Genomic DNA, 144,179 nt, shown 5'->3' on the forward strand with positions numbered 1-144,179 from the left:
CCTTTTTATATCAGTCAAGTCTGCATTTTCCATGTATTCTTAATTTCATTATTTCTGACAAAGGCAGACTCCAAAAGGCAACAGAAACAATTGTGTCTGGAGGCAAGAATGAGGATTGAGCCACAGTTTCTCAAGCCTTCCCCACTAAATTCTTGAGGCTGTTTATTCCCTCTATTGCCTGAGCAAGTTTTGCTCTTTGGTGTTGGAGAAGGGTGAATATCTTTTTAGAATTTCTTGTCTTAAGAATCTATGACTTTTTCCCTCGAAGTCCAGGGACATGCGTATCCTGTGATGCCTGTTATTTCTGAACAATCAATGAACAATCAGTGGGGTGCATATTCAGAATAATATTTTAGGCTATTTAGTTTTGTTTTTCTAAAATTATTCTTGAGGCAGTTGAGGTATAAATGAGAATGCATCACAATGGGAGTCAGAAGATCTCAGTTTAAATCCTAATTTTATTTATTATGAGCCTTGTGATGCTGGACAGTTCTCTTATCTCAGAATCTCCTTTTCCCTCATATAAAAAATATCAAATTACTATCTCTACCTTCTTCTTCTTTTTTTTTTTTTGCTAAGGTAGATGTGAAATTTCAAGGTAAAAATCATGTAAATTTACTTAGATAATTACTGTATATGTCTTTGGTCATTTAAGAGGTTTGAATTAAGTTAATGTTAAACATGAATTCCAAGTATGACGATCTGGTTAAAATCAAGAGGTGTTTATTTGGACCTGATAGGACTGTAGCCCAGGAAGCACAGATCCAAGAAGATCTTAAATTACATTCTTCTAGGCTACAAAATGGGGAATTTAATAAAGACAAGAAACCACAAGAGTAGGTGAAGTTTTTGTCAAGAACTAGACTTGTGCTGCGGTTCATGGGGTTGCAAAGAGTCGGACATGACTGAGAGACTGAACTGAACTGAACTGAGACTTGTAGATGGCAAGAGGTAAGGATGCTTGTAAGCAAAATTGGTTGGACTTAGAAATGGTTACAGAGTTGTGAAGCAGTGGATGCAGGGATGGGGGATCGGAGGGAGGAGAGTCTGGAGAGGACTTTGAAAATACAAAATTGTAGCAAGTACATGCTAACATATATTGTTTTGAAAATGGTTGGTGGAGTCCTTGAGTTTGACACAGAAAAGAATTCAAGTTCTCAGTAATACAGGAACACCTATGTCTAAAAACAACATCCACAATGACCGCCGAACTTCATTTTGGATGCCAGAACCATAGTTACTCTATTCTGATTTTTAAACTATCTTAAATATGTCATAATTAATTATTTTTTTATAACTGTAATGGTAGTGCAGTGCATTAAAAATTTTAAACACATACATTTTCAAGGACAAATTATCCTATATTGCATTACAAGATAATTTTTTTTTTAATAAAAAAAGGCACAGAATACACCGATTTCCCTCAAAGTCATACATTTGAAACTGGTCATTGACTAGAATCCAGAGTTTTGAGCTGTTTGGGGCATCAAATTATTTATTTTAGTGGTTCTAATTCTTGGTTGCACAATGTAAATACGTTTTTTTTTTTTTTTGATTAGCAAACCTGATCCCAACCCAGTGCAATTAAATGACAGTCTCTACAGTTGTCATTGGACAGAAGGAAAACAAGACTAAAGGACACTTTAATTTTATCTTTATCAATGGCCAAAATCCATTCAGAATAGAGTACAAAATGGATGTGATTGAACGGTATCTTTATTCCTCAGAGAGGCCCAAGTTGAATTAGCAGGGCCTGTTACAAAACCTCTCGATTTCAGGCTCATAGCCGTCTGAGTAAGAAGAGACGGCGTCAATGGATCTGGCTGTGGCCCTGGTGCTCTGTCTCTGCTGTCTGCTTCTCCTCTCACTCTGGAAACAGCGCTCTGGGAAAGGGAAGCTCTCGCCGGGCCCCACTCCTCTCCCAATTCTTGGAAACATCCTACAATTAGATGTTAAGGACATCAGCAAATCTGTAAGCAGTGTAAGTAGGTTTTATGTTCCTCCAGTGTCTTGTAAAAGGTAAGTAAAATAAGCCCAATTTAAAAAATAATATATATTCTTACGAGCACACTGTTAAAGCAGGTCAGTTTGAAGCAAATTACTCCCTGTAAATTTGATATTTTTCTTGCCTTTTCTGGCCTGTTATTATCATAAATAGAGGAACAAAGTAATGTGTTTTGTGAGAAGAGAAGAGTTTAGGTCTTTGTATAGTAGAATCAAAATAATTAAGTTTAAAAGCTGGGAGTGTTGCCTCCTTTCTTTATTTCACAGCCATTTGCTATGATTTGGGACTGAAAGTAAAGGGTAAGTGAAGTGTTCTGTGATTAGTGATTTCTTTCCAGAAATAATTTACTATATTGTTGATCAGTCGCTCAGTTGTGTCCGACTCTTTGTGACCCCATGGACTGTAGCACGCCAGGCTTCCCTGTCCTTCACCACCTCCCAGAGCTTGCTCAAACTCAAGTCCACTGAGTCAGTGATGCCATTCAGCCATCTCATCTTCTGTCGTCCTCTTCTCCTGCCTTCAATCTTTCCCAGCATCAGAGTCTTTTCTAGTGAGTTGGCTCTTCACATCAGGTAGCAAAACAAAGTACTGGAGCTTCAGCTTCAGCATGTGATTAGCGATTTCTTTCCTGAAATCATTTACTATATAAGCTGTGTGTTTTGTTCAGATGACCAGGAAAACATAACTTTTCTGAAGAAGGGCAGTGTGCCTGGTGTTAAGGAATTAACTTAGGATTAGGATGATCACGGGGGAATCAAAGAAAGAAGTCATCAGTTAGGTTCCCACTGGTGGCAGCAGCATTCATTTGGATTCTGCAGGAAATTGCCATCTGTATCCTGTGAATGCTGCCGCATAGAAGGTGTTGTTCTTCCATGAGATGCTGCATGTCCTGGCACTGCCTCTATGATGCTTCCTCTCTTTCTGTGTTAGTGACACCAGAGGATCTCAAACTAGGCTGGGCATTAGGGTTAGGTGAAATTTTTTTTTTTTAATTATAAATTTCTACTATTCATCATAGGGCTACAGAATCAGAATTCTAATGACTGCTCCATGGGTGATTCTGAAGCAGTGAGCTGGCTGTTGGTCCAAAAGATGGGCCTTGAGGATTGCTACATTGCTCTCAAGGATCAGAGGGTGACTATGATCTTCAAATTTGAATCCTCTACATAGTAGCCCTGGGATGCTGGACATGGAACAGAATTCTGCAACCTCAGTTTCCTTATTTATAGTGGGGCAAATAAGTCCACTGAAAGTGCTGATCTGAGGATTAATTATAATCTGTGTACCAGCTACTTGGACCATTACCCAACATTTCAGGTCATTCATAAGTAGAACCTATAACAATTACCACCATATTTAAGCATTAAATTCTAAATTTAATACATAATTAGGCTGTCTCTGGCAGAATAAAAACATAAAGCATGATAATAATACATTCTGCATCAGGCACAACACATTATCTCATATTGACTTCTTTTGCTATTACATGCATCTCCATTCCCAGCTCTCAAAAGTCTACGGCCCTGTGTTCACTCTGTATTTTGGCATGAAGCCCACCGTGGTCTTGCATGGATATGAAGTAGTGAAGGAAGCTCTGATTGACCTGGGAGAAGAGTTTTCTAGAAGAGGCAGTTACCCAGTGATTCAGAGAGCTACTAAGGGATATGGTAGGTGTGTATGTGTGGGTGTTCAGCATTGGCAAAGGGTAGGAATGGTGAGAATGGAAAAGAGGAATTTGAAAACGCCCCCCCCCCCCGCCGTGCCCCCCCCCCCCCCCCCCGCCCCCCAGCAGATCGTGTTCCCTCTCTAAGGCTGCCATGTGTCAGCTCACTCCTCCTCCCCTGGAGCTTCCCTCCTAGTTTCTGTTTCCCTTCCTGGTAGGAATCATTTTCAGCAATGGGAAGATATGGAAGGAGACCCGGCGCTTCTCCCTCATGACCCTGAGGAATTTCGGGATGGGGAAGAGGAGCATTGAGGACCGTGTTCAAGAGGAAGCACGCTGCCTGGTGGAGGAGTTGAGAAAAACCAACGGTGGGTGATTCTATTTTCTCTTAAGTCTGACCTTAACAGGCTGCTCTCTCTCCAGTGACATCCTTGGAAATATTTCAAGGACGGCCGCATCTTTCATATGGGTATTGGCTGTCAGCCCTCAGATGGGGGGAGGGGGTTATAAAGCATAGGCAGCCAAGGAGCTTTTGTGTATCTGTGCTTATTGTGTGTGTACTCCCATGACTGCACGCAGTGTGGGCATAAAGATCATTTAATCAAATTATCTCCTGAACATTGTTTGTTTTCAAACCAGAAATCACAAAACATAGTTTTGAGTCATTTCCTAAAAATATTAAAGAACGGAGAAGGGTAGAGATAATGTGGTTGTCTATTCTGGAATATTTTACCAGGGAATACTTGTTAATTGGACAGGGTAGGAATAACCATTATGGGGCATGAAACAAGCAACATGTGTGTTGACTTAAGTGGGCTATATTTATATATTCAGTCTTACAGACACTTTTGAGAGTTACTTTCAGGGCTCAGGCCTACAATTCTGGCCAATAGTAATACCATCTATGGTTTTAATCATCTTGGTATATCTTAGTGCAATTCTCATCAATTATGCTTTCTCGGTAAAGACCGCACTCTTTAAAAAGTACCAGTATTCATTATTTCTTGTTATTCAATACTAATTGTACCGATTTATATATTTTGAATAAATGTATGCTACATCTTAATTCTGTTAAAACACACATATACCAAGTCAGTCCAGTTGAGTTCAGTCTCTTAGTCATGCCTGACTCTTGTGACCCAATGAATTGCAACACACCAGGCCTCCCTGTCCATCACCAACTCCTGGACTTTACCCAAACCCATGTCCGAGTCAGTGATGCCATCCAACCATCTCATCCTCTGTCATCCCCTTCTCCTCTTGCCCTCAATCTTTCCCAGCATCAGGGTCTTTTCAAATGAGTCAGCTCTTTGCATCAGTTTTCCAAAGTACTGGAGTTTCAGCTTCTATATCAGTCCTTCCAATGAACACCCAGGACTGATCTCCTTCAGGATGGACTGGTTGGATCTCCTTGCAGTCCAAGGGACTCTCAAGAGTCTTCTCCCCATTCCCATCCCCCCTCCCAGAAAAAAGAAAAGAAAAGAAAATATTAAAAAAAAAAAAAAAAAAAAGAGAGTCTTCTCCAGCACTACAGTTGAAAAGCATCAATTCTTCTTTGCTCAGCTTTCTTTATAGTCCAGCTCTTACATGACTACTGGAAAAACCATAGCCTTAACTAGATGGACCTTTGTTGACAAAGTAATGTCTCTGTTTTTTAATATGCTGTCTAGGTTGGTCATAACTTTCCTTCCAAGGAGTAAGCGTCTTTTAATTTCATGGCTGTAATCACCATCTGTAGTGATTTTGGAGCCCCAAAAAATAAAGTCAGCCACTGTTTCCACTGTTTCCCCATCTATTTTCTATGAAGTGATGGGACCAGATGCCATGATCTTAGTTTTCTGAATGTTGAGCTTTAAGCCAACTTTTTCACTCTCCTCTTACACTTTCATCAAGAGGGTCTTTAGTTCTTCATTTTCTGCCATTAGAGTGGTGTCATATGTATATCTGAGGTTATTGATATTTCTCCCAGCAATCTTGGTTCTGGCTTGTGCTTCCTCCAGCCCAGGGTTTCTCATGATATACTCTGCATATAAGTTAAATAAACAGGGTGACAATATACAGCCTTGAGGTACTCCTTTTCCTATTTGGAACCAAGTCATGAAATATTTATTTAACTAAATTTTGACCTAAGCAACACCTGCTTATCTTATCTTCTCCAAGTAGAATTTGGTTCTGTTTTCAGTTTGCAAATTTTGCCCCATCATTTTTGGATTTTAGTAACAAATGTACAGTCTGCAATATATTTCTCTGCCACCTCATTTTGTCTAAATTTCTGTGTCTGTGGTCTCTCTTCCACAGGCTGCCGGATTGTAGTTCTTCAGCTTGTCTGCCCCTTGGTGCTTGAGATTGGTCTTGGAGCTGTACAGGTTTCCTGGTGGGTGGGACTGAAAGCTGCTCATTGGTGGGTACAGCTGGGTCATGTCCCTCTTGTGGGCAGAGCTGTGTCACAGGGTATGTTTAGAGGAAGCAATTGGCTCAGAATAACTTGAGGCAGACTAAAGTTAATGGGTAACAGTCACCTTTTTGATAGAAATATCAATAACCTCAGATATGCAGATGACACCACCCTTATGGCAAAAAGTGAAGAGAGACTAAAGAGACTCTTGTTGAAAGTGAAAGAGAAGCATGAAAAAGCTGGTTTTAAACTCAACATTCACGTAAACTAAGGTCATGGCATTTTCCCCCCACCCCTATCACTTCATGGCAAATAGTTCGGGAAACAGTGGAAACAGTGACAGATTTTATTTTCTTGGACTCCAAAATCACTGCAGATTGTGACTGCGGCCATGAAATTAAAAGATGCTTGCTCCTTGGAAGAAAAGTTATGACCAATCTAGACAGCATATTAAAAAGCAGAGACATCACTTTGCCAACAAAGGTCCAGATAGTCACAGCTATGGTTTTTCCAGTAGTGATGTACAAATGTGAGAGTTGGACCACAAAGAAAGCTGAGTGATGAAGAATTGATGCTTTTGAACTGTGGTGTTGGAGAAGACTCTTGAAAGTCCCTTGGACAGCAAGGAGATTAATCCAGTCAATGCTAAAGGAAATCAGTCCTGAGTATTCATTGGAAGCACTCATGCTAAAGCTCTAATACTTTAGTCATCTGATGTGAAGAACTGACTCTTTGGAAAGACCCTGATGCTGGGAAAGATTGATGACAGGAGGAGAAGGGGACAACAGGGGATGAGATGGTTGGATGGCATCACTGACCTGATGGACATGACTTTGTGCAAACTCCTGGAGTTGGTGATGGACAGGGAAGCCTGGTGTGCTGCAGCCCATGGGGTCACAGAGGGTCAGGACAGGACTGAGCAACTGACCTGAACTGAACTGATCGATATTTCTCCTTGTATCTTGATTCCAGCTTGTGCTTCATCCAGCCTGGTATTTCACATGATGTACTTTGCATATAAGTTAAATAAGCAGGGTGACAATGTACAGCCTTGACATACTCCTTTTCCATTTTGAAACCAGTCCGTTGTTCTATGTCTGGTTCTAACTGTTTCTTCTTGACCTGCATGCAGGTTTCTTGGGAGGCAGGTAAGGTGGTCTGGTATTCCCATCTCTTTAAGAATTTTCCACAGTTTGTTGTGGTCCACACAGTCAAAGGCTTTAGTGTAGCCAATGAGGCAAAATTAGATGATTTTCTGGAAGTCCGTTGCTTTTTCTATAATACAACAGATGTTGGCAATTTGATCTCTCATTCCTCTGCCTTTTCTAAATCCAGTAGGTACATCTAGAAGTTCTCAGTTCACATACTATAAGCAATATCATATGATAGTTATCTTTTCTGGCTTACTTCACTCAATATAATAATTTCATATTGCTGAAAATGGCATTATGTCCTTATTTTAATGACTAAGTAATATTTATTGGGGGTTTTCTGGTGACATTAGTGGTAAAGAATCTGCCAGCCAATGCAGGAGATGTGGGTTCAATCCTTGGATTGGAAAGATCTCCTCAAGAAGCAAATGGAAACCCACCCCAGTATTCCTGCCTGGGAAATCCCATGGACAGAGGGGCCTGACAGACTTAGTCCTGGGGTCACAAAGAATCAGACATGACTTAGAGACTAGACAACACAGCAATATTCATTACGTGTGTGTGTGTGTGTGTTTGTGTGTGTGTGTTTCACATCTTTGGCATCCAGGCATCTGCCGATGGACATTTAGGTTGTTTCCATGTCTTGTGCCAAGTCACTTCAGTAGTGTCCGACCCTTTGTGACCTCACGGACCATAGCCGACCCGACTCCTCTTTCTATGGGATTCTCCAGGCACGAATATCAGAGTGGGTTGCCATTGCCTTCTCTAGTTTCCATGTCTTGGCTATTATAAATAGTGCTGACATGAAATTGGGATGCATGTATCATTTTTAATTAGAGTTTTTATCTTTTCTGAATATACGCCCAAGAGTGGGATTGCTGTAGCATATGGTAGTTCTATTTTTAGTTTTTTAAGGAACCGCCATACAGTTTTCTATAGTGGTTCCATCAATTTACATTCCCACCAACAGTATAGGAGTGTTTCCTTTTCTCCAAATCCTCTCCAGTATTTATTCCAAATATATTAATTTTAATGGCCAAGGTAAATGAGGGACATTAATTCTTAAAAAGGAAGAAATTTTAAACATGGAAACAAAATTAAGGGAATTCCACTCATCAAGTTATACTTTTTGTTTCACTTATCTGGGGGTTTATGTTTGAAATTAAAATTTTACATTTTATATTACTTTAGACAAAATCCAATTTCTAATAATTGGTTAATTGTTCATTTGTTTCTTAGTTTTTCTCCTCATATAGCATGGATACTTTGTGTTTTATTACACTTATTTTTTCAAATGCATGAATTCAACTACAGTCTCTCTCTCTCTCACTTTAGCTTTTCTTCCCTGATTCTGCACATGAGTTTTTCAACTATTCATTTTGAGTTCCCTAACAATTTTCTTTCTTTCTGTCAGTGTTTAATTTGCAGACAGATGATATTCAACATTGATAACTTTCATTATTAAATCATACAAAATAGGCTCTTTAAATGTTCTTGTCATTTTCCCTTCAAGTTAACAGGCACCTTGAGTGAAAAGGGTACAAGTAAAGGTGTGAGGAGTGAATTGAATATTTGTAAAAGCCTGTTATTTAACTAGCTGTGCTGAAGTATCCTACTCAGGTTAAGGTAAAGTGATGTGTTGATTTTATGCATGCTGAATATTTATTTTTAAAGGAATTTGTTGGTGAGATATCACTTCAGAGTTTCTAAAATTACCTTTCACCTGTTATCTCAAATATCAAGTATCTCTTGTGTGTGTTTTAATGGTGTGTTTAAATTGTTTGTTATTCTCTAGGGTTACCCTGTGATCCCACTTTCATACTGAGCTGTGCTCCCTGCAATGTGATCTGCTCCATTATTTTCCGGAATCGTTTTGCTTACAAAGATCAGATTTTTCTAGATCTAATGGAAAGACTGAATGAAAACATCAGGCTTCTGGGCTCTCCATGGCTGCAGGTGAGGCCAAAGTCCTTTCTTCTCAAGGATTCATTTTGGCTCTTTTCTCCATGAGATCCAGATCTCTCTGGGCACCAAGCTGTGAGGTGAATGTGTGAACAGCACAGTCCTGCCCAGAGCTTAGCATCATGGCGTACTCATCTAGGGATGACTGCAGAGCCCTTAATGATAAACAGGAAAATACGTGCCCAGAATACAGAACTGCAGTTCAGTCCCATTTACCCTGTTCAGTGGTTTTTCCACCAAGATCCAAAGACCAATTTCTGTAAACTACTTTGGTAACTTCCCCAAAGCATGACCACAGCAGTGGTCCTACTGGAAAGGCTTCCACTGCCCACAAGTCTTGTCCCCAATCTCTACTCATGGATTCTTCAGCATGTTAGCTGACAGAAATATCTATTTGGGAAGAAAGAGAATATTTCCTTCAAGGGGCTCCCAGGGGACACTGAATATGATAGGAGAGTTTGATGCTTCAGTTGGTATCTTAACTAACAAAATAATTGCTTTGAGGATGACAAAATGATGATGTTTTAGTGTAGGAACCGCAAACCAACATCACTGGTGTACCCTGTGCTGAGCTAAATGTTCTGTCCTCTGCCTGAAAGACAATGGTGTGACCTTACAGAGGTCACTTAATTGCTGTGGTTCCCAGTTACTTTATCCATAAAATGTTGAGTTGTGTTTCATGGTGTCTTTAGGACCCTTTTAGTCCTAAAATACCGATTTTATGATTGAGGCCACTAAACAGAAATAGAAATATCAGGGATCAGCTTGTTTTCTATATCAGATTACCTAAACTCCCATAATCTGATGTCATCTATAAAAGGTGAATCACTGTGTTTCATGCTATCTCTTATTACATAATTGTGAGGAGAATTGATGCAGAAAATGAAAGAATTGATACAAAGATGCCTTTATACTGTGAACATGATGTATGAGTATAGGAGATGAATACCATCGTTGATCCCTGGTTATAATTTTCTCCCTGAAATACATCTATCAGCATAGAAAACTATGTATTTGTGAAGTTAAAAAGTCCCATCTATATAGTGACTGAATTATTTTAATATTTATAATTCATTTTCTAACCAGGGCTTGGCATATAATGTTTAAATCTTCGTTAAGTGTTTTCTTTTAATGAACAATTATTTTTTCTAGCTCTGCAGGTCTTTCCCTGCTCTCATTGATTATATCCCAGGGAAACATAAAAAATTCTTTGAAAATTATGCTTGTATGAAAAGTTATGTTTTGGAGAAAACAAGGGAACACCAAGCATCCCTGGACATTAACAACCCTCGGGACTTTATTGATTGTTTCCTGACCAAGATGGAACAGGTAAAATGTTAATGACAGCTCAATTATTTGATTGCTTGTTTTCTGACCAAGATGGAACAAGTAAAAGTTAATGACACCTCGATTATTTGATTGCTTGTGAATTTTTAGGGCTGTTGAATTTACCAGTGATGTTTCAGTGGTTTGGCCAGCAATGTTGACAAACATTTTAAGTACATGATGTATGTCCAAATGTATGGTATGCATTATGGAAGATATAATGTTTAATTGTTAAATTAGTTGAATATGTTGATTCTACTCTTTACCTACTAGTAATCTTCCTACAGAGAAGTACAGAATGACACCTCAGATGAAATGGAAACAATTAGAAACAAGTTAGAAAATGCAAAATATCATGGAATAATATGAAGTTGAACATGATCATTGCACACACTGTATTGGGGAATGGAAAAGAATGGCTTAATCTAGCTGGGCTTCCTGCATACCAAGTGTTTGGAAATAAATCTTAATATATTTGCAGTGAAGGACAGGGGAAGGAATTTTAGGTGGTGAATACTGTATATATTATATATAGTATACATAGGCCTGTGATGAGGAAGAGTAGGTGGATGGAAGAGAGAGCACTTTGAGTGTGAAGTAAAAATGAATTGGTATGAATGAAATGAAATGGAATGGAATGGAATGGAATAGAATGGAATGAAATGAATGGAATGAAATGATATGGAGCTGGAATTATATGTCTGTGGGCATGAATTCTATACCATGTGTTGAAAAGACACCCCTTTTCCCTCTTGACCCCCTGTCAAAAATCAGTGCACTCAAAATTTAACCCTTTATTTGTGTAAGTAAGTGTTAGCCACTCAGTCATGCCCGACTCTTTCCGACCCCATGGACTGCAGCCCACCAGGCTCCTCTGTCCATGAGATTTCCAGGCAAGGATACTGGAGTGGATTGCCATTTCCTTCTCCAGGGTATCATCCACTAGGGATTGAACCCGGGTCTCCTGCACTGCAGGCAGATTCTTTACTGACTGAACTACAAGTGAAGCCCTAGATTATTTGTGTAATCTGACATCTATTCCATTAATCTAAATGTCAGTCCTTATACTAGTAGCATTTCATCTGGTCATCTTAATTATTAGTTTTGTGTTTAGCTTTGAAGTTGAGAACTGTGAATCCTCTAATTTTGTTGTTAATTTTTAAAAGTGTTTTGGCTATTCTGAATGCTTTGAATTTTCAGGTTAATTATAGGATAAACTAGTCAATTTATGCAAAGAAATTAATGATTTTTATAAGGATTGCAGGAAATCTGTTGATCAATTTATGGAGTGACATCATTTTAAAATATAGGTAAAATTCATATAACATGCAATTCACTGTTTTAAAGTATATGATTTAGTTGTATGTACTTGCATTCACAATGTTGTGTGATCACTAGTTCTCTTATTTCAAAACTTTCCTATCGCTCTCCAGAAACATACCATATCCATTAAATGATCACTCTCCATTCCCTCCACCCCATCCTGTGTTAACCTGTTTTCTGCTTTATGTCTGTGGATTTGCTTGTTATGAATATAGTATGGGACTACTCAGGTGGTGCTAGGGGTAAAGAACCTTCCTGACAGTGCAGGAGACATAAGAGATGTGAGCTCAATCTCTGGCTTGGAAACATCCCTTGGAGACGGGCATGGCAACCCACTCCAGTATTCTTGCCTGGAGAATCCCATGGATAATGGAGCTTAGCAGGCTACAGTCCATGGAGTCACAAAGAGTCTGACACTACTGAAGCGACTTAGTATGCGTGCATGAATATAGCATATAAAAGAACTTATAGCATTGCCCCTTTTGTTTTTGGCTTCATCTAGAATAATGTTTTGGATTCTTGTCTAAGTTATAGTGTATATCAGTATTTGTTACCCTCTTGTATGGCTGCATGATATTCCATTTTAATATACGTACCATGACTTTTTATACATTCATGTATTTGTGGACATTGGTGGTGTTTCCCTTTGGGTCTTAATGAACATTGTTGCCGCAAATATTTGTGTACAAATTTCTTCATGGACATATTTTCATTTATATTGAGTATATTCCTAGGAGTAAAATCTATGAGGCCTATGGTAATTTTAAGTCTGACATTTTGAGAAATAGCCAGACTTTCCCATGGTGACTGAAGCATTTATATTCCTACCAGCAATGTAAAGCATTCCTATTTTCCCACATAATTACCATGATTTATTTTCTAGTTTCTTGTAGTTATTAAAGCTGGTCTGGTTAACGTGAAGTGATCTCTCTTTGTGGCTTTAGTTTGCATTTCCTTAATGAACAATGATCTAGAATATATTTCATGTGTCATTACCCATTTTTATTTCTTCTTTGGAGAAATATTGTTATTCAAGTCCTTTGCCCCTTTAAAAATTAGGTTCCTTGTCTTTGTTGTTGAGCTTTGATATTTTGGTATTATAAAAATAAAGTAAGAATTGATATTTTTGGTATTATATCCTTACACATGTGCATGTATGCATGGTCAGTCACTCAATTGTGTCAGACTCTTTCAACTCCATGGACTGGAGTTGGCAGTCCACTAGGCTTCTCTATCCATGGAATTTTCCAGGCAAGAATACTGGAGTGGGTTGCCATGCCATCCTCCAGGGGCTCTTCCCAACCCAGGGATTGAACCCGGGTCTCTCTCATTGCAGGTGGATTCTTTATCATCTGAGCCATGAGGGAAGTGCAAATGATCAGAGAAATACAAATAAAAACTACAATGAGGTGCCACTTCACACTAGTCAGAGTGGCTGTCATCAGAAAGTCTACAAATATGGCTCAGTGGTAAAGAATCTGCCTGCCAATGCAGAAGCCACAGGAGATGTAGGGTTTGATACCAGGTCAAGAAGATTCCCTTGAGGAGGAAGTGGCAACCCACTCCAGTATTCATGCTGGGATAATTCCATGGACAGAGGAGTCTGTCAGGCTGTAGTCCATGGGATCACAAAGAGTTGGACACGAATGAGTGACGAGGCATGCATGCAGTAAATGGTAGAGAGGATGTGGAGTAAAGGGAACCCTCCTACACTATTGGTGTGAATGTAAATTGGTGCTGCCATTATGGGGAACAGTATGAAGGTTTCTCTAAAAACTATTAATAAAGTTCTCATATGATCAGCGATCCCACTCCTATAGTGTTCTCCCCACTATAATTTGAAAAGTTATGCACCCCAGTGTTCATAATAGCACTATTTACAGTAGCCAAGACATGAAAGCAACCTAAGTATTCATCAACAGATGAATGGATAAAGAGGATGTGATATATATATTCAATGGAATATTTCTCAGCCATTAAAAATGAATTAAATAATGCCATTTGAGCAATATGGATGGGCCTAGAGATCATACTAAGTGAAGGAAGACAGAGAAAGACAAGTATCATATGATATCACTTATATGTGGAATATATATAAGTTAACATTTATAAAACAGAAACAGACTCAGGCATAGTAAACAAAGTTATGGTTAGGTAATAAAGGGAAGGGGGTGATGAAATGGGAGTATGGGATTAATAGATACTCAACTACTATATATAAAATAGATAATTACTGTAAAACACAAGGGACTATATTCAATATCTTGTAATAACCTATAATGGAAAAGAATTCAAAAAAGTGTATATCTTCTGCTGTATACCTAAAACTAGCACAGTTTTAAAAATCAACTATACTTCATTTAATTATTTTTTCCTTTTGCCCTTCCTCTGCTTTAAACATGAGTGGATATTTCTCCAGTTATACTGTCAGAATTTGCTCAAGCTCCTAGAATAAATTTCAAAAATTATGGTAGCTCCTGGATGACTCAGTCATCCTGTGGAGTCATCCCTCTCTCAGTGTTTTCCACACTGAGCTTTTAGCAATTTCTCAAATATGATTCAGTTTTCCTACCCTAGCACTGAATTTCATTGTGATTTCCATTCATGAGCTCTTCTTTGGTAAGTCTGACTCCCTATATCCCCCTTTCAACCTCTCTAATTTAGGGGGCAGTGGTTTTCCCTTTGTGTTCAATTCTCTTAGGAGTCTTAAAAGAATTGTTGACTTTAGTTCAACTTTTCACTTGTTATTAAGAATGGAGTTGAAACTTCCAGGGTCTTTACATGTAGAGCTATCAGATTTATTTTTCTATGTTTATGCATCTGTAAATTTTCATTCTGTTTTTTTATTTCCATCCTCATTTTATTGTGGTCAGAGAAGATAGTTTGTATCATTTTTATCTTTTTCAATTTGTCAAGAATTGTTTATGACCTCACATATAGTTTACTGTGGAAAAAATTATATATACACTGGAGAAGGTTGTGCATTCTTCTGTTCTTGAGTGGAGTATTCTTTTATGTCTGTTAGAATAATTAACTCTAGGGTTGTTCAAGTCTTATATATTTACTCATTGATCTTTTGCCTAGGTGTACTATACATTATTGAAAGCTGAGTTTTGAAATCTCCCACTGTTATGGTAGAATTCTCCATTTATCCTTTCAGTTCTATAAATGTTTGCTTCATATATTTTGGGGGCTCTGTTGCTTGATGAAAATGTGTTTATAATTACATGACTGGATGAATTCACCTTTCTTAGTCCAGTATAAAACACCCCATTCTTATTTGGTCCCTTTAAACTATTTTTGATAAAAATTTTTTCTAACATTATTATAGCCAGTCTTGCTTTATTTGGCTACTCATAATTTGCAAAATCTCCTTCCCTCTTTCTCATTCAATGTATTTGTGTTTTGGCATCTCAAATGTACAACATCTTGTACCACATACAAGGTTTTTTCTTGAAAATAGTTGACATATAACATATTAGTTATATAGTGTGACATAATGATTCAATATATGCATATATTAAAAATGATGACTACAATGTATATAATTAACATTTATTATCATACATAGTTACAGATTTTTTTCTTGTAAATCTTAGGATTTGCTCTCTTAACAATTCAAATAGGGAATATGTCATTAACTATAGTCATCATGCTGTATATTACATCACCAGGACTTATTTATTTTATAACCGGACTATTTGCACTTTTGATTCCCTTCATTCATTTTGATCTCTCCTCCCAATTGTCACAGCTACCAATGTATCCTCTCTATTTATAAGATCAAGTTTTTAAAATATTTCACACATAAATTTGATCATATGGTAATTTGTCTTTGTGTGTCTCATTTATTTCACTTAGCATAACTTCAAGGCCCATCCTTGTTGTCACAGACATCAGGATTTCCTTCTTTTATGGCTAAATTATATTCTATACTTGTATAGATATATTATGAATATGTAGTGGAATATTTAGATACACAGTTTAAAATCTTATTCCTTCAATGTCTGTCTTAAACCATGAGTTTCAATCGATTAATTATTCACATTGAAGAATTTATTTCTGCCCTATAATTTTTTGCTCTAATGTATTTTATAATTTCTGTTTCTTAGTTCCCTCAATATGGCCTTATTTTTGTTTGATCTTTTTCTAACATACCATTTTTTTTATTTCCATCCAAATTTTTTGTGTTTTAAAATTAATTTCTTAGTACTTATAAAAGGAATTACTGTTAACATTCTAAATTCATAACAATTCAGTATGAACTGATTCCTCAATAGCTTCAAATCATGTACATTAACTCTGCTCCCATCCAGCTTCATCCCCCCTTTATTTCGTTGGTGTCACAAAATCACATCTTTTTATTTTGTGCCTAGAATCATATAATGATTGTTTCATGATTTTTTTTCTTTTAAATAATATGGGAAATGAAATTAGGCTTTTATATTAGAATACAGTAGTTTTTGCTTTTCCATTTACCTACATAGCTATTTTTAACAAGGAACTTTGTTTGTCAATCTGGCTTTGAATTATCATCTTCTTGTCCTTTGATTTGGTTAACTGGAACCCCATAGCTTTTAATTTGGGGATGTCTTATGTCTCCTAATTTATGGAGGGATGGTTTTGCCAAATACAAAATTCTTGGTTGACGTATTTACACTTAAGATTTTAAATGTATCTTTCCATTGATATTTGGCCTCTACAGTGTCTGTGGAAAAAATGAGCGGTTATCCTAATGATGATCCTTTGTGCATGACAAGTTACTATTCTCTTGATGCTTTGAACATTCTCTCTTTTGCTTTGGCTTTTCACAGTCTGATTAAAATATGCCTTACAGTGAGTCTGCTTGGTTTCATTCCTCTTGGAGTTTGTTTAGCTTTTTTGATTTCTGGATTCATGTACTTCACAAAATGTTGGAAGTTTTCAGTCATTCTTATTCAAATACTTATTTTCTGTTCTTTCACTAACTCTTTTCTGGTATCTCATAAGGTGGATGTTAGTACAATTGATTGAGTGCCTTGGGTCCTTAGGTTCTATTCATTTTTCTTTATTCCTTTTTCTTTCTGATAATCACACTGGAAATTTTTATTCTGCTTCAGATTGGCTGTTTCTTGGATTTCCCATAGTCTACTGTTCAAACTTCCCGGTAAATTTTAAAATGTTCAGGTAGTGTGATTTTTAGCTCCAAAATTCTGTTTAATTTATTTCTATAGTACCTTTCTTGTTATTCTATACTTGTTCATACACTTTTTTGGATTTTCTTTAGTTCTTGATGATTTTCATTAGCTATTTAAGCATATTAAAGACATGTATCTTAAAGTTTTTGTTTAGTAAGTCCATATCTGGACTTCCTCAGGAATGATTTGTGTCAACTTATTTTTTTTGCTATTACTGGTCCATATACTTCCTCCTTTTTTGTATGCTTTGTAACTTTTTAATTAAACTATTCCTAGGAAAAGCACAATCAAGAACTGGAGTATACGGTTGAAAACTTGGCAAACACTGTATTGGATTTGTTTGTAGCTGGGACAGAGACGACGAGCACCACTCTGAGATATGGGCTCCTCCTCCTGCTGAAACACCCTGAGGTCACAGGTATGATAACATGGTGGGCAGGGTGACTGCAGAAGAGATGATAGAAAGATGCTTGAATGTACTCTACCTTGTTTCTCTTAGAGAATTACTTAAATCTCTGACTGAGCAGCTTAATTTTTTACCCCAGATTTAATGAAGTAACATGATGTCTTTACATAATATGTGACGATATTAAGCACCTGAATTTCATGGGAGGTCATATGTAGCAAGCACTGCCAGCATGAATTGGCCTTGAGCTGCATATTGGTTTTGATTATGGAAAGACCACTCTGATGTACCCACATGCTGAAAATGCAGTGTTCTAGAACCATGGTCCAAGGACTTCCTCAATAGTCTAGTGGTTACAACTCAATCTCCAATGCAGGGAGTATTGATTCAAACCCAGATCAGGAAACTAAGGTCCCACATGCTGTGGACAGAGCTGCCAAAAATCAAAAAAAGAAAGAAAGAAACCAGGGTTGGGAAACTGGAAGCTCTCCTTATTAAAGAGATTGGAAATCATAGAAATTTAGTGAGGCCACCTGATGCAATTTCAACAGTCTAAGAAGTCCTCTAAAGAGTTAGATTGACAATAAATTAGCTTAAGATAGGAGGCGGGAGGGGGGATCGGGAAGGGGAACACATGTAAATCCATGGCTGATTCATGTCAATGTATGGCAAAAACCACTACAATTTTGTAAAGTAATTAGCCTCCAACTAATAAAAATAAATGGGAAAAAAGTAAATAAAATAAAATATGTAAAAAAAAAAAAAAGATACGTATGTAAAGAAATTGTATTAATCCATAAGTTTGTTTCCAGAAAAATGCTTGTTGCCAAAATACACATTTTGAGGGGTCAAGAATTTTATCTTTCAAAAAGAACTTTTTGTTAGAAATTAACTTTTTAAAAAATTAATTTATTTATTTATTTTACTTTACAATATCTTATTGGTTTTGCCATACATTGACTTGAATCCGCCATAGGTGTACATGTGTTCCCCATCCTGAAGCCCCCTCCCACCTCCCTCCCCTTCCCATTCCTCTGGATCATCCCAGTATACCAGCCCCTAGCACCTTGTATCATGCATTGAACCTGGACTGGTGATTCGTTTCACATATGATAATTTACATGTTTCAGTGCCAATCTCCCATATCATCCCACCCTCGCCCTCTCCCACAGAGTCCAAAAGACTGTTCAATACATCTGTGTCTCTTTTTCTGTCTCACAAACAGGGATATCATTACCATCTTTCTAAATTCCATATATATGCATTAGTATCCTGTATTGGTGTTTTTCTTTCTGACTTACTTCACTCTGTATAATAGGCTCCAGTTTCATCCATCTCATTAGAACTGATTCAAATGTATTCTTTTTAATGGCTGAGTAATATTCCATTGTGTATATATACCACAACTTTCTTATCCATTCATCTGCTGATGGACATCTAGGTTGCTTCCATGTCCTGGCTATTATAAACAATGCTGCAGTGAACACTGGGGTACACGTGTCTCTTTCAATTCTGGTTTCCTCAGTGTGTATGCCCAGAAGTGGGATTGCTGGGTCATATGGCAGTTCTGGTTCCAGTTTTTTAAGGAATCTGCACACTGTTCTCCATAGCGGCTGTACTAGTTTGCATTCCCACCAACAGTGTAAGAGGGTTCCCTTTTCTCCACACCCTCTCCAGCATTTATTGCTTGTAGACTTTTGGATAGCAGCCATTCTGACTGGCGTGAAATGATACCTCATTGTGGTTTTGATTTGCATTTCTCTGATAATGAGTGATGTTGAGCATCTTTTCATGTGTTTGTTAGCCATCTGTATTTCTTCTTTGGAGAAATGTTTATTTAGTTCTTTGGCCCACTGTTTGATTGGGTCTTTTTATTTTCTGGAATTGAGCTGCAGGAGTTACTTGTATATTTTTGAGATTAATCCCTTGTCAGTTGCTTTGTTTACTATTATTTTCTCCCATTCTGAAGGCTGTCTTTTCACCTTGTTTATAGTTTTCTTTGTTGTGCAGAAGCTTTTAGTTTTAATTAGGTCCCATTTGTTTATTTTTGCTTTTATTTCCAATATTCTTGGAGGTTGGTGATAGAGGATCCTGCTGTGGTTTAAGTCGAAGAGTGTTTTGCCTATGTTTTCCTCTAGGAGCTTAATAGTTTCTGGCCTTCTGGGAGATAGATTAAGGGGGTGCATGTGTGTGTGTGTGATGTGTGTGTGATTTTGTATGAGGAAGGATGGAGATGTAAATTCTCAACTCTCATACCAAGATGTCAGATATTGTTTAAGAATCTGTGAGTGAGAAATGAAAATAGAGAGTCATTATTTAGAAATAGGACATGAATTTCAGAAGAAACTGCTAGAATGCTGAAAGTGGTGGCATTTGACAGCTGGAGAATGACCTGAGTACCATTGCAAATTGCACACGCATAATACACAAATACACAAAACACACATACTATAATTTAACTTTTAAACCCATATTATTCTTATATAAAATTAATATTTGATTCTTGTTTTTTTCTTCAAGGACTATAATTTCTTGACTTTAAATTGTTTATATTTGAAACATTTCATCATTTCTCTTTGTTTTATCGTGTATGCTAATATAGAGATATGTATAGATGTATCTTAAGCCAGGCTTGTAAGAGACTTTAATGTGTCTGTATAATGGTCATTATCTCTCTCTGTTTAGTTCAACTTCTGGTCTTATAGTTTATGTGTATAATGATACAGGGACACCATCATAGTGCCTCATGTATCCCTGAATTGGTGTGGAATGTGGTGTGAATTTTCCTCTTTCTCCATCAATCTTCCTTACCTTCCTTATCAGCTAAGGTCCTGAAAGAGATTGACCATGTCATTGGCAGACACCGGAGCCCCTGCATGCAGAACAAGAGCCACATGCCCTACACAGATGCTGTGATTCACGAGATCCAGAGATACATTGACCTGGTCCCCACCAACCTGCCCCATGCTGTGACCCGTGACATTAAATTCAGAAACTACCTTATCCCCAAGGTAAGATTGTTTTCTCTTTTACTGACCTCATTGGTCTTGAAGTTCTCATTTACACAGTATGGGGGCAACCCTCAATGAACACAAGGTGAGAGAAGTAAAAATAGTAATGTGTGTGGTGGCTTGATGGGTTGTGTGTTGTTTCCAGTTTAGTCTGTAAAGCTTTATAACAAATTTTGACAGGTAGCAGTGCAAGACTTCCAAATTTGTTCTGCTTCTTTTATGTTGTTGGGCTAACCATAGCTGTCCACATTTCCAGATGAACATTAGTATCAATTTGTCAATTTACAGGACACTCTGCTGGGATTTTTTATCAGAGTGGCATGCTAGATAAGTTTGGAAAGACTTAATATCATGACACATTGAATTTTTCATTTCTTGGATATGATATAGTCTTTCTATTTTAAAGGGCTTTCTTTAATTTTTTCAGGCAGTGATTTGCATATTTTTTGTCTTTCCAAGGTGTTTATTATTGTTACAAGCATTTAAAAAAGCATTTTCCATTTTTACATGAAATATCAAAATATAATTGATTTTATCATTTTGATGACCTTATGTGTAACAGCCTTGCTAAATTTAAAGTCATTTTGAAAACATCTCTAGTTAATAGCAATTTCTATATACATTATCCTGCTATCTGGGCTAATATCTTTGTGTCATCCTTGTTTCATTTCTGATATGAAGGAGAGTAGAAGTTAACATCTCACTATTAGGAATGATGCTTTATGTATATTTTGTTAGAATTTTTTTTTATCAGATTAGAGAAGTTTCCCTATGGCTCAGTGATAAAAGAATCCACCTGCCAATATAGGAGATGCAGGAGATACCATTTCAAGCCCTGAGTCAGGAAGATCTCCTGGAGGAGGAAATGGCAACCCATTCCAGTATTCTTGCCTGGAAAATCTCATGGACAGAGGAGCCTGGTGGCTACAGTCCATGGGGTCAAAAAGAGTCGGACATGACTGAGCAGGAGCATGGACAACATATATTTGATAGACCATAACAGGATATTTTACTTAATACAGAATTCAAGTTAAATCATTTATAAAACAGGATGACTTCACTATATGGCAATATGTGAAAATTTCTTCCATTAATAAATGCTTATCTATCCATATCCAACTATCCATTAAAAGCTCCCTACTTCAGCATGCATACCTCAATAACAGTGATTATTGTATGCAGAAGAATAATAGCATGTGTACACAGGAGTTATCACTGAAACAATAATAATATTTAATGTACAGGCTATACTTAAAATTTCCTAATTTTCTTAGTATAACCTTTATAGTTTCTTTTTCCTCATAAACCAGGTGAAGGTTTATACTGTCACTTACCCCATTATTATTGGTTATGCAGTGTTGTTCACATGATAAAGTGGTACCTGCCAGATTTCTCCAGGGAACAGGTCCTTTTTTTACAGTTAATACATAAAAATCTATTGCATGGTACATTAGAGCTTTGAGAGAATAACACTTCTTAACCATTCGCCCAACAGTTTTAGCTTTGCTAGTAAAACTTGTTTAAATTAATGATACTAAGCTGAAACTAAGTTTCTAGTTTTATCATACTTCCTGTGTTTCAAATCTAGGGTTAATCTATAATGAAAGCTACCACATATTTTTTTTTAATAATTTTATTTCTTTATTTTTGGCTGTGGTTATGTCTTTGTTGCTACCTGTGGGCTTTTTTATAGCTGTGGTGAGTGGGGGTTAATCCTTGTTGCAGTGCACTGGCTTCTCACTTTGCCGTGACTTCTCCTGTTGTGTAACACATGCTTTAGGGCACATGCTTTTTTTTTTTTTTTTCACTTTTAATTTTTTTTTATTAGTTGGAGGCTAATTACTTCACAACATTTCAGTGGGTTTTGTCATACATTGATATGAATCAGCCATAGATTTACACTTATTCCCCATCCCGATCCCCCCTCCCATCTCCCTCTCCACCCGATTCCTCTGGGTCTTCCCAGTGTACCAGGCCCGAGCACTTGTCTCATGCATCCCACCTGGGCTGGTGATCTGTTTCACCATAGATAGTATACATGCTGTTCTTTTGAAACATCCCACCCTCACCTTCTCCCACAGAGTTCAAAAGTCTGTTCTATATTTCTGTGTCTCTTTTTCTGTTTTGCATATAGGGTTATCTTTACCATCTTTCTAAATTCCATATATATGTGTTAGTATGCTGTAATGTTCTTTATCTTTCTGGCTTACTTCACTCTGTATAAGGGGCTCCAGTTTCATCCATCTCATTAGGACTGGTTCAAATGAATTCTTTTTGAGGGCTGAGTAAAATTCCATGGTGTATATGTACCACAGCTTCCTTATCCATTCATCTGCTGATGGGCATCTAGGTTGCTTCCATGTCCTGGCTATTATAAACAGAGGGCACATGCTTTAGGGCACTAGTTGCAGTGCGTGGGCTCAACAGTTGTGGTTCCCAGGTTCCAGAGCAAAGACTCAGTATTTGTAGTGCTTGGGCTTAGCTGCTCCACAGCATGTGGGATCTTCCCAGGGCAGGGATTGAACCCGTGTCCCTGCATTGACAGGTGGATTCTTTACCACTGAGCTACTAGGGAAGCCCTACCGTATATTATTAAATAAAGACAAACAGTCTTCATGGCAACGGTAAACACTAATATTTGTTACCATGCATGCAAGCCAAGTTGCTTCAGTTGTGTCCGACTCTGTGACCCTGTGGACTAGCTCACTAGGCTCCTCTGTCCATGGGATAACTCCAGGCAAGAATACTGGGGTGGATTGCCATGCCCTCCTCCAGGGCATCTTCCAGACCCAAGGATTGAAACCTGTGTCTCTTAAGTCTCCTGCGTTGGCAGGTGAGTTCTGTACCACTGAGTCACCTGGGAAGCCCCATTTGTTGCCATACTTATTATCATAGAAGATCATAATCCATTTACAAAAACACTATGAACAGATAACTCCAGACTTTTCAAGTCCAATAGAGACTTCCCATATTCAACCATAATCCATATATAAGATGAGTGAAAATTGAAATGATAAAGTACAGCAGCTGGAGGGTCAGACACCACTGTCCAAATGTGATAAGCAGAATGGTTCATAAGGTCTGGCACCCTAGAAATACCTAGTATTTCAGAGGCTGTTCACTTAGCAGCATCATTGCCACTATTCTTAAACTTATTCTTCTTTATTGCTTGTTCTTTCTGCCTCAAAATGTCACTCTCCTTCTTTGGACTGAGGATTCTTCATTATTGATCATAAGATTGTACTAAATGATTTGCAGCAGTTCTTGAAGCTCTGTGACTTTTTCATAGTTCAATTTATCTTCATCTCTTCTTTCCAGGGCACAGATATATTAACATCACTGACTTCTGTGCTACATGATGACAAAGAATTTCCCAACCCAGAGGTGTTCGACCCTGGCCACTTTCTGGATGAGAGTGGCAACTTTAGGAAGAGTGACTATTTCATGGCTTTCTCAACAGGTAATAATTTTTTCCCCCCATTCAGTACTTTAGAGGACAGGATACCTTCTAAGGATCAGTTGGGAGTTACATAGTACCTACCCTGGGCCTGGTAGAAATGCTCTTTGTTCATGATGAGGGGCCGCAGCCCAATACCTATGCACTTTCCCTCCCCATGAAACATCCTCATTATTGGGCTAGATTACTGGAGCTTTGGAGAGGTGACCCAGTTCTTTCCCTTTAGAAATAAAACTTGAGCTGGGAACTGAAAATATCAGAGAACTACAACTTAGCCAAAGAGAACCTTGTGTTATAAAACTTGAATCTTCAAGGTGTGTTAGAGTTTGGTGAAGAATAGGTATACTTAGAGCAGACAACAGAGGCTGTGAAGAATGAAAAGAAACATGTGGGACTACTAGACTAAGATCAGAAAATACAGCCAATATATGTGAGTTTCTAGAAAAAGATGGGTAGAAATTTGAAAATATGAAATTGCAGTTATAATGCATGTATAATTTAATCAAGTGCTTGGAATAGTCAGTAAATATTTCTTGATGAATGATATTTTATCAAGGAATGATATTTGTTATGATAAGATGTTAGGTGGATAGCATATGTGTTCATCCTTTTCCCATCTGTCCATCCAGCCATTCCATCTATCCATTCAAACTTTCGTCAAATGGCTAGTACATAGTCTCTTTCTGACAGCCAGAAAGACAGAGTTCAAGGAGTATGTACCCTCTGTTTGTTGTTTCCAGGGAAACGGATTTGTGTGGGTGAAGGCCTGGCCCGCATGGAGCTGTTTTTATTCCTGACCACAATTTTACAAAAATTTACCTTGAAATCTGTGGTTGACCCAAAGGACCTCGACACCACCCCAGTTGTCAATGGGTTACTTTCTGTGCCACCTTTTTACCAGCTCTGTTTCATTCCTATGTGAGGAATGGTAGATTCTCTGGTTTCTTCAGTGATCTTGTCTTCAACTCCCTCTCATCTGTGGCATCGTTCACCTGCTTCCCGTCATCTTTTCTCGGAGTGCCTGCTCTGACCTCTCCTCACACAATTTATTGTATAATTTCACTGCAGAAATGTATCTGCTGTTCTTCATACTCTGTAACATCCATATTGGCCACAAGATATGCAAATAATTATATAATGTTGAGTAGTTCTATGTGCATAGTACTATGCGCTCCATATAATATAGAACAAGATGATTACTGTGTGGACAATATAGAGCTATTTCTGCTATGCATATTCACAATAAAACACATAATTTGATAAGCCAGTTCTCAAGCTTTCCTTCTTTTGTGCATATTGCATATAAGGGAGGAAAGAAAGAAGGCAAAGATGTCAAGTGGTCCTCATATGCACAGAGGACAGAGGGAATGAGAGTAGAAAAGCTCTCTGGGCTGCATGTTAAAATGAGTTACCTGAGGTTTGGATTTGAAGGTGGAGGAATTGTTTTCAGGAGCAGTTTCATCCCTGTAGGAAATATTGAGATCAGTGATTGTTGTCGTTTAATCACTCAGCCATGTCCAACTCCTCTGCGATCTCATAGCCTGTCGCCCACCAGGCTCCTCTGTCCATGTGATTTCTCAGGCCAAAATTCTGGAGTGTGTTGCCCTGCCCTCCTCCAGGGGATCTTCCCAACCCAGAGATTGAACCTACACCTTTTAGGACCTCTCATTAGCAGGCAGGTTTTTTACCATTAGCGCCACCTGGGAAGCCCATTCAATGTGTACTAAGAACTCCAAAACTCAACATTCAGAAATATAACAAGCCATTTTAAAAATGGGCAAATGACTTCCCAGGTGGTCCACTGGTTAAGACTCTGAGTTTCCACCTCAGGGGGTAGGAGTCTGATCCCTGGTTGGGTAAGTTTCATTGGACAGCACAGTGCAGTCAGAAGAAAAAAGAGCTAGTGATCTGAATGGATACCTCACCAAAGTAGATATATGCATGGCAAATAAGCATGTGGAAATGCTCAACATGATATATCACTAGGGACTTGCAAAAAATAACAGTAATGGGATACCATTACACCCAGATAACAATTAGTAAAATCCAAATCACTGACAAAACCAAATTTTGGTGATGACGTGGAAGCAACAAGGACTATTACTATTGTGTACAATTTTGCACAGTACAGCCACTTTGGAAGTCAGTTGATGGTTTTTACAAAACTAAATATACGATTATGAAATGATCCAGCAATCACATTCCTTGGTATTAACCCAATGAGTTGAAAACTTCTGTCCACATAAAAAACCTCACATGAATTTTTATAGTTACTTTATTCATAATTACCAAAACCTGGAAGCTATGAAGAATCCTTCAGTAAGTGAATGCATAAACTGCAGCACATCCATACAATTGAACATTATTTTGTTCTTAGAAATGAGCTGACAAACCATGAAAACTCATGGAAAAACCTTATGAGAATTACTTAGTGAGAGAAACCATCTGAAGACTACATACTAAGATTTCAACCATACAACATTCTGAAAAAGGCAAAATTATGGAGGCAGTGAAAAAAATCAGTGGTTGCCAGGAGTTTGGTAGGAGGGAAGAATGAAGAAGTGAATCACAGATTTTTAGGGTAATGGAAGTATTCTGTTTGCTACTGCAATGATCTATTCAAGTTATTATTGTTTTGTCAAAAAATATAGAACACAACGCAGAAGACAAAACTTTTAGAAACCATGGACTTTGGTTGATTATGCTGTGTCAGTTCATTGAGTGAAACACATATACCAAATTGGTGAAGGCTGCTGATAGGAGAGGTTTTTGGGTATGGTATTGGACATGTGGGAATTGTATACATTTCACCTAGTTTGGGTGAGAACCTAAAACTTTTCTAAAAATAGCTTCTAGTATTTAAAAGAAAAAATCCAACTCTATTTCACAACTCTTGTCAAGGCAAGGTGCATTCATCTATGGTGGTGCAGACTTTAATGCTGATGCCCTCCTGATCGTTTGGACATCAATTGGAATTTCAGTTGATGTGCAATATCACTAAATTGAGAACAAAAAATGCTGAATTCTCAGATAGGTTCTGGTATTGATGAATTGATGACAGTTTAATCTCATGGTTGCAGTCACCATCTGCAGTGACTGTTCACTTGAAAAAATTAAGATCAGGTGAGTTGACCTCAGAGCTCCAATTATTTGTCATTCTTTCATACCATAAGAATTGCCATTCATAAACCCTGGCAAGAAGATGGAGGTACAGAGCAAGACACTCCTTTCTCAAAGAATAAAATAGCTGCTAAAGGAGAATGACTGAGCTTATTTTATTCAAAATAAACTGATTTAGCTCTATCAGAGTTAGAGCCATTTAAGTTAAGCAACAAATCAGTGCTTAGGTTTGTCCTGTTTAAAGTGGTCATGGAGACCTAGGTTTACTCAGCTCAAAGATTACAAAACCAAAGTTTTCTGACCTCAATTAAATAAACAGGTTCTATAATTATTAACTGTATTAATATTTACTTTGAAAGCCACTGATTAGAGTGCATTATGAACTCTAATGGTACACTAAATATCTGTGTACCTAGTTGCACTGAATGTTTTGCTGGAAGGAAAAGTCCAAGACCAAGTATGTGGGTTCCAATGTGAACCCTTATACCTGTGGTCTGTATGTCTTTGCCTTAAGTACTGACTTCGGAGAAACTGTTTCTTCACACTTAAGGTGAGAGCAGTTTACATTAGGCAAAGTTATTTGAGAAAATCTGAAGAGATATGATGGTATGGAAATTATGCAAATTGTCAATCTCCCAAAAATATCAGGGGTAAAACATTTTGTAACAGGGGCCTTGACAAAACTTAATTTTTCCTTAAGAGCTTAGAAACAATTGGACTAAAATTTGGGCTTCCCCCATAGCTCAGCTTCCTGGAGAAGGAGATAGCAACCCACTCCAGTATTCTTGCCTGGAGAATCCCATGGACAGAGGAGCCTGGCAGACTACAATCCACGGGATTGCAAGAGTCCGACACGATTTAGCGACTAGACCACCACCACTGTAGCTCAGTTGGTAAATCATTTGCCTGCAATGCAGGAGACCTGGGTTGGATTCCTGGGTCAGGTAGATCCCCTGGAGAGGGAAATGGCAAGCCACTTCAGTATTCTTGCCTGAAGAATCCCATGGGCAGAGGAGCCTGGCAGACTACAGTCCACGGGATCACAAGAGTCCGACACAATTTAGCGACTAAACCACCATGTTGACATTTGTACAGATTTTCATTTGTGCAGACTTTTTCACTAGTGATCTAGTAATTATGTCTTTCCAGGGATACTTAGATCTTCATGACCAGTACATGTCCTCTGTGTTTAGCTGTGTGTACTGTGGTGCTTCTGGCTGTGGGTGCATTTAATGAAGTCCCAGCCTTCTCTCCTGTACTGAATCTTCAACTGTTGCTCTTTGTATAATTTCACTTCCCTGGTGTGCATCCTTCAGTCCATCATTTCTGACAATGACAGACTAAAAAGCGACAGAAGAAGCTATGTCTCAAAGTGACTGAAAGGTGGGGAAAGACATGGTATCTCAAACTTTACCAATAAATTATTTATCAGTTACACTGATATTTTCAGATTGTATCTCTATCAGTTGAAGTGAAGTCGCTCAGTCGTGTCTGACTCTTTGCGACCTCATGGACTGTAGCCCACCAGGCTCTTCCATCCATGGAATTTTCTAGGCAAGTGTACTGGAGTGGGTTGCCATTTCCTTCTCCAGGGGATCTTCCTGACCCAGGGATCGAACCGGGTCTCCCGCATTGCAGGCAGACGCTTTACCGTCTGAGCTACCAGGGAAGCCCGTCTTTGTCACTTAAACTGATGAAATTTTAACTCTTCAGTGATGGAAAGGGAAACCATGCGTTTTTCTTTTTCTTTTATTGTAATATAGTTGATTTACAATATTATATTAGTTTCAGATATACAACATAGTAATTCAATATTTTATGTACTATACTTTCTTTAAAGTTATTACAAAATAACGACTTCATTTCCCATGTTGTATAATATATCCATGTTGCTTATTTATTCTATACATAAAAGTTTGTTTCTTAATCCCATCCCTGTTACGCCCCTCTCTATTTGTTTCTCTCCACTGGTGCTACTAGTTTGTTCTCTACATCTGTGAGTCTGTTTTGCTACATACATTCATCTTATTTTTCAGATTTCACATGTGTGTTGACATAAAATACTTGCCTTTCTCTTTCAGACTTTACTCACTAAGCATAATGCTCTCTAAGTTCACTAATGTTGTTGCAAATGGAAAATTTTCATTCTTTTTTATGGTTGAGTGATATTTCAAAGCATATGTGTATACCATTTTTCTTTATCCATTTATCTGTTGATGTTCAGTTAGGCTGTTTCCGTGGCTTGGCTACTGTAAATGATGCTGCTATGACCATTGGGATGCATGTATCTTTTCAAAACAATGCATTTGTGATCTTTAGATATATAACCAACCTTGGAATTGCTGGATCATATGGTAGTCCTATTTTAATATTTTGAAAAACTTGCATATTGTTTTCATTAGTGGTTGTACCAGTTTACAACCCCACCAACAGTGTATTAGGGCTTCCCTTTCTCACATCCTTTCCAGTGTTTGTTACTTGTGGTCTGTTTGATGATAGCCATTCTGGTAGGTGTAAAGTAGTATCTCTGTGATTTTTATTTACATTTCTCTTATAACTGCCAGTATTGAGCATCTTTCTTGTCCCAGTTAGTCTCCTATATATCTTCTTTGGAGAAATATCTATTCAGGTCTTCTGCCCATTTTTAAATGTTTGCTTGGATTTTCTTGATATTGAGTTGTATGAGCTGTTTATATATTTTGCACTTTAATGCCTACTTGAACAAGTAATTTGCACATATTTTCATTTATTTGAGAGGTTGTCTTTTCATTTTGTTGATGATTTCCTTTTCTGTGTGATAGCTTTTAAGCGTAGTTAGGGCCTATTTGTTTATTTATCCTGTTGTTTCCTTTCTTTAGAAGATAGATCCAAAAAAATACTTCTATGATTTATGTCAGAGTGTTCTGACTATGTTTTCTTTTAGGAATTTAATGGTTGCACTCTTACATTTATATCTTTAATCCATTTTGAGTTTACTTCAGTATATTGTCTCAGAAAAAAAGAATGGAAGGTAACATAACAATTTCATTTTTGTTGTTCTTAGTTGGTCTAACAGAATAGTCTATTTGAAAATATAGCAATAATGTATTTTGTGAATATATCTTATGGATAAGTGAGATAAATGACAACAGTGATATTAGTCAGGGGAGAAACACCTTAGATACACTTTTATAAGGTACTTACACTTCATATGAAACAGTATTGAATTTTTTAAAAAATAGACTTGGATTAGCTGTAAACATATATTGAAAACTCTAGGTAAATAATCAGAAAAGGGAACCCCCTTGTACTGTTTGTGGGGATGTAAATTGATACACCACTTTGGAGAACAGTATGGAGATTCCTTAAAAAGCTAGGAATAAAACTACCATGTGTGCATGTGCTAAGTCACTGCAGTCATGTCCAACTCTTTGAAACACTATGGACTGTACCCTTCCAGACTCCTCTGTTCATGGGAATTCTCCAGGCAAGAACACTTGAGTGGGTTGCCATGCCCTCTTCCAGGGATTTTCCCAACCCAGGGATTGAACCTACATCTTTTAAGTCTTCTCCATTGGCAGAGAGGTTCTTTACCACTAGTGCCACCTGAGAAACCCCTAAAACTACCATATGGCCCAGCAATCGCAGTACTGGGCATATACCCTGAGAAAACTATAATTGAAAAAGACACATGTATCTCAGTGTTCACAGCTGCACTATTTACAATACCTAGGACATGGAAGCAACCTAGATGTCCATCGACAGAAGAATGGGTAAAGATGTGGTACATATATACAATGGATTATTACTCAGCCATAAAAAAAAAAAAGAATGGATTTGAGTCACTTCTATGAGGTGGATGAATCTATAGCCTGTTATACAGAGTGAAGTAAGTCAGAAAGAGATAAACAAATATATATTAACACCTAAATATGGAATCTAGAAAAATGGTATTGATGAACCTATTTGCAGGGATGGAATGGAGATGCAGATATCGAGAACAGACTTCTGGACACAGTAGGGGAAAGAGAGAGTGGGAAGAATGGAGAAAGTAGCAAAGACATACATACATTACCATGTGTGAAATAGATGGCCAGTTAGAAGTTGCTGTACAGCACAGGGAGCCCAGCCTGGTGCTCTTTGACGATCTAGAGGGTGGGATGGGGGAGGGGGGGAGGTTCAAGAGGGAGCCTATAATTACAGCTGATTTGCATTTCTGTATGACAGAAACCATCACAACATTGTAAAGCTATTTTCCTCCAATTAAAAAACAAAAAATTTAAAAATGGGCAAAAAATCTGAACAAACACCTCATGAAAGAAGATACACAGATAACAATAAAGCATCTGAAAAATGCTTAACATTGTATATCATTTGGAACTTGCAAACAAAATTAACAAATAGACACCACTACCCAAGTATAAAATGGCTAAAATCCAAATAATGGAGAAAGCGAAGTATTGTCAAGGATACAAAGCATATCTGAAAAGTTTCCCCCATTTTGTAGCTCAGGAAAGCACAATTCAAGACACAATTCTGTATCTCCCTGGCTACAGTACTAACAAACCTCCAGTAAACATCTTTTTATTTCAATCAGGCCTTGGTTTTCTAAAATTTTGGTTAGCACTGTGCATACTTTATTTCATTATTTCTTACAAAGACAAACTCCAAAACAGAACAGAAGCAGTTGCTTCTGGAGGCAACTAGGAGGCTTGAGCCATAAGTTCTCAAGCCTTCCCCACTAAAATCTTGAGATTGGCTCTTCCCTCAGTTCCCTAAGCAAATCTCACCTCTGCAGTGCTGGAGAGGGGAGAATCCCTATCTTGTATTTTCTCTCTTGAGAATCAGTGACGCTTTAATCCTTGGAGTCAAAGGACATCTATTTAATATGAAGCCTATTATTTTATGAATAGCCAGTCAGATGTACATTCAGAGTAACATGATGGGAGATGTTTGAAGAAATTTTCATTTATTAAGATGCAAGGAAGTCATTCAGCTTACACATGATTTATCCTGAACTTTATGATAACTAGAACAGCCTGTCTTATGGCCTCAACTTATCATACATTGTGCGTGCGTGCTCAGTTGCTCAGTCATGTCCAACTCTTGGTGATCCTGTGGAGATAGCCTGCCAGGCTCTTCTTTCCATGGGATTTCCAGGCAAGAATGCTGGAGTGGGTTGCCATTTCCTCCTCCAGGTATCATATGTGTACATCTACTTTAAGCATTAAAAGATAAATTATCCAGAAGTAAGAATGTCCACTTCGAAAATAGGGATAAAATACCTCCCTTGCTATGGTACTCATAATAGTAGTCCATTGAAGATAAGGTTTCCTTCTCAGATGTAAAGGTCACACTACCTCATTGTGTACATGCTAATCTGTCTCTTTTGAAACTTTGTCGTGTTTGATCTATGACCTCTGCTCTGAGGAGACATAAAACTGATGAAAACCATGCTTCTCTGGAGAAGTTTCTCAAGGCTATTAAGAGACTGTCTCCTGGGCTACAGTTCTCAGTTTGGCTCAGATAAAACTCTTTTCTATTCCTTATTATAGACTGCTTATTGATTATTTGTGTTGGCAGCATTTTAGTTTGGTTTTGCTAAATTTTTTCTTCTGTAATAAGTAAGTGCAATAAATGGATATCAGAAGATCTCAGTTTCGATCTTAGTTTTAATTATCATCTGTAGGACCCTGTGAAGTTCTCCTGCTTTCTCAAAAGCTCCCTTTCCCCATTTGAAAAATACAAAATGATAGTCTCTGTTTTTGAGTGGTTTTTTTTTTTTTTTTTGGTTGGGGAGGGAAAAGAAATATTTCATGGTAAAAGACATATAAATTTAATTAGCTAATTACTTAATTTGTGTTTGGTCATTCAAGGTGCTTCAATTATGTTAGTGTTCAACCAAGAATTACAAGAACAGAGACCTGATTGAAATAAAGAGGTTTTAACTGAGTTTTATTACAACTGCAGCCCAGGAGACAAAGCTCCAAGAAGCACTTGAATTGTATTCTGCTTGACTGCAAAACAAGGGAAGCTTATAAAGATAAAAACACAAGGTTACATAAATTGTTTGTCAAGAATTACCATCAAAGTAAAAAAAAAAAAAAAATAGTTACACTTGCTGGGAATTCCCTCTCAGTCCAATAATTAGGTCTCCATGCTTCCACTACAGGGGCATGTAGTAGGGTTCCATCCCTGATTGAGGATTTAAGATTCTGCATGCTATGTGACACAGCCAAAACAATACAAAAGAATTAATATTGGAATTGACAAGGAGGTGCTTTTGTTAAGAAAAAATGTGGTTGAGATTTGAAATGATCTCTTTCTTACTTGTGAGTTTGGGAGGGGCGGACATTGGTATCTTTGAAACTTCAAGATTTCAGCTAGCTGCTGCTAGCGTATATTCTTTAAAAAATGACCAGTTGTATCCTTGAATTTGATACAGTTCAGAACATTCCAATTCTCAGTGATACAGAAACATGTCCATATTCAACAATGACTACTCAAGGTACCCACCTGAACCATAGTTACTCCATCTTGATATTTGAATGATCTTAAACATCTCAATCAAAAAAAGAGATGGGAATACCAGACCACCTGACCTGCCTCCTGACAAATCTGTGTGCAGGTCAAGAAGCAACAGTTAGAACTGAACATGGAAAAACAGACTGGTTTCAAATCAGGAAAGGAGTATGTCAAGGCTGTATATTGTCACCCTGCTCATTTAACTTGTATGTAGAGTACATCATGCGAAATGCCTGGCTGGATGAAGCACAAGCTGGAAACAAGATTTCTGGGAAAAATATCAATAACCTCAGATACACAGATGATACCACCCTAATGGCAGAAAGTGAAGAGCTAAAGAGCCTCTTGATGAAAGAGGAAAAGGAGAGTGAAAAAATTTGCTTAAAACTCAACATCCAGAAAACTAAGATCATGGCATCCAGTCCCATCACCTCATGTCAAATAGATGGGGAAACAATGAAAAGAGTGAGAGACTTTATTTTTTGGGCTCCAAAATCACTGCAGATGGTGACTGTGGCCATGAAATTAATAAATGCTCGCTCCTTGGAAGGAAAGCTGTGACCAACCTAGACAACATATTAAAAAGCAGAGACATTACTTTGCCAACAAAGTTCCATCTAGGCAAAGCTATGGCTTTTCCAGTAGTCATGTATGGATGTGAGAGTTGGACTATATAGGAAGCTGAGAACCAAAGACTTGATGCTTTTGAACTGTGGTGTTGGAGAAGGCTCTTGAGTCTTTTGGACAGCAAGGAGATCCAACCAGTCCATCCTAAAAAAAAAAGTCAGTCCTAAATATTCATTGGAAGGACTGATGCTGAAGCTGAAACTCTAATACTTTGGCCACCTGATGCAAAGAGGTGATTCATTTGAAAAGATCCTGATGCTGGGAAAGATTGAAGGTGGGAGGAGAAGGGGATGACAGAGGATGAGATGGTTGGATGGTATCACTGACATGATGTACATGAGTTTGAGTAGGCTCTGAGAGTTGGTGATGGACATAGAAGCCTGGGGTGCTGCAGTCCATGGGGTTGCAAAGAGTTGGACATGACTGAACTACTGAACTGACTGAACTGAAACATCATCATTAGCTATTTTATGTAGATGTAGCTGTAACACTGCAGCATGGTACATTAAAATATTTTAAAACCTTTCATCTTCAAGGATAACATATCCTAGTGTTAAATATATTGCAAGAAAAACTCTATATATATGAGTGGCAGATAAACCCATGCACCTAGGGTCTCCTAATCTATGATGAAGGAGGCAAAAATATACAATGGAGAAAAGACAGTATCTTCATAAGTGGTTCTGGGACAACTAGACAGTTACATGTAAAAGAATGAAATTAGAGAAGATGGCCGAGGGATAGGACAGGGAAACCTCTTTCTTCCCTATAAATTCATTGAAAGAACATTTGAACGCTAGCAAACTTCACAAAACAACTTCTGACCGCTAGCAGAAGACATCAGGCTCCCAGAAAAGCAGCCCATCATCTTCGAAAGGAGATGATTTTTGTTTTTAATATTGTATTTTTAAGAGTCTAACCTCTATTCTAGATTTTTAATCTTTGTTTTTCAGTATTTGATATCAATTTTGGACATTTAAGAATCCAACCTTCAGTACCCATTTTTACTCAGGAGTGTGTTGATTACTCTCTTCCACTTTTGACTTTCCATTTTCTACCTCAGAACACCTCTATTTCCTTCCTTCCCCTTCTCTTCCCAATTCAATTCTGTGAATCTTTGTGGGTGTCTGGGCTACAGAAAACACTTTGGGAACAGACAACTGCATAGATCTGTCTCTCTCCTCTTGAGTCCCCTTTTTTCTCCTCCTGCTCATCTCTATCTCCCTCCTCCCTCTCCTCTTCCTCATAGAACTCTGTGAAACACTCTGTGTGTCCCTCACGGTGGAGAATCTTTTCACCATTAACCTAGAAGTTTTATTATCAGTGCTGTATAGTTGGAGAAGTCTTGAGACTACTGGAAGAATAAAACTGAAATCCAGAGGCAGGAGACTTAAGCCCAAAACCTGAGAACACCAGAAAACTCCTGACTACATGGAACTTTAAGTAATAAGAGATCATCCAAAAGCCTCCATACCTACACTGAAATCAACCACCACCCAAGAGCCAATAAGTTCCAGAGCAAGACATACCACGCAAATTCTCCAGCAATGCAGGAACATAGCCCTGAGCGTCAAAATACAGGTTGCCCAAAGTCACGCCTAACACATAGACCCATCTCAAAACTAACTACTGGACACTCCATTGCACTCCAGAGAGTAGAAATCCAGTTCCACACACCAGAACACCGATGCAAGCTTCCCTAACCAGGAAACCTTGACAAGCCAATCGTCCAACCCCACCCACTGGGTGAAACCTCCACAATAAAAAGGAACCACAGACCACCAGAATACAGAAAGCCCACTCCAAACACAGCAATCTAAACAAGATGAAAAGGCAGAGAAATACCCAACAGGTAAAGGAACATGAAAAATGCCCACCAAATCAAACAAAAGAGGAGGAGATAGGGAATCTACCTGAAAAAGAATTTAGAATAATGATAATAAAAATGATCCAAAATCTTGAAAACAAAATGGAGTTACAGATAAATAGCCTGGAGACAAGGATTGAGAAAATGCAAGAAATGTTTAATAAAGACCTAGAAGAAATAAAAAGAGTCAATTAAAAATGAATAATGCAATAAATGAGATAAAAAAAACACTCTGGAGGGAACCAACAGTAGAATAGTGGAGACAGAAGATAGGATAAGTGAGGTAGAAGATAAAATGGTGGAAATAAATGAAGCAGAGAGGAAAAAAGAAAAAAGGATCAAAAGAAATGAGGACAACCTCAGGGACCTCTGGGACAATGTGAAATGTCCCAACATTCGAATCATAGGAGTCCCAGAAGGAGAAGACAAAAAGAAGTAGACCATGAGAAAATACTCGAGGAGATAATAGCTGAAAACTTCCCTAAAATGGGGAAGGAAATAGCCACCCAAGTCGAAGAAACCCAGAGAGTCCCAAACAGGATAAACCCAAGGTGAAACACCCCAAGACACATATTAGTCAAATAAACAAAGATCAAACACAAAGAACAAATATTAAAAGCAGCAAGGGAGAAACAACAAATAACACACAAAGGGATTCCCATAAGGATAACAGCTGATCTATCCATAGAAACCCTTCAGGCCAGAAGGGAATGGCAGGACATACATAAAGTAATGAAAGAGAATAACCTACAACCCAGATTACTGTACCCAGCAAGGATCTCATTCAGATATGAAGGAGAATTCAAAAGCTTTACAGACAAGCAAAAGCTGAGAGAATTCAGCACCACCAAACCAGCTCTTCGACAAATGCTAAAGGATCTTCTCTAGACAGGAAACACAGAAAGGTTGTATAAACGCAAACCCAAAACAACAAAGTAAATGGCAACGGGACCATACCTATCAATAGTTACCTTAAATGTAAATGGGTTGAATGCCCCAACCAAAAGATAAAGACTGGCTGAATCGATACAAAAACAAGACCCCTATATATGCTGTCTACAAGAGACCCATCTCAAAACAAGGGACACACACAGACTAAAAGTGAAGGGCTGGAAAAAAATATTTCACGCAAACGGAGACCAAAAGAAAGCAGGAGTCGCAATGCTCATATCAGATAAAATAGACTTTCAAATAAAGGCTGTGAAAAGAGACAAACAAGGACACTACATAATGATCAAAGGATCAATCCAAGAAGAAGATATAACAAGTATAAATATATATGCACCCAACATAGGAGCACCACAATATGTAAGGCAAATGCTAACGAGTATGAAAGAGTAAATTAATAGTAACACAATAATAGTGGGAGACTTTAATACCCCACTCACACCAATGGATAGATCAACTAAACAGAAAATTAACAAGGAAACACAAACTTTAAATGACACAATGGACCAGCTAGACCTAATTGATATCTATAGGATATTTCACCCCAAAACAATCAACTTCACCTTTTTCTCAAGTGCACAAAGAACCTTCTCCAGAATAGATCACATCCTTGGCCATAAATATAGCCTTGGTAAATTAAAAAAAATTGAAATCATTCCAGTCATCTTTTCTGACCACAGTGCAATAAGATTAGATCTCAATTACAGGAAAAAAATTATTAAAAGTTCAAACACATAGAGGCTAAATAAAACACTTCTGAATAACCAACAAATCATAGAAGAAATCAAAATATGCATAGAAATGAATGAAAATGAAAACACAACAAGCTAATACCTAAGGGACACTGTAAAATCAGTGCTAAGGGGAAGATTCATAGCATTACAGGCTTACCTCAAGAAACAAGAAAAAAGTCAAATAAATAACCTAACTCTACACCTAAAGCAACTAGAGAAGGAAGAACTGAAGAACCCCAGGGTTACTAGAAGGAAAGGAATCTTAAAAATTAGGGCAGAAATAAATGCAAAAGAAACTAAAGAGACTGTAGCAAAAATCAACAAAGCTAAAAGCTGGTTTTTTGAAAAAATAAACAAAATTGATAAACCGTTAGCAAGACTCATTAAGAAACAAAGGGAGAAGAACCAAATTAACAAAATTAGAAATGAAAATGGAAAGATCACAAGAGACAACCCTGAAATACAAAGGATCATAAGAAACTACTACCAGCAGCTCTATGCCAGTAAATTGGACAACTTGGAAGAAATGGACAAATTCTTAGGAAAGTATAACTTTCCAAAACTGAACCAGAAAGAAAGAGAAGATGTTAACAGACCCATCACAAGTGAGGAAATTGAAACTGTGATCAGAAATCTTCCAGCAAACAAAAGCCCAGGACCAGATGGCTTCACAGCTGAATTCTACCAAAAATTTAGAGAAGAGCTAACACCTATCTTACTCAAACTCTTCCAGAAAATTGCAGAAGAAGGTAAACTTCCAAACTCATTCTATGAGGCCACCATCACGCTAATTCCAAAACCAGACAAAGATGCAAAAAAAAAAAAAGAAAGAAAGAAAACTGCAGGCCAATATCACTGATGAACATAGATGCAAAAATCCTTAACAAAATTCTAGCAAACAGAATCCAACAACATATTAAAAAAATCATATATCATAACCAAATGGGCTTTATCACAGGAATGCAAGGATTCTTTAACATCTGCAAATCAATCAATGTAATACACCACATGAAAAAATTGAAAGATAAAAACCATATGATTATCTCAATAGTTGCAGAAAAAGCCTTTGACAAAATTCAACACTCATTTATGATTAAAACTCTCCAGAAAGCAGGAATAGAAAGAACATACCTCAACATAATAAAAGCTATATATGACAAACCCACAGCAATCATTACTCTCAATGGTGAAAAATTGAAAGCATTTCCCCTGAAATCAGGAACAAGACAAGGGTGCTCACTCTCACCACTATTATTCAACATCGTGTTGGAAGTTTTGGCCACAGCAATCAGAACAGAAAAAGAAATAAAAGGAATCCAGATAGGAAAAGAAGTGAAACACTTGCTGTTCGCAGATTACATGATCCTCTACATAGAAAACCCTAAAGACTCTACCAGAAAATTACTAGAGCTAACCAACGAATATAGTAAACTTGGAGGATATAAAATTAACACACATAAATCCCTTGCATTCTTATACATCAACAATGAGAAAACAGAAAGAGAATTTAAGGAAACAATACCATTCACCATGGCAACAAAAAGAATAAAATACTTAGGAGTATATCTACCTAAAGAAACAAAAGACCTATACATAGAAAACTATAAAACACTGATGAAAGAAATCAAAGAGGACACAAACAGATGGAGAAATATACCGTGTTCATGGATTGGAAGAATCAATATTGTCAAAATGGCTATACTACCCAAGGCAATCTATAGATTCAATGCAATCCCTATCAAGCTACCAACGGTATTTTTCACAGAACTAGAACAAATAATTTCTCAATTTGTATGGAAATGCAAAAAGCCTCGAATAGTCAAAGTAATCTTGAGAAAGAAGAATGGAACTGGAGGAATCAACCTGCCTGACTTCAGACTCTACTACAAAGCCACAGTCATCAAGACAGTATGGTACTGGCACAAAGACAGAAATATACATCAATGGAACAAAATAGAAAGCCCAGAGATAAATCCACGAACCTAGGGACACCTTATCTTTGGCCAAGGAGGCAAGAATATACAATGGAAAAAAAACAACCTCTTTAACAAGTGGTGCTGGAAAACTGGTCAACCACTTGTAAAAGAATGAAACTAGAACACTCTCTAACACCATACACAAAAATAAACTCAAAATGGATTAAAGATCTAAATGTAAGACCAGAAACTATAAAACTCCTAGAGGAGAACATAGGCAAAACACTCTGACATAAATCACAGCAAGATCCTCTATGACCCACCTCCCAGAATATTGGAAATAAAAGCAAAAATAAACAAATGGGACCTAATGAAACTTAAAAGCTTTTGCACAACAAAGGAAACTATAAGCAAGGTGAAAAGACAGCCCTCAGATTGGGAGAAAATAATAGCAAACAAAGCAACAGACAAAGGATTACTCTAAAAAATATACAAGCAACTCCTGCAGCTCAATTCCAGAGAAATAAATGACCCAATCAAAAAATGGGCCAAAGAACTAAACAGACATTTCTCCAAAGAAGACATACAGATGGCTAACAAACACATGAAAAGATGCTCAACATCACTCATTATTAGAGAAATGCAAATCAAAACCACAATGAGGTACCATTACACGCCAGTCAGGATGGCTGCTATCCAAAAGTCTACAAGCAATAAATGCTGGAGAGGGTGTGGAGAAAAGGGAACCCTCTTACACTGTTGGTGGGAATGCAAACTAGTACAGCCGCTATGGAAAACAGGGTGGAGATTTCTTAAAAAACTGGAAATAGAACTGCCATATGACCCAGCAATCCCACTTCTGGGCATACACACTGAGGAAACCAGATCTGAAAGAGACACGTGCACCCCAATGTTCATCTCAGTACTGTTTATAATAGCCAGGACATGGAAGCAACCTAGATGCCCATCAGCAGATGAATGGATAAGGAAGCTGTGGTACATATACACCATGGAATATTACTCAGCCATTAAAAATAATTCATTTGAATCAGTTCTAATGAGATGGATGAAACTTGAGCCCGTTATACAGAGTGAAGTAAGCCAGAAAGATAAAGACCAATACAGTATACTAATGCATATATATGGAATTTAGAAAGATGGTAATGATAACCCTATATGCAAAACAGAAAAAGAGACACAGATGTACAGAACAGAATTTTGGACCTGTGGGAAAAGGCGAGGGTGTGATATTTCGAGAGAACAGCAACGAAACATGTATATTATCTATGGTGAAACAGATCATCAGCCCAGGCTGGATGCATGAGACAAGTGCTTGAGCCTGGTGCACTAGGAAGACCCAGAGGAATTGGGTGGAGAGGGAGGTGGGAGGGGGGATCGGGATGGGGAATACATGTAAATCCATCGCTGATTCATGTCAATGTATGACAAAAACCACTACAATATTGTAAAGTAATTATCCTCCAACTAATAAAAATAAAAAATAAAAGAATGAAATTAGAAGATTTCCTAACCCCATACACAAAAATAAACTCAAAATGGATTAAAGACCTAAATGTAAGGCCTGAACTTACATTAAAACTTTCCTATAAAACTTTTAAAGGAAAACATAGGAAGAACACTTTTTGACATAAATTGCAGTAAATTTTCTTTGATTCAGTTTCTGGAGTACTGAAATTTTGTTTTGATTCACATTCTAGAGTACTGAAAATAAAAATAAAACAAAACAAAAAACAAATGGGACTTAATTAAACTTGCAAGCCTTTGCACAGAAAAGGAAACCATAAAGAAGATGAAAAGACAACTCTCAGAATGAGAGAAAATATTTGCAAATGAAACAACTGACAGAAGATTAATCTTCTATATATACAAGCAGCTAATGCAGGTGAGAATCAAAAAAAGCAAACAACCCAATAAAAATAGGTGGAAGACCTAAACATACATTTCTCCAAAGAAGACATACAGATGGCAAACACATGAAAAGATGCTCTTATTGCACATTATAAAAGAAATAGAAATCAAAATTACAATGAGGTATTACCTCACACCGGTAGAATGGCCATCTTGAAAAAAATCTACACACAACAGAATGTAAATTGATACAAACAATATGGAGAACAGAATGGAGGTTCCTTTAAAAAGCTAAGAATAGAAATACCATCAGTTCAGTTCAGTCACTCAGTCATGTCCAGCTTTTGCGACCCCATCGACTGCAGCATGGCAAGCCTCCCTGTCCATCACTAACTCCTGGAACTACCATATGACCTTGCAATCCTACTCCTAGGCATATATTGGAAAGAAATGTGGCCTGCAAGGATTCACACACCCCAATGTTCATTGCAACTCTGTTTACAATAGCCAAGGTATGGAAGCCACCTAAATGTGCTTCGACAGAGGAATGGATAAAAAAGATGTGGCATGTATATACAATAGAATTGCTGTTGGTATTTAGTTGCTCAGTCGTGTCTGACTCTTTGCAACCCCCTGGACTCCTCTTTCCATGGGGATTTTCAGGCAAGAATACTAGAGTGGGTTGCCATTTCCTACTCCAGGGGATCTTCCTGACTCAGAGATCAAAGCTGAGTCTCCTACATTTTTAAAAATTTATTTTTTTATTGAAGGATAATTGCTTTACAAAATTCTGTTGTTTTCTTTCAAACTTAGACATGAATCAGCCATAGGTATACATATATCCCCTCCCTTTTGAACCACCCTCCCATCTCCTGCTCCATCCCACACCTCCAGATTGATACAGAGCCCCTGTTTGAGTTTCCTAAGCCATACGGTAAATTCCTGTTGGCTATCTATTTTACATGTGGTAATGGATGTTTCCATGTTACTCTTTCCATACATCTTACCCTCTCCTCCCCTCTCCCCAAGTCCATAAGTCTATTCTCTATATCTGTTTCTCCATTGTTGCCCTTTAAATAAATTCTTCAGTACCATTTTTCTAGATTCTTATATAAGGGTTAGAATATGATATTTATGATTATCTTTCTGAGTCACTTCACTCTGTATAATAGGTTCTAGGTTCATCCACCTCATCAGAACTGACTCAAATGTGTTTCTTTTTATTGCTGAGCAATATTCCATTGTGTATATATACCACAACTTCTTTATCCATTCAACTGTCAATGGACATTGAGGTTGCTTCCATGTTCTAGCTATTGTAAATAGTGCTGCAATGAACAATGGGATAAATGTGTCTTTTTCAATTTTGGATTCCTCAGAGTATTTGCCTAGGAGTGGGATTGCTGGGTCATATGGTGGTTTTATTCCTAGTTTTTTAAGGAATCTCCTCCATACCGTCTTCCACAGTGGCTGTATCAGTTTACATTCCCACCAACAGTGCAAGAGCATTCCCTTTTCTCCACACCCTCTCCAGCATTTATTGTTTGTAGATATTTTGATGGCCCTTCTCACCAGTGTTAGGTGATATCTTGTAGTTTTGATTTGCATTTCCCTAATAATGAGCAATGTTGAGCATATTTTCATGTGTTTGTTAGCCATCTGTATGTCCTCTTTGGAGAAATGTCTGTTTAGGCCTTTCTCCCACTTTTTGATTAAGTTGTTTCTTTCTCTGGCATTGAGTTGTTTCTTTCTCTGGCATTGAGTTGTATGAGCTGCTTATGTATTTTGGAAATTAATCCTTTGTCAGTTGTTTCATTTGCTATTGTTTTCTCCCATTCTGAGGATTGTCTTTTCACCTTGCTTATAGTTTCTTTTTCTGTGCAAAAACTTTTAAGTTTAATCAGGCCCCACTTGTTTACTTTTGCTTTTATTTCCATTACTCTAGGAGGTGGGTCATAGAGGATCTCTTGCTTTGATTTATGTCATCGAGTGTTCTGCCTATGTTTTTCTCTAAGAGCTTTATAGTTTCTGGTCTAACATTTAAGTCTTTAATCCATTTTGAGCTTATCTTTGTGTGTGGTGTTAGGAATTATTCTAGTTTGATTCTTTTACATGTAACTGTCCAGTTTTCCCAGCACCATTTATTGAAGAGGCTGTCTTTGCTTGATTGCATATTCTTGCCTCCTTTGTCAAAAATAAGGTACCCATAGGTGGATGGGTTTATTTCTGGGCTTTCTATCTTGTTCCATTGGTCTATATTTCTGTTTTTGTGCCAGTACCATACTGTCTTGTTGACTGTAGCTTTATAGTATTATCTGAAGTCAGGAACGTTGATTGTTCCAGTTCCATTCTTCTTTCTCAGAACTGCTTTGACTATTCGGGGTCTTTTGTGTTTCCATATGAATTGTGAAATTTTTTGTTCTGGTTCTGTGAAAAATGTCATCAGGAATTTGATAGGGATCACATTGAATCTATAGATTGCATTTGGTACTATAGCCATTTTCACAATATTGATTCTTCCTACCCAGGATCATGGACTATCTCTCCATCTGTTTATGTCATCTTTGATTTCTTTCATTAGTGTCTTATAATTTCCTGGGTACAGTTTTGTCTCCTTAGGTAAGTTTATTCCTAGATATTTAATTCCTTTTTTTGCAATGGTGAATGAGATTGTTTCCTTAATTTCTCTTTCTGATTTTTCATTGTTAGTATATATAAATGCAAATGATTTCTGTGTATTGATTTTGTATCCTGCAACCTTGCTAAATTCACTGATTAGCTCTGGTAATTTTCTGATACCAAATTTAGAGTTTTCTATGTACAGTATCATGTCATCTACATACACTGAGAGCTTTACTTCTTTTCTGATCTGGATTCCTTTTATTTCTTTTTCTTCTCTGATTGCTGTAGCTAGCACTTCCAGAACTATGTTGATTAATAATGGTGAAAGTGGACACCCCTGTCTTGTACCTGATCTTAGGGGGAATGCTTTTAGTTTTTCACCATTGAGAATAATATTTGCTGTAGGCTTATCATATATGGCCTTTACTATGTTGAGGTACCTTCCTTCTATGCCCATTTTTTGAAGAGTTTTAATCATAAATGGGTGCTGAATTTTGTCAAAGACTTTTTATGCATCTATTTGGGTGATCATAATGTTTTGATCTTTCAATTTGCTAATATGATGTATCACATTGATTGATTTGCATATATTGAAAAATCCTTGCATCCCTGGAATAAACTCAACCTGATCATGGTGTATGAGCTTTTTGATGTGTTGCTGAATTCTGTTTGCTCAAATTTTATTGAGGATTTTTGAGTCTATATTCATCAGTGATACTGGCCTCTAGTTTTCGTTTTGTTGTTGTTGTCTTTGTCTGGTTTTGGTATCAAGAAGATGGTGGCCTCATAGAATAAGGTTGGAAGTGTTCCTTCCTCTTCAATTTTTTTGGAAGAGTTTTAGAAGGATAGGCATTAGCTCTTCTCTAAACGTTTGACAGAATTCTCCTGTGAAGCCATCTGGTCCTGGGGTTTTGTTTTTGGGGCAATTTTTGATCACAGTGTCAATTTCAGTGCTTATAATTGGGTTGTTCATGATTTCTATTTCTTCCTGGTTCAGTCTTGGAAGATCAAACTTTTCTAAGAATCTTTCCATTTCTTCCAGGTTATCCATTTTATTGCCATATAGTTGTTCATAACAGTCTCTTATATAATCCTTTGTATTTCTGCATTGTCTGTTGTAACCTCTCCTTTTTCATTTCTAATTTTGTTGATTTGATTCTTCTCTCTCTCTCTTTTTTTTCTTGATGAGTCTGGCTAAAAGCTTGTCAATTTTGCTTATCTTCTCAAAGAACCAGGTTTTAGTTTTATTCATCTTTACTATTGTTTCTTTCATTTCTTTTTCACTTATTTCTGCTTGGATCTTTATGACTTCTTTCCTTCTACTAATTTTGGAATTGTTTTGTTCTTCTTTTTCCAGTTGTTTTAGGTGTAAAGTTAGGTTGTCTATTCAGTGTTTTTCTTGTTTCTTGAAGTAGGATTGTATTGCTATAAAACTTCTTAGAACTGGTTTTACTGCATCCCATAGGTTTTGAGTTGTCATGTTTTCTTTGTCATTTTTTTCTAGAAATTTTTTGTTTTCCCTTTTGATTTCTTCAGTAACCTGTTGGTTATTTAGAAACGTGTTGTTTAATCTCCATGTGTTTGTGTTTCTTACAGTTTTCTTCTTGTAATTGATATCTAGTCTCATAGCGTTGTGCTCAGAGAAGATGCTTGATATGATTTCAATTTTCTTAAATTTACTGAGGTTAGATTTGTGACCCAAGATGTGGTCTACCCTGAAGAATGTTCCATGTGCACTTAAGAAGGTGTATTCTTCTCCATTTGGGTGGAATATCCTGAAGATATCAATGAGATCCATCTCATCTTATATGTCATTTAAGACTTGTGTTTCCTTATTAATTTTCTGTTTTGATGATCTGTCCATTGGTGTGAATGGGGCGTTAAATTCTCCTACTATTGTTGTGTTACTTTCAATTTCTCCTTTTATGTCTGTTAGTGTTTGTCTTATGTACTGAGGTGCTCCTACGTTGGGTGCATAGATATTTACAATTCTTACATCTTTCTCTTGGATCGATCCCTTGATCATTATGTACTGTCCTTTTTTATCTCTGGTAATCTTTTTTATTTGAAGGTCTATTTTGTCTGATATGAGGATTGCTACTCCAGCTTTCTTTTGCTTCCCATTTGCATGGAATATATTTTTCCATTCTCTCACTTTCAGTCTATATGTGTCTTGAGGTCTGAAGTGGGTTTCTTGTAGACAGTATATGAGAGAGTCAATTCCTAGGCAGATTGATAAGAAGCTCAGGGGTCCCCAAGGAGAGAGGGGTCTGGAATTCTCAAGGAGGAAGAAAGGACAAGCTTTTTTTGTCCTTCTACATTCCTTAGGATTATATAACAGGAATGTATCCTGCTTGAGGACAGTCTCTGGAAAAAACCTTCTCGCTAATCCTATTATCTTAAGGTGTAAATTATGGGAGTAGGTCTGGTGAGGTCTTTACAACCTCCAAACATTCTTTTGATTCACTGTAATAACTAATTAGAGAGTATATAACTCCATGGCTAACACTAGCAAGGGGGTACTCTTTCTGCCCCCTTCTGATGCCTATGTCAGAAGCTTTCTCTGTCTCCTTTATACTTTAATAAAACTTTATTACACAAAAGCTCTGAGCGATCCAGCCTCGTCTCTGGCCCCGGATTGAATTCTTCTCCTCCGGAGGCCAAGAATCCCGGTGTCTTTGGGTGGTTCAGCAACAACCTTTCAGTATATGTATGGGTCTTGTTTTTGTATCCATTCAGCCTGTGTCTTTTGATTGGACCATTTAATCCATTTATATTTAAAGTAATTATTGATATATATGTTCCTATTGCCATTTTCTTAATTGTTTGTGGTTGATATAGATCTTTTTTCTTCTCTTGTATTTCTTGACTATATAAGTCCCTTTAACATTTGTTGTAAAGCTGGCTTGGTGGTACTGAATTCTCTTAACTTTTTCTTGTCTGAAAAGCTTTTTATTTCTCCATCAATTTTGAATGAGATTTTTGCCAGGTACTGTAATCTTGGTTGTAGATTTCCCCCCTTCTATACTTTAAATATATCCTGCCATTCCCTTTGGCCTGCAGGGTTTCTACTGAAAGATCAGCTGTTAAGCATATGGGGTTTCCCTTGTGTGTTACTTATTGCTTCTCACTTGCTGCTTTTAATATTCTTCCTTTGTGTTTAGTCTTTGTTAGTTTGATTGGTATGTGTCTTGGTGTGTTTCTCCTTGGGTTTATCCTGTATAGGACTCTGTGCCTCTTGGACTAGATTTACGATTTCCCTTTTCTTGTTGGGGACATTTTCAACTATAATCTCTTCAAAAATTTTCTCATACACTTTCTTTCTTCTTCTTCTTCTTCTTTTGGGACCCCTATAATTTGAATGTTTATGTGTTTGATATTGTCCCAGAGGTCTCTGAGACTATCCTCTGTTCTTTTCATACTTTTTACTTTATTCTGCTCTTCAGATGTTATTTCCACCATTTTATCTTCCAGCTCACTGATTCATTCTTCTGCTTCCGATATTCTGCTATTGATTCGTTCTAGAGTATTTTTAATTTTAGTAATTTTGTTGTTCATCTCTGTTTGTTTATTCTTTAATTCTTCTATGTCTTTGTTAACTGATTCTTGCATTTTCTCCATTTTGTTTTCAAGATTTTTGATCATCTTTACTATAATTATTCTGAATTCTTTTCCAGGTAATTTTCGTATTTCCACTTCATTTATTTGGACTTCTGTGTTTCTAGTTTGTTCCTTCATTTGTGCAGTATTTCTCTGCCTTTTCATTTTTTTTTTTTTAAGTTATTGTGTTTGAGGTCTCCTTTTCCTAGCCTTCAAGGTTGGATTCTTTCTTCCTTTTGGTTTCTGCCCTCCTAAGTTGGGTACAGTGGTTTGTGTAAGTTTCGTATAGGGTGAGATTTGTGCTGAGTTTTTCTTTGTTTGTTTTTCCTGATGGGCAAGGCTGAATGAGTTGGTACTCCTGTCTGCCGATGATTGGGTTTGTATTTTTGTTTTGTTTACTGTTTAGATGAGGCATCCTGCACAGGGTGTTACTGGTGGTTGGGTGATGCTGGGTCTTGTATTCAAGTGGTTTCCTTTGTGTGAGTTCTCACTATTTGATACTCCCTAGGGTTAATTCTCTGGTAGTCTAGGGTCTTGGAGTCAGTGCTCCCACTCCAGAGGCTCAGGGCTTGATTGCTGGAGAATTGCTGATTCTAATGCAGCAAAAGAACAAAATGGTTCCCTTTACCTTCTTTGATTATTTGCCTAAGGGGTCCTGGAAATTCAACTGTTTGTCTTCTCTCTCTTCCTCCTCAGTTAGGCTGGCAGCTTTATGAAGGCAACTATCATGCCTATTTGCTTCAAGATTATACAGTGCCAGGTATTCAAAAGAGCCTCTCATTGCCCAGGCAAAGTGCTGGCATTGCATCGTGCTCCTAGTTGTCACAACTACTGCTCCAGTGCCCCAAGTACTGGACACAACACCACGTCTCTTCAATCCACTGATGAGGTATCCTCCTGCATTTTTGTAGGCAGATTCTTTTCTACGGAGCCACAAGGGAAGCCCTACAATGGAATGTTACTCAGCCATGAAAAATAATGAAATAATGACATTTGCAGTAATAAAGATGGACCTAGAGATTGTCACACAGAGTGAAATAAGTCAGACAGAGAAGGAGAAATAGTGTATGACATCCCTTATATGCAGAATCTAAAAAGAAATGGTACAAGTGAACTTATGTGCATAACTGAAACAGACTCACAGACCTAGAGAACAAACTTATGGTTGCCTGGGGAGAAGAATGGAGGAAAAGATAGTAAGGGATTTGGGGAATGGACATGTATGCACTGCTACATTTTAAATGAATAACCAAAAATGTTTTACTGTATAGCAGAGAGAAGCCTGCTCAATAATATGTGGCAGCCTGAATGGGAGGGGCATCTGGGGAAGAATGAATACATGTATATGTATGGCTGGGTCACTCTGATGTTCACCTGAAACTATCACGTTTTTAATCCACTATACTCCAATACAGAATAAAAAGTTTTTTATAAGAGTGAATATATATATGTGTGTAACTGATTCTCTTTGCTATATAATTGAAATGAACATGACATTGTAAATCAACTATACACTGATAAAATTTTTAAGCAATATAGAGATAAATAAATAAATATGGCAAGGAATATACAGATTGTCTTCAAAGCCATAAACTTGCTATTGATCATTGACCAGTTTGGACACTGAAATATTTATTTTAGTGCTTCTAAATTCTGGCTGCACAGTGGAAGCACTTTTTAAAAAAATGATCAAATCTGTATCCCAAACTAGTGCATTTAAATGATCATCTCCAGAGTCATCTTTGGACAGAGGGAAAACAAGACTAAAGGACAGTTTTTTTTTATTTTTATCATTGGGGCAAAGTCTACTCAGAATAGTTTGCAAAGTGGATGTGATTGATTGGTCTGTTTATTTTAGTAAGGCATTAGTTGAATGCATAGGGAATGTGTAGCTTATAAAAGCTTATAAAAGCTTTCGATTTCAGGCTCACAGTCGTCTGAGTAAGAAGAGAAGACATCAGTGGATCTGGCGGTGGTCCTAGTTTTCTGTCTTTCCTGTCTGCTTCTCTTCTTACTCTGGAAACAGAGCTCTGGGAAAGGGAAGCTCCTGCCCAGCCCCACACCTCTCCCAATTCTTGGAAACATCCTACAATTAGATGTTAAGAATATTGGCAAATCTTTATGCAATGTAAGTAGGCTTTATGCTTCTCCACTGTGGTGTAAAAGGTAAGTAATTTCAGCTCAATTTAAAAAATAAGTGCATATACTTATGAGCACACTGTTAAAACAAGTCAGTGTGAAGCAAATTACTGTTTGTAAATTTTGATATTTGATAAATAGAGGAACAAAATAATGTGTTTTGTGACTAGAGAAATATTTAACATATTTTCACATATGGTAGAATCATAATAATAAAGTGGCAAAAGCTGGGAGTGTTCCTTCCTTTGTTTTATAGGCATTTGCTATGACTTTTGATTAAAGGTAAGTGAAGCATTTTGTGATTAGAGGTTTCCTTGCAGTAGTCTCCTACTATACAAGCAGTGTGTTTTGTTCAGATGGCCATGAAAGTAGAAGTTTTCTGAAGAAGCATGTTGTGATTAATATTAAGGAAATAGCTCTACATGCAGGACCAAGATGAATGAATGAAAGAAAGAAGTCATCAGTCAGGGTCCTACTGGTGGCAGCAGCATTCATTTGGATTCTGCAGGAAGCTGCCATCTGTACCCTGTGAATACAGTCGGATGGAAGGAATTGTTCTTCCAGGAGATGCTGCATGTCCTGGTGCTGCCTCTATGATGCTTCCTCCCTTTCTGTGTTAATGACACCAGTGCATCTCAAACTAAGATGGGCATTAGAGTTATCTGAATTTATTTTTTTAGAATATGGAATTCTAGTATTCATCATAGGGCTAGCAAATATATTCTCCTGTGGGAAGTGGTTCTGAAGCAGTCAGCTGGGTGATGGTTTAAAGGTGGGCCCTGAGGATTGATATATTCATTGCTCAAGAATAAGAGGCTGACTAAGATTTCAAATACAAATCTTCTATGTAGTAGCCACAGAACATTAGAAAGGGAAATGGAATTCCCTGACCTTAGTTTCCTTATTTATAAGTAGGACAAATACACCAGCTGAAGGTGCTGATATTGAAAGAGCTAATTCCTAGGGAGGTTGATAAGAAGCCTGGGGCTCTGGAAGAGGAGATAAGGGTCTGGAATTCTCAAGGGGGAGGAAAGGACAAACATCTTTTTTTTTTTTTTCCCCTCTACATTCCTTCCTCTTAGTCACATAAAAAGTTTTTATTTTTTTCTTCTTTGAGCCTGGAACTGATGATTACACAACAAACAACTCAGTTTAAACTCTGTACTAGGGATTATATAACAACAATGTATCCTGCCTGAGGACAGTTTCTCCTTCTTGAAAATCTTCTGACTAATCCTGTTATCTTAGAATCTATATATGGGAGTGGGTATGGTAAGATCATTCTATTGTTAGTTCTAATCCTGTCTTCATAAAGTGTAAATTGTGGGAGTGGGTCTAGTAAGATCTTTAAACCTTGAGACATTCTTTTGATTTATTGTAATAACCAATTAAAAAATATATAACTAGACTAACAAGGGAGGCACTCTCTGTCCCCCTTCTGATGTCTATGTCAGAAGCTGTCTGTCCTTTTTCATACTTAAAACTCTGCTATAAGAAAGCTCTTGAGTGATCAAACTTGGTCACTTGTTCAGAAGCTAAATCTTCTTCTTTGGAGATCACAAATAAGCTGTTAAATGAGGATTAATTGTAATCTGTGTACCAGTAAATTGGGCCATTGCTTGGCATCACAGAACATCCGTAAGTGGTAATTATAACAGTTATCATTGCATTTATGTATTAAATTTAGAAATATTAAAGCTATATGTGGCAGAATAAAAGCATAATCAGTTCACTTCAGTCACTCAGTCTTGTCTGACTCTTTGAGACTCCCTGGACTACAGCACACCAGGCTTCCCTGTCCATCACCAACTCCCAGAGTTTACTCAAACTCAGGTCCATCGAGTCAATGATGCCATCCAACCAACTCATCCTCATCCCCCCTTCTCCTTCAGCCTTCAATCTTTCGCACCATCAGGGTCTTTTCCAATGAGTCAGTTCTTTACATTAGGTGGCCAAAGTATTGGAGTTTCAGCTTCAGCATCAGTCCTTCCAATGAATATTCAGGACTGATTTCCTTTAGGATGGACTGGTTGGATCTCCTTGCTGTCCAAGGGATTCTCAAGAGTCTTCTCCAACATTGCAGATCAAAAGTATCCATTCTTCAGTGCTCACCTTTCTTTACAGTCCAACTCCCACATCCATACATGACTACTGGAAAAACCATAGCTTTGATTAGACAGACCTTTATGGGTAAAGTAATGTCTGTGCTTCTTAATATGCTGTCTACATTGGTCATAACTCTTCTCCCAAGGAGTAAGCATCTTTTAATTTCATGAATGCAGTCACCATCTGCAGTGATTTTGGAGCCAAAGAAAATAAAGTCTGTCACTGTTTCCACTGTTTCCCCATCTACTATCCACAAAGTGATGGGACCACATGCCATGACCTTAGTTTTCTGAATATTGAACTTTAAGCCAACTTTTTCACTCTCCTCTTTCACTTACACCAAGAGGCTCTTTAGTTCTTCTTCACTTTCTCCCATAAGGCTGGTGTCATCTGCATATCTGAGGTTATTGATATTTTTCCTGGCAATCTTGATTCCAGCTTGTGCTTCGTCCAGTCCAGCATTTCTCATGATTTACACTGCATATAGGTTAAATAACCAGGGTGACAGTATACAGCCTTGATGTACCCCTTTCCTGATTTGGAATCAGTCTGTTGTTCCATGCCCAGTTCTAACTGTTGCTTCTTGACCTGCATACAGATTTGCCAGGAGGCAGGTCAGGTGGTCTGGTATTCCCATCTCTTTCAGAATTTTCCACAGTTTATTGTGATCCACACAGTCAAAGGCTTTGGCATAGTCAATAAAGCAGAAATAGATGTTTTTCTGGAACTCTCTTGCTTTCTCGATGATCCAACAGATGTTAGCAATTTGATCTCTGGCTCCTCTGCCTCTTCTAAATCCAGCTTGAACATCTGGAAATTCTTGGTTCATGTATTGTTGAAGCCTGGCTTGGAGAATTTTGAGAATTGCTTTGCTAGCATGTGAGATGAATGCACTTGTGTGGTAGTTTGAGCATTCTTTGGCATTACCTTCCTTTGGGATTGGAATGAAGGCTGACTTTTCCAGTCCTGTGGCCACTGCTGAGTTTTCCAAAATTGCTGATATATTAAGTGCAGTGCTTTCGCAACATCATCGTTTAAGATTTGAAATAGCTCAACTGCAATTCCATCACCTCCACTAGTTTTTTTCATAGTGATATTTCCTAAGGCCCCCTTGACTTCACATTCCATGATGTTTGCCTGTTGGTGAGTGATCACACCATAATGGTTATCTGAGTCATGAAGATCTTTTTTGTATAGTTCTTCTGTGTATTCTTGCCACCTCTTCTTAATATCTTCTGCTTCTTCTTGGTCCATACCATTTCTGTCCTTTATTGTGCCCATCTTTGCATTAAATGTTCCCTTTGTATCTCTAATTTTCTTGAAGAGATCTCTAGTCTTTCCCATTTTAGTGCTTTCCTCTATTTCTTTGCACTGATCACTGAGGAAGACTGTCTTATCTCTCCTTGCTATTCTTTGGAAATCTGCATTCATATGGTTATGTCTTTCCTTTTCTCCTTTGCCTTTCAAGTCTTTTCTTTTCTATTACAAATAGGAGGCTATTTGTATGGTCTCGTCAGACAACCATTTTGCCTTTTGCATTTCTCTTTCTTGGGGATGGTCTTGATCACTGCCTCTTGTACAATGTCACGAACCTCCATCCATAGTTCTTCAGGAACTCTATCAGATCTAATCCCTTGAATCTATTTCTCATTCCAATGTATAATCATTAGAGATTTGATTTAGGTCATATCTGAATGGTTTTCCATTCAGTGGTTTTCCCTACTTTTTTCAATTTAAGTCTGAATTTGGCAATGAAGTGTTCATAGTCTGAGCCACAATCAGCTCCCAGGTGTTTTTGCTGATTGTATAGAGCTCTCCATCTTTGGCTGCAAAGAAATAATCAATCTGATTTTGGTATTGACCATCTTGTGATGTCCATGTGTAGAGTCTTCTCTTGTGTTGTTGGTAAAGGGTGTTTGCTATGACCAGTGTGTTCGCTAGGCAAAGCTCTGTTAGCCTTTGACCTGCTTCTTTTTGTACTCCAAGGCCAAATTTTCTTGTTACTCCAGGTATCTCTTGATTTCCTACTTTTGCATTCCAGTCACCTATAATAAAAAGGATATCTTTTTTCGGTGTTACTTCTAGAAGGTCTTGTAGGTCTTCAAAGAACCATTCAGCTTAAGGTTTTTCAGCATTACTGGTTGAGGCATAGACTTGGTTTACTGTGATATTCGGTAGTTTGCCTTGGAAACGAACAGAGATCATTCTTTCATTTTTGTGATTGCATCCAAATACTGCATTTTGGACTCTTTTGTTGACTATGATGGCTACTCCATTTCTTCTAAGGGATTCTTCCCCATGGTAGTAGATATAATGGTCATCTGAGTTAAATTCACCCATTCCAATACATTTTAGTTTACTGATTCCTAAAATGTTAGTGTTCACTCTTGCCGTCTCCTGTTTGACACTTCCAATTTACCGTGATTCATGGACCTAACATTCCAGGTTCCTATGCAGTATTGGTCTTTACAGCATCAGACTTTACTTCCATCACCAGGCACATTCACAACTCGGTATTGTTTTTGTGTTGGCTCTGTCTCTTCATTCTTTCTGGGATTATTTCTTCACTGATCTCCAGTAGCATATTGGGCACCTACTGACCTGGGGAGTTCATGTTTCAGTGTCCTATCTTTTTGCCCTTTCATACTGTTCATGGGGTTCTCAAGGCAAGAATACTGAAGTGGTTTGCCATTCCCTTCTCCAGTGGACCATGTTTTGTCGGAACTCTCCGCCTGGTCACATCTGTCTTGGGTGGCCCTACATGGCATGGTTCAAAGTTTCATTGAGTTAGACAAAGCTGTGGTCCACAGGATCAGATTGATTAGTTTTCTGTGATTGTGCTTTTCATTCTGTCTACCCTCTGATGGAGAAAGGTAAAAGGCTTATGGAATCTTCCTGATGAGAGAGACTGACTGAGGGGGAAACTGGGTCTTGTTCTGATGGGCGGGACCATGCTCAGTAAATCTTTAATCCAATTTTCTGTTGATGGGTGGGGCTGTGTTCCCCCACCCGCAGTTGTTCAACCTGAGGCCAAACTATGGTGGAGGTAATGAAGATAATGGCCACTTCCTTCAAAATGTCCCGGGCACCCACTGCTGCACTCAGTGACCCCAACCCTGTAGCTGGCCACCGCCAACTCATGCCTCCACCCGACACTCCTGGACACTCACAGGCAAGTTGGGTCTGTCTCTTGTGGGGTCACTGCTCCTTTCTCCTTGGTCCTGGTGTGCACAAGGTTTTGTTTGTGCCCTCCAAGAGTCTGTTTCCCCAGTCCTATGTAAGTTCTGGTGGGTCTATTGTAGGGTTAATGGCGACCTCCTTCAAGAGGGCTTATGCCATACCCACGTCTACTGCATCCAGAGCCCCTGCTCCTGCAGTAGGCTACTGCTGACCCATACCTCTGCAGGTGACACTCAAACACAGTTCTGGCTCAGTCTCTGTGGCGTCTTTGGGTCCTGGTACACGCAAGGTTTGCCTGAGCCCTCTGAGCGTCTCTGGCAGGTATGGGGTTTGATTCCAAACATGATTTTGCCCCTCCTACCATCTTGCTGTGGCTTCTCCTTTGCCCTTGGATGTGGGGTATCTGTTTTTGGTGAGATCCAACATTCTCCTGTCAATGGTTGTTCATCAGTGAGTTGTAATTTTGGAGTTCTCACAGGAGAAGATGAGCGCACATCCTTCTACTCTGCCATCTAGGATGATAATACATTTTGTACCAGGCACAATATGTTATCAAATATTGACTTCTTTTGTTATTCATGCATCTCCATTTTCAGCTCTCAAAAGTCTATCACCGTTCATATTTCAGTATGAAGCCCATTGAGGTCTTGCATGGTTAGGAAGCAGTGAAAAAAGCCCTAATTGATCTGGGAGAGGAGTTTTCTGGAAGAGACATTTTGCCTTTGGCTAAAAGATCTAATGAAGGGCTTAGTAGATGTTCATGTGTGTGTGTTCAGCATTGGTTCACCCACGGCTGGCTGTGGAGAGGATGGAAGAGAGGAATTTGAAGAACCCCCAAACATACCTCGTTTCATCTCTAAGGCTGCCATGTGTGACACAGTCTCCCTCCTAGCTTCTGTTTCCTCTCCTGGTAGGAATCATTTTCAGCAATGGGAAGATATGGAAAGAGACTTGGCATTTCTCCCTCCTGACCCTGTGGAACTTGGGGATGGGGAAGAGGAGTCTTGGGGATCGAGTTCAAGAGGAAGCTGGTTGCTTTGTGGAGGAGTTGAGAAAAACCAATGGTGGGTGATGCTATACTCTAACTCTGACCTTAACAGACTACTCACTTCTCCAGTGATGCCCTTGGAAACATTATAGGAATGGTCATATCTTTGTCATGAATAGTTGTTGTCAACCCTCAGATGGAGGGAATAGGGTGTGAAGCAAAGAACCAAGGGGGCTTTTGTGTATCTATGCTTATTGTATGTATAGTCCCAAGATTGCACATACTGTGTTGTTATAAAAGGTCATTTATTCATAGTCTCTCCTGGGCTTTATTTTAATAAAATCAGAAATCACTAAAAAATAGTTTTGAGTCATTTCCTGAACAGTGGTTTTCTTATCTCACAAATATATGGTCTATTCCAGAGCATTTCACCTGGGAATACTTGTTAAGTGGACAGGGTGGGAATGACCTCCTCATATCCTTATGGAGCATGAAACAAATGTCATATGCATTCACTTAATTGAACTAAATTTATATGTTCAGCCTCACAGAGAAATTTACTTCCAGGACCCAGGCCTACAGTTCTGGCCTATAGTTCTGCCATCTATGATTTCAGTCCATTAGGAATATCTTCATGCAGTTCTCCTTAATCATGAGTTCTCTGTTAAGGCAGCACTATTTAAAAATACCAGCATTAATTATGTCTTGTTATGCAATACTCACTATATTTATATTTTAAAAATATATGCTATGTCATAATTCAGCAAAATACACAAAAACCAAGTTATTAATATTAAATGTTTTATTTAACTAGATTTCAACCTAATCAATACATTTTTATCCTGTCTTCTCCAAGTGAAATTTGACACTATTTTCAGTTTGATAAAATTTGCTTCATTTTTATTGGATTTTGATACAAATTTCTGGTAATTATTCACCTCCCACTACCGGGCATATAATATTCATCGCAATGACTCTGATAGGAGTTGCTAAATACACATGCTCCTTTTGTTCCATGCCCTACCATTTCTTTGCAACATTTAGAAATTTTTGTACTAAAACACAAACAAACACACAAACAAACAACACATGTTATCTAGCCTCTTAACATGCTGTTAAGTGTACATGATACTATTCTTAACTATAATCATGCTCTTGTACAGCAGGCCTTTAGACTGTCATCCCTGTATGGCTGATACTCTCTACTCATTGAACTCTCCATTTCCTCTCCCTAAAGCCCTGCTAATCAGCATTCTACTTTCTGTTTCTATGAATTTGGCTTACTTTGGCTACTTCATGTAAGTGGAATCATACAACATTGGTCCATTTGTGATCTACTTTTTTCACTTAGCAAAATGTGCTTATGGATCATCCATATTGCAGCATGTGACAAGATTTCTTTTATGTTTATGGCTGAATAATATTTCAGTGTTTGTATTTACACATTTTTAAATTCAGTAATTATTGCGAGATCTTTAGGTTTTTTCCACATCTTGGCTATTGTGAACAAGGAAATGCAAATATCTTTGAGATCCCAAATCAGTTATTTTGGATAAAAACTCAGAGGTGGGATTTCTGGGTAATACAGTAATTTTACTTTTAATTTTTTGAAGAACCTCCATAATCAAAATATGAATGCAAGGGCTGGTCCAACCACAGCATTGGTTATTGATAAGCTGAGGCCAGCACAGAACTTATTAGTGACGTTGAGCATCTTTTCAGATACCTATTAACCAGTCTTCCTTATTTTTTTTAATGAACATAAATTAAAGATACTATTTATTTCATTAATGAGGAAATCAGTTATAATCAGTTGTAACAAGGTGTTCCAAGCAGTTCAAAGAACGTAGATGGAAAACTTCAAATTTATTTAGTATAAAAGAATGTTGAAGTGAATGTGCAAATGAAGGCAAATTAACTAGGCAAGTCATTGAATCTGAAAGAACAGAGTTTATATGTCTATAGACAAGAATTACTTTGCATCACTATCTATTATTGTAAATTCAGAAAGTTGCACAATAGCTCCCATAAAATCACAAAAAGATGAACTATAGACAATGAATAGTTTTCTGCTGAACTATACATTGTTCCTACACTGTAGCTGTAACTATACCTACATATCCAGTTTTTAAAAAATCAACTTCCTGAGTGAGTGTGGTCTGCATTCAATATTTTCTCCCAATTATATTGAGATATAATTGATATTGTGTAACTTTATGGTATGCAATATATCTATTTTATATACTCATATATGCAGATTACCACCTCCATTTAGCCTTGTTTAATACCTCCACCATCTCTTAATTACCCTTTCTTTAGAAAACATAAAATCTAATTTCTTGGCAACTTTCAGTAATGATTATGTTAACTCTAATCATAATTCTGTGCATTAGATCCCCAAGCTTGATTCATTTTCTAACTGGGAGTTTGTTCTCTTTAACCAACATCTCATCATTTCCCTGACCTTCTAGCCCCTGGTAACCACCCTTCTACTTTCTATAAGTTAGTTTTTCTTTTGTTTTTTGTTGTTGTTGTTGTTGTTGTTGTTTTTAGATTCCACATATATATTATATCCTGTAGTATTTGTCTTGCCTCTTTGTCTTATTTCACTCAGCATAATGTTCTCAAGATCCATTCGTGTTGTGACAAATGCAAGGATTTCCTTCCTCTCATGGTTGAATAGTATTCCATTGCATCTATGGATGTATATACAGTTGACATTTGAACAACATGTATTTGAACTCGTGGGTCCACTTATATGTGACTATTTTTCAATAAGTACTTGCTATAGTACTACATGACTCATGCTTGGTTGGATCCTGGAACGTGTAACTGCAGATATGGTGGTCCAACTGTAAAGTTATACATGGACTTATTGACTGTATGGAGGGTCAGTGCCTCATCCCCATGTTGTTTAAGGGTCAACTCCCTTTGTGTGTATGTATGTATGTGTATGTGTATGTATGTGTATATATATATATATATACATATATATATATATATATATATATTTCTTTATCCATTAGACAGTTGATGGACACTTAGTTTCCATATGTTGGGTACTGTGAATATGTATCAGTTTACATTCACTCCAACAGTGCATAAGTGTTCCATTTTCTCCACATCATAGACAACCCTTGTCTCTTGACTTTCTGGTGGTAGCCATTCTATCAATGGCTTCCCTACTAGCTCAAATGGTAAAAAATCTGCCTGCAATGCAGGAGACCTGTGTTAGAAGCCTGGGTCAGGAAGAGGCCCGGGAGAAGGGAATAGAAACCCACTCCACTATTCTTGCCTGGAGAATTCCATGGACAGATGATCCTGGCAATCCACAGTCCATGGGGGTCGCAAAGAGCCAAACACTTCTGAGCAACTAACACTTTCATCCTATCAATAACATGCAATTTGTGATTTTGATCTGCATTTTCCTGACAACTGGTAATATTGAGAACTTTTATATGCACTTGTTGGCCATCTGAGTGTCTTTTTGGGAAAATGTCTATTCAGTTCCTCTGACCATTTTCAATCAGGTTGTTGTTCTTTTTACTGGGTTGTATGAGTTCTCTACATAGTTTGGCTATTAACCCTTTATAAGATGTATGGTTTGCAAATATTTTCTCACATTTTATAGGTTGCCTTAAATATTTAATTTGTTGTTGAGTAAGGCTTTTTTCTTTGATGTAGTCCTTTTTGTTATATATTTTATTACTTATTTAAATGTACTGGATGTGTATTCAAATGCTGCTGCTGCATTTTTATTTTATTTATTTATTTACTTTTTAATTAATTAATTTTTTTTAATTTACAATATTGTATTGGTTTTGCCATACATTGACTTGAATCTACCATGGGTGTACATGTGTTCCCCATCCTGAAGCCCCCTCCCACCTCCCTCCCCATCCCATCCCTCTGGATCACCACAGTGCACCAGCCCTGAGCACCCTGTGTTATGCATCAAACCTGGACTGGCAATCCATTTCACATATGATAGTTTACATGTTTCAATGCCATTCTCACAAATCATCCCTCTCTCATCCTCTCCCACAGAGTCCAAAAGACTGTTCAATACATCTGTGTCTCTTTTGATGTCTCGCATACAGGGTTATCATTACCATCTTTCTAAATTCCATATATATGCATTAGTATACTGTACTGGTGTTTTTCTTTCTGGCTTACTTCACTCTGTACAATGGGCTCCAGTTTCATCCACCTCATTAGAACTGATTCAAATGTATTCTTTTTAATGGCTGAGTAATACTCCATGGTCTATATGTACCACCGCTTTCTTATCCATTCGTCTGCTGATGGACATCTAGGTTGCTTCCATGTCCTGGCTATGATAAACAGTGCCACGATGAACATTGGGGTGCATATGTCTCTTTCAATTCTGGTTTCCTCGGTGTGTATGCCCAGGAGTGGGATTGCTGGGTCATATGGCATTCTGGTTCCAGTTTTTTTAAGGAATCTCCACACTGTTCTCCATAGTGGCTGTACTACTTTGCATTCCCACCAACAGTGTAAGAGGGTTCCCTTTTCTGCACACCCTCTCCAGCATTTATTGCTTGTAGACATTTTGGTAGCAGCCATTCTGACTGGTGTGACATGGTACCGCATTGTGGTTTTTATTTGCATTTCTCTGATAATGTGTGATGTTGAACATCTTTTCATGTATTTGTTAGCCATCTGTATGTCTTCTTTGGAGAAATGTCTGTTTAGTTCTTTGGCCCACTTTTTGATTGGGTCATTTATTTCTCTGGAATTGAGCTGCAGGAGTTGCTTATATATTTTTGAGATTAATCCCTTCTCCATTGCTTTGTTTGCTATTATTTTCTCCCATTCTGAAGGTTGTCTTTTCACCTTGCTTATAGTTTCCTTCATTGTGCAGAAGCTTTTGATTTTACTTAGGACCCATTTGTTTATTTTTTCTTTTATTTCCAATATTCTGGGAGGTGGGTCATAGAGGATCCTGCTGTGGTTTATGTCAGAGAGTGTTTTGCCTATGTTCTCCTCTAGGAGTTTAATAGGTTCTGGTCTTACATTTAGATCTTAAATCCATTTTGAGTTTATTTTTGTGTATGGTGTTTAAAAGTGTTCTAGTTTCATTCTTTTACAAGTGGATGTCCAGTTGTCCCAGCACCACTTGTTAAAGAGATTGTCTTTTCTCCATTGTATATTCTTGCCTCCTTTGTCAAAGATAAGGTGTCCATAGGTTCGTGGATTTATCTCTGGGCTTTCTATTTTGTTCCATTGATCTATATTTCTGTCTTTGTGCCAGTACCATACTGTCTTGATGACTGTGGCTTTGTAGTAGAGTCTGAAGTCAGGCAGGTTGATTCCTCCAGTTCCATTCTTCTTTCTCAAGATTGCTTTGACTATTCGAGGCTTTTTGCATTTCCATACAAATTATGAAATCATTTGTTCTAGTTCTGTGAAAAATACCGTTGGTAGCTTGATAGGGATTGCATTGAATCTATAGATTGCTTTGGGTAATAGACTCATTTTCACTCTATTGATTCTTCATATCCATGAACACAGTATATTTCTCCATCTATTTGTGTCGTCTTTGATTTCTTTCACCAGTGTTTTATAGTTTTCTATGTATAGGTCTTTTGTTTCTTTAGGTAGATATACTCCTAAGTATTTTATTCTTTTCACTGCAATGGTGAATGGTATTGTTTCTTTAATTTCTCTTTCTGTTTTCTCATTGTTAGTGTATAGGAATGCAAGGGATTTCTGTGTGCTGATTTTATATCCTGCAACTTTACTATATTCATTGATTAGCTCTAGTAATTTTCTGGTGGAGTCTTCAGGGTTTTCTATGCAGAGGATCACGTAATCTGCAAACAGTGAGAGATATACTTCTTCTTTTCCAATCTGGATGCCTTTTATTTCTTTTTCTGCTCTGATTGCTGTAGTCAAGACTTCCAAAACTATGTTGAATAGTAGTGGTGAGAGTGGGCACCCTTGTATTGTTCCTGGCTTTAGGGGAAATGCTTTCAATTTTTCACCATTGAGGATAATGTTTGCTGAGGGTTTGTCATATATAACTTTTACTATGTTCCTTCTATTCCTGTTTTTTGGAAGGCTTTTTTAAAATTATTATTATAAATGGATGTTGAATTTTTTCAAAGGCTTTCTCTGCATCTATTGAGATAATCATGTGGTTTGTATTTTTCAATTTGTTAAAGTAGTGTATCACATTGATTGTTTTGCAGATATTGAAGAATCCTTGCATCCCTGGGACAAAGCCCACTTGGTCATGATATATGATCTTTTTAATATGTTGTTGGATTCTGTTTGCTAGAATTCTGTTAAGGATTTTTGCATCTATGTTCATCAGTGATATTGGCCTGTAGTTTGCTTTTTTTTGTGGCATCTTTTTCTGGTTTTGGTATTAGGGTGATGGTGGCCTCATAGAATGAGTTTGGAAGTTTACCTTCCTCTGCAATTTTCTGGAAGAGTTTGAATTAGGATAGGTGTTCGCTCTTCTCTAAATTTTTGGTAGAATTCAGCTGTGAAGCCATCTGGCCCTGGGCTTTTGTTTGTTGGAATACTTCTGATTACAGTTTCAATTTCCGTGCTTCCGTGATGGGTCTGTTAAGATCTTCTATTTCTTCCTGGTTCAGTTTTGGAAGGTTGTAGTTTTCTAAGAATTTGTCCATTTCTTCCAAATTGTCCATTTTATTTGCATATACTTGCTGATAATAGTCTTATGATCCTTTGTATTTCTGTGTTGTCTGTTGTGATCTCTCCATTTTTATTTCTAATTTTGTTGATTTGGCTCTTCTCCCTTTGTTTCTTGATGAGTCTGGCTAATGGTTTGTCAATTTTATTTATCTTCTCAAAGAACCAGCTTTTGGCTTTGTTGATTTTTGCTATGGTCTGTTTTGTTTCTTTTGCACTTATTTCTGCCCTAATTTTTAAGATTTCTTTCCTTCTACTAACCCTGGGGTTCTTCATTTCTTCCTTTTCTAGTTCCTTTAGGTGTAGAGTTAGGTTATTTATTTGACTTTTTTCTTATTTCTTGAGGTAAGCCTGTATTGCTATGAACCTTCCCCTTATCACTGCTCTTATAGTGTCCCGTAGGTTTTGGGTTGTTGTATTTTCATTTTTATTTGTTTCTATGCCTATTTTGATTTCTTTTTTGATTTCTTCTGTGATTTTTTTGTTATTCAGCAGCATATTGTTCAGCCTCCATATGTTGGGATTTTTAATAGTTTTTCTCCTGCAATTGGCATCTAATCTTACTGCATTGTCGTCAGAAAAGATGCTTGGAATGATTTCAATTTTTTAAAATTTACCAAGGCTATATTTATGGCCCAGGATGTGATCTATCCTGGAGAAGGTTCCATGTGTGCTTGAGAAAAAGGTGAAATTCATTGTTTTGAGGTGAAATGTCCTATAGATATCAATTAGGTCTAACTGGTCTATTGTATCATTTAAAGTTTGTGTTTCCTTCTTAGTTTTCTGTTTAGTTGATCTATCCATAGGTGTGAGTGGGGTATGAAAGTCTCCCACTATTATTGTGTTATTATTAATTCCCCTTTTCATACTTGTTAGCATTTGTCTTAAACACTGCAGTGCTCCTATGTTGGGTGCATATATATTTATAATTGTTCTATCTTCTTCTTGGATTGATCCTTTGATCATTATGTAGTGTCCTTCTTTGTCTCTTTTCACAGCCTTTGTTTTAAAGTCTATTTTATCTGATATGTGTATTGCTACTCCTGCTTTCTTTTGGTCTCTTTTTGCATGGAATATCTTTTTCCAGCCCTTCACTTTTAGTCTGTATGTGTTCCTTGTTTTGAGGTGGATCTTTTGTAGACAACATATATAGGGGTCTTGTTTTTGTATCCATTCAGCCAGTCTTTGTCTTTTGGCTGGGGCATTCAACCCATTTACATTTAAGGTAATTATTGATATGTATGATCCCATTTCATTTACTTTATTGTTTTGGGTTCGAGTTTATACACCCTTTCTGTGTTTCCTTTCTAGAGAAGATCCTTTAGCATTTGTTGGAGAGCTGGTTTGGTTGTGCTGAATTCTCTCAGCTTTTGCTTGTCTGTAAAGTTTTTGATTTCTCCTTCATATTTGAATGAGATCCTTGCTGGGTACAGTAATCTGGGCTATCGGTTATTTTCTTTCAGCTCTTTATCTATGTCCTGCCTTTCCCTTCTGGCCTAAAGAGTTTCTGTTGAAAGATCAGCTGTTATCCTTATAATAATCCCCTTGTGTGTTATTTGTTGTTTTTCCCTTGCCGCTTTTAATATTTGTTCTTTGTGTTTGATCTTTGTTAATTTGATTAATATGTGTCTTGGGGTGTTTCGCCTTGAGTTTATCCTGTTTGAGACTCTCTGGGTTTCTTGGACTTGGGTGATTATTTCCTTTCCCATTTTAGGGAAATTTTCAACTATTATCTCCTCAAGTATTTTCTCATGGTCTTTCTTTTTGTCTTCTTCTTCTGGGACTCCTATGATTCGAATGTTTGGGCATTTGACATTGTCCCAGAGGTCTCTGAGGTTGTCCTCATTTCTTTTCATTCTTTTTTCTTTTTTCCTCTCTGTTTCCTTTATCTACTATTATCTACTACTTGACTTATCCTATCTTCTGCCTCCATTATTCTACTGTTGGTTCCCTCCAGAATGGTTTTCATCTCATTTATTGCATTATTCATTATATATTGACTCTTTTTTATTTCTTCTAGGTCCTTGTTAAACCTTTCTTGCATCATCTCAATCCTTGTCTCCAGGCTATTTATCTGTAATTCCAATTTGTTTTCAAGATTTTCGATCATTTTCACTATCACTATTTGGAATTCTTCATCAGGTAGATTCCCTATCTCTTCCTCTTTTGTTTGATTTGGTGGGCATTTATCCTGTTCCTTTACCTGCTGGGTATATCTCTGCCTTTTCATCTTGTTTATATTGCTGTGTTTGGGATGACCTTTCTGTATTCTGGCAGTTTGTTGTTCCTCTTTATTGTGGAGGTTCCTCGTTGTGGGTGGGGTTGGATGGGTGGCTTGTCAAGGTTTCCTGGTTAGGGAAGCTTGTGTTGCTGTTCTGGTGCATGAAACTGGATTTCTTCTCTCTGGAGTGCAATGAAATGTCCAGGAATGAGTTTTGAGATGTCAGTGGAGTTGGTGTGACTTTGGGCAACCTGTATATTGAAGCTCAGGGCCATGTTCCTTTGTTGGTGGAGAGTTTGCATGGTATGTCTTGCTCTGGAAATTGTTGGCCCTTGGGTGGTGCTTGGTTTCATTGTAGGTATGGAGGCATTTGATGAGCTCCTATCAATTACTATTCCCTGGATTCAAGAGTTCTCTGGTGTTCTCAGGATTTGGGCTTAGGCCTCCTGCCTCTGGTTTTTAGCCTTATTCTTACAGTAGCCTCAAGACTTCTCCATCTATACAGCACTGATGATAAAACATCTAGGTTAATGATGAAAAGTTTCTCCACAGTGAGCGACATCCAGAGAGGTACACAGATTAACAAGGAGAAGAGAAGGGGGAGGGGGGAGATAGAGGTGACCAGGAGGAGAAGAGGGGGAATCAAAAGGGGAGAGAGCAAGCTAGCCAGTAATCACTTCCCTATGTGTTCTCCACAGTCTGACTCCCTCAGAGATGTTCACGGAGTTTTACAGAGAAGAGAAGACAGAGGAAGGAGACAGAGGTGGCAAGGAGGATAAAAGGGGAAATATAAAGGAGAGAGGCAGATCCAGCCAGTAATCAGTTCCCTAAGTGTTCTTCACAGCCCAGAACACACAAAGAGATTCACAAAGTTACGTTGAGAAGAAAAGGGGTAGAGGGGAGATAGAGGTGTCCTGGTGGAGAAAAGGGGGAGTCAAAAGGGGAAGAGAACAATCAGGCCAGTGATCTTGCTCCCAAGTAAAAATGGGTACTGACGATTGGGTTCTTAAAGGTACAAAGTTGATAACAAATACCAAAAGCAAAGATTAAAAATCTAGAGTAGAGGTTAGATTCTCAAAAATACAATATTAAACAACAACAACAAAAACAAAAACAAAGTCAGAAAAATTATAGAATATTTGTATGTGAAGTTTGCTTTAAAAATAGGGTCTTTTTTTGGCAAGGTAATAGTAGGTTATAAAAATGAAAAAATATGGAGTAATAAGGGACTTAAATTTTTTTTTATATATTTAAAAGATGATAATAGTAAAATTATATCTAGGACTTTCTCTGGATCTGTTGCAGACCGTTGGGGTCAGTTCATTTTCAGATAGTTCCTTGTTCCGGCTTGTACTTCTCTAGGTCTATAGGCCCCTTCCTATGTAGTTGGTGCTAATTACTAGGTTTTAATTTATTGCACCTGTCACTTCCACAGCAGTTCCCTCTGTTTATTTTAGCTTCTTCTGTTTGCTGGTCTCTTCAGTGTCTAATTTCCACTCTGACACAATGGGGGCGGTGGCGGTCACTTTTTTAGGCTCACTTGTTCAGTCGTGTTGTGGGGAGGGAGGAACACTGCAAACAAACATCATTGGCATATGCTCACAGTGTCTCAACTGCACTGGGTTTGCCCCCGCTCACGGCATGTGTGCTTTCCCAGTCTACACTGCTCAGGCTCTAGGTTGGTCTGCCAGGAACTGTCTGATGCGGGCTCTGGTTTGCATGCACTCCCCAGGTCTAAGCCACTCAGGTTCAGGTTCTCGGGTACTCCACAAAGGCGCAGACTTGGTTAGGGCTGCGTTTTGTGCCCGTCCCAGGTCCGAGGAACTCAGGTGACCAGGTGCTTGGCGAGCACAGTCTCTGCGACTTATCACCTCCCTGTCCCAGCCACTCAGTTTTCTGGGTATACAACGGGCACGCCTTCTCAGGTGTGCCATGTGTCTCTTCTCGGGAGCTGAATTCTGGCTGCGACCCTCCTGGTGGATGTCGACCACCCAGAATCCCAAGAAGTCTTGGTTAGCAACAATGTCTGCTTGCAGTTTGGTATACGATGCCTCTTTCATGCCTGTGATTGCCCCCTTCTGGCTCTGGCTGCCCTCGCCTGCCTGTCTCCAGCGGGGGATGGGCCAGTCCACAGCCGGCTAGCTCTGCTCAGTCCTTTGTTCTGTTAGCGGGCCTGGCAGTGTCTTAGGTTAGAGCTTTTTGCAGGATAGATATCCCACAGTCTGGGTTGCTATCTCAAGCTAGTTCCCTCAGATTGCCCTCGGGGTATTCAGCCAAGTCCTTACCCAAATCACTGCAGCCTGCACCTCCCTGTCCAGCCCCTGCTTGCTAGTGCGGTTTGCCAGCGTCTGGGCTGCTGCTCTGCTGGGAGTTGCTGTTAGGCATGTAATCTGTGGGTTTTAATTATTTACTTATTTTTCCTCCAGGTTAGGTTGCCCTCTGAGATTCCAAGACTCGCTACAGACCCACCAGAGAGAGTGTTTCCTCGTGTTTGGAAACCTCTCTTTTTTAAGTCTCCCTTCCCAGGATGGATCTCCATCCCTACCTCTTTTGTCTCTCTTTTTTTCTTTAATATTTTGTCCTACCTCCTTTCGAAGACAATGGGCTGCCTTTCTGGTTGCCTGATGTCCTCTGCCAGCATTCGGAAGTTGTTTTGTGGAATTTGCTCAGCGTTCAAATGTTCTTTCCATGAATTTGTGGGGGAGAAAGTGGTCTCCCCAGTCCTATTCCTTGCCATCTTAGGACCACCCCCTGATGTATTCCTATTTCTTTATTTTTACTTTTATTACTTGTGCCTTTAGTGTCACACTGAAAATGTCATTGATTTCATTCATTCATTCAAGAAATATCTAGTAACTACTACATGACATTCAGATAAGAGGAATAAAGAGGGAATTAAAAAAAAAAAAAACTCGTTTCTTAGACCAATGTAAAGGAGTATTTTCTCAAAGTTTTATTCTAGCAGTTTTATGGTTTTAAGTCTTACACTGAAGTCTTTAATCGACTTAAAGTTAACTTTTGTGAGTGGTAAAGATAGGGGCCCTCTTTCATTCTTTTGCTTGTGAATTTGTAGTTTTCCTAACAGTATTTATTGAAGAAACTATCCTTCTCCATTGAGTATTCTTCAGTTCAGTTCAGTTCAGTCGCTCAGTCGTGTCTGACTCTTTGCGACCCCATGAATCACAGCACACCAGGCCTCCCTGTCCATCACTAACTCCTGGAGTCTACTCAAACTCATGCCCATCGAGTCAGGGCCACATTCCTTTGTTACCATCTCATCCTCTGTCATTCTCTTCTCCTCCTGCCCCCAATCCCTCCCAACATCAGGGTCTTTTCCAATGAGTCAACTCTTCGCATGAGGGGGCCAAAGTACTGGAGTTTCAGTTTCAGCATCATCCCATTCAATGAACACCCAGGACTGATCTCCTTTAGGATGGACTGGTTGGATCTCCTTGCAGTCCAAGGGACTCTCAAGAGTCTTGTCCAACACCACAGTTCAAAGGCATCAATTTTTCGGCGCTCAGATTTCTTCACAGTGAAAGTGAAAGAGGAGAGTGAAAAAGTTGGCTTAAAGCTTAACATTCAGAAAACTAAGATCGTGGCATCTGGTCCCATCACCTCATGGGAAATAGATGGGGAGACAGTGGAAATGGTGTCAGACTTTATTTTGGGGGGGGCTCCAAAATCACTGCAGATGGTGATTGCAGCCATGAATTGAAAAGACGCTTACTCCTTGGAAGGAAAGTTATGACCAACCTAGATAGCATATTAAAAAGTAGAGACATTACTTTGCCAACAAAGGTCCGTCTGATCAAGGCTATGGTTTTTCCAGTGGTCATGTATGGATGTGAGAGTTGGACTGTGAAGAAAGCTGAGTGCCAAAAAATTGATGCTTTTTAACTGAGTATTCTTGGCTCCCTGTCAAATATTAGTTGATAATATATGTATGGGTTTATTTCTGGGCTCTGAATTCTGTTGCATTGGTTTGTGTGTTTGTTTTTATGCCAGTACAATATTCAGCTTTGTGATATGATTTGAAATCAGAAATTTTAATGTGTTCAGCATTTTTCATTCCTCTTGAAACTTCTTTGGGTATTTGGGGTCTTTTTGTAATTACATGTGGATTTTTAGAATTATTTTTTGTATTTCTGTGAGAAATGCCATTAGAATTTGATAAAATTTGGTAGAATTACAATGAATCTACAGACTCCTTTCGATATTATGGATATAATAATAGTATTAATACTTCTGATTCATGGACACTAAATAGCTTTTCATTTATTCATGCCTTATTTAATTATTTTCATCAGTGTTTTTGAGAGATCAGCATACAACACTTTTATTTCATTGGTTAAATTTATTCCTAAGTATTTTATCATTTTATTGTGAGAAAAATGGGATTATTTTATTTCTTTTTCAGAGAGTTTGTTTTTAATGTACAGAAATGCAAATATTTTCTATGTTGACTTCATATCCTGCAACTTTACTGAATTCACTGAATACTTCTAACAGTTTTTAATAGGGTCTTTAGGGTTTTCCATATATAAGATCATAGCATGTGCAAGCAGACTTTTTTACTTCTTCCTTTTCCTTTGTGTGTGCATGAGTGCTCAGTCATGTCTAACTCTACAACCCTAGTATCTGTAGCCCATCAATCTTTTCTGTCCATGTTATTTTCCAAGCAAGAATACTGGAGTGCTTGCCACTGAGAGACTGCTGGGGCTAGGATTCCAGTACTATATTGAATAGGAGAGGTAAGAGTGGACATTCTTATTGTTCTTGATCCTAGAGGGAAAGCTTTCAATCTGTCACTTTTGAGTACAATGTTAACTGTGGGGTTGTCATAAGTCACTTTACTATATTGAGTAAAGTAATATAGAAGTGTTTTTATCCTGAATTTTTGTAGTTGTTCAGTTGCTCATTCATGTCCAACTCTTTGCAACCCCATGGACTGCACCATGACAGGTTTCCCTGTCCTTCACTATCTCCCAGAATCTGCTCAAACTCATGTCCATTGAGTCAATGATGCCATCCAACAATCTTATCCTCTGTTGTCCCCCTCTCCTCCTGCCCTCAATCCTTACCAGCATCAGGGTCTTTTCCAGTGAGTCAGCTCTTCACATTACATGGCCCAAGTATAGGAGCTTCAGCTTCAGCATCAGTTCTTCCAATCAATATTCAAGATTGATTTTCTCTAGGATCAACTGGTTTGATCTCCTTGCTGTCCAAGGGACTCTCAAGAGTCTTCCAGCACCACAGTTCGAAAGCATCAATTTTTCAGTGCTAGGCCTTCTTTATGGTTCAACTCTCACATCTGGACGTGACTACTTTCAAAACCATAGCTTTGACTATATGGACCTTGGTGGGCAAAGTGATGTCTCCTGTTTTTAACATGCCTTCTAGGTTGATTATAGCTTTTCTTCCAAGGAGCAAGAGTCTTTTAATTTCATGGCTGCAGTCACCATCCACAGTTATTTGACACCCCAAGAAAATAAAGTCTGTCACTGTTTCCATTTTTTCCTCATCTATTTGACATGAAGTGATGGGACTGGATACCATGATCTTAGTTTTTTTAATTTTGAGTTTTAAGCAGCTTTTTCACTCTCCTGTTTGTTTCACCTTCATCAAGACGAACCTCTTCACTCTCTGCCATAAGGGTGGTGTCATCTGCGTACCTGAGGTTGTTGATATTTCTGCCAGCGATCTTGATTCCAGCTCATGATTCATCCAGCCCAACATTTCACATGATGTACTTGGCGTATAAGTTAAATAAGCAGCCTCAACCTACTCCTTTCCCCGTTTTGAACCAGTCCATTGTTCCACATCTCGTTCTGTTGCTTATTAACCTGCATACAAGTTTTGCAAGGGGCAGCATAGGTGGTCTGGTATTCCCATCTCTTTAAGAATTCTCAAGTTTGTTGTGATCCACACAGTCAGACTTTCATGTGGTCAATGAAGCAGAAGTAAGTGTTTTTCTGGAATCATCTTGCTTTTGCTATGATTCAATGGATGTTGGCAATTTGACCTCTGGTTTCTATGCCTTTTCTAAACCCAACTTGTACCTCTGGAAGTTCTTGGTTCAGTGCTGTTGAAACCTATCTTGAAGAATTTTTAGCATTACCTTGACAACACATGAAATTAGGGCAACTAATTAGGGCAATATTCTTTGGCATTGCCCTTCTTTGGGACTAGAATGAAAACTGACCTTTTCCCGTCCTGTGACCACTGCTGAGTTTTCCAAATTTGCTGGCATATTGAGTGCAGCATTTTAACAGCATCAACCTTTAGCATTTGAAATAACTCAGCTGGAATTCCATCACCTCCACTAGCTTTGTTAGTAGTAATGCTTCTTAAGACCCTCTTGATTTCACATTCCAGGATGTCTGACTCTAGGTGAGTGATCACACCATCATGGTTATCTGAGTCATTAAGAACTTTTTTGTACAGTTCTGTAGATTCTTGCCACCTCTTCTTAACCATTCTGCTTCTCTTAGGTCCTCACCATTTCTGTCTTTATTGTGCCCATCTTTGCATGAAATGTTTTGGTATCTCTAATTTTCTTGAAGAGATCTCTAATCTTTCCCATTAGATTGTTTTCCTCTACTTCTTTGTATTGTTCACTGAAGAAGGTTTTCTCATCTCTCCTTGCTATTCTTTGGAACTCTGCATTCAGTTGAATGAAATTTGATATTTGTCAAATACATTTTCTACACCTGTTGATATGATTAATTTTTGCTTTTCATTTTGATAACATGGTATATTGTATTTATTAATTTGCACATGTTCAAAAGAACTTTAGAAGGTGTGGCAATGTTTTTCTAATCCTTAAATGTTTGTAGAATTCACCAGTGAAACCATCTGATTCTGAGATTTTTTGTTGTTGGGTTTTGATCACTGATTTGACAGCCTTATCATTTTTGGTTTGTCAAATTTTCTATCTACTCGTAATACAGTCCTAACTGGTTGTCTCTTTCTAGAAATATATCTGCTTCTTCCAGGCTATACAATTTGTTGACGTATAATTACTCAAAGTAATCTCTTCAACTTTTCTGTATTTCTGCAGCATCACAGAAATGATATCAGTATCCATTGTAATATCTCCTCTTCATTTCTGATTTTATTTATTTGAGTTTTCTCTTTTCTTCATAGATAATCTAGGTAAAGGTTTGTTAACCTCTTTTAACTTCTATACTAGAAATAATGGTGGTTTATACACCACCTTCACATTAGTATGACATTCCTGATTAGTCTGTATATTTACATATATCAACAAGCTGTATGCTTTTCTGTTGCTGTTCAAAGTCATATTGTTTGAACTTTAAGGACATCTTTTAGCATTTCTTGTAAGACATGTCTAGTGGTGATAAACAGTTTCAGCTTTTGTTTATCCTTTTTTTTTTTTTTTTTTGAGAATTGCTTACCAGATATAGTATATTTGATTGGCAATTTTTTTCTTTCTTTTCTTTAAATTTATCATCCCACTCATTTCTGTCCTGAAAACATCTCTGCTTAGAAATCTGTTGTTATTGTATGATGCTTTTGTTGTAAGTGATGTCACTTTTTTCTTGCTGTTAACCATAATTCTCTCTTTATCTTTGACTTTTGACAATTTGATTTTCATATATCCCAATTTAGATTTCTTTTGTTCATAGTGAGAGTGTGTTGGTCTTCTAGAATCAGGGTATCAGTTTTCCCCTTGATATGGAAAGTTTTTGCCATTATATCTTCAAATAAGTTTCTGTCCTTCTCTCACTCTCTTTCCACACAATGAGCATATTGATAGAATTATTGGTGTCCCATAAGTCCTTTAGGCTTTCTTCACTTTTTTTTCATGTTTTTTCTTTAGTTCTTCTGATTGAATAACATCAGATGACCTGTATTTGAGTATATTTTTAGGTGAATTATTGTGTTCTTTAACCCAACAAATTTTAGCTACTGGTTCTTTTTATGTGTCCTACCTCTTTGTTAACATTTTTATTTTGTTCATGGATCATCTTAAGCTTATGGAGTATCTTTATCACATTTTAAAATTTTCTTTGTTGATATCAGTGACATTCTCCATTTCTTTAAGACCAATTTCTGTAGATTTACTTTCTGCCTTTATTTGAGCCGTGTTTCCTGCCTGTTTTTGTGTTTTATGACTTTGTGTTGGGGTTCAGGATTTTGAAAAAATTTCCAAAAAAAAAGAAAAAATTTCCACCTCTTCCAGTCTTTATGGGCCAACTTAGTATAAAGCAAAACACCAGGAATCTTGGCCAGGGCCTCTGGAGGTCTCTGAAACATTTTTCTTCTGATGGATGTTACTTGTCTAGCCTTTCACAATTAAGGATGCTTATCAAATTAATTTCAGGTAATCTCTGTTCCCTTTGTTGTCTGTCTGCAGCACTGTGATTTCTCTAGTTCAACAGAAGCAAACGACTCAACTTTCCCTTATCTCATGACATCTAAAGATTGCACGCTCCCCCTTAATGCCCTGAATTAGACATGACAGATACTATTCCTTTGGGTAGCCCTCCAAAAGATCAGAGCACCAGATGCAAGCTCTACTCCTCTCCCATACCCTTCAAACAAAAGCCTGAAGTGATTCACCTTCTCTAGATTGTACCAAGCCATACTGGTCCTAGCAAACCAGTGTCCTCACTTTCCTTTATTCTTAGTGCTCCCAGACATCCGTAGTGTGCTAGTTCTGAGAGCTTTCTAAGTGAGGTAAGAAAGAAAAGCATTTCTTCAAGTAGCCACTGAAAAGCTGGTACATTGGATGCATGATTCATCCTTCTCTTTCCTGCATGACTCTTCTTAGCTGTGTACTCGCATATGGTGCTGCAACTACTTAACTGGATTCTGAAAATATTAAAATGTTTTAGTTCATTCATCATTGCTAAATTAGTGTTTCTTTGGGAGAACAAGGGCTGGGACTTTCCATGTCACCATCTTCCTGATGTCGCTCTATCAGTAGTTTTGTTTTGTTTGTTTGTTTAAATATTTATTTGTTTGGCTGGGTTGGGTCTTAGTTGTGGCTTGAGGGATCTTTCATTGTGGTGCACAAATTCTCTAGTTGTGGCACACAGGTTTAGCTGCTCCACAGCATGTGGGATCTTAGTTCCTGATTGAGAGTGAACCCACATCCCCTGCATTGCAAAGTGGATTCTTAACCACTGGACCACTAGGGAAATCTCATATTTTTCATTCAAGTAATTCTTAATTACTTCTTCAGATGTGAATTTCTTTATCTCTCTCTGTATAATAAATTTTAATTGATCATTTGATTGCAGCAATTTTATTTTATAGATCTCCTACCAAAAAAGAAAATTTTTCCCCTATGTGATTTCTTTACTGGAAACATGATAATGAATTAAATGATAATTTTAAAATTTATTGAAACGTGCTGTTCTGTTGATGGCTACATAGAACAATATTCCAGGTGTTTGCATAGGGAAGTTTTGCCAAAAGAAATTAATTTTTGATTCTCAATGGAAAATAACTAACTTTTAATTCCTAAGGAGAGAATTTCTTAACATTGAAAGTAAAAAAAAAAAAAAATCATCAATTTACCTTTTTGTTTCATTTACCTGGGATGTATGGCCAAAATAAAAATTTTACATTTTATTCATATTTTATAAAGGAAAACCATCTTATAGAAATTGTTCATTTGTATTAGTTTTTCTTCTCATGCATCATGTTTACTTGCTGCTTTTAAAAATCTGTTCCTTCAGATACATGAATTCACCCACAGTCTCTCTCTGTTTAACTTCACTGTTGATTCTAAAGATGATTCCTTCAACTATTCATTATATAAAAAGCATTTTGCAGTCCCTAACTATTTTATTTCTTTCCTTATCAGTGCTTAATTTTCTACAGGCTTTGCAAACATAATGTTCAGCACTGATTAATTTAAGTTATTATTAATAATGACATAAAAATGGACTTTGAAACTGTTTTGCTTTTTTCCCTTCAACTTAACAGGCACCTTGGGTGAAAGGGATACAGGTAAAGGCAGTGGATAGAAATTAATTTTTTTTTTTCAAAAACTGTTATGAGCTAGCTAGGGTAAAGTGATCTACTCAGGTTAAGGTAAAAGTTATGTGTTGATTTTAAGCATGTGGAATACTTTGTTCTTAAGGGAATTAGTAAATATTTAGTAAAATATTAGTAAAATATTGTTTTAAAGCTTCTAAAATTAGTTTTATCTCAAAGACAAAGTGTTTCATGTATATGTTTTAATGATGCATTTAAGTTGTTTATTATTCTTTAGGGTTTCCCTGTGATCCCACTTTCATCCTGGGCTGTACTCCCTGCAATGTGATCTGATCCATTATTTTCCAGAACCATTTTGATTATAAAGATCAGATTTTTCCAAATCTAATGGAAAGATTCAATGAAAACATCAGGATTCAGGGCTCTCCATGGGTTCAGGTGAGGCCAGGGTCCTTTCTTCTTGAGAAATCATTTCTGCTCTTTCTCCATGAGGCCCAGATCTCTCTATACACCAAGCCGTGAGCTGTGAGGTGAATGTGTGAGCAGCACAGTCCTGCCCAGAACTTAGCATCATGAAGTGTTCATCTGGGGACCATGGCAGAGCCCGATATGATAGACAGGCAAATGCATGCCCAGAATTGTTGTTGTTGTTCCTTCACTAAGTCATGTCCAACTCTGCAAGCCCATGGACTGCAGCACACCTGGCTCCTCTGTCCTCCACTGTCTCTCAGGGCTTGCTCAAATTCATGATCATTGAGTTGGTGATGCTAACTAACCATTTCAAACTCTGCCTCCCCCTTCTCCTTTTGCCTTCAATCTTTTCCAGCATCAGGATCTTTTTTTTTTTTTAATATGTTTATTTATTTTTTTTATTAGTTGGAGGCTAATTACTTCACAACATTTCAGTGGGTTTTGTCATACATTGATATGAATCAGCCATAGATTTACACGTATTCCCCATCCCGATCCCCCCTCCAACCTCCCTCTCCACCCGATTCCTCTGGGTCTTCCCAGTGCACCAGGCCGGAGCACTTGTCTCATGCATCCCACCTGGGCTAGTGATCCGTTTCACCATAGATAATATACACAGCATCAGGATCTTTTACAATGAGTTGACTCTGCATCAGATACCCAAAGTATTGGAGCCTCAGCTTCAACATCAGTCCTTCCATTGAATATTCAGGGTTGATTTCCCTTAGGATTGACTGCTTTGATATCCTTGCAGTCCAAGGGACCCTCAAGAGTTTTCTCCAGCACCACAATTCCAAAGCACACTGTTCAGTGGTAATTTTTGTTTGTTTGTTTTAACCAATTTTCAAAGCACAATTCTCATAAACTACAATAGTGACTTCCTCAAAGCATGCCCACAGCAGAACTTCCAAGCCCTTCTGGAAGGGCTTGTTACCCAGTCTTGTTACCCAGTCACCACTCATTGCTTCTTTTTCACATGAGTTGGCAGAAATATCTGTTTTGGGGAAGGAAGAGAATGTCTCCTTCAAGGTGGAGAGTGCTGCTCGGGGTCACTGACTAGGATAGGAGTGTTTGATGCTTCAGTTTGCATTCTAACTGACAAGGTAATTGCTTTGAAGATGAAAAAACTGATTGTGGTTTTGTTTTTGTTTTTGTTTTTTTGGTGAAGGAACCACAAACAAACATTGCAGGTATACCCTCTACTTTGCTGACACATTCTGCCTCTGTCTAAAACACAATGGTGTGGTATTACAGAAGTCAGTTAATTGCTCTGCTGCCCAATTACTTTATCTGTAAGATGTTGAGTTGTGTTTCATAGGCCTTAGGATGCTTTCAGTCTTAAAATAACTGATCTTATGTTTGAGTCTATGAGACAGAGGTAGAAACATCAAGGACCAACTCTGGCTTGTATATCAAGTTGTCCAAACTCTCTTAACCTCTATTGTCATTTGCAAAATATGAGTCATAGTTTTTCATGCCATTCCATATTTCATGATTGTAAGGAAGAATTGATGTAAGAAAATGAGATCATTTTTGTAATGATGATTTTATCCTATAAAAATATTGTATGAGTATAAGAAATGATTATCATCTTTAATCCTTGGTCAGTATGTTCTCCCTCATGGAGACATCTATCAGCATGCAAAATTAAGTACCTGTAAGGTCCCTTAATACAGAGACCATATTTTATTAATATTTATAATACCATTTCTGACCAGAGCTTGGCATAGGGTATACAAGTATTCATAAGGTGTTCTTTAACATCCATTACAATATATAATAGCAAATTTTTTTCTTGGGATGAGAACTTTTAAGACTTACTCTGAGCAACTTTCAAATATACAATACATATGAACTATAGTCACCATGCTCAGGACTTATTTGAACTTTCCTGGTGGGTGGCTCAGATGGTAAAGGACCTGCCTGCAATGTGGGAGACCCAGATTTGATCATTGAGTCAAGAAGATCCCCTGGAGAAGGACATAGCAACCCACTATAGTATTCTTGCCTGGAGAATCCCATGGGCAGAGGAGCCTGGCGGGTTACAACTATAGGGTCTATTGAGCCTACAACTATTGAGCGAATACCTGAGGAGAGCTAGCTGGCTGTGGACTGGTCCCTGCCCCCGACAGAGGCAGAGAGGCAGGCGGACGACAGCCAGAGCCAGAAGGCAAGGGGCAATCTCAGCCCCAGAGAGGGCATCTTCCACCAAACTGTGAGCAGGCTACCAGTTGCTAACCAAGTCTTCCTGGGATCCTGGATGGTTGACCTCCACCATGAGGGTCACAGTTAGAGATCAGTGTATCAGAGGAGACACACAGCACACCTGAGACAGTGCTCCTGATGCACACCCAGGAAACCGAGGGGCTGGGACCAGGGAGGTGATAAGACACACCGCCAACCTGGGGAGACTGTGCTTGCCAACACCTGGTCGCCTGAACTGCTTGGACCTGGGAAGGACACAAAACGCAGGCCCAACCGAGTCTGTGCCTCCATGGAGTACACAAGAACCTAGACCTGAACATCTTAGACCTGGGAAAGGCGCACAACCCAGGGCCCGCTTTGGACAGTTCCCCTGCAGAGCAACCTGGAGCCTGAGCAGTGTAGATCAGGAAAGCACGCATGCTGTGAGTGGGGCAAACCCAGTGTGGCCCAGACATTGCAAGCACTCCCCACACACGCCAGTGATACTTGTTTGCAGTGTTCCTCCCTCCCCACACCACAACTGAACAAGAGAGGCCAAATAGGTGACCATCTTCTCCCCCATGTGTCACGGCAGAAATTAGACCCTGAAGAGACTTGCAAACAGAAGAGGTCAAAATAAACAAAGAAGAGGGAACCGCTTTGGAAGTGACAGGTGAAACAGATTAAAACCCTGTAGTTAGCACTGGCTACATTGGAAGTGGCCTAGACCTAGAGAAGAAGTATAAGCTGGAACAAGGAACTGTCTGAAAATGAACTGACCCCACACTGCATTCAACAGCTCCAAAGAAATCACTAGATATATTTTACAATTATCATTTTTAATTTAAATTTTTTTTAATTTTAAGTTCTTTATTACTCCTTTAGTTTTTGTCTTTATAACCTATTATTATCTGCAAAAAAAGACCCTATTTTTAAAGCATATTTCATATATATATATTATAATTTTTGTGATTTTGTTTTGTTTTTTTAATATTGTATTTTTGAGAGTCTAACCTCTACTCTAGATTTTTTAATCTTTGCTTTTTGGTATTTGTTATCAATTTTTACCTTTAAGAATCCAATCTTCAGTACCCATTTTTATTTAGGAGTGTGATTACTGGCTTGATTGCTCTCTACCACTTTTGTCCTTCCTTTTTCTTGGCCAGGTCACCTTTATCTCCTCCCTGCCCCTTCTCTTCTCTACTTAACTCTGTGAATCTCTTTGGGTGTTCCAGGCTGTGGAGAATACTTAGGGAGATGATTACTGGCTAGATCTGTCTCTCTACTTTTGATTCCCCCTCCTCTCCTCCTGGTCACCTCTATCTCCTTCTTCCTTATTTTCATCGCTAAGTAACTCCGTGAACCCCTCTGAGTGTTCCAGACTATGGAGAGCACATAGGGAATTAATTACTGGCTAGATTGCTCTCTCCTCTTTTGACTCCTCCTCTTCTCCACCTGGTCACCTCTATCTCTCTCCTCCCTCTTCTCTTCTCCATGTAACCCTGTGAACCTCTCTGGGTGTCCCTCACTATGGAGAATCCTTTCACCCTTAACCTAGATGTTTTATCATGAGTGTGCTATGGATGGAGAAGTCTTGAAGCTACTGTAAGAATAAGATGGAAAGCCAGAGGCAGGAGGCTTAAATCCAAAACTTGAGAACACCAGAAAACTCCTAATTCCAGGGAACATTAATCGAAAAAGCTCATCCAAAAGCCTCCCTACCTACACTGAAATCAAGCTCCACCCAAGAGCCAATAAGTTCTAGAGCAAGACATACCAAATGAATTCCCCAGAAACGCAGGAACATAACCCTGAGCATTAAAATACAGGTGACCAAAAGTCAAACCAAGCCCATAGACACCTCAGAACCCACTACTGGACACTTCACTGACCTCCAGAGAGAAGGGATCCAGCTCCACCCACCAGAACACTGACACAAGCTTCCCTAAGCAGGAAATCTTGACAAGCCACTCGTCCAACCCCGTCCACAGGGAGCAACCTCCACAATAAAGAGGAACCACAAACTTTCAGCATACAGAAAGGTCACCCCAAACACAGCAATCTAAAAAAGATGAAAAGGCAGAGAAATATCCAGTCGGTAAAGGAACAAGATAAATGCCCACCAAGCCAAACAAAAGAGGAGGAGATAGGGAGTCTACCTGAAAAAGAATTCAGAATAATGATAGTAAAAATGATCCAAAATCTTGAAAAAAAAAATGGAGTTACAGATAAATAGTCTGGAGACAAGAATTGAGAAGATGAAAGGCATGTTTAACAAGGACCGGGAAGAAATAAAAAAGTCAATCCATAATTAATAATGCAATAGCTGAGATCAAAAGCACTCTGGAGGGAACCAACAGTAGAATAAGTGCGACAGAAGACAGGATAAGTGAGGTGGAAGATAGCATAGTGGAAATAAATGAAGCAGAGAGGAAAAAAGAAAAAAGAATTAAAAGAAATGAAGACAACCTTAAACACCTCTGGGACAATGTCAAATGTCCAAACATTCAAATCGTAGGAGTCCCAGAAGAAGAAGACAAAAAAAAAAGGCCATGAGAAATACTTGAGGAGAAAATAGTTGAAAACCCCTTAAATGGGAACCCTCTTACACTGTTGGTGGGAATGCAAACTAGTACAGCCACTATGGAAAACAGTGTGGAGATTCCTTAAAAAACTGGAAATAGAACTGCCATATGACCCAGCAATACCACTTCTGGGCATACACACTGAGGAAACCAGATCTGAAAGAGACACGTGCACCCCAATGTTCATCGCAGCACTGTTTATAATAGCCAGGACATGGAAGCAACCTAGATGCCCATCAGCAGATGAATGGATAAGGAAGCTGTGGTACATATACACCATGGAATATTACTCAGCCGTCAAAAAGAATTCATTTGAACCAGTCCTAATGAGATGGATGAAACTGGAGCCCCTTATACAGAGTGAAGTAAGCCAGAAAGATAAAGAACATTACAGCATACTAACACATATATATGGAATTTAGAAAGATGGTAAAGATAACCCTATATGCAAAACAGAAAAAGAGACACAGAAATATAGAACAGACTTTTGAACTCTGTGGGAGAAGGTGAGGGTGGGATGTTTCAAAAGAACAGCATGTATACTATCTATGGTGAAACAGATCACCAGCCCAGGTGGGATGCATGAGACAAGTGCTCGGGCCTGGTACACTGGGAAGACCCAGAGGAATCGGGTGGAGAGGGAGGTGGGAGGGGGGATCGGGATGGGGAATACGTGTAAATCTATGGCTGATTCATATCAATGTATGACAAAACCCACTGAAATGTTGTGAAGTAATTAGCCTCCAACTAATAAAAAAATTAAAAAAAAAAAAAAAAAAAAAAAACCCCTTAAATGGGGAAGGAAATAGCCACCCAAGTCCAAGAAACCCAGAGAGTCCCAAACAAGATAAACTCAAGGCAAAGCATCCCAAGACACATATTAATCAAATTAACAAAGATCAAACAAAAAGAGCAAATATTAAAAGCACCAAGGGAAAAGCAACAAATAACTCACAAGGGGATTCCCATAAGGATAACACCTGATCTTTCAATAGAAGCTCTTCAGGCCAGAAGGGAATGGTAGGACATACTTAAAGTGATGAAAGAGAAAAACCTACAACCCAGATTACTATACCCAGCAGGGATCTCATTCCAATATGAAGGAAAAATCAAAAGCTTTACAGACAAGCAAAAGCTGAGAGGATTCAGCACCACCAAACCAGCTCTCCAACAAATGCTAAAGGATCTTCTCTAGACAGGAAACATAGAAAAGGTGTATAAACTCGAACCCCAAACAACAAAGTAAATGGCAATGGGATCATACTTATCAATAATTACCTTAAATGTAAATGGGTTGAATGCCCCAACCAAAAGACAAAGACTGGCTGAATGGATACAAAAACAAGACCCCTATATATGCAGTCTGCAAGAGACCCACTTCAAAACAAGGGATTCATACAGACTGAAAGTGAAGGGCTGGAAAAAGATATTTTACACAAATGGAGACCAAAAGAAAGCAGAAGTAACAATACTCGTATCAGATAAAGTAGACTTTGAAATAAAGGCCATGAAAAGAGACAAGGAAGGACACTACATAATGATCAAAGGATCAATCCAAGAAGAAGATATAACAAGTATAAATATATATGCACCAAACATAGGAGCACCACAATACGTAAGGCAAATGATAACAGGTACAAAAGGGGAAATTAACAGTAACACAGTAATAGTGTGAGATTTGACTACTCCACTCACAGCTATGGATAGATCAACTAAACAGAAAATTAGCAAGGAATCACAAACTTTAAATGATACAATGGATCAGTTAGACCTAATTGATATCTATATGACATTTCACCCCAAAACAATGAATTTCACCTTTTACTCAAGTGCACACAGAACCTTCTCCAGAATAGATCATATCCTAGGCCAAAAATCCAGCCTTGGTAAATAAAAAAAAAAAAAAAAAATGAAATCATTCCAAGCATCTTTTCCAATCACAATGCAGTAAGATTAAATGTCAACTACAGGAAAAGAAACGATTAAAAATACAAACATATGGAGGCTAAACAATGTGCTTCTGAATAACCAACTAATCACAGAAGAAATCAAAAAAGAAATCAAATATGCATAGGAATGAGTGAAAATGAAAACACAGCAACCCAAAATCTAAGGGATTCAGTAAAAGCAGTGCTAAGGGCAAGGTTCATAGCAATACATGCTTACCTCAAGAAACAAGAGAAAAATCAAAAAATAACTTTAAACCTAAAACAACTAGAAGAAGAAGAAATGAAGAACTCCAGGGTTAGTAGAAGGAAAGAAATCACAAAAATTGGGGCAGATATAAATGCAAAAGAAACAAAAGAGACCATAGCAAAAATCAACAAAGTAAAAGCTGGTTCTTTGAAAGATAAATAAAATAGACAAACCACTAGCCAGACTCATCAAGAGAAAAAGGGGGCAAGAATCAAATCAACAAAATGAGAAATGAAAATAGAGAAATCATAACAGAAAACACATAAATACAAATGATCATAAGAGACTACTATCAGCAACTATATGCCAATAAATTGGAAAACTTGGAAGAAATGGAAAAATTCTTAGAAAAATATAACTTTCCAAAACTGAACCAGGAAGAAATAGAAGATCTTAACAGACCCATCACAAGGATGTAAATCAAAACTGTAATCAGAAATCTTCCAGCAAACAAAAGCCCAGGACCAGATGGCTTCACAGTTGAATTCTACCAAAAATTTAGAGAAGAGCTAACACCTATCCTACTCAAACTCTTACAGAAAATTGCAGAGGAAGGTAAACTTCTGAACTCATTCTATGAGGCCACCATCACCATAATACCAAAACCAGACAAAAATGTCACACACAAGGAAAACTACAGGCCAATATCACTGATGAACATAGATGCAAAAATCCTTACCAAAATTATATTGAAAAGATATATCATCAAAAGATATATTGAAAAGCATATTGAAAAGATCATATATCATGACCAAGTGGGCTTTGTCCTAAGGATACAAGGATTCTTCAATATCTGCAAATCAATCAATGTGATACACCACATTAACAAATTGAAAAATACAACCACATAATTATCTCAATAGATGCAGAGAAAGCCTTTGAAAAAATTCAACATCCTTTTATGATAAAAACCCTCCAGAAAGCAGGAGCAGAAGGAGCATACCTCAGCATAATAAAAGCCATATATGATAAAGCCACAGCAAACGTTATGCTCAATGGTGAAAAATTGAAAGCATTTCCCCTAAAGTCAGGAACAAGACAAGGGTGCCCACTCTCACCACTACTATTCAACATAGTTTTTGAAGTTTTGGCCACAGCAATCAGAGCAGAAAAAGAAATAAAAAGAATGCAGATTGAAAAAGAAGAAGTATATCTCTCACTGTTTGCAGATGACATGATCCTCTACATAGAAAACCCCAAAGACTCCACCAGAAAATTACTACATCTAATCAATGAATATAGTAAAGTTGCAGGATATAAAATTAACAGAGAAATCCCTTGCATTCCTATATACTGACAATGAGAAAACAGGAAGAGAAATTGAGGAAACAATTCCATTCACCATTGCAACGAAAAGAATAAAATCTTAGGAATGAATCTACCTAAAGAAACAAAATACCTATGTATAGAAAACTATAAAACACTGATGAAAGAAATCAAAGATGACACAAAAAGATCGAGAAATATACCATGTTCATGGAGTGGAAGAATCAGTATAGTGAAAATGAGTATACTACACAAAGCAACCTATAGATTCAGTGCAATCCCTATCAAGCTACCAAAAGTATTTTTCACAGAACTAGAACAAATAATTTCACAATTTGTATGGAAATACAAAATATCTTGAATAGCCAAAGCAATCTTGAGAAAGAAGAATAGAACTGGAGGAGTCAACCTACCTGACCTCAGACTATACTACAAAACTACAGTCATCAAGACAGTATGGTACTGGCACAAAGACAGAAATATAGATCAATGGAACAAAATAGAAAGCCCAGAGATAAATCACACGCCTATGGACACCTTATCTTTGACAAAGAGGCAAGAACATACAATGGAGAAAAGACAATCTGTTTAACAAGTGGTGCTGGGAAAACTGGTCATCCACTTGTAAAAGAATGAAAGTAGAACACTTTCTAACAGCATGCACAAAAACAAACTCAAAACGGATTAAAGATCTAAATGTAAGACCAGAAACCATAAAACTCCTAGAGGAAAACATAGGCAAAACACTCTCTGACATAAATCACAGCAGGATCCTCTATGACCCACCTCCACGAGTAATGGAAATAAAACAAAACTAAACAAATGGGACCTAATTAGATTTAAAAGCTTTTGCACAATGAAGGAAACTATAAGCAAGGTGAAAAGACAGCATTCAGAATGGGAGAAAATAATAGCAAACAAAGCAACTGACAAGGGATTAATCTCAAAAATATACAAGCAGCTCCTGTAGCCCAATTCCAGAAAAATAAATGACCCAATCAAAATATCGGCCAAAGAACTAAACAGACATTTCTCCAAAGAAGACATACAGATGGCTAACAAACACATGAAAAGATGCTCAACATGAAAAGATTGCTCATTATCAGAGAAATGCAAATCAAAACTACAATGAGGTACTATCTAACACCGGTCAGATTGGCTGCTATCAAAACGTCTACAAACAATAAATGCTTGAGAGGGTGCAGAGAAAAGGGAATCCTCTTATTCTGTTGGTGGGAATGCAAAGTAGTACAGCCACTATGGAGAACAGTGTGGAGATTCCTTAAAAGACTGGAAATAGAACTGCCATATGACCCCGCAATCCCACTGCTGGGCATCGAAGAAACCAGAATTGAAAGAGACATATGTACCCCAATGTTCATCGCAGCACTGTTTATAATAACCAGGATATGGAAGCAACCTAGATGTCCATCAGCAGATGAACGGATAGGAAAGCTGGGGTACATATACACCATGGAATATTACTCAGCTATTAAAAAGAAGGCATTTGAATCAATTCTAATGAGGTGGATGAAACTGGAGCCTATTATACAGAGAGAAGTAAGTCAGAAAGAAAAACATCAATATAGTATATTAATGCATATATATGGAATTTAAAAAGATGGTAACGATGACTCTATATGAGAGATAGCATAAGAAACACAGTGTAAAGAAGAGTCCTTTGGACTCTGTGGGAGAAGGCAAGGGTGGGATTATTTGAGTGAATAGGATTGAAACATGTATATTATCATATGTGAAGCAGATCACCAACCCAGGTTCGAGGCATGAGACAGGGTGCTCAGGGCTGGTGCACTAGGATGACCCTGAAGGATGGGATGGGGAGAGAGTTGGGAGGAGGGTTCAAGATGGGAAACACATATACACCCATGATTGATTCATATCAATGTATGGCAAAAACCACTACAATATCATAAAGTAATTAGCCTCCAATTAAAATAAATTAATTAATTGAAAACAAAAACAACTGAAGCAACTGAACATGCATACACAGAATTTATTTATGTTTTATAACTGGAAATTTGTACCTTTGGACCACGTTCATTCATTTTGACCACTCCTCATGTCTGGGAGTCATCAATGTATTCTCTGCATTTATTTATGAGTTTCAAGATTTTATTTTATAGTTCATTTATAGGTGAGATCATATGATATTTTATTTTCTCTTCCTGATTACTCTATGAAGCATAATGCCTTCAAGGCGCATCTGTGCTATCACAAATGGCAGGATTTCCTTCCTTTTATGACTATATAATATTCCATTATAAATGGGTGATTTATACACATAGTTTAAAATGGCAGTTTAAAATGGTTAGATGTAGTGTATGATTTACTTCAGTGTACTACTTTTTATTGTAAAAAGTACAATACCAGAAATTTTCTGGTAATTTTTAAAAAATATCAAGTATTGTACTTTCTAGTTCCTGAATTTCTATTTGATTCTTTATTATCATGCTTTTCTCATTATTGATATTCCCAATTTTTCTTATACTTCTCTGATATTCTTTAGTTCTTTATACATGATTTCCTTCATCTCTTTGAGCATATCTAAAACATGTATCTTATAGGTTTTATCTAGTAAGTTCAATGTCTAGGCTTCCTCAGCAGTGGCTTGTGTCAATTTTTTTTTTTTTTTTTTTTTTGGCTGTCAATAGACCATACTTAAATGTTTTATATATTGTTATGTGGTAACTCTGGAAATAAGATTTTATCCTCTTCTAACATTTGCTATTTTTATTTGATAAACACTGTATTCATGTAGTAACTTTTACAGATTATTTTTGCCAAGACTATTTTCTTATCCTGTGTAGTCACTTGACTCTGTTCTGTTATCTCCATAGTCAGATAGTGACCTTACAGAGATTCTCTTAAATACCTGTACCTAAATATAAACAGGAAAAGAAGGCATTATCTTTATATTTTCAGTATTCTCTGAGCCAGCCTGTCAGTGATCCAAACACACAATCCCAATGTAGAAGAATGTGGTCCAGTTTCCTACTCTGAGATCCACTGGCTGTACCACAAACATAGTCCACACTTTCCACAACTCTCTGCCTTGGAACTGGGTTATGAGGAATGTTAGGCAGCATGTGAGATGTCATATATCAGACACTTTTTTTTTTTTTCATTTGTTTTTATTAGTTGGAGGCTAATTAGTTTACAATATTGTAGTGGTTTTTGTCATACATTGACATGAATCAGCCATGGATTTACATGTATTCACCATCCTGATCCCCCCTCCCACCTCCCTCTCCACCCGATCCCTCTGGGTCGTCCCAGTGCACCAGCCCTGAGCACTCGTTTCATGCATCCAACCTGGGCTGGTGATCTGTTTCACCCTTGATAATATACATGTTTCGATGCTGTTCTCTCAAAACATCCCACCCTCGCCTTCTCCCACAGAGTCCAAAAGTCTGTTCTGTACATCTGTGTCTCTTATTCTGTTTTGCATATAGGGTTATCATTACCATCTTTCTAAATTCCATATATATGCATTAGTATACTGTATTGGTCTTTATCTTTCTGGCTTACTTTGCTGTGTATAACGAGCTCAAGTTTCATCCATCTCATTAGAACTGATTCAAATGAATTCTTTTTAATGGCTGAGTAATATTCCATGGTGTATATGTAGTACATTGGTTGTATTAGACTAGAGTCTGACTAGTCTCCAGAGTACCAACATAGTTTCTCACTCTGTCCATAGTCAGTAGTTGTTTCAGTAGAGGAAGTTTCTCAAACGTCCCCTCTGCCTTCTTTGTGACATTAATCCAGTAACGTTATCATAACAATACTGACTTTTGATCTATGTCAAGAAAGGTTTTTTTATTTATATGTTTTTTAATTTCTTTCAACACTGTTTTTACAATTCCTTTCAGCAGTGTTTTGTGTAATCTAATAAAGATAGGCTGTGTATACATAACCACTTTATCTCCAAATCCAATTCAAGAAATAGATATACTAATATTGTTTTATGAGTGCACTGCTTTTCTTACTGACTTTAGATTAATTTTGAATTGACAAGCTCATAGCTTGTGTGAAGCCAAGGGCAATGATCCTTTTTCTAACAAGTACACACATTCAGAGAATTTAGTCTGCCTTGAATGCATTTATTACTTAATATTAGACATGGCACCGGACCCCTGGAGATTGCAAATGCATCCTAAAATTAATACTGGCCTAGGAATGGTTTTGCAAAAATATACATTTTTGCATGTTAGCAAACCCTCCTATTTAGTATTGAAACTGTCTCATTGTTGTCTATTCTGTTTGTTGTCTATTCTATGTGCCATCACCTCCTCAGTCCTAAACCAATATTACTTGTACTTATCAATTGCTTTTTCTCTCCCAGTTTCCAAGTGACAAGAGCTCTATTCCATTAGTCTGTCAGTCTTAGCATTTGCATTATCCCCATCTGTCCTTTTGCCTTAAGGACAGTGAAGGTCCCAAATTTTCATCTTCATGAATGTGGTGACAATTCAGATTGTATGTTTCAATTCATCCTATATTTGTTTCCTAGACCAAGCTTCTCATTGCATTGCAAGTGGAATACCATCGTGATGGCCCTGCATTGTCTTTGTGAATACATTCACTCACTATCATTCATTTTAAGTTGTGCTTCAATATTAGCTTTTGCAAAATTTCAATTTCATAGTGAATGTACAGACAATTTGGGGTTCTTATACATTTTTAACAAAGAAAATAATTATGAAATGTTGATTCAGGCTTATGATATATTTCATAATATGTCCCTAAGTTATCTATTTCTACTAATTAAGATTATGTTCATCTAAAAATAAGAGAAACTTTGTTAATAGTAGCTTTAACAAATAGTGGATTTAATTGCCACATATACAGGAGTGCTGTCATGTGTCAATATAGGGCTACCATAGTAGCTCCGAAACATAAGTTTTAAATGCCTTCCAGTTTTCTTTACCCATACTTAATATATAAGCCTCATTTGATAGCAACATTCTCTTGTCCCAAAATCATGTGTACTCTATCAGCTCAGTGGCTCAGTCGTGTCCAACTCTTTTTGACCCCATCTACCACAGCATGCCAGGCCTCCCTGTCCACCACCAACTGCCAGAGTCCACCCAAAACCATGTCCATTGAGTTGATGATGTCATCCAACCATCTTATCCTCTATCGTCCCCTTCTCCTCCTGCCCTCAGTCTTTCCCAGCATCAGGTTCTTTTCCAATCAGTCAGCTCTTTGCATCAGGTGGCCAAAGTATTGGAGTTTCAGATTCAACATCAGTCCTACCAATGAATACCCAGAACTGATCTCCTTTAGGATGGACTGTTTGGATCTCCTTGCAGTTCAAGAGTCCTCTCCAACACCACAGTTCAAAAGCAACAATTCTTCAGTGCTCAGCTTTCTTTATAGTCCAACTCTCACATCCATACATGACCACTGAAAAACCATAGCCTTGACTAGATGGACCTTTGTTGTCAAAGTAATGTCTCTGCTTTTTAATATGCTGTCTAGGTTGGTCATAACTTTCCTTCCAAGGAGTAAGTGTCTTTTAATTTTATGGCTTCAATCACCATCTGCAGTGATTTGGAGCCCAGAAATAAACTCTTTCAAATGCTTGTTTAAAAAAAAAAAAATTTATTGTAGTATAATTGATTTACAATGTTATGCTAGTTTCCGGTGAACAGCAAGATGAATCAGTTATGAACACATATATCCACTCTTTTTAATATTCTTTTCCCATATAGGCCATTACAGAGTAGTGAATAAAGTTCCCAGACTATACAGTAGTCCTTATTAGTTATCTATTTTATATATAGTAGTGTGTATGTACCCATCCCAATCTCACAATTTATCCCTCTCTCCCACCTCCTGCCTCATCACCTGGTAACTATATGTTTATTTTCTACATCATGGCTCTATCTCTGTTTTGTAGATAAGTTCATTTGCACCCTTTTATAGATTCCAAATAAAAGCAATATCATATGATATTTGTCTCTCTCTGACCTACTTCACTCAGTATGGTGATGTCTAGGTCCATCCATGTTGTGCACATGGCATTATTTCACCCTTTTTAACAGCTGAATAATATTCCATTGTATATATTTACCACATCTTCACCATCCCTTCCTCTGTTGATAGACATTTAGGTTACTTCCTGTCCTGGCTATTGTAAATAATGCTGCAACGAACATTGGGGTCCATGTATCTTTTTGAATTGTGGTTTGGTTTTCTCCAGGTATATGCCCATGAGTAGGATTGCTGGGTCATATGGTAGTTCTATTTTTAGTTTTTTGAGACACTTTCATACTGTTCTCCATAGTGAATATACCAATTTATATTCTTACCAACAGTGTAAGAGGGTTCCCTTTTCTCCAGACCGTCTCCAGTATTTATTGTTTGTAGGTTTTTTCTGATGATGGCCATTCTGACCGGTGTGAGATGATACTCCATTGTAGTTATGATTTACATTTCTCTAATAATTTGTGATGTTGAGCATCTTTTCTTGTACCTCTTGGACATCTGTATATCTTCTTTGGAGAAATGTCTCTTTATATCTTGTGTCCAGTTTTTTAATGTTTTTTGATACTCATTTGCATGAGCTCCTTGTGTATTTTAGAAATTAATCCTTTGGCAGTTGCTTTATTTGCAGATATATTCTGCCATTCTGAGGGTTACCATTCCATCTTGTTTATGATTTCCTTTGCTGTGCAAAAACTTTTAAGTTTCATTAGATCCCAATTGTTTTTTGTTCGTTTGTTTGTTTTTATTTCCATTACCCTAGGAGGTGGATCAAAAAAGATCTTGCTGCAATTTACATCAAACAATGTTTTACCTATGTTTTCCTCTAAGAGTTCCGTAGTATCTGGCCTTATGCTCAGATGGTAAAAAATCTGCCTGCAATGCGGGAGACCTGGGTTCAGTTCCTGGGTAGGGAAGATTCCCTGGAGAAGGGCATGGCAACCCACTCCAGTATTCTTGCCTGCAGAATTCCATGGACAGAGGAACCTGGTGGGCTACAGTCCATGGGATCACGAGTCAGACATGACAAAGTGACTTACACACACAATCCATTTTGAGCTTATTTCTATGTATAGTTTTAGGGAGTGTTCTAATTTTATTCATTTACATGTAGCTGTCCAATTTCCCCAGCACCACTTATTGAAAAAGCTGTCTTTTCTCCAATGTGTATTCTTGCCTCCTCTGTCATAGATTTGATGACCATAGGTCCATGGGTTTATTTTTGGACTTTCTACCCTATTCCATTGATATATCTATATCTATTTAATATTATATATATATATATATATATATATATATATTTCTGTTTTTGTACCAGTACTATAGTGTCTTGATTACTGTAACTTTGTAGTATAGCCTGAGGTCAGCATGCTTGACTCTTCCAGCTCTGTTGTTCTTTCTCAAGGTTGCATTGGCTATGTGGGGTCTTTTGTGTTTCCATACAAATTGCAAAATTTTGTTCTGATTCTGTGAAAAATGCCTTGTTAACTTGGTAGGAGTTGCATTGAATTGTAGATTGCTTTGGGCAGTAAAGTAATTTTCATAATATTGATTCTCCCAATCCACAATCATGGTATACTTTTTCCATCTGTTTGTGTCATCTTTGATTTATTTCATCAGTATCTTATAGTTTTCTGAGTACAGGTCTTTTGCCTCCTAGGGTAGGTTTATTCCTAGGTATTTTATTCTTTTTGATGTGATGGTAAATGAGATTTGTTCCTTGATTTCTCTTTCTGATCTTTTGTTGTTAGTGTATAGGAATGCAGGATATTTCTGCATATTAATTTTGTATCCTGCAACTATACCACATTCATTGATGAGCCTCAGTAGTTTTCTGGAAAGATCTTTAGGATTTTCTATGTATAGTATCATGTCATCTGCAAACAATGACAGTTTTACTTCTTTTCCAGTTTGGATTTCTTTTATTTCTTTGTCTTCTCTGATTGTCCTGGCTAGAACTTCTAAAACTATGTTGAATACTAGTGCCAAGAGTGGACATCCTTATCTTGTTCCTGGTCTTAGAGAAAATGCTTTCCATTTTTCACCATTGAGAATGATATTTGCTGTGGATTTGTCATGTATAGCTTTTATTCTGTTGAAGTAGGTTCCCTCTATGTCAACTTTTTGGAGAGTTTTTAATCACCAAAGGGTAATGAATTTTTTCAAAATCTTTTCTGCATCTATTGATATGATCGTATGGTTTTTATTCTTCATTTTTTTAATATGATGCATCACATTGATTGATATGTGTATACTGAAGAATCCTTGCATCCCTGGGATAAACCCCATTTGATCATGCAAGGTATATGATCCTCTTAATGAGTTGGATTCAGTTTGCTGGTAAAAAAAAAAAAATTGAGAATTTTTGTGTCTATGTTCATCAGTGATATTGGCCAATAATTTTTTTTTTTTTTTTTTGTATGTTATCTTCCTGTGGTTTTGATGTCGGGACAATGGTGGCCTCATAGAATGAACTTGAGAGTGTTCCTTCCTCTGCAATTTTTTGGAAGAATTTCAGAAGGGTAGATGTTAACTCTTCTCTGAATGTTTGATAGAATTCAGCTGTGAAGCCATCTGGTGCTGTACTTTTGTCTGTTAGAAGATTCTTAGACACAGTTTCAATTTCAGTACTTGTGTTGATCTGTTCATATTTTCTATTTCTTCCTGGTTCAGTCTTGGAAGGTTGTGCTTTTCTAAATATTTGTCCATTTCTAGGCTGTCCATTTTATTGACATACAATTTCTGATAGTAGTCATTCTGATCCTTTTTCTGTTTCTATGGAGTCCTGTGTAATTTATCTTTTTATTCATAACTTTATTGATTTGAGTTTTTTCTTGTTTTTTTTCTTGATAAGTTTGTCTAAAGGTTTATCAATTTTGTTTATCTTCTCAAATAATCAGCTTTGGTTTCATTGGTCTTTGTTATTATTTTATTTACCTCTATTTCATTTATTTCTGCTCTAATTTATTATTTCTTTCCTTCTACTAATTTTCATTTTTGTTTGTTCTTCTTTCTTTAGTTACATTATGTGTAAATATAGGCTGTTTATTTGTGATTTTTCATGTTTGTTGAGGTAAGACTGTATTGCTATAAACTCCCCTCTTAGAACTGATTTGTTGTATTCCATAGATTTTGAATTGTCATTTTTTGAGGTCATTTGTCTCCAGGCATTTTTTTAATTTCCTCTTTTATTTCTTCAGTGATGTATTGGTTATTTGGTATTATTATATTGCTTAGTCTCCATGTGTTTGTGTTTTTTCCAGTTTTTCCTGTGATTGATTTCTGATTTCATAAACTTGTGGTCAGAAAAGATGTTTGATATGATTTCAGTTTTCTTAGATTTACTGAGTCTTGATTTGTGACCCAAGGTGTGATCTATCCTGCAGAATGTTCTATGTGCTTTTAAGAAGAAAGTGTATACTGTTGCCTTTGGATGGATTATCCTATAAATATCAATTAAGTCTATCTGGTCTAATGGGTCATTTAAAGCTTGTGTTTCCTTCTTAAATTTCTGTCTGGATAATCTGTCCATTGCTGTAAATGGAGTGTTAAAGTCCCCCAATATTATTGTGTTACTGTCGAATTCCCCTTTTATGGCTATTATCATTTGCCTTATATATTGAGGCTCTCCTATGTTGGGTTCTTATATGTTTACAATTGTTAGATCTTCCTGGTTTGATCCAGTGATCATTGTGTAATATCCGTCCTTGTGTCTTGTAACAGTCTTAGTTTATGTTTTTTGTTTGTTTGGCTGCCCCAGGTCTTAGTTTTGGCACAAGTGATCTTCGATCTTTCTTGTGGCATGTGAGATCTTTTGTTGTGGCATACGAACTCTTAGTTGCAGCATATGAGATCTAGTTCCCTGACCAGAGATTGAGCCAAGGCACCTGCATTGGGAGTGTGAAGTGTTAGCGAATGGACCACCAGGGAAGTTCCAGTCTTTATTTTAAAGTCCATTTGGTCTAATATGAGTATTGCTACTCCAGTTTTCTTTTGATTTCCATTTGTATGGAGTATCTTTTTCCATCCTTTCACTCTCATTCTGTCAAATACTTGTTTTGAGTAACAGGAAGAGAAAGTACCTTCTACTTATATCTTACTGGCAAAAACTAAGCTGCATAGCCTACCTAAATGCAAAAGAGGTTGATGAGTGCAACTTTTTAGGCAAGTGAGGAATAAGATAGGAGAAAATGATGTCTGAGTCAACAGATCTCCAGTAGTTTTGTTTTACTGTACAGTAGTTTTTTCTTGAGCTTCCCTAGTGGCTGAGTGGTAAAGAATCTGCCTGCCAATGCAGGAGACAAGGGTTTGATCCTGGGTTGGGAAAATCCCCCGGAGAAGAAATTGGCAACCTGCTCCGGTATTCGTGCCTGGGATATACCACGGATAGAGGAGTCTGGTGAGCTATAGTCCATGGGGTTGCAAAGAGTCAAACATGACTTAGTGACTAAAAACAACAACAATTTTTTTTTCCTATAAATGCACCTTGTGTTTATATGTTGCTTTAACTTTAAAGGGCTTCCCTTGTGGCTCAGCTGGTAAGGAATCCACCTGCAATGAGTGGAGAAGTGAAAGGCTATCCACTTCAGTTTTCTGGCCTGAAGAATTCCATGGACTGTATGTATATTCCATGGGGTAGCAAGGAGTCAAACACAACTAAGCGACTCTCGCTTTCACTTTCTTTAACTTTAAAACACTATGAGCTATTTTGGATTAACTGCAATTCTGGTAAATTAGGTTGTCAAACAGTTTTATCAAATCATTCCTACGAAAAACACAGTCAAGAATTGGAGTTTACTGTTGAAAACTTGATGATCATTGTATCTGATTTGCTTGGAGATGGGACAGAGATGACAAGCACCACTCTGAGATAAGGGCTCCTCCTGCTGCTGAAGCACCCAGAGGTCACAGGTATGATAAGTGGTGGGCAGGGTAACTTCAGTAGAGATGATAGAAACATGCTTTAATGTATTCCACTTTGTTTCTCTCAGAGAATTATTTAAGTCTCTGTTTGAGCAGCTTAATTTTTTCAGATTTAATGAGCAGATGGTAATGGCGGCATCTTTATATAATACAGGAGGATGACAGAGGGGAGTGAAGACACTGAATAAAAGGAACATCAACACAGCAGTATCTGGATTTCATGAAGTCATGTGTAGCAGCCATGGCCAGCATGAATCGTCTTGGAGCTGCATACTAGTTTTATTATGGAAAGACACTCTGATGTCCCCTCACTGTAAAAATGTAGTGTTCTAAAGCCCAGATGGGCAGAATTCCCACATGATCTAGTGCTTATGACTCTGTCTCCCAATGCAGGGGTATGGGATCATACCTGTTCAGGGAACTGATGCCCCACATGCTGCAGGGTGTGCCCAAAAATCAAAAAAAGAGAGCCAGGGATGGGAAAATGGTAACTCTCCTTATTGAAGCATAATTGGAAATTGTAGAAATTTAGTGAGGTTGCCTAATATAATTTCCATAGTCTAGGAAGTTCTCTAACAAGTTGGATTCACAAGAAATTGGCATAAGATATGTATATAAAGGAATTGTATTATTCCATAAGTTTCTTTCCAGAAAAATGGTTATTGCCAAAATACACATTTGAGGGGTCAGTAATTTTATCTTTCACAAAGGACTTATTGTTAGAAATTAACTTTAAAGGCTTGTGGTTATGCATAGCTGTTTAGAAATACATTTCATCTTGTTTAGTGTCAGAATACCACTAAAATGATTATAACCAATAACATGTGAGAATTAACCTTTTAAAGTTGGAGAAGAGGAGATCAGGAAGCAGCTAACAAATATTCAACAAATTTCTGAAACACAGAGAGCATATTGAGAGGTGATAATGAAGTCAGTAGAGAGGATGAAGTTAATAGCCTAAATGTCAGAAGAGGGGGCTGTGTAATGAGGAAGTCATTTATATTCTTAGAGTCCTGTAAGGTTCTATATTTGGAAGTACTTCATTTCAAAACGGACAGAGGGAGACATAGGCCGATAAAGGTAGCTCTCCCAGCCACGACTCTTTGATAACTCCTTTCATCAGGTAACTTTATTTCTCCAATAGGATGAGAGAGGAATCTAAGAGGCCCTACACTCAGGACACTGGGAAGAGACAGGAGAAAAGACTGAGGTCACAGCATAGAGGAAACTTTAGGGAAGAATCCACTTCTTAAATTCAGAGATTCTTAGTTCCTTTCTCCATCCTGCTTCCTGAAATTCAGCAGCCAGAGGAAAACTCCAGAGAGTGAAGACTCTGGAGAAAAGTCTTCCAAGTTTTGCCATGTAGACAGAAAATTCTGTTAACATGTCTCACAGAGTGAATGAAATAAAAACATCCACCCCAAGTCACTGGATTGTGAGATATCAGAACCAGGATAAAAGAGAAAATCACAAAAACTTTCAGAGAGATGTAGCAGATCATAGATAAAAGAGCAGAGATCACAACAGTGTCACAATTTAAGAGCAATGATCAAACTGGGTATTTGTTTTTTAAAAGTTATTTTCACACCTGTATGTTTGACAAAACATTTTACTCACTCCCTTTTCTCATCCAAATGCCTGAAATCATGTCAGAGGAAGTCATGGGCTCCAGGAATATAGGAACCTCATGAAAGAGAATGAAAGTGTCAAGCTGTTGCTAGAGAGCAGGCCTGGAAAATATCCTTTTCTAAATGGATTAGATGGATAAAGCAGGGATGAGGGGATACACCAAGAGCAAAAGAGAGGTGATAAAGTATATGTGTGGCTTCTAAATAATAAGATACTTATTTGGAGTTTGAAACTTATTTGGAAATAATCCTAAATCAAAATACAGAGTATTATTCAAAATACAGAGTATTATGAATTGGTTTATTATTGTTGGATCACAATAAACTGTGGAAAATCATGAAAGAGATGGGAATACCAGACCACCTGACCTGCCTCTTGAGAAACCTGTATGCAGATCAGGAAGCAACAGTTTAGATCTGGACATGAAAGAATAGACTGTTTCCAAATAGGGAAAGGAGTACATCAAGGCTGTATATTGTCACCCTGCTTATTTAACTTATATGCAGAGTACATCATGAGAAACGCTGGGCTGGAAGAAGGACAAGCTGGAATCAAGATTGCTGGGAGAAATATCAATAACTTCAGATATGCAGATGACACCACCCTTATGGGAGAAAGTGAAGAGAGACTAAAAAGCCTCTTGATGAAAGTGAAAGAGGAGAGTGAAAAAGTTGGCTTAAAGCTCAACATTCAGAAAACTAAGATCATGGCATCCGGTCCCATCACTTCATGGCAAATAGATGGGGAAACAGTGGAAACAGTGTCAGACTTTATTTTTGGGGGCTCCAAAATCACTGCAGATGGTGACTGCAGCCATGAAATTAAAAGATGCTTACTCCTTGGAAGGAAAGTTATGACCAACCTAGACAGCATATTAAAAAGCAGAGACATTACTTTGCCAACAAAGGTCTGTCTAGTCAAGGTTATGGTTTTTCCAGTGGTCATGTATGGATGTGAGAGTTGGACTGTGAAGAAAGCTGAGCGCGGAAGAATTGATGCTTTTGAATTGTGGTCTTGGAGAAGACTCTTGAGAGTCCCTTGGACTGCAAGGAGATCCAAGCAGTCCATCCTAAAGGAGATCAGTCCTGGGGTGTTCATTGGAAGGACTGATGCTGAAGCTGAACTCCAATACTTTGGCCACCTCATGCGAAGAGTTGACTCATTGGAAAAGACCCTGACGCTGGGAGGGGTTGGGGGCAGGAGGAGAAGGGGATGACAGAGGATGAGATGGCGGGATGACATCACTGGCTCCATGGACATGAGTTTGAGTAAACTCAGGGAGTTGGTGATGGACAGGGAGGCCTGGCGTGCTGCGATTCATGGGGTCGCAGTGTTGGACACGACTGAGTGACTGAACTGAACTGAACTGATGAATTGTTTAGGTCCAAGAAAGTACCAAATATGAAGTATAATCTTAATTGTTTTACTGGGGCCATTTATTTAGTCATAATGATGTTAAAATGAATATTCTAACAGTCAAAATTCGTGGTGTAAATATATCAGGGAATTGGACTAAGGGGATTTGCGTGTGTATATTTTGTATGAGGTGGGGATGGAGATATAAATTCTCTACTCTTATACCAATAAATCAGACAGTTTTTAAAAAATTGTAAATAAGAAATAAAGACAGAGAATCATTATTTAGAAACAGGACGTGAATTTCTAAAAGAAACTGCTAAAATGCTGAAAGTGGTGGCATTTGGTAATTGGAGGATGAAGTGAGTACCATTGCAAATTGCACACACATAATACACAACACAAAACAGATATATTATAATTTAACTTTTTAACCCATATTGTTTTGATATAAAATTAATATACAATTCTTGTTTTTTCTTCAAGGGCTATAATTTCTTGACTTTATGTTCTGTTTATATTTGAAACATTTCATCATTTCTCTTTGTTTTATCATGTATGCTAATATATAGGTATGTACAGATGTATCTTAAGCCTTGTTTGTAAGAGACTTATGTGACAAACATATGTGTATTATGGCCATTATCTCTCTATATTAGATGCATTCTGGGCATATAGTTTATGTATATATGATGCTGGGACACCTTCATAATGCCTCACATATCTGATTTGGTATGGAAGTGTGGTGTGCATTTTCCTCTTTCTCCATCATTCTTACTTACCTCTTATCAGCTAAGGTCCAGGAAGAGATTGACTGTATGATTGGCAGACACCGGAGCTCCTGCATACAGGACAGAAGCCACATGCCTTACGTGGATGCTGTGGTCCATGAGATCCAGAGATATATTGACTTGATATCCCCACCAACCTGCCCCATGCAGTGACCCATGACATTAAATTCAGAAACTACCTCATCCCCAAGGTAAGATTGCTTTCTCTTATAGTGACCTTAGTGGTCTTGAAGTTCTTATTTACACAGTATGGGTACAAACTTCGATGAACACAAGGTGAGAGAAGTAAAAATAATCATATGTGTGGTGGCCTCATGGGTTTTGTGTTGTTTCCAGTTTAGTCTGTAAAGCTTTATAACAGATTTGACAGGTAGCAGTGCAAGACTTCTACATTTTTTATGTTTCTTTTATATTGTTTGACTAACCATTGCTGTCCACATTTCCAAATGAATGTTAGTATCAATTTGTCAAAACACTCTGCTGGACTTTTTTATCGGGTGCCATTTTAAATCAATTTGGAAATATTTAATATCATTAAGGGAGTCCATGTTGGCTAAGCTGGTAAAGAATCTGCCCACAATGTGGGATACCTAGATTCGATCCATGAGACAGGATGCTCCCCTGGAAAAAGGAATGACAACCCTCTCCAGTATTCTTGCCTGGAGAATCCCATGGACAGAGAAGCCTGGCAGGCTACAGTCCATGAGGTCACAGAGTCGGACACAACTGAGTGACTCACACACACACACACACACACAACATCGTGACACATTGAATCTTTCAATTAATGAATGTGATATAGTCTCCCTATTTTAAAGGGCTTTCTTTAACTTTTTTCAATAATTTTTTCAGACATTGTTTTGCATGTTTTTTTGTTTTTAGTTTTCCCAAGGTAGTTATGTAAGGCGAGCAGAAGTAACGCAGCTTAGATTAGGAGTAGGCCTTCCTACTTGGTAAGATTATCAGGCCACCTGGATACAACCAATTAGCCAATTAGGACCAATTAGCTTTCACTTAATACTGACCACTGGTTGCCAGTTAGGAAATTAGGAATGAGGCAGAAACCCCCAGGAAAGTCCCATGCACGTGAAAGTATTGACCAATGAAATTGCTTTGCAAACGTGTAACCAATCCGCTTCTCACCCTATAAATTTGTGTAACAGCTTGGGCTTGGGGCTCTCTGACTCGCACCACTGCGTTGGTTGCGGGCAGAGAGTCCTGGCTCGAGTCAGTAATAAACTTCCCTTCCTGCGAGTTGCATTGTCTTGGAGGCCATCTCTCTTCCCACTCGGGGATTCGGACATCGAGCATAACATTTGGGGGCTTGTCCAGGATCCCTTTACCGGGGGAAGAGAACACTTCCAGGACAGAGGGGAAGGATAGATAATAGCACCGGTGCTCAGGAAAACTCAGGGGGCCCGAAAACCCAGCGCTGTGTTGTCAGCTGTCCGTGTGTTTGTCTTTAGCTCTCAGTGTTTGTGTGTGTGCTGGCATTGTCTCAGGCAGGACAGGAAGTCCAGAGTAATTCCGGGGCCCTGCTGTGAAGCAGGAAGGTATCTGGCACAGGAAGTCCAGAGTAATTCCGGGGCCCTGCTGTAAAGCAGGAAGGTATCTGGCACAGGAGAAAGCTTTCTCCAGCCGGCATAAGGCCGAGGCCAGCGAGCGCACTGGAAGGCAGCCGGCTCTGTGGGAAGGAGAGTTCCTCTCCTGATCCCGAGTCTGGTCAGGGGGCCCAAAAACCCAGCGCTGTGTTGTCGGCCGACGTTTGTCTGTCCGTGTGTTTGTCTTCGGCTCTCCGTGTTTGTCCGTGTTTGTGTGTGTGCCGGCATTGTCTCTGGTCTCGTTCCTACTCTTTTCAGGAGTTTCAGTGAACAGGCGAGCGGTTGTGGGGGCAATTGATGAGTCCCAGCCAGGGCTACACTCTGGCGGACTCTGAAGGCCCTACTATAAGTGAGTCTCAGTAACTAGAGCCCGACCGGGTGAAACTCTCCTTTAAAATTCTTTGTGTGGGCGCGGGTCAGGCACTTAAAGGCCATTAGGGCACCTACCACTTGAAGACTCCTGTGAGAGGATAAGGGGGTCATGGAAGAAGCTAGAAACCCCTAGGGTTCCTGCCCCTAGCAAGATAAACAGTTACCATTTACCATGGGTCAAGGGGAATCTACCCCACTTTCGCTCATGACTGACCATTTTTCGGATGTCAGGGCCAGGGCCCATGATTTGTCTTTTCTAGTCAAGAAAAGTAAATTAATAACCTTTTGCTCTGCAGAGTGGCCCGCCTTCCAGGTTGGATGGCCTCCAGAAGGCACCTTTCAACCGTCCATCATACAGGCTGTGAAGGAGAAGGTTATGGCTCCGGATCCCTGGGGCCATCTGGATCAGGTCCCCTATGTCATGGTTTGGCAGGATCTAGTGGAAGATCCGCCTAGGTGGTTGAAACCTTTCGTTCAACCTCCTAGCTCTTCTAAGTCACAGGTCCTGGTGATGAAGACCCCCCCAGAGAAAACAAAAAAGAAAGAGGACCCAAAACTAGTCTTTCAGGAATCATCTTGCCCAAACCTGATAGACCTAGAAACGGAGATGAGGCCTCCGCCATATGAGCCCTCCTTGCAAATCCCTCCGAGGAGAGAAGCTCCTACAGGTGAACCGAGAGGATTAAGAGGGCCAACAGGAACCGACCATGAGGGGGGACCTGCATTGGGGACCCGGGGGAGAACTAGGGGAGATAGGGGTGGGCAAGATCCTGGGGACCCAGAGTTACCTTCATCCACTGTTCAGGCGCTCCCCGTCCGAGTGGGACCAGCTAACCCGGATGGAGAGCGAACCTATCATCAGTACTGGCCCTTTTCCACGAGTGACCTGTACAATTGGAAGACCCAAAACCCTCCTTTCTCAGAGAAACCCCAAGGCCTCATTGACCTCTTAGATTCCATTTTGTTCACTCACAACCCACCTGGGACGATTGTCAGCAGCTGTTGCAGGTGCTCTTCACCACAGAAGAATGGGAGCGAATTCTGGCAGAGGCACGGAAACGGGTCCCGGGGGTCGATGGGAGGCCAACCGCCCAGCCTTAGCTCGTGGACGAGGGGTTTCCTCTGTTGCGGCCTAACTGGGATTTTGAGCGAGCAGAAGGTAGGGAGCATCTCCGAGTGTATCGCCAGACTCTGATGGCTGCCCTGCGGGCCACAGCAAGAAAGCCAACAAATTTGGCAAAGGTAAATTTAGTAAGGCAAGAGCCCACTGAGAGCCCGGCAGCCTTCCTAGAGAGGCTGATGGAAGCTTTCAGGCAATATACACCTATGGACCCCCAGGCTGAGGAGTCACGCACTGCAGTCCTGTTAGCGTTTGTAAATCAGGCAGCCCCAGATATTAGGAAGAAATTACAAAAGATAGAGGGATTGGGAGAACAGACGATACAGGATTTATTGAAAGTAGCTGAAAGGGTATTTAATAATAGGGAGACCCCAGAAGAAAGGGAAGAACGAATTCGACGGGAGGAAAGGGAATTAGCTGAGAAGATCAGGAAGGAAGATGGAGAATATAGAATGAGGGAAAAGCAGAAGAACCAGAGGAAGCTAGCCCAGATTCTTTTTGCAGGGATAAAAGCCAGAACAGAATTGAGGGAACCTCGAGACCCCTGGACGGGAGAAAAACAGAAACCAAAAAGGCAGGCCCTAAAGAAAGATCAGTGTGCCTACTGCAGAGAACAGGGACACTGGAAAAATGAGTGCCCTAAGAGGGACCTGAGGAGAGGTATGGCCCAGAGAGAGAGAATCTCCCCTGGAACTCGAGTTCTATATGCAGGGGAAGACAGTGACTAGGGGAGTCAAGACTCGGCACCCCTCCCCAAGTCCTGGGTAACGAAAAGTAGAATTGCAGTCATGAGGAACTGGAAAACTCTGCTGAAGATTACTCACAGCTGTGGCACTTTACCTTGCTGATCAGTGGTGGGCTATTGATGATATTGTGAAAACATCTGCCCCTTCTAGAGAGGAGCTTAAGCAGGTGAGAACTCTTGGGGAGAGAGTGGTTAAAGCAGGAAATGGAGAGAAATGAGATCCCATTCCTGTGTCATAGCAGTACTGATTATGCTAAGATTCTGTGGAAGGAAGGAGAGGCCATTGGGTTTTATTCAGTTAAGCCTACAGAGCTGGGAGAATGACAGTCATGGATGGACTTGGACAGCCAATACATATCTTATCCCTAGCCTTAAGAGATGAATAAATACCTGTTGGCCTGGGCTGAAACGGCAGGGATGGGACTGGCCAAACAGACATCCGGTCATCATCAAGCTAAAGGCCTAGGCAACTCCTGTGAGGGTGAGATAGTACCCCATGAGCCAGGAAGCTCGGTGGAGGATCACTCCCCACATTCGACGTCTCATGGATGCCGGAATTCTCAAGCGGTGTCAATCCCCTTGGAACACCCCCTTACTGCTGGTGAAGAAGCCAGGGGGGATGGATTACCTGCAAGAAGTCAACAAACGGTGAGTGACATACACCCCACTGTCTCTAACCCGTATACCCTCCTGAGCAGTTTGCTGCCTGAGTACACTTGGTACACTGTGTTCAATTTGAACACAGCCTACCCCTGGCGGCCCAGAGCCAGGAGATATTTGCCTTTGAGTGGACCAAGGGGGAAGGCCAACCGGTAATCCCACAGAGGTTCAAGAGGCTCTGAGTGAGGACATCTATGAATATCGGACTTGCCACCCAGAGGTCCTTCTGCTCCCCAGCCCTTGCCCTGCCTAAAGATGGGCAAAGGAAAGCGGGAGCGGCCGCAATAGATATGGCTCCGTGAAGTTTTATGCACTGTGTGGCTTTGGTGAGGTCTTAAGTTGTGGTCTGACACACACTGCTGTTGTTCCTCTAGATTTGGCTGCCTCTGCCAGTGCTGAATTCTTTGCTGACCTTGCTCTGGCTCCTATGGAAGCTACTAAGGTTCGAATTTAAACAGATACCATACACCATGATGAAGTTTGCCTGCTTTGCTGTGTTGCATAAAGAGAAGGGTAGCAGTGCATCTCAGGTCCTCAAGAGACTTGGATTTAGAGGTGTATGGAAGGGACTCTTTGCCCGAATCATCATGATCGGCACTCTGACTGCACTATCTATGATTCTGTGAAGGTCTACTTCAGGCTCCCTCGCCCTCCTAGTCTCTGAGGAAGACACTCAGTAGATAAATGACGGACTGAATCTGCGTGTTGAAAATACAACTGGACGAGAGATAATCCAGGCTTGCATAGTGTGCCAGCTGATGAGGACAGGGAAAAAGCAGCACACGGGAACGAGGTACTGAGGGGAAGAGCCAGGGCAACACTGGGAGATAGATTTCTGAAGAAGACTCTCAGTAGATAAATGAAAGCACTGAGGTAAGACCAGGATCTGTTGGTTCTGGTAGATACCTTCTCAGGGTGGGTGGAAGCCTTCCCCGCTAAGGGAGAGACAACAATAGTGGTTGCTAAAAAGATCTTAGAGGAGATAGTGCTTAGGTAAGGGCTGCTGGTGACTATGGGCTCTGATAACGGACCTGCCTTTGTGAGCCAGATTGTACAAGGGCTGGCCCAAGCTCTGGGGACAAAATGGAATATAATCCCCAGAGCTCAGGACAGGTTGAGACAATGAATCGGACCCTAAACGAAACTTTGACAAAGTTGGCAATAGAGACTGGCGGAGACTGGGTGACCCTCCTTCCCTTCGCACTCTTTCAGGCATGTAACACCCCTTATAAGCTGCCCTTTTGAGATTCTGTATGGAAGACCCCCTCCTGTGTGTCCTATTTTTAAAGGAAAATGCCTGCCACCCCCTACTTTGGGACAATTCCAGCAAACTCTGATGGCATTAAGTAAAGTACATAACCATGTTTGGAAATTGATTCAAGAGATACACGAGGATATTGGCCCAGGTGATTGGGTTTGGGTAACCTAGATGGAAAGGCCCTTATGTTGTTCTCCTTACCACTCCTACTGCTGTCAAGGTCGATGGGATTGGACCCTGGGTTCACTGCAATCACGTGCGGCAAGCCACACCGGAAGAACAGGAAAAAGAAACAGAGATTTGGTAGCCCTGAGTATGGTGCAATCTCCAGGGCCAAGTACCTCAGATATGGGGGGAATTTAGCCAAGCTTCACTATCTCTGCAAGGCCAAGGGCTTTCCTCCCTCCGAGCTGAAAGAGAGAACGGGAAGCCCAGCAGAGATGGTTTGAGTCTTGGTTTCAAACACTCCTCCTGGCTGACTACCTTAATTTCCACCCTCTTGGGTCCACTTATAGTGTCAGTGGCCCAGGATGGAAAAGAGGAAGATTCCTCTACTTGAACAACAGACAGGGGGGAATGTAAGGCGAGCAGAAGTAATGCAGCTTAGATTAGGAGTAGGCCTTCCTACTTGGTAAGATTATCAGGCCACCTGGATACAACCAATTAGCCAATTAGGACCAATTAGCTTTCACTTAATACTGACCGCTGGTTGCCAATTAGGAAATTAGGAACGAGGCGAAAACCCCCAGGAAAGTCCCATGCACGTGAAAGTATTGACCAATGAAATTGCTTTGCAAACGTGTAACCAATCCGCTTCTCATCCTATAAATTTGTGTAACAGCTTGGGCTCGGGGCTCTCTGACTCACACCACTGCGTTGGTTGTGGGCGGAGGGTCCTGGCTTGAGTCAGTAATAAACTTCCCTTTCTGCGAGTTGCATTGTCTTGGAGGCCTTCTCTCTTCCCGCTGGGGGATTCGGACATCGGGCATAACAGTTATTGTTGTTGTTATAATTTTTTAATGACTTTTCCATTTTTTATCTGGAATATGGAAATACAATTGATTTTATCATTTTGATATGCTTATATGTAGCAACCTTGCTAATTTTAGTATCATTTTGAAAAATCTGTCTCTGGTTAATTGTGATTGCTATATATATTATCCTGCTATCTGGATTAATATCTTTTTTTCATCTTTATTTCATTTCTGATCTGAAGGAGAGAGGAGGTTAACATCTCACTTATGGGAATGACTATGAAGGTTACTCTAATTCTTCTAAGGGATTCTTGCCTGCAATAGTAGATATAATGGTCATCTGAATTAAATTCACACATTCAGGTCCATTTTAGTTCACTGATTCCTAAAATGTCAATGAGGGCCTGGCCTGCATGGAGCTCTTTTTATTCCTGACCACAATTTTACAAAAATTTACCTTGATATCTGTGGTTGATCCAAAGGACATTGACACCACCCCAGTTGTCAATGGGTTATTTTCTGTGCCACCTCCTTACCAGCTCTGTTTCATTCCTGTGTGAAGAATGTTAGATCATCTGGCTCCTTTGGTGATGTCTTCAACTCCCTCTCATTTGCAGCATCATTCATCTGCTTTCTATCATCTTTTCTGAGAGTGCCTGCTCTGACCTCTCCTCATTCATTGTGCAATTTCACTGCAGAAATATATGTTCTCTTCTTCATACTCTGTAACATCTGTATTGGCCACTACTTTTGTAAATAAAATGTTGGGTCGATCTATGTGCATAGTACTATGTGAAAATGTTAATCACTCAGTAGTGTCTGACTCTTTGCCACTCCAAGGACCACAGCCCATTAGGCTCCTCTATCCATGGAATTCTCCAGATAAGAATACTGGAGGGGGTAGTCAGTCCCTTCTCCAGGGGATATTCCATACAAAATTTAAAAAGAAGTCTTGTGTGTATAAATGCAGAGCTATTTCTGCTATGTATATTCCTAATAAAACTCAAGAAACTTAGAGATACCAAAGAAACTTTTCATGTAAAGATAGGCACAATAAAGGACAGAAATGGTATGGACCTAACAGAAGCAGAAGATATGAAGAAGAGGTGGCAAGAATACACAGAAGAACTATACAAAAAAGATCTTCATGACCCAGATAATCATGATGGTGATCATTCACCTAGAGCCAGACATCCTGCAATGTGAGGTCAAGTGGGCCTTAGGAAGCATCACTATGAACAAAGCTAGTGGAGGTGATAGAATCCCAATTGAGCTATTTCAAATCCTGAAAGATGATGCTGTGAAAGTGCTGCACCCAATATGCCAGAAAATTTGGAAAACTCAGCCTTGGCCACAGTACTGGAAGAGGTCAGTGTTCATTCCAATCCCAAAGAAAGGCAATGCCAAAGAATATTCAAACTGCCGCACAAATGCACTCATGTCACACTAGAAAAATAATTGGAGAAGGCAATGGCAACACTCTCCAGTACTCTTGCCTGGAAAATCCCTTGGACAGAGGAGCCTGGTAGGCTGCAGTCCATGGGATTGCTAAGAGTTGAACATGACTGAACGACTTCACTTTCACTTTTCACTTTCATGCATTGGAGCAGGAAATGGCAACCCACTCCAGTGTTCTTGCCTGGAGAATCCCAGGGATGGCAGAGCCTGATGGGCTGCTGTCTATGGGGTTGCACAGAGTTAGACACAACTGAAGTGACTTAGTAGCAGCAGCAACAGGAACGTGATGTTCAAAATTCTCCAAGCCAGGCTTCAACAGTATGTCACCTGTGAACTTCCAGATGTTCAAGCTGGATTTAGAAAATGTAGAGGAACTAGAGATCAAATTGCCAACATCAGTTGGATCATCAAAAAAGCAAGAAAGCTTCAGAAAATCATCTACTTCCGACTATGCCAAAGCCTTTGACTGTGTGGATCACAACAAACTGTGGGAAATTATTCAAGAGATGGGAATACCAGACCACCAGACCTGCCTCCTGACAAATCTGCATGCAGATCAAGAAGCAATAGTTAGAACTGGACATGGAACAATAGACTGGTTCCAAATCAGGAAAAGAGTACATCAAGGCTGTAAATTGTGTCTCTGCTTATTTAAATTATATGCAGAGTACATCATGAGAAATTCTGGACTGGATGAAGCACAAGCTGAAATCAAGATTGCCAGGAGAAATATCAATAACCTCAGATATGCAGATGACACCACCTTTATGGCAGAAAGTGAAGAAAAACTAAAGAGCCTCTGATGAAGGTGAAAGAGGAGAGTGAAAAAGTTGGCTTAAAGCTCAACATTCAAAAAACTAAGATCATTGCATCTGGTTCCATCACTTCATTTCAAATAGACGGGAAAACAGTGGGAACAGTGGCTGGCTTTAATTTTGGGGGGCTCCAAAATCACTGCAGATTTTGACTGTGAAATTAAAAGATGTTTACTCCCTGGAAGGAAAGTTATGACCAACCTAGACAGCATATTAAAAAGCAGAGACATTACTTTGCCAAAAAGCTCCGTGTAGTAAAGCCTATGGTATTTCCAGTAGTCATTTATGGATGTGAGAGTTGGACTATAGAGAAAGCTGGGTGCCAAAGAATTGATGCTTTTGAACTGTGGTGTTGGAGAAGACACTTGAGAGTCCCTTGGACTGCAAAGAGATCCAACCAGTTCATCCTAAAGGAGATCAGTCCTGAGAGTTCATTGAATGACTGACGTTGAAGCCAAAACTCCAAACTTTGGCCACCTGACATGAAGAACTGACTCACTGGAAAAGACCCTGATGCTGGGAAAGATTGAAGGCTGGAGGAGAATGGGATGACAGAACATGAGATGGTTGGATGGCATCAAATAATCTATGGACATGAGTTTGTGTAAACTCCAGGAACTGGTGATGGACAGGGAGGCCTGGTGTGCTGCAGTCCATGGGATTGCAAAGACATGACTGAGCAACTGAACTAAACTGAACTGAATGATTTGTTTATTTTATTTATCTTCTTAAAGAACGAGCTTTTAGTTTTCTTGATTTTTGTTATCGTCTCCTTTTTTCTTTTTCATTTGTTTCTGTCCTAATTTTTATGACTTCTTTCCTTCTGGGGTTCTTCATTTCTTCTTTTTCTAGTTGCTTTTGGTGTAAAGCTAGGATATTGACTTTATTTTTCTCTTGTTTCTTGAGGTGAGCGTGTATTGCTATGAACCTTGCCCTTAGCACTGCTTTTACTGAATCTCTTAGGTTTGGGGTTGTGTGTTTTCATTTTCACTCGTTTCTTTGCATATTTTGGTTTCTTCTGTGATTTTTTGGTTATTCAGAAGTGTGTTGTTTAGTCTCCATATATTTTTATTTTTAGTAGCTTTTTTCCTGTCGTTGACAGCTAATCTTAGTGCCTTGCGATCAGAAAAGATGCTTGGAATGATTTCAATTTTTTTGAATTTACCAAGGCTAGATTTATGGCCTAGGATGTGATCTATCCTGGAGAAGGTTCCATGTGTACTTGAGTAAAAGGTGAAATTCATTGTTTTGGGGTGAAATGTCTTATAGATGTCAATTAGGTCTAACTGGTCCATTGTATCATTTAAAGTTTGTGATTCCTTGCTAATTTTCTGTTTAGTTGATCTATCCATAGGTGTGAGTGGGATATTCAAATCTCCCCCTATTATTGTGTTACTGTTAATTTCCCCTTTTGTACCTGTTACCATTTGCCTTATTTATTGTGGAGCTCCTATGCTGGGTACATATATATTTATAATTGTTATAGCTTCTTCTTGGATTGATCCTTTGATCATTATGTAGTGTCCTTCTTTGTCTCTTTTCACAGCCTTTGTTATAAAGTCTATTTTATCTGATATGAGTATTGCTACTCCTGCTTTCTTTTGGTCTCTTTTTGCATGGAATATCTTTTTCCAGCCCTTCACTTTCAGTCTGTATGTGTCGCTTGTTTCGAGGTGGGTCTGTTGTAGACAGCATATATAGGGGTCTTGTTTTTGTATCCATTCAGCCAGTCTTTGTCTTTTGGTTGGGGCATTCAAACCATTTACATTTAAGGTAACTATTGATAAGTGTGATCCTATTGTCATTTACTTTGTTGTTTGGGGTTCAAGTTTATACACCTTTCCTGTGTTTCCTGTCTAGAGAAGATCCTTTAGCATTTGTTGGAGAGCTGGTTTGGTGGTGCTGAATCCTCTCAGCTTTTGCTTGTCTGTAAAGCTTTTGATTTTTCCTTCATATTGGAATGAGATCCCTGCTGGGTATAGTAATCTGGGTTGTAGGTTTTTCTCTTTTATCACTTTAAGTATGTCCTGCCATTCCCTTCTGGCCTGAAGAGTTCCTATTGAAAGATCAGCTGTTAATCTTATGGGAATCCCCTTGTGAGTTATTTGTTGCTTTTCCTTTGGTGCTTTTAATATTTGCTCTTTTTGTTTAATCTTTGTTAATTTGATTAATATGTGTCTTGGGGTGTTTTGCCTTGAGTTTATCCTGTTTGGGACTCTCTGGGTTTCTTGGACTTGGGTGGCTATTTCCTTCCCCATTTTAGGGAAGTTTTCAACTATTACCTCCTCAAGTATTTTCTCATGGCCTTTCTTTTTGTCTTCTTCTTCTGGGACTCCTATGATTCGAGTGTTTGGGCATTTGACATTGTCCCAGAGGTCTCTAAGGTTGTCTTCATTTCTTTTAATCCTTTTTTTCTTTTTTCCTCTCTGCTTCATTTATTTCCACCATTCTATCTCCACCTCACTTATCCTGTCTTCTGCCTCACTTATTCTACTGTTGGTTCCCTCCAGAGTGCTTTTGATCTCAGTTATTGCATTATTAATTATGGATTGACTCTTTTTTAATTTCTTCTCAGTCCTTGTTAAACATGCCTTTCATCTTCTCAATTCTTGTCTCCAGACTTGTCACAGGACTCCATTTTTTCCCCAAGATTTTGGATCATTTTTACTATCATTATCCTGAATTCTTTCTCAGGTAGACTCCCTATCTCCTCCTCTTTTGTTTGGCTTGGTGGGCATTTATCTTGTTCCTTTACCGACTGGATATTTCTCTGCCTTTTCATCTTGTTTAGATTGCTGTGTTTGGGGTGACCTTTCTGTATGCTGGAAGTTTGTGGTTCCTCTTTATTGTGGAGGTTGCTCCCTGTGGACGGGGTTGGACGAGTGGCTTGTCAAGATTTCCTGCTTAGGGAAGCTTGCGTCAGTGTTCTGGTGGGTGAAGCTGGATCCCTTCTCTCTGGAGGTCAATGAAATGTCCAGTAATGAGTTCTGAGGTGTCTATGGGCTTGGTTTGACTTTTGGCCACCTGTATTTTAATGCTCAGGGTTATGTTCCTGTGTTTCGGGGGAATTCATTTGGTATGTCTTGCTCTAGAACTTATTGGCTCTTGGGTGGAGCTTGATTTCAGTGTAGGTAGGGAGGCTTTTGGATGAGCTTTGTCGATTAATGTTCCCTGGAGTCAGGGGTTTTCTGGTGTTCTCAAGTTTTGGATTTAAGCCTCCTGCCTCTGGCTTTCCGTCTTATTCTTACAGTAGCCTCAAGACTTCATCCATACAGCACAGATGATAAAACATCTCGGTTAATGGTGAAAAGATTCTCTATAGTGAGGGACACCAGAGAGGTTCGCAGGGTTACATGGAGAAGAGAAGAGGGAGGAGGGAGATAGAGATGACCAGGAGGAGAAGAGGGGGAGTCAAAAAGGGAGACAGCTATCTAGCCAATAATCAATCCCTATGTGTTCTGCACAGTCTGGAACACTCAGAGAGGTTCCTGGAGTTACATAGAGAAGAGAAAAGGGAGGCGGTAGATAGAGGTGGCCAGGAGGAGAAGAGTGGGAGTCAAAAGGGGAGTGACCAATCCTGCCAGTAATCATTTCCCTAAGTATTCTCCACAGCCCAAAACACACAGAGAGATTCACAGAGTTAAGTACAGAAGAGAAGTGAGAGGGAGCAGGTAGAGGTGACCTGGGGGAGAAAAAGGAGAATCAAAAGGGGAGAGAGCAATCAAGCCTGTAATCACACCCTTAAGTAAAAATGAGTACTGAAGAGTAGATTTTTAAAGGTACAAAATTGATATCAAATACCAAAAAGCAAAGATTAAAAATCTATAGTAGAGGTTGGACTCTCAAAAGTACAATATTAAAAATACAAAACAAAATCCATCACAAAAATTATAAAAATAATATATATGAAGTATGCTTTAAAATAGGGTCTTTTTTTGCAAGGTAATAGTAAGTTATAAAAATGAAAACTAAAGGAACAATAAAGAGCCAAAAATAAGGCAATTAAAATTGATAATAATAAAATATATCTAGTAATTTCTCTGGAGCTGTTGAGGGCAGTGTAGGGTGAGTTCAATTTCAGATAGATCCTTGTTCCATCTTATGCTTCTTTTCAGGGTCTATAGGCCCTTTCCAATGCTTAGTCAATACTAACTACAGTGTTTTAATCTGTTGTACCTGTCACTTCCAGAGCGGTTCCCTCTTCTTTGTTTATTTTGGCTTCCTCTGTTTGCAAGTCTCTACAGTGTATAATTTCAGCTCTAACACAAGGGGGCGGGGAGGTCACTTATTTAGCCTCATTTATTCAGTTGTACTGTGAGGAGGGAGCAACACTGCAAACAAATATCACTGGCATGTGTGGGCAGTGCTTGCAGTGTATGAACCACACTGGGCTTGCCCAGCTCTTGGGGTCTGTGCTTTCCTGGTCTACACTGCTCAGGCTCCAGGTTGCTCTGCAGGGGAACTGTCCAAAGCAGGCCCTGGGTTTCATGAACTTCCCAGGTCTAAGATGCTCAGATCCAGGTTCTCAGGTACTCCACAAAGCACAGACTCGGTTGGGCCTGCATTTTGTGCCCTTCCCAGTTCCGAGCTGCTCAGGTGACCAGGTGCTTGGCAAACGCACTGTCCCAGGTGGGCTGTGCATCTTAATCACCCCCCTAGTCCCGGCCACTTGGTATCCTGGGTACACCAGAGCGCCATTTCAGGTGTGCTGTGTGTCTCCTCTGGTGAGCTGATCTCAGGCTGTGACCCTCCTGGCAGGTGTCAACGGTCTAAGATCCCAGGAAGATCCAAATTGGTTTGCAATTTGGCCATCTCGGGCTGAGATTGCCCCTCGCCTTCCAGCTCTGGCTGTCACCAGTGGGGGGATGGGCTGGTCCGCAGCTGGCTAGCTCTCCTTTGGTATTCGCTCAATCCTTTGTTCTGTGAGCAAGCCAGGCTGAGCTTTTCACAATAAGTTCTCTCTCTCTCTCTTTTTTTCCCCTCTCTCTGCAATCCTACAGTTTGGTTTGCTATCTCATGTTAGCTCCCTCAGATTGTCCTCAGGGCATTCAGGCCTGATCCTTACCCTAGGCATGTGACCTGCACCTCCCTGTTCAGCCCTGCTTGCTGGTGGTGGATGCGAGCGTCTGGGCTACTTTTCCACTGGGAGTTGTGGTTAGGTATGTATTCTGTGGGTTTTTTTTTTTTTTCTCCCAGTTATGTTGCCTGCTGAGATTCCAAAACTCCCCACAGACCCGCCAGTGAGAGGGTTTCCTGGTGTTTGGAAACCTCCTCCTTCACAAATCCCCTCCCAGGATGGGTCTCTGTCCCTAACTCTTTTGTCTACCTTTTTGTCTTTTATATTTTGTCCTACCTTCTTTCAAAGAGAATGGGCTGCCTTTCTGGCTGTCTGGTGTCCTCTGCCAGCATTCAGAAGTTGTTTTGTGGAATTTGCTCAGCATTCAAATGATCTTTTGATGAATTTGTGGAGGAGAAAATGGTCTCCCTGTCCTATTCCTCTGCCATCTTAGGACACCACCCCCATTTTAGGAGTTTTATGGTCCCATTCTTACATTTATATCTTTAATCCATTATGAGTTTATTTTTGTATATTTTCTCATGGTATAATGGGAGGTAACATAACAACTTCATTTTTGTTATTTTTAATTGATTTAATAGAATAGTCTATTTGAAAATATAGCAATAATGTAGTTTGTGAATATATCTTAGGACAAGTGAGATGAATGAAAAAAAATGATACAAGTAAGGGGACAGAATCCTTAGACATATTCTGTTACAAGGTACTTGTACTTCCTATAATACAGTATTGGACTATTTTAAAGTGGACTTGGATTAATTGTAAATGTATATTGAAAACTCTAGCATGTGTGCACATGGGCTGTCACTTTAGTCATGTCTGACTGTTTGTGACCGCATGGACTGTAGCTTGCCTGGCTCCTCTGTCCATGAGATTCTCTGGGCAAGACTATTAGAGTGGGTTGCCATGCCCTCCTCCAGGGGATCTTCCTGATCCAGGGATCGAATCCACATGCTTAAGTCCCCTGCATTGGCAGGTGGGTTCTTTACCACTGAACCACTAGGGGAGCCCTAGGGAAACCATCAAAAAAGAAGTAAGAAAACAGGTATAAGTAATCAGAAAAGACAGAGGATGAGAGATGTCAGCAGCACTATGACTTAAAATGTTCCTCCTTTCTCTCCCCACTTTAACAACAACCATTTAAAGATCTATCCATAAATAAAATGCATCAGTGGGAACTGTGGAGTCACCTGTGCCCCTGAAAATAAACAGACCTCAGTAAGGCCTGGCAATGCAAAGGAGTGAGTGAAACTGCCCCATTACCTCTTGCTGCCATCAGGGTAAAAATATGGAGAGTGCTGACCTTGGCAGATATCCACATATGAGAAGCAATTTCTAGAAGTCTTGTGTGTCTGAGGGACAATTCAAGCATGGTATCAGAGCAAGAAGGATGAGTTTAGATGCAGTGAAGACAGAAGAACTCTATCATACACCCTTTCCCTAAGGGCAGAGGAACAAGAGATCAAATTGCCAGCATCTGCTGGATCATCAAAAAAACAAGAGAGTTCCAGAAAAACACCTATTTCTGCTTTATTGACTATGCCAAAGTCTTTGAATGTGTGGATCACAATAAACTGTGGAAAATTATGTAAGAGATGGGAATACCAGACCACCTGACCTGCCTCTTGAGAAACCTATATGCAGATCAGGAAGAAACAGTTAGAACTGGACATGGAACAACAGACTGGTTCCAAACAGGGAAAGGAGGACGTCAAGGCTGTATATTGTCACCCTGCTTATTTAACTTATATGCAGAGTACATCATGAGAAACGCTGGGCTGTAGGAAGCACAAGCTAGAATCAAGATTGCCAGGAGAAATATCAATAACCTCAGATATACAGATGACACCAGCCTTATGGCAGAAAGTGAAGAACTAAAGAGCCTCTTATTGTCAGTGAAAGAGGAGAATGAAAAAGTTGGCGTAAAGCTCAACATTCAGAAAACTAAGATCATGGGATCCAGTCTCATCACTTCATGGCAAATAGATGGGGAAACAGTGGAAACAGTGGCTGACTTTACATTCTTGGGCTCCAAAATCACTGCAGATGGTGATTGCTGCCATGAAATTAAAAGGCACTTATTCCTTGGAAGGAAAGTTATGACCAACCTAGACAGCATATTAAACAGAAGATACATCATTTTGTCAACAAAGGCCCATCTAGTCAAGGCTATGGTTTTTACAGTGATCATGTATGGATGTGAGAGTTGGACTATAAAGAAACAGAGCACTGAAGAATGGATACTTTTGAACTGTGGTGTTGGAGAAGACTCTTGAAAGTCCCTTGGGCTACAAGGAGATCCAACCAGTCCATCCTAAAGGAGATTAGTCCTGGGTGTTCATTGGAAGGACTGATGCTGAAGCTGCAACTCCAGTACTTCGGCCACCTGATGTGCAGAGTTGACTCATTGGAAAAGATCCTGATGCTGGGAAAGATTGAGGGCAGGAGGAGAAGGGGGCGACAGAGGATGAGATGGTTGGATGGCCTCACTGACTCAATGGACATGGGTTTGGGTGTACTCTTGGAGTTGATGGTGGACAAGGAGGCCTGGTGTTCTGTGGTTCATGGGGTAGCAAAGAGTTAGACACGACTGAGTGACTGAACTGAACTGAACTTGCCCCACTGCCAGAGATTGAGCTGTGTGGTGGCAGTGTCCTCTCCTGTGGAGAAGGTGGAAAGCAGTGAGTGAGTGCCTGGCCACCTTAGTTGTGTGGGATGCAGTTGGAGAAACTCATTTCTTTCCAGCAGCAACCAGAATACCACAGCAGGACTCCCATGACCAGGGCCAGAAACGCAGGTAAGAATTTCAGAGGCTGTTACGGGGGACACAGCCCTGCTGACTGTTTATGACTTCAGCAGGGAGTCTACCCACAAGCCTCTGGCATTGCCTCACATTGAGGACCTCCCCAAAAGGTCTGTAGGCACTACCCCTGCCTGAAGTGCTAAATCCAGTACTTGCCCACTATGGTTGGATACTAATGCCTGTTGCCTATTGCAGTGGTGTGGGCAGAACTAGCAATCAGAGTACTCTCAGAAAATCAGACCAGAGTGTGTTGGACAAGTGAGAAACTATAAAATGGAGCTTTAGTCCTATCTTCTGGAAAACAGAAAAGAGGTTCCACCAGCAAGTCTGGTTAGTTTTAAGAACAAGAGAAAACACAGAAGATTAAGAATTCTGCCATAAGAGAGAGCAAAGAGTGTGACTTTTCATTACAAAACCTAGGACACCTCAGATAGAGAAACACCAATAAATAATACCACTATCTGTAGACAACCAGTTAAGATTTAAGAAGGTGTCTGCTATTTCAAATGTGAAAGCAACAAAACAAAACTACAAGAACATGAAAAATGAAGGCAACAGGCCATTGCCAAAAGAAATCAATGATTCTCTAACAACTACGGAGAAGGCACTGGCGACCCACTCCAGTACTCTTGCCTGGAAAATCCCATGGATGGAGGAGCCTGGTAGGCTGCAGTCCATAGGATTGCTAAGAGTCAGACTTGACTGAGCGACTTCACTTTCACTTTTCACTTTAATGCATTGGAGAAGGAAATGGCAACCCACTCCAGTGTTCTTGCCTGGAGAATCCCAGGGATGGGGGAGCCTGATGGGCTGCCATCCATGGGGTCGCAGAGTCGGACACAACTGATGCAACTTAGCAGCAGCAGCAGCTAACAACTAAGCACAAGTTCATGGACTATTATGATCTAGTCACTAAAGAATTCAGTATAGCTGTTTGGAAAACAGCAAATAGAATTCAGGAATATATAAAAAGATTTATAGCCTATGACCAAGTGGGATTTACTTTATGTATGCAAGATTGATCCATCATTTGGATCAATTAAGGTTCAATAGCAAAAGGTTAAAGAGAAATCAACATGATCATACCAATAGATGTAGAAAGCAATTTGGCAAAATCAAAGTCATTCAGGATAAAAATTCTCTAGAAAGCTAGAATAAGGAGGGAATTTCCTTGACTTGATAAACAGCAGGACACTTACATGCAAAAAAAAGAAAAGAAGAAGAAGAAGAAGGTCTACACACAGATGTTACATACTTTACAAAACTTAACTCAACAATGGATCATAGAAATCAATGTAGGATGCAAAACTTAAAAGACAACATAAGGAGAAAATCTGATTACTTTGAATCTGGTGATTACCTTTTGAATACATCATTAAAATCATCATCCATTAAAGAATTGATAACTTGGATTTCATTAAAGTTAAAAATTTCTGCTTTATGAAACACACAGCCAAGGGAATAATAAGATAAACAACAGACTGGGATAGAATGTTTGCCCAATGCATATGTGATTTGTGGTTGTTCCGGGACATGCTAGGCTTTCCTGTCCTTCACTGTCTCCCAGAGTTTGCTCAAACTTATGTCCACTGAGTCAATGATGCGATCCAACTGTCGAATCCTCTGTTTCACCCTTCTCCTGCCTTTAGTCTTTCCCAGCATCATGGTCTTTTGCAGTGAGTCGGCTCTTTACATCAGGTGGCCAAAGTGTTGAAGCTTCAGCTTCAGCATCAGTCCTTCCAATGCATATTCAGGGTTGATTCCCTTTAGGATTGACTGGTTTGATCTCCTTGCAGTCCAAGGGACTCTCAAGAGTTTTCTACAGCACCACAGTTCGAAAGCATCAATTTTTTGGCCCTCGGCCTTCTTTATGATTCACCTCTCACATCCATACATGACTACTGGAAAAACCATAGCTTTGACTAGACGGATCTTTTCAATATGCTATCTAGGTTTGTTACAACTTTTCTTCCAAGGAGCAAGCATCTTTGAATTTCATGGCTGCAGTCACCATCTGCAGTGATTTTGGAGACCAAGAAAATAAAGTCTGTCAGTTTCCATTTGGCATGGCATCCACTGATGCCATGATCTTCATTTTTTGAATGTTGAGTTTTAAGCCAACTTTTTCACTCTCCTCTTTCACTGACAACAAGAGGCCCTTTAGTTCTTCTTCACTTTCTGCCATTAGGGTGGTGACATCTGCATATCTGAGGTTATTGATTTTTCTTCAGGCAATCTTGATTCCAGCTTGTGACTAACCCAGCCCAGCATTTCCCATGATGTATTCTGCATATCAGTTAAATAAGTAGGGAGACAACCTACAGCCTTGTCATACTCTTTTCCCAATTTTGAACCAATCAGTTGTTTCATATCTAGCTCTAACTGTTGCTTCTTGACTCACATACAGTTTCCTTTGGAGACAGGTAAGCTGCTCTGGTATTCCCGTTTCTTTAAGAATTTTCCAATTTGTTGTGATCCACACAGTCAAAGGCTTTACAGAAATAAATGTTTTTCTGGAATTCCCTTGCTTACTTGCACATGAACATTTATAGTTGCTTTATTCATAAATGTATGTGTATGAGCAAAATGATATTTATGTTTATTCATTAGCCAAGTGGTTATAGTTGCCTTATTCATAAGTTTATGTCAAAACTTGGAAACACCCAAGAAGTACTTCAATTGGTTAATATATAAACAAACTGTGATATATCAGTGCAATGGAATACTGTTCATTCATAGAAAGAAATGTGGTATCAAGCCATAAAAAGACATGCTGAAGTGAAAGAAACCAATGTAAAGACTTCATGCAATTATTGTCCAACTCTATAATATTCTAGAAAAGGGAAAACTTTGGAGAAAATTTAAAAATCAGTGGTTATCATGGTCTTGGGCAGATGGATGGATGAATAGATGAAGTACAGACAGTTTCTAAAGCAGTGAAACTATTCTGTATGAATTAGTGGTGGATACATGTCATTACACAGTGGTCAAAATCCATAGAAGTCTCAAAATTAAGAGTGAACCCTAATGTTAGTTATGGACTTTTGGTTTATAATGTATCAATGTTGTTTCACCAACAGTGACAAATATACAACCCTGGTGAGGGTTGTTGGTGGTGGCAGAGACTGTTTTGGGTGGGGGAGGTGTGGTGTGAGAACTATGTACATTCTGGTTAGTTTTGTTGTGAACCTAAACTGTTCTAAAAAATAAATTATGTTAATAATAATAATAAAAAAAAAACCCTAATCCACAACTCTAGTTAAACTAGTCAAACTGGTTTTCATTAGTCTATGACAGTGGAGGGCTTGATGTTGATGACCTTCTGATCATTTGAAAAGCAATGGGAATGTTATTTGATGTGCAATGCCAATAAACTGAAAGTTGGGAAACTGGGGTTTGTAAGACAAGGTCTTGTACTAACACAGTGATGACACTTTATCTCACTGTCACCAATTGCTTGTTAGGAAAAATAAAGATTAGACTAATTGATCTCAGAGATTCCTTCTATTTCTAAGTTACATTTGACTCTTTCATTCCATAAAAAGAAATGAGCTTCAACAGAGAGAAAGTGGGACAGAACAAGGACACTATTTTCCCAAAGAAGAAAATGATTGCTCTAGAGAAAGTGACCAAATTTGTTTGATCCAAAATAAACTGGTGTACATCTTTTACAGTATAGAGCTGTGTCAGTTAGGCAGCAAATCACTGATTCTCTTTGTCCTAAATACATATTGCACAGATTCTTGGAGTCAGTAAAGTTTAAAGTTCATATACAAAACTAAACTTTTCTGACCCTCATTTTATTCAACTGATGCTGTAATTATTAACCAAACTGATATATTTGGAAAATCATTACTGGAATGAATAACAAAATATTGAGTCATAGTACATAATCAGTAAATGCAGTGCACCTGGAGAACTGAATGTTTGCTTGAAGAGAAGCGTGAGTGTCTCAGGAAGAGGTAATTGAAAGAATCCAAAGAGTTGTCACAGGTATGCCAATTCTCAGTTACATGAGGAATAAAACATGAATCCATGTAAACATTAGGAACAAAACATTTTGTAATTAAGTCTTGACAAAAACTTATTTTTTTTCTTACTAAAAGTACTTAGAAATAAATACACTTATCACCTGAAATGAATATGAAGATATCTTTGTAGAACATATGTTTGTAAAGTACCAGCATTAGTGATCTAGTGATGTTTATCGTCCCAGTGATATTTAGATCTTCACGACCACTAACTATCCTCTCCTGTTCAGGTCTGCATGTCTGGTAGTTCTGTGCTGAGCATCTGTTTAATGAAATCTTTGTCTCCCATCCTCCACTGAATCCACACCTGTTGTTCTATGTAAAATCTCCCTTCCTTGCTCTTGATGACAAATTGATATTATAAAGGAGTAATCACAGTTCAGACATACAAAAATGGAGTCAGTGGGCCTTTGAGGATGTGGTCTTGGGTGTGTCTTTGTATCACTGAGAACTTGGCATTTCTTTGACCTGATCCAGACCCAAGGACAGGACCAGCCCTATTCAGAACAACACATACCAGCTGCATCTTCGTATTCTCAAGGTCTCCCCTTTTTTTTTTTTTTTTTTTTTTTATTGTTAAACTGAAGGTCAAGTTTAAATTTAATGACTTTGGTATTAACTATACACATACTAGTAAGTGCTAAGACTTAAAATCTTCCAGTTCAGTTGTGACTCCAGACAGGATCCAGAGAAGAGTTCTAAAAATCTCTTCTCTGGGTTTTATGGAGACTTTCTTTACCCTCCTGTGTTAGCCTCTTAAGGCACTGCGTCAGCCTTGAAAGGGCACTGGAAAGGGCGAGGTCTCCCCTTTTAACTGTGCAACAGTTTGAGACACCAACCAATACTTACCTACAAGAACACTTACTTATTTCCACCGTCAATTATACTTCTTGATAAACAACTCATGTTACTAACTGTAACCTTGCCATCTTCGCACTTATAAGCTTCCCCCATTTTGTAGTCCAGGGAAGCACAATTCAAGTGTTTCTTGAGTCTTTGTCTCCTAGGGTACAATACTAACAAATCTCCAAAACACACCTTTTAATTTCAATCAGGTCTTCATTTTCTAGAACTTTGGTTAACACTGTGCATACTTTATTCTATTATTTCTGACAAAGAGAGACTTCAAAAGAACAGAAGCAATTGTGTGTCTGAAGGCAGCTAGGAGGCTTGAGCCATAGTTTTTCAAACTTTCCCCACTAAAATCTCGAGATTGCCTCTTTCCTAAGTACCTGAGCAAGTTTCACCTCTTCAGTGATGGAGGGGGAGAATTTCTTTTATTTACTCTCTTGAGAATCTATGATCCTTTAATCCTTGGAGTCAAGAGGCATCTATTTAACATGCAGTCTAATTTTTGTGAACAGAAGTGGGGTGTACATTCAGAGTAACATGTTTTGAGATGATTGAAGAAATTATCATGAATTGAGATACAGGAAAGCCATTCTGCTTATACATGATTTAACCTGAACTTTATGATAACTAGAAGAGCCTGTCTTATGGCTTTAGGTTATCATACATTGTACATCTCCTTTAATCATTAATGAAAAGAAGATAAAATCCAGAAGTAAACAATTCTTACTTTGAAAATAGGGGTAAAATGCAGCCCTTCCTATGGTACTCATACTAGCAGTCCATTGAAGATAAGGTTTCCTTCTCAGATGCCAAGGTCATGCTACCTCATTGTGAACATGCTAATCTGTCTCTTTTAAAAACTTGAAGGTATGTACCCCTGTCATGTTTGATGTATGACCTTTCCTCTGATGAGATATAAAACTGTGATGAAACCATCCTTCTCTGGAGCAGTTTCTCAAGGCTACTGAGAGACTGTCTCCTGGACTATAGTTCTCAGTTTGACTCAGATAATACTCTTCTATTCTGTGTTATTTCTTTGAGCCCCCTTTTTTTGGGGGGGGGGGCAAGAATACTGGAGTGAGTTGCCATTCTCTTCTCCAGGAGATCTTCCTGACCCAGAGATCGAACCCAGGTCTCTCGCATTGTAGGCAGACGCTTTACCCTCTAAGCCACCAGGGAAGGCAACCCACTCCAGTATTCTTGCCTGGAAAATCTCATGGACAGAGAAGCCTGGTAGGCTACAGTCCATGGGGTTGCAAAGAGTCGGACACGACTGAGTGGCTTCACTGCATTCTATGTTATGAGCTTCCCCTGTGGCTCAGCTGTTAAAGAATCTGCCTGCAATGTGGGAGACCTGGGTTTGATCCCTGGATTGGGAAGATCCCCTGGAGAAGGGAAAGGCTACCCACTCCAGTATTCTGTCCTAGAGAATTCCCAGCACTGTATAGTCCATGGAGTCACAAAGAGTTGGACATGACTGAATGACTTTCACTTTCATTCTTTATCATAGACTGCTTATTGTTTGTTGGTTATTATGAACTCCCCAGGTTGGTAGGTGCCCAAAATGCTACTGAGAAATGTGGAGAAATAACTCCAGAAAGAATGAAAGGATGAAGCCAAAGCAAACAATTCCCAATTCTGGATGTGACTGGTGGTGAAAGTAAGGTTTGATGCTGTAAAGAGCAATAATTTATACATAGGAACTGGGATTGTTAGAACCATGAATCAAGGTAAATTGGAAGTGGTCAAATAGGAGATGGCAAGAGTGAACATAGAAATTTTAGAAATCATTGAACTAAAATGGACTGGAATGGATGAATTTAATTCAAATTACCATTACATCTACTACTGTCGGCAAGAATCCCTTAGAAGAAATGGAGTAGACTTCATAGACAACAAAAGAGTCCGAAATGCAGTTCAGTTCAGTTGCTCAGTCGTGTTCGATTCTTTGCAACCCCATGAACTGCAGCACGCCAAGCCTCCCTGTCCATCACCAACTCCTGGAGTTTACCCAAACTCATGTCCATTGAGTTGGTGATGCCATCCAACCATCTCATCCTCTGAAGTCCCCTTCTCCTCCCTCCCTCAATCTTTCCCAGCATCAGGGTCTTTTCAAATGAGTCAGCTCTTTGCATCAGGTGGCCAAAGTATTGGATTTTCAGCTTCAACATCAATCCTTCCAATGAACACCCAGGACTGATCTCCGTTAGTATGGACCGGTTGGATCTCCATGCAGTCCAAGGACTCTCAAGAGTCTTCTACAACACCATAGTTCAAAAGCATCAATTCTTTGGCACTCAGTTTTCTTTAGGGTCCAACCCTCACATCCATACATGACTACTAGAAAAACCATAGCCTCGACTAGACAGACCTCTGTTGACAAAGTAGTGTCTTTGCTTTTTAATATGCTGTCGAGGTTGGTCATAACTTTCCTTCCAAGGAGTAAGCGTCTTATAATTTCATGGCTGCAGTCACCATCTGCAGTGATTTTGGAGCCCGAGAACATAAAGTCAGCCACTGTTTCCCCATCTATTTGCCATGAAGTGATGGGACCAGATGCCATGATGTTAGTTTTCTGAATGTTGAGCTTTAAGCCAACATTTCACTCTCCTCTTTCACTGACAACAAGAGGCTCTTTAGTTCTTCTTCACTTTCTGCCATAAGGGTGGTGTCATCTGCATATCTGAGGTTGTTGATATTTCTCCTGGCAGTCTTGATTCCAGCTTGTGTTTCCTCCAGCCCAACGTTTCTCATGATGTACTCTGCATATAAGTTAAATAAGCAGGGTGACAATATACAGCCCTGATGTACTCCTTTTCCTATTTGGAACCAGTCTGTTGTTCCATGTCCAGTTCTAACTGTTGCTTCCTGACCTGCATACAAGTTTCTCAAGAGACAGGTCAGATGGTCTGGTATTCCCATCTCTTTCATAATTTTCCACAGTTTATTGTTATCTGCACTGTCAAAGGCTTTGGCATAGTCAATAAAGCAGAAATAGATGTTTTTCTGGAACTCTCTTGCATTTTTGATGATCTAGCAGATGTTGGCAATTTGATTTCTGGCTCCTCTGCCTTTTCTAAACCAGCTTGAACATCTGGAAGTTCACCATTCATGTATTGCTGAAGCCTGGCTTGGAGAATTTTGAGCATTACTTTACTAGTGTGTGAGATGACTGCAATTGTGCAATAGTTTTAACATTCTTTGGCATTGCCTTTCTTTGGGATTGGAATGAAAACTGACTTTTTCAGTCCTGTGGCCACTGTTGAGTTTTCCAAATTTGCTGACATATTGAGTGCAGCACTTTCACAGCATCATCTTTTAGGATTTGAAATAGCTCAACTGGGATTCCATCACCTCCACTAGCTTTGTTCATAGTGATGATTCCTAAGGCCCACTTGACTTCACATTCCAGGATGTCCAGCTCCAGGTGAGTGATCACATCATTTTGATTATATGGATGCAATTTCAGAAATGAAAGGATGATCTCTGTCATTTCCAAGGCAAACCATTCAATATTACTGTAATCCAAGCCTATGCCCCACCACTAATTCTGAATAAGCTGAAGTTGAATGGTTCTATGATGACCTAAAAGACCTTCTTGAGCTAACACCAAAAAGTGATGTTCTTTCATCATAGGTGACTGGAATGCAAAAGTAGAAAGTCAAAAGTTATCTAAAGTAACAGGAAATTTTGGCAAGGTATTACAAAATGAAGTAGGGGAAAGGCTAATAAAGTTTTGCCAAGAGGATGCACTGGTCATACCAAACCCTCTTCCAACAACACAAGAGACGCCTCTATACATGGATATCACCAGATGGTCAATACCAAAATCAGATTGATTATATTCTTTGCAGCCAAAGATGAGAAACTCTATACAGTCAGCAAAAACAAGACCAGGTACTGACTGTGGCTCAGATCATGAACTCCTAGTCACAAAATTCAGACTTAAAGTGAAAAAAGTAGGGTAAATCACTAGACCATTCAGGTATGACTTAAATCAAATCACTTATGATTATACAGTGGAAGTGACAAATAGATTCAAGGGATTAGATCTTCAGAGTGCCTGAAGAACTATGAATGGAGATTTATGACACTGTACAGGAAGCTGTGATCAAGATCATCCCCAAGAAAAAGAAATTCTAAGCAGCAAAATGGTTGTCTGAGGAGGTCTCACAAGAGCTGAGAAAAGAAGAGAAGTGAAAGGCAAGGGAGAAAAAGAAAGATATACTCATCTGAATGCAGAATTCCAAAGAATAGTAAGGAGAGACAAAAAAGCCTTCCTCAGTGATGAATGTAAAGAAATAGAAGAAAGCAATAGAATGGGAAAGACTAAAAATCTCTTCAAGAAAATTAGTGATACCAAGGGAATATTTCATGCAAAGATGGGCACAATAAAGAACAGAAATGGTATGGACCCAACAGAAGCAGAAAATATTAAGAAGAGGTGGCAAGAACACACAGAAGAACTATACAAAAAAGATCTTCCTGACCCAGATAACCACGATGGTGTGATCACTCACCTAGAGCCAGCTGTCCTGGAATGTGAAGTCAAGTGGGCCTTAGGAAGCATCCCTACAAACAAAACTAGTGGAGGTGATGGAATCCCAGTTGAGATATTTCAAATCCTAAAAGATGATACTGTTAAAGTGCTGCACTCAACATGCCAGCAAATTTTAAAAACTCAGCAGTGGACACAGGACTGGAAAAGGTCAGTTTTTTTCATTCCAATCCCAAAGAAAGGCAATGCCAAAGAATATTCAAACTACCACACAATTGCACTCATCTCACATGCTAGCAAAGTAAGGCTCAAAATTCTCCAAGCCAGGCTTCAACAGTACATGAACCGTGAACTTCCAGCTGTTCAACCTGAATTTAGAAAAGACAGGGTAACCAGAGATCAAATTGCCAACAACCATTTCTACATAAAAGACGCAAGACAAAAAAAAAAAAAAAAAGCCAGAGAGTTCCAAGAAATCATCTACTTCTGCTTTATTGACTATGCCAAAGTCTTTGACTGTGTGGATCACAATAAAGTGTGGGAAATTCTGAAAGAGATGGGAGTACCAGACCACCTGACCAGTCTTAAGAATACTATATGCAGGTCAAGAAGCTACAGTTAGAACGAGACATGGAACAATGAACTGGTTCAAAATTGGGAATGGAGTATGTCAAGGCTGTATATTGTCACACTGCTTATTTAACTTATATGCAGAGTACATCATGCCAAATGCTGGACTGGATGAAGCACAAGCTGAAATCAAGATTGCTGGGAGAAATATCAATAACCTCAGATATGCAGATGACCCCACCCTTATGGCAGAAAACGAAGAGAAACTAAAGCGCCTCTAAATGAAAGTGAAAGAGGAGAGTAAAAACCTGACTTAAAACTCAACATTCACAAAACTAAGATCATGGCATCTGGTCCCATCACTTCATGGCAAATAGATGGGGAAACAATGACAGACTTTATTGGCGGGGGGAGGCCTCCAAACTCACTGCTGATGGTGACTGCAGCCATGAAATTCAAAGATGCTTCCTCCTTGGATGAAAAGTCATGATCAACCTAGACAGCATATTCAAAAGCAGAGACATTACTCTGCCAACAAAAGTCTGTCTAATCAAGGCTATGATTTTTCCAGTGGTCATGTATGGATGTGAGAGTTGGACCATAAAGAAAGTTGAACTTTGAGAAATTGATGCTTTTGAACTGTGGTGTTAGAGAAGACACTTCAGAGTCCTTTGGGCTGCAAGGCGATCAAACCAGTCAATCCTAAAGGCAATCAGTCTTGACTATTCATTGGAAGGACTGATGCTGAATCTGAAGCTCCAATACTTTGGCCACCTGATGTGAAGAACTGACTCATTGGAAAAGAGCCTGATGCTGGAAAAGATTGAAGGCAGGAGGAGAAGGGGAAGACAATCAGATGGCTGGGTGGCATCAACAACTTGATGGACATGAGTTTGAGTAAGCTCCAGGAGTTGCTGATGGACAGGGAAGCCTGGTGTGCTGCAGGCCATTTGATTGCAAAGAGTCAGACATGACTGAGCAACTGAACTGAACTAATTGATTATTTGTGTTGGCAGTAGTTTAGTTTGATTTTACTAAAGTTTTTTTTTCTTTGGTAATAACTGAGTGCAAGAAATGGGCATCAGAAGATCTCAGTTTCAATCCTAGTTTTATTACTTATACCTGTGTGACCCTGGAAAGCTCTCCTGCTCTCCCAGAAGCTTCTTTTCCCTCATTTGAAAAATATGAAATAATAATCTCTGCTTTCCAGTATTTTTTTTTTTTTTTGGAGGAAAGGGGAAGATTTTTTGATGAGAGGCATGTAAATTTAGTTAGTTAATTACTCAATTTGTGTTTGGTCATTTAAGATGTTTGAATTATGTTAGTGTTAGCCAAGAATTACAAGAAGAGAAATCTGGTTGAAATAAAGATGTGTCTAATTGAATTTTATTAAGACTGCAGCCCAAGGGATGCAGTTCCAAAAGCACTTGAATTGAGTTCCACCAGATTACCAAATGGGAGAAGCTTATGAAGGCAGAAAAATGCACAGCTACATAAATTGTTTGTCAAGAATTATAATTGGTGGGAATTCCCTGGTGGTCCAGTTTTTAGGTCTCCATACTTCCACTGCAGGGGGTTCCATCCCTGATCTAAAGTTCCATCCCTGGCCAAGAATCTAAGATCCTGCATACCTCACAACTCAAAAAAAAAAAAAAAAAAAACAAAACCCAAAACAAAAAAATTACAATTGAAGCTCACAGAAAATAAGGTGCTTTTATTAAGAAAAAAATTGGTTGAAACTTAGAATGATTACTTACTTGTGAGATTGGAGGGGTTAGGATCTTTTGCACAGCAAAACTAAGCATAAACAAAACAAAGACAACCCACAAAATAGGAGAAAATATTTGCAAATGAAGCAACTGATAAGTGATTAATCTCAAAAATATACAAACAGCTCATACAGCTTAATTAAAAAAAAAAAAAATCCAGAAGTGGGCACAAGATCTAAATGGGCATTTCTCCAAAGAAGACATACAGAAGGCCAAAGAACACATGAAAAGATATTCAACATCACTAGTTATTACAGAAATGCAAATCAAAACTATCATAAATTGTCACTTCACACTGGTAAGAAGGGCCATTATCAAAAATCTACAAACAATAAATGCTGAAGAGGCTGGAGAGAAAAGAGAACCCTCTTACACTATTGATGGGAATATAAATTGGTACAGCCACTATGAAGTATGGAGGTTTCTTAAAAATCTAAAAATAGAGCTATCATATGATCAAGCAATCCCCCTCCTGGGCATATACTCAAAGAAAATAATTCAAAAAATAACATGTACCCTAATGTTCACTGCAGCACTATTTACAGTAGCCAGGACATGGAATCTACCTCAATGCCATCAACAGAGGAATGGATAAAAAGGATGTGATACATATATACAATGGACTATTACTCAGCCATAGAAAGAACAAAATAACTCCATTTGCAGCAACACAGATGGACAGAGGCAATGGTAGCAGCAGTCCTGGGAGGTGCCTTTTGTCAAGTGCCCTCTTGAGAGGTTGCTATTAACCCTATCATTCAGTTCAGTTCAGTTCAGCGGCTCAGTCATGTCCAACTCTTTGTGACTCCATGGACTGCAAGCACCAGGCCTCCCTGTCCATCACCAATTCCTGGAGTTTACTCAAACTCATGTCCAATGAGTCAGTGATGCCATCCAACCATCTCATCCTCTGTCATCCCCTTCTCCTCCTGCCTTCAATCTTTCCCAGCATCGGAATCTTTTCAAATGAGTCATTTCTTCACATGAAGTGGCCAAAGTATTGGAGTTTCAGCTTCAGCATCAGTCTTTCCGATGAATGTTCAGGATTGATTTCCTTTAGAAGGGACTGGTCAGATCTCCTTGCTGTCCAAGTGACTTGCAAGAGTCTTCTCCAACACCACAGTTCAAAAGCATCAATTAAAAAAAAAAAAAAGCATCAATTTTTCGGTGCTCAGCTTTCTTTATAGTCCAACTCTCACGTCCATACATGACTACTGGAAAAACCATAGCTTTGACTAGATAGATCTTTGTTGGCAAGGTAATGTCTCTGCTTTTTAACATGCTGTCTAGGTTGGTCATAAGTTTTCTACCACGGAACAAGCATCTTTGAATTTCATGGCTGTAGTCACCATTTGCAGTGATTTTGGAGCCCGCCGCCCCCACAATAAATTTGGTCACTGTTTCCATTATTTCTCCATCTATTTGCCATGAAGTGATGGGACTGGATGCCGAGATCTTAGTTTTCTGAATGTTGAGTTTTAGGCCAACTTTTTCACTCTCTTTTTTCACTTTCATCAAGAGGCTCTTTAGTTCTTCTTCACTTTCTGCCATAAGGGTGGTGTCACCTGCATGTCTGAGGTTATTGATATTTTCCCGGAAGTCTTGATTCCAGCTTGTGGTTCATCGAGTCTGGCATTTCTCATGATGTATTCTGCATGTAGGTTAAATAAACAGGGTGACAATATACAGCCTTGACGTACTCCTTTCCTGATTTGGAACCAGTCTGTTGTTTCATGTCCAGTTCTAACTGTTGCATCTTGACACGCATACAGATTTCTCAGGAGACAGGTAAGGTGGTCTGATATTCCCATCTCTTTCAGAATTTTCCACAGTTCATTGTGATCCACACAGTCAAAGCCTTTGGTATAGTTAATAAAGCAGAAATAGATGTTTTTCTGGAATTCTCTTGCTTTTTTGATGATCCAGTGGATGGTCGTAATTTGATCTCTGGTTCCTCTGACTTTTCTAAATCCAGCTTGAAGATCTGGAAGTTCACGGTTCACATGCCTTTGAAACCTGACTTGGAGAATTTTGAGCATTACTTTGCTAGCATGTGAAATGAGTGCAATTGTACTGTAGTTTGAGCAATCTTTGGCATTGCCTTTCTTTGGTATTGGAATAAAAACTGACCTTTTCCAGTCCTGTAGCCACTGCTGAGTTTTTAAAATTTGCTGGCATGTTGTGTGCAGCACTTTAACAGTATCATCTTTAAGGATTTGAAGTAGCTCAACTGGGATTCCATTACTTCCACTAACTTTGTTCATAGTGATGCTTCCTAAGACCCACTGGACTTTGCATTCCAGGACAGCTGGCTCTAGGTGAGTGATCACACCATCGTGGTTATCTGGGTCAGGAAGATCTTTTTTGTATAGTTCTTCTGTGTATTCTTGCCACCTCTTCTTAATATCTTCTGCTTCTGCTGGGTTCATACAAGTTCTGTACTTTATTGTGCCTATCTTTGCAGGAAATATTCCTTTGGTATCTCTAATTTTCTTGAAGAGATCTTTAGTCTTTCCCATTCTATTGTTTTCCTCTATTTCTTTGCATTGATCACCGAGGAAGGCTTTCTTGTCTCTCCTTACTATTCTTTGGAACTTTGCATTCAAAGAGGTGTATCTTTCATTTTATCTTTGCTTTTTTGCTTCTCTTCTTTTCACAGCTATTTGTAAGGCCTTGTCAGACAACCATTTTGCCTAATTGCATTTCTTTTTCTTGGGGATGGTCTTGATCACTGCCTCCTGTACAATTTCATAAACCTCCATCCATAGTTCATCAGGAATTCTGTCAGATCTAGTACCTTGAATCTATTTTTCACTTTCATTGTATAATCGTAAGGGATTTGATTAAGGTCATACCTGAATGATCTAGTGGTTTTCCCTACTTTCTTCAATTTAAGTCTGAATTTGGCAATAAGGAGTTCATGATCTGAGCCGCAGTCAGCTCCCAGTCTTGTTTTTGCTGATTGTATAGAGCTTTTCCATCTTTGGCTGCAAAGAATATAATCAATCTGATTTGATATTGACTATCTGGTGAAGTCCATGTGTAGAGTCTTCTCCAGTGGCAGAACGGCACTGGAGCGGTGGCTGCGTGACGCTAGAACAACTTTGAGGAGATAGCGCATGTCCAAGGACAGAGAAGCACCAGCAAGAGGGTAGGCATTGTAGTGGCAGCTGCGTGGTGTTGGAGCAACTTTGAGGAGATACCCCATGTCCAAGGGCAAAGGAAAAGCCCCAGCAAGACAGTTGGAGGGGTAAAATCAATTTAGAATCAAACCTCATATCTGCCAGAGGTGCTCAGAGGGCTCAAACAAACCTTGTGTGCACCAGGACCCAAAAAACCCCAGAGACTGAGACAGAACTGTTATTGAGTATCTCCTGCGGAGATACAGGTCAGCAGAGTGCTGCTGCAGGGGCAGGGGCTCTGGGTACAGTAGACCTGGGTATGGCATAAGCTCTCCTGGAGGAAGTCACCATTAACCCCACCTTAGAGCCACCAGAACTTTCGCAGGACTGGGGAAACAGATTCTTGGAGGGAACAAACAAAACTTTGTGTGCACCAGGACCCAGGAGAAAGGAGCAGTGACTCCACAAGAGACTGACCCAGACTTGCCCATGAGCGTCCAGGAGTCTCTGGTGGAGGTTTGGGTCAGTGGCAGCCTGCTGCAGAGTTGGGGGCACTGAGTGCAGCAGTGGGTGCATGGGACCTTTTGAAGGAGGTGGTCACTTTCTTCATTACCTCCACCATAGTTTGGCCTTAGGTCAAGTAACAGGGAGGAAACAAAACCCCACGCATCAACAGAAAATTGGATTAAAAATTTACTGAGAACAGCCCCGCCCATTAGAACAAGACCCCGTTTCCCCCTCAGTCAGTCTCTTCCATCAGGAAGCTTCCATAAGCCTCTTATCCTTCTCCATCAGAGGGAAGACAGAATGAAAACCCTATCATAGACCCTGTAAACTCCAAGACTGGATATAATAGTGCAGATGGTCCAGGATTTTGAAAAAGAATGGAGAAGATGCAAGAAATGTTTACCAAAGACCTAGAAGAGCTAAAAAACAAGTAAACAGAGATGAACAATACACTGGAAGGAATTAATAGCAGAATAACTGAAGCAGAAGAACAGATAAGTGACCTGGAAAACAGAAAAGTAGAAACACTGGCGTAAAACTGAATATAAAACAAGAATGAAAAAAAAAAAAAAAGAAGATAGACTAAGGGTCTTCTGGGACAACATTAAACACACCATCACTTGCATTATAGGGATTCCAGAAGAAGACAGGATGACAGGTCCAAGAAGGGAGAGTATAAGGATGTGCACTCATCTTCTCCTGCGAGAACACCAAAATCACAAGTAGCTGCTGAACAACCATCTACAGGAGAATGCTGGAACCCACCAAAAGAACATGCCCTATGTCCAAGGACAAAGGAGAAGCTGCAACAAGATGGTAGGAAGGGTGTGACCATATTTAAAATCAAACCTCATACCCACCAGAGATGCTTGGAGAACACATACAAAACCTTGTGCACATCAGGACCCAGGGAAAGGAGCAGTGACTCCCACAAGAAACTGAGCAAGACCTGTCTTTGAGTGTTTGAGGGTCTCCTGCAGAGGCATGGATAAGCAGTGGCCTGCCGGAGGGACAGGGTAGCAACAGTGGGAGGTGTGGCATGTGGCATAAGTCCTCTTGGAGGAGGTCACCATTAATAATATAGAGCTGCCAGGTGGGTGATCCACAAGCTGGAAAACAATTATACCAAAGAAGTTCTCACAGTGTTATAAAATTTCTAGGCCCCCAACAGACTTCCCAACCTGGGGATCCAGCAAAGGGACTGAGAATCCCCAGGGAATCTAACTTTGAAACTAGCGGGACTTGATTATGTAATTTCCACAGGACTGGGGAAACAGAGAGTCTTGGAGGGCACAAACAAATCTTTGTGCACACCAGAACCCAAGGGAAATGAGCATTGACCACACAAAAGACTAAGTCAGACTTGCCTATGAGTGTCCAGGAGTCTCCAGCAGAGGCGTGGGTTGACAGTGGCCAGCATGGGGTCAGAGGCACTGACAGCAGCAGCCCTAGGACATGTTTTCATAAGTCCTTTTCAGGGAGGTCACCACTTCCCTTACTATAGTTTGGCCTAGGACAAACACAGACCCACTGATTAGCAGAAATTAGATTAAAGATTTACTCAGCATGACTCTGCCTATCAGAGCAGACCTAGTTTTCCCCACAGCCAGCCCCTCCCACCAGGAAGCTTGCACAAACCTCTTTTCCTCATCTATCAATGGGCAGACAGAATGAAAACCACAGTCACAGAAAACTAACCAAAATGATCACACGGATCACAACTTTGTGTAATTTAATGAAACTATGAGGCATGCCATGTAGGGTGACCGAAGATGGTTGGGGTCATGGTGGAGAATTCTGACAAAACATGGCCCCCTGGAGAAGGGAATGACAAACCACCTCAGCACTCTTGTCTTGAGAACCACATGAACAGTATGAAAAGGAAAAAAGATATGACATGGAAAGATGAAAACCCAGTTTGGTAGGTGCCCACTATGCTACTGGAGAAAGAGTGGGGCAATAACTCCAGAAGGAATGAAGAGCCTGAACCAAAGCAGAAATGACACCCAGTTGTGGATGTGACTGGTGGTGAAAGCAAAGTCCAATGCTGTGAAGAACAGTATTGCATAGGAACCTGGTATATTAGGACCATGAATCAAGGTAAATTGGGACTGGTCAAGCAGGAGATGGCAAGAACGAACGTCAACATTTTAGGAATCAGTGAACGATAATGGGCAGGAATGGGCGAATTTAATTTAGATGACCATTATATCTACTACTGAGGGCAACAATCCCTTAAAAGTAAAGAAGTAACCCTCAAAGTCAACAAAAGAGTCTGAAATGCAGTACCTGGGTGCAATCTCAAAAACAACAGAATGATCTCAGTTCATTTCCAAGGCAAACAATTCAATATCTCAGTAATCCAAATCTATGCTCCAACTACTAATACTGAAGAAGATGAAGGTGAATGGTTCTGTGAAGACCTACAAGACCCTCCAGAACTAACACCAAAAAATTGTCTCCTTTACATCATAGGGAACTGGAATGCAAAAGTAGGAAGTCAAGAGATACATAGAGTAACAAGCAAGTTTGGTCTTGGAGTACAAAATGAAGCAAGGCAAAGGTTAACAGAGTTTTGCCAAGAGAACACACTGGTCATAGCAAACACCCTCTTCCAATGAAACTCTACACACGGATGTCACCAGATGGTCAATACCAAAATCAGACTGATGATATTTTTGACAACTGAAGATGGAGAAACTGTATACAGTCAGCAAAAAACAAGACTGGGAGCTGACTGTGTCTCAGATCATGAGCTCCTTATTGCAAAATTCAGACTTACCTTGAAGAAAGTAAAGAAAACCGCTAGACCATTCACATATGATCTAAATCAAATCTCTTATGATTACACAGTACAAGTGACAAATAGATTCAAGGGATTATATCTGATAGAGTGCCTGAAGAACTATGGACAGAGGTTCACAACACTGTACAGGAGGCAGTGATCAAAACCATTCCCAAGGGGGAAAAAATGCAACAAGGCAAAATGGTTGTCTGAAGATGCCTTCCCAATTGGTGAGCAAAGAAGAGAAGTGAAAGGCAAAGGAGAAAGGAAAGATATAACCATCTGAGTGAAGAGTTTCAAAGAATAGCAAGGAGAAACAAGAAAGCCTTCCTAAATGAACAAAGCAAAGAAATAGAGGAAAACAATAGGATGGGAAAGACTAGAGATCTCCTCAAGAAAATTAGCTATACCAAGGGAACATTTCATGCAAAGATGGGCACAATAAAGGATAGAAATGATATGGATCTAACAGAAGCAGAAAATGTTAAGAAGAAGTGGCAAGAATACACAGAAGAACTATACAATAAATGTCTTAATGACCCAGACAACAACAATGATGTGCCCACTCACCTAGAGTCAGACATCCTGGAGTGTGAAGTCAAGTGGGCCTTAGGAAGCATTACTATGAACAAAGCTAATGGAAGTGATGGAATTCCAGTTGAGCTATTTCAAATCCTAAATGATGCAGCTTATAAAAGTGCTGTACTCTTGCATAACAAGCTTCTCTAATAAGTTCACATTTCTTCTTAATTTCTGCTTAACCTCAGGCTCTTTTTCACATTCTTCAATATATAAGTCATAAAGTTTTTGAAATATAGATTTTCTTCCACTAGATAGGTATTTCCTTTTAGGAGGTCTCTGCCGGGCACTTTCAATGACATACTCTGCACGATCCAAAGCCAGTTCTAAAGCTTGTTGCATTGTGATATAAAACAAGAGTCCAAAAAGGAGAAAATTTATGTGCGTTGATGAAGCTGGATGAAAACCATATCTTTAGAAATCAATCTTAAGAGTACCGAGAGGCGAAGAAGGCGACCGCCGGGGGTGCTGCTGGCTCGGCCCGGCCCGCCGCGTCTCCAAGAACACCGTCTTCCTCCCGCGGGCGCCGGCATACAGGCAGCCAGTCAAAAAGTAAAATGAAGAGAGGCACGCCAACCACTCCAAAATTCTGAGTCTTGAATAGTTTTTCTTTTCAAAAACATAAGAGCATTGAATCAAAAGGATTCGGAGTTTCTACTTCATTTTTGTTTTTTAAAAATGTGTCAGTATTTTACATTGCTAGGTATACAAACTTTATACAGAAGTTTGATTTTTAAATAAAAACAAATAATTTTTAAATAAAAACAGGGAAATGGTTTAACAAACCATTAAGGTTGGTTTGCCTAAGTCATTGTTTTTTAAAAATGGTTTCACTGTACATAATACAGAAGTGACCTGAGAAATACTAGAAACATCTTTCAAAAAACTGTAGTTTGGTATTTATTTAGTATAAAAGGTTTGTGCACAGTGTAACAAATACAGTTTTTACAAATCTGTTTTGAAAAAAAAAAAAAAAAAAGTGCTGTACTCATTAGGTCAGCCAATTAGGAAAGTTCAGCAGTGGTGATGGGACTGGAAAAGGTCAGTTTTCATTCCAATCCCAAAGAAAGACAATACCAAAGAATATTCAAACTACTGCACAATGCACTCAATTCACATGCAAGCCAAGTAATGCTCAAAATTCTCCAAGCTAAGCTTCAATAGTATGTGAACAGAGAACTTCCAGATGTACATACTGGATTTAGAAAAGGCAGAGGAACCAGAGATCAAATTGCCAACACCCATTGGATCATAGAAAAAGCAAGGGAATTCCAGAAAAACATCTTCTGCCTCATTGACTACACTAAACCCTTTGACCACATGGATCACAACTAACTGTGGAAAATTCTTAAAGAGATGGGACTACCAGAGCAGCCTATCTGCCTCCTGAGAAACCAGTATGTAGGTCAATAAGCAACAGTTAGAACTGGACATGGAACAACAGACTGGTTCAAAATTGGGAAAGGAATATGACAAGGCTGCATATTGTCATCCTGCTTATTTAACTTATATGTAAAGTGCATCATTCAAAATGTTGGGCTGGATGAATCACAAGCTGGAATCAAGATTGCAGGGAGAAATACCAGTAACCTCAGATATGCGGATAATACCGCCTTAATGAGAGAAATAAAGAGAAACTAAAGAGCCTACTGATGAAGGTGAGTCCTTCATTGGAATGACTGATTCTGAAGCTGAATCTCCAATACTTTGGCAACCTGATACGAAGAGCTGACTCATTGGAAAAGATCGTGATGCTCAGAAAGATTGAAGGCAGGAGGAGGAGGGGGAGACAGAAGGTGAGATTGTTGGATGGCATCATCAACTCAAAGGACATGAGCTTGAGCAAACTCCAGGAAATAGTGAAGGACATGGAAGCCTGGCGCGCTGCAGTCCATGGGGTCGCAAAGAGTCAGACCTGACTGAGCAACTCAACAACGAACAAGAAGAAGAGAGAGATAACAGAACTGAGAAAACATTCGAGAAAATAGTAGCTGTAAACTTCCCTAGCATAGGAAAAGAAATACTCAGCCGAATCTAGGAAGCACAGAGAGTCCCAGGCAGGATAAACCCAAGGATGAACACACCAAGACATGTAGTAATCAAACTGACAAAAATTTAAGACAAAGATAAAATATTTAAAAAACAAGGGGAAAAATGACAAAGAGCATACAAGGGAACTCGCATAAATTTATCAGCTGATTTCTCAACAGAATCTCTACAAGCCAGAAGGGAATGGCACAATATATTTGAAGGGGTGAGAAGGAAGAAGATACAACCAAGAATACTCTACCCATCAAGACTGTCATTCAGATTTAAAGGAGAAATCAAAAGCTTTACGAAGGCAAAAGTTAAGAGAATTCAGCACCACCAAACCAGCTTTACAACAAATGAAAAAGGAGCTTCTCACAAGAGAAGGAAGAGACCAACCTACAAAGAATAAACTCAAAACAATTAAGAAAACGGTAATAGGAACATATATATTGATAATAACCTTACATATAAATGGATTAAATGTACCAGCCTAAAGATAGACTGGGTGGATGAAAGATGAAATATATGCACTTATGCAATTCCACGTACCACATCACTCTAATTAAGCCTCCAACATGTAATTATTTTATACTGTTAGGTTAATCATGTTTCCACTATGGCTTGCAATTGCAATTATATATTTTTTGTCTGGCTATTAATTGTGAAAATTGATAAACATCTTTCATTATTGTGATTATGTGACTAGTGTTCATTTAATACCATTGTGTCATGATTGATCAACAGAAGATAATAGAACTCTATATCACTAAAATTACCATTTAATAGAAGAACCTGTAATCACTTTTTCAAATCCAGATGCACATTAGAATTATCTTTGAATTTTTTGAAAAATACAAATGCTTAGGTATTGTTTTTTTCTCTGAAGTTCCAGATGTGATTCTAGTGAGCAGCCATGTTTAAAAGTAACTGGATCATATGATAATCTTTTATTTTTATCTAGTTTGTTTTACTTTTTCTCTTTCATATCAGTGCTCCCATTTCATTTAGTTTATGTTCTCCAATTTCTCTGTCTCTTTTTGTTGTTGTTCTTTCTCAAACCTTTATCAAGTGTAGCAGAAAAGCTTTCATTTATATATGTATAATACAATATATATATTTTAGAAAACTTATGAATTTTTGCTTAGCTAAAAAATATATGACATTTTGGTTCCACTTGTTTTACTACATATGAATAGAATGCTAGAATTCTAATTTATATCCACTCAAACCTTTGATATAATTCCATCTATTCTGGCATCAAGTATTACTGCTGAAAGTCTAGAAAGCTTATTATCTTAGTGATTTTTTTAAAATTTCGAATGAGGCTTGAAACTTCTAATCCAGTTTTGAAAAATAGTAAAGAGATACTATGTTGTAAAAAAAAAAAAAAAAAAATAGGAAATTAACAGTATTAGCTGGGCTTCCCTGGTAGCTCAGCTGGCAAAGATTCTGCCTGCAATGCAGGAGACCAAAGTTCATTCCTGGGTTGAGTGGATCCCCTGGAGATAGGCTACCCACTCCAGTATTCTTAGGCTTCCCTGGTGGCTCAGAGAGTAGAGAATCTACCAGTGGTGCGGGAGACCTGGGTTTGACACCTGGATTGTGAAGATCCCCTGGAGAAGGGCATGGCAACCCACTCCAGTACTCTTGCCTAGAGAATCCCATGGACAGAGAGGAGCCTGGTAGGCTACAGTCCGTGAGATCACAAAGCAACTCGGACACAACTGAGCAACTCAGCAAAACTCAGCACAGAGCATCCAGTATTAACTAAAGCACAGATTTTGTTCAAATTTCACAAAATTTTATACTAGTGTCCATTGTTTTTTTTCATACTTTATTCAAGATTCCACATTGTGTTTAGTTGCCTTGAGCTGCTTCAGCTGCATGCAGCAAATTCTGCTAAATGTCCTTTTCATTTTTATTCCATTACAAATATTTTCTAATTTTCCTTGTTTTGGCTTCTTAGATACACCCATCATTTAAAAGTGGATATTTAATTTCCAGATACCTGGAGTTTTTAAAGTATCCTTGATATTAATTTCTCATTTAGATGCTTTCTTCTCTTCAATCACCCTTTGTGCTTTTTGTTTTAACCTTTTTAAGGTTTACAATGGCTAGGTCAAAGATCTGTCTTGATAAATGTCACATTGCACTTGAAAATATGTGGGCTATTTAAAAATATCTTTTGATATTGATTTCTGACATAATCCACAGTGGTAAGAGAACACACTCTGTATGATTTCAATATCTCTAGATCATAAAATTTTTGCACCTTGTTTTATGTCCCTGGATATGTTCCACTGTCTCCTGGTTTATAGTATATAGGTGTTGGTCCTCTATTGGACCAGAACCTGGTAGTCGACGATAAGAAAGTGAAAGAAGGAAAGAGGCTAATATTCCCTGGGTTACGCAGCCGGCTTTCACACTCCAGGGAATCAGCCAGAAATAGAGAAATAGAGAGAAGGAAAGAAAGACACGGGGACCAAGGCTCTGATGGAGCAAAGGTGTTTTAATCAACATGGCGTGGGCATATATACTGTCTTACAAGGTAGTTATTCTCAGCAAAGATAAAGATTAACATTCCAGACTTACAAAACACAAGGCAATCCCTATTAAAGAGAGAAGAGGGTACTTATCACCATAATGAGAAATTAATAAAGGAAATGCCTGGATTCCTCAGCCCCAGGAAAGGCGTGCCTCTCCTCGAATTAATAAGGGCCAGAGGATTCCTGATAGATCCAAAAGAGCACACACGAAGCTTCCTATTAAATGCTTCCTGACAATTCCCCCTATTTTAGTCTATTTGTTAAAAGGTCCTGACCAAATGAATTTGGTTAGTATGAACCAACCTTATAGAAAGGCGATGATAAACAACAAATACAATTATCAAGACAATCACCAAAGTTACAGTTCCAGACCGGATGCTGTGGGTAATATTTTGAAACCATCCTCATGGGTCTAGCCTGGATAATTTGTTCAGCTAAAGTTTCCAAATTAGTGGAAGAGGGCAGACATTTAGAAAATGTTTCAAAGATTTCCTTTTGCAGTAATTGTACATTCAGAGAGGCATTATCGTGTAAATGAAATTTGATTTGTTCCCAGTTATAGGTACTATGATTGAATTGAACAGGAGTAACACAAAATCAGCAATTAATACAAGTTACAGAATGTAAAGTCTTATTAAATTGTAAATTTCTTATGGCTATAAAAAAAGGAAGTGGGACACAGGCCTGTATAAAATATGACTGGTTATAGCGAAAGAAATAGTTACTATGACCACAACTGATCCCTGTGAAATGCCTGGTCTAAGTCACAAGTTTTTTGGTGCTGGCAGCAAGTTACCATATGTCCCATTGTTTAGGCCCACTCTGTTTATCATGGACAATTCGGGGGGGGGGGGGGGGGGTGGTGCCATTCCACCGTCAAACCAGCCAAGAAGTCCTTTGCCATGGTAATGTTTCAACGTAGTGTTACATAATGTTTTTTTGTTCTTTCCCTAACTCTTTCCCTAAAGTTTCAGTAGTAAACATGGTTCACAGACAGAGAAAGGGAAGCAATGTCCAAAATTCTTCTTTTGAAGGCAGGATGAAAACCCAAGTTTGTCAGCCGACGTTTATGCATAATTTTCCTGGGCCAAGGCAATGGAAGGACTTCATAGCCTAAAGAAATGTTAATTAGTTTTCCCTCCTCCCCATGGTGTGAGGGTTCCAGGGAGGAGGCATATGGGTGGAGTCATTGGTTGATATGATCAGTCTTTTCTCCGTCTATTTTATGACCTGTAATAAAGGGGGGTTGGGTAAGTAGGCCCAATTAAGTCTGATTTGTTAATCCAGCTCAAGCGGGGGTGGGGGGGCGCGCAGGTCAGCATAGCAATAGGAAGGTTTTCAGGACTCTGAGGCATTTCTTGTTGAGGAAACATATTTTTAACTTGATTAGTGAGGGTTTTTATTTGTCCCCAAGAGGGGAGGTCATAGGTTGATGCCGCTGAGGGTGGTGCTTTCTGGAGATCTCTAGAGCTGCCATGGCCTGTATTGGAATTTCTAACTCCTGGGGTTCTTGTTGTTTTGCCTCCATTGTGAATGCTGGGGGCCCCCTTGGGTCGAATTTTCTGAGGAAAAAGTTTGTTGGATCCATCTGGGGAAATACAAGCATATCCCTTTCCCAGTAAGATTAATTTCCCAGATTTCTATTGTTTATTGAACCCGTCTTGGTACCAGTTGGGCAGAGGAAGAGAAGTGTTCTTCAATTCCTCAAAATGTCTTTCTGCTCTTGTCAAGATATCTCTTTGTGACAGGTTTACAAAATTTAAAACAAATAAAGCTGTATTAACAATAGTTATGGGTTTAGAAAATATTTTATGTTGGAATCTAGTAAAGTCTGCTTTAGATAAGGAAGACAGTAGTGTACCTGTGTATTCCCCCCTTTTAAATTTTTTTATTTGTAACTTTAGTGTGTTATGTGCTTGTTCGACTATGCCTTGTGTCTGTGGCTTATAAGGAATACCTGTAATATGTTTAATAGAAAGAGATTGTAAAAATTGCTTAAAGTGTATAGAAATATAGGCAGGATCATTGTCTGTTTTAATAGAATTAGGAGTTTATGGTGGAGGTTTTTATATTTTTTAATTATATAAAAACTGAATTATATAGAGTCAGAGACTATATTAATGGGGTAAGGATGTAGGCAAATAACTTGAATAAGAGCACATAATTCATTTTGTTGAGGAGAATGGAATTTAGTGTAAAAGACTTTGTATTTTTTAAGAGACCAGAATGAAGCTTTGGCATTTTTAGTCCCATCTATATAAAAGAAATGTGAGAAATAGTAAATTCAGTGTTTTTGAAGAAATTCCACAGCTTACCAGAAGGATAATGAAATGAAATTTCTCTAAAATATTTTAGAAAAGCTAATTGGACATTGGTAGAAGTTTGTAATGTATTCTCAAATTGAGATTTATTTGTAATAAAGTTTTATTAAAGTATAAAGGAGATAGAGAAAGCTTCTGACATAGGCATCAGAAGGGGGCAAAAAGAGTGGCCCCCTGCTAGTCTTGAGCCAGATGTCATATAACTATCATCAGTCTGCTAATTAGAGAAAGGAAATGTCTGAAAACTGAAGAGAATAGCACCAGGCCCCTCACCCACAACATGCATTTTGAGATAACCTTGGCACCAGGTGAGTTGTCTTGGGCCACAAAATGATTGACATGAATTTTGAAGAAAGGTAGGTTTCCAAGCAAATACAGTTTTATTAACATAGCTTAAGAGAACATTTGCATGAATAAAACAAACCGGTTTGTCAAGCAGAACACTTGAAAAAAGAGTCTAGGGTAAATACATAGTTCATTAACATACTAAGACAAACATTTCCATAAGAAAAACACATTGGTTAGCTCAAGGTTTGAGAAAAGTTAAGTTCAGGTGGAACCAGGTGTTGTTATGGCAACACAGAATTTTAAGAGAAACCTCTTTTTAAATTTGTATAGAGAAAGAAAAAAAAAATATATATATATATATATATATATATATATAGCTAGTTTGTTTCCTCCTGCCGCTTAAGAGAGATAAAACTGTCTGACACTTGCAGCTTATTTTCTCCATTTGGAGACCCCTGGCCTTCCTGCCTGTTAAGTCAAACTAGATCTGCCAAGTAAAAGACTGAAGGTTTGTGGGGGCAGGGGCCCAAAAAAGTCCAGTAGGTATTCTAGAGGGGATTGCTTGAGGGTAAAGGAGAAAGTCATTTAGGGCTGGTATATCAGCGGCAGCACTGCCGGATGTTGAGGGTTTGAGGGAAAAGATGGAATTTGCCCCTGGTTTTTGTTGAAGGGGACCTGGGGGGTCTCCTGCTTGGAGTTTCCTGGAATAGGTTTCCCTTCAATATCAAATTTAGATTTACACTCTTTGGCCTAATGCATTTCTCTATGGCAGAGAGGGCAGATTTTTGGAGGTTTTTTGTTAACTTTCTTAGGGCAGTCCCTTTTTAAATGATTCTTATCTCCACATGTAAAGCATCCTTCATTTCCCTTTTTAAAGCAAGCAGCCGTTGTCTCAACTAGCATTTGCATTTTTTGCGTTTCTTATCCTAGATTGCAACAAGCCTTCAAATAATCAAAAATAGTCCCTGTATCACGAATTGGAGCTATAGCCCTTTGACATTCCTAATTTGCATTTTCATAAGCAAGTAATTTCTCTAGTTGCCTTTTAGCTTCTTCTCCAATTACTGTACGGGAAATAGCAGTTTCTAATATAGCTAAGAAATCAGCATACGTTTCATTAGGTCCCTGCAATATTTTAGTGTAGCTACCTGTAGGTTCCCCTTGAGGAGTAATTCGATCCCGAACTTCAAGAGCCACTGTTTTTAATTGATCATGCAACAAAGGAGGGCATCATATTTGAGCTTCTATGGTGTCAAATTGCCCGGTGCCAGTTAACATTTCAAAAGTAATTTGGTTTTGGGGAGTGCCAGCTCGAGCATTTCCATTAGCATGATCTCTGGCTATATCTTGAAACCACATTGTCCATTGAAGATACTCTTCTGGTTAAAGGAGAGCTTTTATTAAAATTCGCCAATCATAGGGAATAAAGATTCCAATAGAAGATGCCATAGCATTTAGAATCTCTCTAGTAAAAGGCGAATGTGGGCCATACATAGTTACAGCCTTTTTCGTTTGTTGCATGTGAAAAAAGTTAATACCTTCATATTGAGGTATTATCTGCCCTTGAGCTTCAACATTTCTTAAAACTGGAAAGGCGGAAAAACCATCAGCTTCAGAGACTTGTGATTGCAAACCCAGCAATTCAGAGAGCCTCTGTCATGAAGTGGGTAGATTATTGTTATTCAGAAAGGTGTTGTCGGTTTTAATGTTAAAAGGTGTCTTAAGGGAGCCATTAGGTTCTAACGAGGGAGAGACTTTGGGATATGTGCCCTCTGGCAGGGGAGGTGCGCTTGGAGCAACCAGGGTAGGGTTAGTAGGAAAATTCTGAAATATCTTATGTTGTTTTAATTGGGCCTTTTGTAAGGCTTTATCATCTAATTCATATTCATATAATAAGTGTTCTGCCTATTGCTGAATATCAGGAGAGCTAGAATTACCCTGGATTGGCAGCCCTTAGGGGCCAGAAACCTATCGGAATATTTTATCCCTGTCTGACGGCTCGTTCAACATTCTCTTTGACCTGATGCCAAATTTCTAAATCAAAACTACCTTCATCAGGGAACCAAGGGTTACATTCAACCACTGTCTGAAGGCAAGCCTCTATTCGCTGGTGTGAAACTGAAAATCCCTGACTTTAAATAAGTGATAAAGTAAAGTAGAAAAGTGAGGGGGCTTTCCAGCCAATTGACCCATGTCTTAGTACTTACTGGCCTCAATAGGCCCTGTGGGGTCACTCCATCTGAATCTTGCCATGTGTACCAGAGTCCCTGTTTCTGGGCACCACTTGGTCCTTTACTGGACCAGAACCTGGTGGTTCGGAGTCGATGATAAGAAAGTGAAAGAAGGAAAGAGGCTAATATTCCCTGGGTTACGCAGCCAGCTTTCACACTCCAGGGAATCAGCCAGAAATAGAGAAATAGAGAGAGAGAAAGACACAGGGACACAGGCTCTGATGGAGCAAAGGTGTTTTAATCAACATGCTGTGGGCATATATACTGTCTTACAAGGTAGTTATTCTCAGCAAAGATAAAGATTAACATTCCAGACTTACAAAACACAACGTGATCCCTATTAAAGAGAGAAGAGGGTACTTATCACCATAATGAGAAACTAACAAAGGAAATGCCTGGATTCCCCAGCCCCAGGAAAGGCGTGCCTCTCCTCTTCATTCCTGAATATTCAGGAATTAATAAGGGCCAGAGGATTCCTGACAGATCCAAAAGAGCACACAGGAAGCCTCCTGTTAAATGCTTCCTGACATATGGGAACTTGAATAGAATTTGTATACTGCTATATGTGTGAAATGGAGAAGGAAATGGCAACCCACTCCAGTATTCTTGCCTAGAGAATACCAGGGATGGGAGGCTGGAGGGCTGCTGTCTGTGGGGTCACACAGAGTTGGACACGACTGATGTGACTTAGCAGCAGCAGCATTATGTGAAAATTGTATAAATCTAAATATGTTGAATTGGTTCATAGTGCTTTTCAGATCTACTATATACTCCTTT

General features: G+C 38.9%; 1 protein-coding gene, 1 non-coding gene and 1 pseudogene across 4 annotated transcripts; 2 read left to right on the forward strand and 1 right to left on the reverse strand.

Moving 5' to 3' along the window:
• Nucleotides 1-1,739: 1,739 nt before the first annotated feature.
• On the forward strand, nucleotides 1,740-24,798 carry LOC122709246 (cytochrome P450 2C42-like). Of its 3 annotated transcripts, XM_043926454.1 has the most exons (9): nucleotides 1,740-1,981; nucleotides 3,510-3,672; nucleotides 3,887-4,036; nucleotides 9,010-9,170; nucleotides 10,329-10,505; nucleotides 17,279-17,420; nucleotides 20,232-20,419; nucleotides 23,738-23,879; nucleotides 24,617-24,798. In XM_043926454.1, the coding sequence occupies exons 1-9, from the start codon at nucleotides 1,814-1,816 to the stop codon at nucleotides 24,796-24,798; spliced, it is 1,473 nt and encodes a 490-aa protein (XP_043782389.1). In that variant the 5' UTR covers nucleotides 1,740-1,813. The 3 variants fall into 3 exon arrangements, with proteins under 3 accessions (XP_043782389.1, XP_043782390.1, XP_043782391.1); XM_043926455.1 differs by lacking the exon at nucleotides 10,329-10,505; XM_043926456.1 differs by lacking the exons at nucleotides 1,740-1,981; nucleotides 3,510-3,672 and adding an exon at nucleotides 1,995-2,019.
• A 6,253-nt stretch (nucleotides 24,799-31,051) lies between these two features.
• LOC122708551 lies at nucleotides 31,052-103,341 on the forward strand (annotated as a pseudogene).
• Nucleotides 103,342-119,967: 16,626 nt separating this feature from the next.
• Nucleotides 119,968-120,090, reverse strand: LOC122709770. Its single transcript, XR_006345732.1, has one exon. It is a non-coding gene; the product is annotated as a small nucleolar RNA SNORA26 (small nucleolar RNA).
• Nucleotides 120,091-144,179: the final 24,089 nt, after the last annotated feature.

The sequence above is a fragment of the Cervus elaphus genome, chromosome 15 (genome assembly GCF_910594005.1).
Source record: "Cervus elaphus chromosome 15, mCerEla1.1, whole genome shotgun sequence".
NCBI classification, from domain to species: Eukaryota; Metazoa; Chordata; class Mammalia; order Artiodactyla; family Cervidae; genus Cervus; species Cervus elaphus.

Bases quoted from the DNA above. Each gene is read 5' to 3' on its own strand.
- LOC122709246 (XM_043926454.1), top strand. From the start codon at position 1,814: ATGGATCTGGCTGTGGCCCTGGTGCTCTGTCTCTGCTGTCTGCTTCTC. The intron at 3,673-3,886 runs GTAGGTGTGTAT...CCTTCCTGGTAG, and splicing joins GAGAGCTACTAAGGGATATG to GAATCATTTTCAGCAATGGG. The intron at 9,171-10,328 runs GTGAGGCCAAAG...TATTTTTTCTAG, and splicing joins TGGGCTCTCCATGGCTGCAG to CTCTGCAGGTCTTTCCCTGC.